This window comes from Epinephelus lanceolatus, chromosome 1, assembly GCF_041903045.1.
Source record: "Epinephelus lanceolatus isolate andai-2023 chromosome 1, ASM4190304v1, whole genome shotgun sequence".
Taxonomy (NCBI): domain Eukaryota; kingdom Metazoa; phylum Chordata; class Actinopteri; order Perciformes; family Serranidae; genus Epinephelus; species Epinephelus lanceolatus.
The window spans coordinates 12102626-12224287 of NC_135734.1; the positions used below are offsets into that span (position 1 = coordinate 12102626).

At 39.7% G+C, this 121662-nt stretch overlaps 8 protein-coding genes and 1 long non-coding RNA gene across 13 annotated transcripts; 4 read left to right on the forward strand and 5 right to left on the reverse strand.

Moving 5' to 3' along the window:
• Positions 1 to 671: 671 nt before the first annotated feature.
• LOC117257151 (bactericidal permeability-increasing protein) lies at positions 672 to 12807 on the forward strand. Of its 2 annotated transcripts, none has more exons than XM_033627091.2 (16): positions 672 to 803; positions 3300 to 3407; positions 3499 to 3613; positions 3726 to 3857; positions 3945 to 4100; positions 4232 to 4295; positions 7027 to 7087; positions 7168 to 7259; positions 7354 to 7530; positions 7608 to 7667; positions 7748 to 7915; positions 8005 to 8072; positions 8177 to 8219; positions 8301 to 8364; positions 10476 to 10552; positions 10721 to 12807. In XM_033627091.2, exons 2-16 carry the CDS (start codon positions 3305 to 3307, stop codon positions 10760 to 10762), a joined length of 1422 nt encoding a protein of 473 aa, XP_033482982.2. In that variant the 5' UTR covers positions 672 to 803; positions 3300 to 3304; the 3' UTR covers positions 10763 to 12807. The 2 variants fall into 2 exon arrangements, with proteins under 2 accessions (XP_033482982.2, XP_033482983.2); XM_033627092.2 differs by lacking the exon at positions 672 to 803 and adding an exon at positions 3163 to 3182.
• On the reverse strand, positions 12067 to 21055 carry cdk5rap1 (CDK5 regulatory subunit associated protein 1). The gene is made up of 13 exons (XM_033627090.2): positions 20450 to 21055; positions 20262 to 20365; positions 20152 to 20186; positions 19875 to 19975; positions 19593 to 19803; positions 19326 to 19446; positions 18819 to 19049; positions 18530 to 18627; positions 18348 to 18403; positions 16500 to 16630; positions 16213 to 16362; positions 14477 to 14617; positions 12067 to 12552 (listed from the first exon to the last, which is right to left on the reverse strand). The coding sequence occupies exons 1-13, from the start codon at positions 20724 to 20726 to the stop codon at positions 12406 to 12408; spliced, it is 1803 nt and encodes a 600-aa protein (XP_033482981.1). The 5' UTR covers positions 20727 to 21055; the 3' UTR covers positions 12067 to 12405.
• A 3666-nt stretch (positions 21056 to 24721) lies between these two features.
• ghrh (growth hormone releasing hormone) lies at positions 24722 to 28504 on the forward strand. 2 transcript variants are annotated; one of them, XM_033627745.2, is made up of 6 exons: positions 24722 to 24840; positions 25077 to 25167; positions 26206 to 26310; positions 27860 to 27964; positions 28077 to 28202; positions 28324 to 28504. In XM_033627745.2, exons 2-6 carry the CDS (start codon positions 25091 to 25093, stop codon positions 28334 to 28336), a joined length of 426 nt encoding a protein of 141 aa, XP_033483636.1. In that variant the 5' UTR covers positions 24722 to 24840; positions 25077 to 25090; the 3' UTR covers positions 28337 to 28504. The 2 variants fall into 2 exon arrangements, with proteins under 2 accessions (XP_033483636.1, XP_033483635.1); XM_033627744.2 differs by having other exon boundaries at positions 24813 to 24840; positions 25059 to 25167.
• Positions 28505 to 30212: 1708 nt separating this feature from the next.
• On the reverse strand, positions 30213 to 42102 carry rpn2 (ribophorin II). Of its 2 annotated transcripts, XM_033627683.2 has the most exons (18): positions 42016 to 42102; positions 41487 to 41677; positions 41240 to 41335; positions 40102 to 40277; positions 39901 to 39976; positions 39608 to 39742; positions 39345 to 39521; positions 39136 to 39254; positions 37615 to 37720; positions 37233 to 37324; positions 37037 to 37151; positions 36688 to 36882; positions 36511 to 36597; positions 36300 to 36395; positions 34273 to 34348; positions 32058 to 32187; positions 31371 to 31467; positions 30213 to 30896 (listed from the first exon to the last, which is right to left on the reverse strand). In XM_033627683.2, the coding sequence occupies exons 1-17, from the start codon at positions 42026 to 42028 to the stop codon at positions 31416 to 31418; spliced, it is 1932 nt and encodes a 643-aa protein (XP_033483574.1). In that variant the 5' UTR covers positions 42029 to 42102; the 3' UTR covers positions 30213 to 30896; positions 31371 to 31415. The 2 variants fall into 2 exon arrangements, with proteins under 2 accessions (XP_033483574.1, XP_033483575.1); XM_033627684.2 differs by lacking the exon at positions 31371 to 31467.
• Positions 42103 to 42619: 517 nt separating this feature from the next.
• Positions 42620 to 51626, reverse strand: mybl2b (v-myb avian myeloblastosis viral oncogene homolog-like 2b). The gene is made up of 15 exons (XM_033625955.2): positions 51362 to 51626; positions 50808 to 50904; positions 50627 to 50698; positions 50409 to 50501; positions 50076 to 50296; positions 49832 to 49964; positions 49678 to 49737; positions 49307 to 49519; positions 47681 to 47953; positions 47451 to 47593; positions 45769 to 45868; positions 45560 to 45670; positions 43915 to 44031; positions 43691 to 43822; positions 42620 to 43579 (listed from the first exon to the last, which is right to left on the reverse strand). The coding sequence occupies exons 1-15, from the start codon at positions 51379 to 51381 to the stop codon at positions 43451 to 43453; spliced, it is 1914 nt and encodes a 637-aa protein (XP_033481846.1). The 5' UTR covers positions 51382 to 51626; the 3' UTR covers positions 42620 to 43450.
• Positions 51627 to 52179: 553 nt separating this feature from the next.
• Positions 52180 to 59101, reverse strand: ift52 (intraflagellar transport 52 homolog (Chlamydomonas)). Of its 2 annotated transcripts, none has more exons than XM_033625697.2 (14): positions 59008 to 59101; positions 58459 to 58627; positions 58247 to 58334; positions 57247 to 57376; positions 57052 to 57127; positions 55938 to 56009; positions 55701 to 55827; positions 55518 to 55601; positions 55327 to 55395; positions 55085 to 55239; positions 54904 to 54991; positions 54671 to 54779; positions 54420 to 54565; positions 52180 to 53637 (listed from the first exon to the last, which is right to left on the reverse strand). In XM_033625697.2, exons 2-14 carry the CDS (start codon positions 58575 to 58577, stop codon positions 53596 to 53598), a joined length of 1305 nt encoding a protein of 434 aa, XP_033481588.1. In that variant the 5' UTR covers positions 58578 to 58627; positions 59008 to 59101; the 3' UTR covers positions 52180 to 53595. The 2 variants fall into 2 exon arrangements, with proteins under 2 accessions (XP_033481588.1, XP_033481586.1); XM_033625695.2 differs by having other exon boundaries at positions 58918 to 59047.
• An 894-nt stretch (positions 59102 to 59995) lies between these two features.
• Positions 59996 to 69708, reverse strand: acot8 (acyl-CoA thioesterase 8). The gene is made up of 6 exons (XM_078175150.1): positions 69483 to 69708; positions 66342 to 66478; positions 63410 to 63635; positions 63018 to 63175; positions 62430 to 62621; positions 59996 to 60270 (listed from the first exon to the last, which is right to left on the reverse strand). The coding sequence occupies exons 1-6, from the start codon at positions 69680 to 69682 to the stop codon at positions 60152 to 60154; spliced, it is 1032 nt and encodes a 343-aa protein (XP_078031276.1). The 5' UTR covers positions 69683 to 69708; the 3' UTR covers positions 59996 to 60151.
• Positions 69709 to 72148: 2440 nt separating this feature from the next.
• LOC144458335 (scavenger receptor cysteine-rich domain-containing protein DMBT1-like) lies at positions 72149 to 92797 on the forward strand. The gene is given in 22 exon segments (XM_078160660.1): positions 72149 to 73777; positions 77644 to 77769; positions 78272 to 78349; positions 81496 to 81822; positions 82101 to 82433; positions 82710 to 83042; positions 83318 to 83656; positions 83926 to 84258; positions 84534 to 84866; positions 85143 to 85475; positions 85751 to 86083; positions 86359 to 86691; positions 86971 to 87303; positions 87579 to 87911; positions 88184 to 88516; positions 88792 to 89124; positions 89403 to 89735; positions 90009 to 90341; positions 90617 to 90949; positions 91225 to 91557; positions 91834 to 92166; positions 92442 to 92797. Coding segments are annotated over 20 exon segments (6411 nt in total). The 5' UTR covers positions 72149 to 73777; positions 77644 to 77769; positions 78272 to 78288.
• A 254-nt stretch (positions 92798 to 93051) lies between these two features.
• Positions 93052 to 94704, forward strand: LOC144466999 (uncharacterized). The gene is made up of 2 exons (XR_013493394.1): positions 93052 to 93380; positions 94022 to 94704. It is a non-coding gene; the product is annotated as an uncharacterized LOC144466999 (long non-coding RNA).
• The last annotated feature ends 26958 nt before the right edge of the window (positions 94705 to 121662 follow it).

Here is a 121662-nt window from a genome sequence, read left to right on the forward strand (position 1 = left end):
TTTAGTAATTCCTTTTGAGTGGGAGATTTTTATATCAATGCTCTTTACAAAACAGAAGATTGTTTACAGGAACTTGCATCATTACATGACATATCTTACAATCAACTTATAGAAAAATCTAACGATGATAACAAGTGTCGTTTTTAAAATTACATCATACTCTATGATACATGAGCAAATCCTGCTCTGCCTGTGCTGAGGCAAGAAGGGAGATCATGATTGTGTTATCTACCACCACTTGAGTTATAACAGCGAGCAATGGAAGAGGTAAATTGTGAAATATAGAACACTACAGCCCTTTATTCTCTATAGCCGCAGAAACAAAAGTATGGTACAGTAGACTCACAGTTCAGTGCTTATAGTTCCCTTTTCATAATCATTTGCTGATGCTAAGTTCTGCTGAGGTGTTATGGTGTAGGTTTAGCTTAACTGACTAAAGAGCGGCCTGTACTGAGCAGCTTGAGTTCCTTATTAACACTGCATTGATACAAGGAACTAGAAAGATCAAAACCAGCATGTCATTCATTTGAAACTGTAACTTTCACAGTTTGTTGTTTCTGCAAACAACTCTAAGATAAGAGCACTGACAGTATTTTGTAATTTTGAAGAGATCACAAGAGAGCAGGAAGCAGTGTTTGTTGTTGCATTGTTTGGGGCAGTCCCCGAGCCACAGTCCCTGAGCCAAGTTCAGTTCCTGATTGGGTAAGTAAATTAGAGGCCATGTGCCTCCCTTCCTCTTTCACTCTGCCTTTTTGAAAGCCGCACTGACACATCAGGAGAAACCTGACAAACTGCTGCTTAAGGTAAGAGTGGGTGTATATTCACTGTATTATATCCTGGATAGTTTCTTACATTGGCTCTTAGAGCTTATTATTTCTAATGACTATTTATCACACTAACCTTGATGTGAAAAGGAACTTTGAATGGTACAGTAGTATCTGGAAATGTTTTTTGCAAAGATAGATTCCAGTGAGGATAAACTGCCCTGAAGTGTGCAATTGATTATGATTTGTTTGGTGTGAAGGATGTGCTTTTCGACCTCTGCCTCAATTACAGTGTTATTTGTTGAAGAATACATTGATGTACCTAATGTTTTTTGCAGTGTTTTTTCTCTTTGACAATTCACTGTTTGTATCAGGTTTGACACATAGTAATTTTTGTTGGGAGCAAACCTTCCCCCTGTACTGCAGTTTTGACCCACATAGAATCTTCCTTAAGAGAGCTCTCCACTTATAGTGACACGTCTTTTGTCAGTTCAGTCAGTCTATACTATTCAGCCTGTTCACAAACATGTTCAGAGCCTAAATCTGTCAACTGGAACATGCTACATTTTGTGGTTCAAGCAACATCACCAGAAAACAAAGTACAAGATCGAATCAGTTCGATTTTTTTCATTCTTAGACAGCTGATGGAGCCCTTGATTGTACGCCGTGACAGTTACGGTGTTTGCCGACACTGAAATATTGCAAATGTGTTTAGAAATGCAATGATTCAAAAAAGTGCTTTTTTTCATCTGTAAAATCTTTCTACAGTGATTGAGATCATATTCAAAATGGACAAACATGGTGGACTAGGCCTTTAATCTCAGCCTTATTTAATAAAAGTCATGCTTGCCTGCTGACTTCTCAGGGGTCATGTGATTCTCCTGCAGCACTGACAGTCAGCTCTTTCACAGGCCTCCACTGAGGCACGACTCCCCAACCCAAGGCTGCAGTGGAAAGCACATTTACTCAATTAATGTCTGTCAGTTTTGTTTGTGCTTTACTTCTACTCCACTACATTTCAGAGGGAAATACTGTACTTTTGACTCCATGAAATTTGTCTGTAGTGGTCATCATTTTCAGATTAAAATTTAATATTTAAAAACACATAAATATCTTACAAAATACAATATATTGTTAAAGTTAAACCCCTGGTTTCCAAACTCTATGGCCTGTGAATTCTTGTCACATTCCAGATGTTATTGAGATAGTCATATATGAGTCATATGAGTCACACACAAGACCAGTACTTTTACTTTCGATACTTTACAGGAACAGGTCACCCCAAAAGCAAAGTTACACATTTTCCTCTTACCTGTAGTGTGATTCATCAGTCTAGATTGTTTAGGGGGGAGTTGCAGAGTGTTGGAGATATCGGCCACAAAGATGTCTGCCTTCTCTTGAATATAATAGAAGTAGATGGCACTCAGCTTGTGGTGCTTTAGGTGCAAAAGATACAATTGAGGAACTCAAAAGCAATGTCTCTTTACAGTAATCATGACCTGGTAACTCAAAGTAATCCACAAACCTTGTTGGCAGTAGTTGCATGTAGGAACAATTTTTTTTTCTACCAGGGCTTGGTGCTCCGGTTGGATCCAAATGGAGAACCGGGGCTAGCTGGGACGCTAGCGGAGCGTTAGCCGCAGCATGACTGGAGGGAAGCACAGCCAGTTAGCCTCCGCTAGCCTCCCAGCTAGCCCCGGCTCCCCGTTTGGATCCAACCAGAGCACCAAGCCCCGTTTTGTTATTCAAAACCGTCGGATGTAGTCTTTGTAGTGTGTTCAAATGCAACTGACACAGGGCGACGTGAGGCGACATGAGGCGACATAACAGTTGGCTTTCGTCGCCGCTAGTTCTTTGATGTCGGTTTGGTGTGTCAGCACCTTTACAAGCACAAGTCAATTATCCATGAGTAGATGTACACTTCCTTCTGCACTCTGATACGGTTGGTAGGTATAGGTCAGTAGAAAGAAAATAGTTCTTACACAAAAGTGCTCACAGCAAGGTCTGTGGATTATCTTGAGTAACCAGATCATGATTTCTGAAAGAAGACATTGATGTTGAGTTTTTCCAAATGTATTTAACCCTTTTTCTGCTTTGAGCACCACAAGCTGACTGTCATCTAGTTCCATTATATCTGTCAATTTAAAGTTTATTTTGTTGATAATACTATTGTACTTTTATCAGCATAGGGTTTCGATTGCAAAACTTCATGCACCACGTGTCCTACACCGCTTCCACAAATGTGACTTCAGTTTGGCTCTTCAAGTTTCTCACATTTTTGCATTATTTAGAAAATGATTAACTATGCATGCAACTCTATCTTAGACTGTCTTGATCATGGAAAGGAGTAAATCTTGACATTAATTTAAAAAAAAAAAGGGGGGTGTGCTGTAAGGAGAAGCCACTGACACAAGTTATGTAAGATTAAGATCATCTTTTATGAATGGGACATTTTGAAAAAGGAATCAGTAACCTGGTTTGTGGTGTCTTGTTATGTGTTTTGATGATGATCCTGTCCTTTTTATCACCCAACAGTCAAGATGTTCCTGTGCTGTTGGCTCACTCTGGGGGCTTTAATCCCTGTGACTTTAAGCATCAATCCTGGAGTAAAGGTCAAGCTAACGGAAAAAGGTCTTGAATATGGTAAGGTTTGCAGCATATTTCCTCATTCAGTTGGAAAGCCCTGATCTCTCCAGAGTTTCATCATCAAATTCCCTTAACTACCTTTTGCTAGGCAGACAACTGGGGATGGCTTCGATCCAGCAGAGACTCAAAACCATCAAAGTTCCAGATTTTTCAGGGACACAGAAGGTGTCTCCCATTGGCAAGGTCCAGTACAGCCTGTCAAAGTAATGCACCAGTTTATTTAACGATCTTGTAAATTCTATATGAAACTGGGGTACTTAAGGTGGTATTTTTTCCTCCAAGTGCCTTTTCAAACATGCATGCTGTCTCTTCCAGTATGCAAATAGTAGATGTGGGATTACCAAAGTCTGCGGTGGATCTGGTGCCAGGGACTGGAGTCAGACTCTCCATTGGTAACGCCTTCATCAGTCTGCACGGAAACTGGAGGGTCAAGTACCTCAGAATAATGTGAGTGAGAAAAGGTTTCTTCTTAAAACACTACATTAAATCCATTTTGAGATATATCTGCTACAGCAGTGACTCCTCTCTTCACAGAAAGGACAGCGGATCTTTTGATTTGAAAGTCAGCGCACTCACTGTCACTACAAGTATTGCCATAAAGAGTGATGAGACAGGTCGACCTACAGTCAGTAGCGTCAACTGTGCAGCCAATGTGGGCAGTGCGAGCATCAAATTCCACGGTGGAGCCAGGTAACAGAAACCCCGCTGTGTACTATGATTAAACTCATATGACGGAATGCAATGTGAGTGTCCACTTCTTTCCTTCCCATGCTTGACACACTGCACACTGCCCTAATTCCTGTGATTGCTTTTTGTTTCAGCTGGCTGTACAATCTCTTTAAAAACTTCATTGATAAGGCTTTACGTAATGCACTGCAGAAACAGGTGAGACTACTGTTTTTGATCATCCCCCTTCCTCTCTGTGGTTGTATTCACTAAGTATCTTATTTACAACAAGGAATCCTCCTAAATGCAGTTACAGCTACAGTAGGCAACTTTTGTAATGAATAACTTCTTTGTGTCATGTTAGCTCAAACAGTCACTGTATCTTCTCAGTAACAGCCTATATGAGACAGATCATCTGAGAAAAAACAGGTTCCTCTGGCTCCTCCTCTCTAACTGAGTGTCAGTCACTGCTCATGCACACGCTGGGCTGCCAGCAGCAGTCGACATGGCAAAGACAAGTAAACAGAAGACCTGTAAAAGTGAAAGTGAACGCAAGCTATGTGGAGGAGGGACGGGTAGTTTTTACATTGCTGGTGGTTGTTTCTCAGCCATTGTGTTTGCAAAGCTCACACTCAATCAAGATAGAGCTTGACTGAGTGTGAGCATGTTTGGGGGAGGGGGGCTGTGCGGTGTGTGCACAAGCAGTGATTAGTCCTTCTCACACATATAGGGCCGCTATAAAGTCACATCATTTTTACATAGAACCAAACAATGGCGGCATCCTGTCGCTACAGTGAATGATTTTAAACAGCATCCCAGAATCAAAAGTGGCGTGACGTGTAACACAACATACGTGCTGGCTGTGCTTCATAACAACATTACTGGCATAACATTGTGATAACAATCATTTACTGTCTCTGCCATATAGTGGCTTATCTTTTCCTCTGCTCGGAGGTTAAGGAGCTCCTGGACCTCATTATTTTCCCAATTTGAAGACATTTTCAATTACGGTTCTTCCTCTTTGAATTATCAGCTAGCTACTGTTAGCTTCTTGTCCTGTCCTGCCTGCCCCCAGACATCCATTTGGTGCTGTTACCACATCCGCTGCTGGCTTAAACGCAAGACAACTTTGTCAGCCCATTTCGCACTCGTACCTTTTATACAGAACAGCAGGGTTATATAATGGCATGATATTCCCACCTTGAACAGGCAATGTAAAAGGGGCTATCGACTGTCAGTTAGAGACTCATGCTGGCTCTGATTGGTTGTTTTCATTCAGACACAGTGGATTCTTGAAAATGCCATTAAGAGCACTAGGAGGAGGACAAACATGGTTCTTCCCAGGATTTCTGTCTCGTGTACGACTGTCAGAATGCAGTGACAGTTTCAGCAAATATGACAAAAAGTTATTTCTAAAAATAGTAACCTGCTGCACCTTTAGAAGTTTCTCTCAGTATTACATATTTTCTATACCCATAGGTAGTTTAGTGTTTCCCAACCTGGAGGACGCACCCCATCTAAAGTGTCCAAGATAAATCTGAGGGATCGTAACACGAGTAACAGGAGAGGAGAGACGAAACAAACTTCTGATACGCCAACTTTTCATTATTTGGACTTGTAATAATCCTTGCTTTGTATTGTTTTTTGTTTTTTTGTGGAATATTGGATAATTTGATCTCTTTGGGCCCTGAACAGTTACTCAAATAAAACCATCTGAGAAGTTTAGAGGGGAAATCAGCTTTTGGTAGATCTGCTAACAACTCTTAGACATCTGTTAATATGGGTTGGTGGTTTAATCTTTCACCTTCTAACACAGTCTCACAGAAATACATGAAATGGGCACAAATTCCTAACAACACATTGCATGGTGGTGTGCATGAAATGTGTTAAAATTACATGCTGGCAACACAAAAACAATGCCAATGGAAAGTCTATCATGAATGGTCACAGTTTTGTTAGGAAACTGAGGGACTTAGGTTTGATTTAGAGAAAAAAAAAACTTGGTTAAGTTTGGGAAAATGTCATGGTTTGGGTGAAAATAACTATGTACAGGACGTAAGTGATGTAAACATATGTATTTTGCATAGTTATGCAAAGTACAGTACTTTGTGTAGTTTCATAAAGTCCGTACAGTCATGTAGCTACAAATACATTGTGGTTTCATTAAAATAATTATGTATGGGACATAAGTGACATAAACTTACATGAAGTTAGTGAAGTCACATAACTAAGTTTACTTCTGGTTTCACATGAGACACGAATAGCAGTCTCCTGGTTAAAAGTCCATGTCTGTTTGACCCATGTAACACCCCTCCCACCCACCCTACATGGCCTCTTTCACTCTTCATACTTAATATGTGTGTCCACCACAACAAAAGGTTCTCATTGACTTTCCTTTTTGCATTTTTACATTTCAAGCCCACTGCCCACTTGTCCATTTGAAATACTTCTATGAGACTAAGCTGCGTATTTTCTAAGCTTATTGAGTGATTTTTTTTTTGTAAATAAAATAGTACCTATTGCTATCTGATAAATGCAGTGGAGTAAAAAGTGCAATATTTCCAGCTCAAGTACAGTGGAACATAAGTATAAAGAAAATTAGAGTGCTCATGTAAACTATGACTACATAAAATTGTACGTGAGTAAATGATGTTCCACCACTGGGTCTGGAAAGTGCATTTTCTGTTTCATGACTGAATGTCAAGATATGCATGTTCCCTGTTTCTGCACTTTCTTTTCCCTTTTTTCTTAACTCAGCCGGTTAGGAGCAACTTTTAGTTTTAGGATGTTTTGAGAATGCAACCTCTTCGGAATATATAACTGATATGATAAGAAGTTCTCAGACTGAGTGCAAAGAAACAACAGAAACAGTTTTCTCCAGTCAGAAATCATTGTGTAAGATTCTTTTGGAGTCTGGGCATACATTTTTTTCTGGTCTTTCTTGTTGCAGATCTGCCCTCTGGTGGCTGATGCTGTATCTGATTTGAACCCTCAGCTAAAAACTCTCAATGGTAAATCATTATTTTTTATGTAAAATGTTTGGATGTTTCATTGATTCTGAATATATAAGAGACGTTCTACCTTCTTGTAGTTGTAGCCAAGGTGGACCAGTATGCAGAGATTGAATATTCCATGGTGACATCGCCCACAGTCTCCTCGTCTTCAATAGACTTGAGCTTGAAGGTAAAGAAGTGTTCTACACTGTGCAGTTTGTATCTACCAGACAGTCATGGTCATGTCGTTACTTTATTGACTGTGTTGTTTCTTTTTCATTAAGGGTGAATTTTACAACATTGGGAAGCATCAGGAGCCTCCGTTCTCCCCCGCAGCCTTTTCCCTGCCGCCCCAGATCAACAACATGTTGTACCTTGGCCTGTCTGCCTTCACCGCTGACTCTGCAGCCTTCGTCTACAACAGAGCTGGACTCCTCAGCCTGTACATCACTGATGATATGGTGAGCTGCAGCCTCCTGATTCCCTCATCATTCTACTCTCGTGATGTCACACTGATCTGTAATCTTTCTGCCTACAGATCCCAAAAGGCTCTCCCATCCGACTCAACACCAAGACATTTGGAGTCTTCATCCCACAGGTGAAAACACATTCCACTCAATTTATAAGGAGCGTTATCTTTATTGGCAATCTCTCAACTATGTATCTGTGTATTTTCAGGTTGCCAAGCGTTTCCCAGGTCTGATGATGAAACTGCTGGTGAAGACAGTGAAAAACCCTGTCATCACTTTTGAACCTAACAACGTGACCACTCAGGCCACTGGCACAGTGACGGCCTACGCTATCCAACCCAACGCCACACTTTCCCCTCTCTTTGTCCTGAACTTGGTAGGTGACACAGTCTGCATGATAAAAAGCCATTTGTGTGGTTCAACGAAACACCAAAAAGTAACTTTCTCACCATGTTGTCTTTACAGGAGACCAGTGTCAGCGCCCAAGTGTTTGTCAGTGGAATGAGGCTGGCTGGAGCTGTCAGCCTTAACAAGTGAGTTACTTAAAAATCGCTACTTGTTCTCAGAGGACAAAAATGGGGCCAAAAGGTCCTTGTAAAGATGAACATCACAGCCTAATTTTGCCTAATTTGCACAGAATGGATCTGACCCTGGGGACAAGTTATGTGGGAGAGTTTCAGGTGAGAACAGCATTCTAATATGAATCACAGTGTGCACCATCAGCACCAACATAACAAATGAACCCTAACTATAACCTGCAGGTCAGATCCCTCGACAACATCTTCCAAATGGTCCTCAAAGTGGTTGTGATACCTAAACTGAACGGTGAGTTCTTTCTTTTTCAGTTTGTACTCTTCATGAACATGGTGCCATGTCATGTACTCAGGCTGTTGCATGCAGTTAAAAGTTTGCATGTGGTCATTCTTTAGACTCCGATTTATGTTTCAAATCCAACATCAGCAGTGCTGCTACAAAACATTCTTCCTCGAGAGTAAACTCCTCTGGATCCATAATGATGCAGAGGGCCTAACTCATGCCTTCATTTTAAGCAGACTATACCAGAGGTTCTCAGCCTTTTTTATCCCCCACAGTCCTATCACACTATTATATTTTCATACAAAACATTATTGTCCTGGAAGTGACCGTGTTCAGGTTTCTGTAGATTAAGTCAAGTTTCTACAGAAGCATATTATATTCACCAAAGAAAAACATTGGAGACCTTGGTCTCTTTCATAAAGATCTGTTATATTTTCTATCAAGAGAAAAAAAAAAAAAAAGAGAAGAAGCCAACTCTAGATGCAACAAATCTCCTCTTACTCAGGTGGGCTCAATGATGAATCCCATTTGATCATAAGTTACCTATTAACATAAGTAACACAACCTAAACGCTATATAAGAGCAGGTGTTGTGCTGTGTGCAAACACCCTGGCACATGACCAAGAATTGGAGAGATGCCATCAAACAAAGGCTGTAAGAAGAGGAAGAAGATCGGCAGTAGTGAAATCAATGCACTGTTAAGTAAACTTTAAGCAAATGTGATTTTCCAGAGTGTCAGTACTGGTGTTGACGATTTAAAAACCAGCAACCAGTTGCACAAAGAAACTTAAGTTAAGATTTTCCTTCAAGTCTGACTTAAGGTTTCCTTGAAAAAAAAAAAAAATCAGTTGCACAAAACATCAAACATCAACCTCAAGTCTTCTTCTTAAGGTTTTCTAAAAATGTTTAAGGATGTACGTTTGTCTCCTTATCTTGGTCTTACACTTAAGGTATTGCTTAAAGTTTGTTTAACTATTGCACAAAGAACCTTAGTAACCAAAGAAAGGACAAAACATAAAGTACCTCTGACTCCATCTTAACTGCAACGTGGTTGAGTTTATGGAGATAAATGAGAAAAATGAAGGCATCCTGAAAGGAGTGTTCTGTGACCAGGAGAGCCTGATGGACACGCTTAATGATGAGCAACTGATTCTGCACTTAAAATTTTACCAGAAGTCAGACTATGATTGTGACCGTCTGGAATTGGATCACTCAACTTTCCAAGGCTGCGCTCTTCCAGCCCCTTTACAACTAATGATAGCTCTGCGGTTTTATGCAGCAAGATCTTTCCAGTCAGTTATTAGTGAGGTCTTTCATATAAGCCTTAAGTGTCATACTTAAGGAGCAAACTTAAGGTGCTTTGTGCAACTGGCCCTGGGAATGGCAGAACATTTGTGATGCTGTAAATGTGTGTCAGTAGCAGTGGTGAAGGATTCAAATGCTTGGCTTAGGTAAAAATACTAATACAACATTATAAAAGTACCATACTACTAATATAATACACTATGATGATCGTTGCAAAAACAAGGTTAGTGAGTGACCGACAAATATGAAGTATTATGGTACTTGGCCTTCTAAGTCAATATAAAATGCTTTACATTGTGTTCCAATTATTTCTATAAAGCTTTACGATATGTATGAGTGCTTATACTAATACAGTGTTATAAGCAGATTATAACACATTCTGAGTATGTTTACAATGCATTATGGGTGTGGGCGTCATAGAAAGTGTTACCAAAATCAGTTAGTGCAGGTTTAACTGAAAGACAAGTCAACTTAATTGCCTTTTTTTAAGATCTTTGTATTTATTAACATCATATTTTACCCTCTTGCACATTGCTAGTGTCTATATTTCTACTTTTTTCATTCTCACTGTAATTATATTGAACCAGTTTTAAACTCACTAATAGTCCACTTATCCTAAGGTCATTATATGTTGTACTTTTTGTATTTCTTTTTTATTTTATCTATTTCATCCGTATTCTATCTTTTCATGTGAAGAACCTTGAGCTGCATGAGTAGTATAAAGCCCCTGCTACTTGTAATAACATCACTGTCTGTGCTTGCCTTATTTGATTTGTGCAGTAAGTTTATCTACATGTGTGAATTCTGCTTCATAGTTCAACTTGCAAAGGGATACCCACTTCCTACACTTGGAAAGATGAAGCTTGTGAACACTCAGCTTCAGGTCCTGAAGGTCAGACACTGGATATTTTCTATAAAGCTGTATTTTTTTTTTAAAATTTATAACAGGGATTTTAATAAGGTCCAATAACTCGAAGTAAACATCTTCAATTATGAGTTGATCAACATCATTTCGAATTTGGAATCTGTTCTTAACTGTTGTGCTTTATATTTTCTCCAGGACTATATGCTGATTGGGACAGATGTTCAGTTCAGCAGTTGAACGGCATTTCTGGAGACTCACAGGATTTATTTGTGCACGAGGACATGCCACCATGAAGACACAATCACAACCAGAGTTTTAACTACCTGACAGAAATTTCAAAGAAAAAACTGAATAATGTACAAATATTACTTCTCTACGATCAAGAGAAATGCAGATCTCCTGTTTGCATGTGGATGTCACCTCAGGTTTTTATCATGTTTCGGTTTTTTTATACTCTTTTTCTTTTAAATGAAAACTCAGACCAGGTTCTCCACATGAATAAATACACATTTAAATGTAGATGGGGCAGTGAACTTTTCCAACAGGGTCACTGCAGTCATGTCACAGTAGGACACAATCTGCAGGACAGGATCTGCTGCTGTCACCACAATTATCTTTTTGAAACAACGTGCTCCTTCCAAAGCAGATCACAGCACTTTCTGCTGCTGACTTTGGACAAATTGCCTCTCAAAGCTTCTGACTCACAGAGCGATTCTACAAATGTGCTGATCTATGATATTATTACTGCAGTTTGGAGAGTCCTATAAAATATGCCGTGACATCAATCAAGTACCAGACAAAACAAATCAGTCATGGCTGTATGTGTAAAACAAACATAATTTACATCATCCAAACTGGTTTCAGCATCTTAGGCCTGTTTACACCTGCTATTAACATGCGTCCTGGGTAATTGGATCACAAGCGAACAGCTCAAAGTACAGGTGTGAATGCGCTCAAACAATCTAGAGTTTCAGTCACTCAGACCACATTCCAACTGTCTCTGACGCTGAGCTCACACTCCTGTAGCAGTAATCTCCTAGCTCTATGGAGGTGGCGGGACCAGGGGACGCGCTTGTCTTCTGGTCTTTGCAGATGGAAATGATTTACATGTTTGTCTGCATGCAGAGCAGGGAAGTTAGATACAGTCTCAAGTATGCACGTGAGACGCATGTGGAGACACACTCTAATGGCAGGTATAAACAGACAGATATAGAGCAGCTGTCCACTTGTGATCCGAGCGCCCAAGATGCATGATAACACCAGGTGTAAACGGGGCCTTAGGCTGCATTCACAACAAATCAGGTGTTGAGGCGATTAGCTGCAGGCTTGTGCAGTGTTTTGGGAGTGTCACTTAAATGGTATATTTGTGGGGAAGTGGAGGGTGAAAGCTGTCCACCCCATCTAAGCGGGTATTTGTCTTTGTCAAGTTTGTTAATGTTTGCCTGGGGATCTGTAGAATTTCTTTTGATTATCATTACTGTTGTGAATTTATTGCTGCAAAAGACACACATGCGCAAACACAAACAAAGCGAGTGTTCTCCTTTGTAGCACTGTAGCTGTTACACATTCTTTATTTCTTTTACTCACTTAAATATATTTAACAATAGAAAGACACTTTATTTCTTGCTCCTGTGGACTGCAGGCAACATTTGGTCTGATGGCCACGTATGTGAGTGGCCACTGCAGCGTGATGTCGGATAGAGTTTCTCCAAAATAATGTTGTCATTCTTATAACTCATCACAGCAGCCCTATGTGACTGTAAGGTGACCAACATTCCCATAAACAGCCTCCATGTTGCTTCAATGTCATTCAAGAGAGGGCAGAGTGCTAGTTTTCCCAAACACTAACAGTTTGTTTCTTGTGGTGTCACCTGTGTCAATCAACATGTTTCAATCATGGCTGAGTCTGAGTCCACATGTTCATCTAGCTGGTGCCTTGGCAGAGTCTCACAGTGCTTCACGAAGCCGTTCAGGGAGCTGTGACTGAGGGCCCGGCCTCTCAGGCTCTGCGAGTTGGCCGCCAGTATCTATATAACAGACACAAAACATCAAAGAGAGAAGGATTAAATGATGAACTCTTTGTGAAGTGACAGATAATGCCTTATTAAAGCTCCTGACTGTGATGAAAAATTGTTGAAATGATGTCCTCCTCTGTCACTGACTGGCAGGAAACTGTCTCTTCATAGTAGAATATGTACCTAGTCCTTTTTACATGACTGTTGGTGTGTCACAGGAAGACACGAGTTTTACATTGTTGTATTAAAGGTGTGCCTGCATCTGAACACCTGTGATGGATGTTTCATTTTAGGTACTTGAGAAACCTGTTTTTCATCTCCATTTTCAAGTTAATGTTCCTGATATTCAAAACAGAACCTGACTATTACAGAAGTTTTGAGAGCAAAAGCACCTTTAATATTTGAGATAACACTGCATCAACTTATATTAGTTTTTCAACATAAAAACACAATTTAAATTAAACAGGCACTCGGACAACACAGACCCCCACCGAGGCCAAATGCCCTATCTCGCAGGGTTTACCAGAGTGAAAAATAATCAGTGTATCCGCCTCATTATTTAGATACGAAATTAAATGGATTCTTCCTCAGCTCACGCTACATCCTTCCACCAAGTTTCCTGAAATCGGGCCAGTGGCTTTTCTGTAATCCTGCTGAAAAATAAACCAAATACATAACTTCCTTGGTGGAGTGTGTCTGTATATTATCAAATATTTTATTTATGACTAAACGAGTTTAATAACACTTGAAAATTAAGCCATTCTGCTTTACTGGGACTGTGTGTGTGCTGTTTGAGCACAGACTCTCTTTCTAAATCCTGATTGGTGCAAGTATGTGACACGTTTTTTTCCCCCACTGAGCCACATCCACTTTAAACCGGTGAGAGGAGCACAGAGAAAACTCGAATGATCACCTTGTGGTTGTATGTCTCTGCAAAATGGTCAAGTTACAGTTACATCCATGTCTGTACAGACTCATATGGAGCCATGACAGGCCACAATGCTTCACATATGGATGTTGCTGCAAAAAAGCTACAAATTTTAAAACATGGATGCTTCACACACATCTTCATCCCAGCAAAATATCAATACAGTCACAGTTTCAAGATGGACACCCAAAATTAGAGTCACCAATTCAGTATCTGACCAAATGTATCCCCTTCTGTGTCTGAGTTATGGTGTTGAATAATGGCCAGAAAAGTGTTTCTGCAGAACATTATGATGTCACAGTGAAGTTGACCTTTTGGAGGTAAAATGTCATCACTTCATTATTTTATCCTGTTAGACATTTGTGTGAAAGTTTGCATAATCAGCATATGAATTCTTGAGTTACGGCCGGTTTTGTGAGGTCAAAGTGACCTTTGAACACCAAATTTAAACAGTTGAGATAAGAGATAAGATATTTCCTCAAGGTGTTCTTGAGATATCGCGTTCAACAGAATGGGACAGATGGGCATACAGACGCTGGCACAACCCAAAAACATAATGCCTCTGGCCACAGCTGATGTCAGCTGGAGGCATAGACATGAAATACAAAAAGTCTTGTGTGAGACAGCCAAACCTGTTCTATGGCAGAGAAGTGTGTCCATATAGGATCCCAACACAAATACTAAGAGAAAATATGTTTTCAAGGCCTTTACATGTCTGGACTAAAGAATAGTGACAAAGATATGTGCTGTGAGTGAGTGCAACATTTCACAGTTGCAAAATAACCTTGTCAGTGCTCTCTGATGGAAAATGACAATGTTTCCAAAAGACCTTAAACATATCCTTGGCATTCTGTTCTGCAACCTATTATGTTATTTATCAGTCAACATACAGTTTACCAATATATGTGCAGAAAACAAATATCTACTAACAATATGGGCTGTATCAGTCTGGCTGTATTTTGAAGAGCATGTAAAAATGATGTACTAGCTGTATGTTTTAAGCCGCACCTTCACCAGCACATAGTCTCCAGCGCTGACCGCTGCAGTGTTGGATTCAGCAGGCTGAACAGCAACGTCCTCTTTGGGGAAAATCACTTTCATATTGCCATCAGTTCTCCCACACAGGTCCTTGGCAGATCTTTTACTTTCCTGCATAAAAGTGGAAACCAGAGATGAGCGGTGTTGCCTGGTAACAGGTTACAGTAACCCCCCAGTGGTACAGAACGACTACTACCATCCATTGTGAGCAGCGTCACACATTATTAATTCAATTTATGTATTTCTATACTTTATATAGTATATCTATACTTCCTATAGGAGCCAATAAATCCTTTCACTAACATACTGGAAAGGGAACTGATTTATTATTGTCATTATACAATATAGGATTGTAAGACGAAATGTAGGTGTAGTGGTAAAAGTGGTACTAAAAGAGAAAATAAAAAGGAAAACTGTCTTATATTTATAAGGAATATATACATTTATGTATATACAGGGTGACTAGACGTCCTGAATTACAAGCAGCTGTCCCAACTCACAAATCCTGCCCTTTTTTGTCCCAAAAATTAACCATTACAGTAATGGATACTATAAACAAGCTAAAACAAGAGCTGTCTGTTTGCTGTGAGTCTTAAAACTTGAAGGCAAAAATGCTGAGGAGACTTGGTGACACAGTGATACCGAAAAACGCTGCAGTGAATGTATTGTGTATTTTGGAGCGCTGCCAAAGTGTCATGAATAATTAATAACAGAACAGAGATGTGCACAATCTGCTGCTGTCACCAGAATAAAGAAGACTAAGAAATTTTATTGGAGAAGTCTTTCATTAAATTATCAATCACTCTACATTAATTAGTAGATCAATAGTTTTTTTTATTCTCTGTACCGCGCCGCACTCTCAATGCACTGATCAGGTTATCATAAATAACGGGTTGATGTCATTCAACCTGGTTTAAACCAGATGACGGAGAGTGCTGCCGCCGCTCTGGGAGGAATTTGTGATAACTAAAAAATGGTATGTATCCCAAAATTGTGGCTGTAAGCTTAATGACAATCTTAGCTGCTGACAAGATGTTTAAAATGACTGTAACATGCCTGTCACCTGTGCACAATGCATCATGCAAACACGACCAAGACACTGAGCTTCATATGATCCTGAATTTTATGTATCTAATAATAATTTACACACTCGTACATACAACACAGTGACTGTTTCTTCTTCCTAATGATAGACATTTGACTAATGAACAAAAATTATGTTGAGTTGTGACTTTCATGTGTTTGATTGTTGTTGACGCAGATGTACTGGAGGCAGTGCCCACCATTGCCACATGACCATGCACACCCAAAACTGCAATCCATCTATAGCTGTTGAGATATTCAATCAAAACCAAAGTGGAGGGCCGATCAACAGCCCCACACCAATCAAGCCAAGCTAAGAACAACACTACTAGCATAGTTAAAACTATGAACCTATGATTATACCACCCCATCTTCTGTTACACTTTTCTCAAAAATTAGCCAATGCCATCTCAACCTAAGCTTTAACACAGGCAGATGACATACAGAGAGGCAGCTGTGTCTTTGCTGTCTAGATTTATTTTAGAGGCAAATTAATAATGTAAATAAAACTTCCTGTACTCAGGTTTAAGGGAATGTCATTGACACTGAGTAACATATCTGTTCATGCATTTTTATCAATCAGATATTTTTAGAGTTGTGTCGGTCATGTGTGCTGTACTCACTCCCTCCACTAGGACAAGCTGTGTGCTGCCGATGAGAGCAGCGTTGACCCTTGCAGCTTCCTCTCTGAATACAGTAATACACTCCTCCAGCCTCCTCTGCTTCACCTCAGCTGGCACGTCGTCTCGTAGCCGATGGGAGGCATGAGTTTTCTGAGTGAGAAAACCATGAGAGTGGTTGCTAAATCTAGATCTTTTATGAAGCCACTTCAGAGAACATTTTATAAAATAACAGCCTGGATTTAATTTTAAAATACAGAGTGGTAAATTATAAACCCACAACAGCTCACCTTTCTCATGCTGTAGGCAAACAGGAAGCCCACGTTGTAGCCCACCTCTCTGATCAGAGACAGAGTCTGCTGGTGGTCATCCTCTGTCTCACCACAGAAGCCTGAGATGAAGTCACTGCTGAGACTCACCTCTGACACACACACATCATTAATGTTAAACACAGACCAAACACTTCAATATCAAGATGATTATAACACAGCAAATGCGCTTTGGGTTATATTGTCAGCTGGGTTTTTACACACACATACTTTTACTGCAATATGTGTGACTGTAGTTTGCTGCATTTCAAGTCGCATCTGTTTCAAAGGCCCCACTCATGCTCTGGTGCTAATAAATGTTTGGATCACTGGTTATGTGAATGGAAACCCACAGACTGGCAAATAAGGAAATGAAACACTGGAAATGGAGGTATAACACAAAGCTTTACACTGAGGAAATAAATACATATTAACTGACCTACTTTTAACATTCATCTAACACCAGGGTTCCAAAAGCAGTTAGGACAAAGTAAATAAAACATAATGCAATCATTTGCAAATCCTTTCTGACCTACATTCAATTGAATACAGCACAAAGACAAGATATCTGATATTCAAACTGATAACCTTTACTGGTTTTTGAATTTAACGCCTGCAACATGTTTCAAAAAAGTTGGGACAGGGTCATGTTTACCACCGTGTTACATCACCTTTTCTTTTATCAACACTCAGTCAGTGTTTGTGAAGTGAGGACACTAACTGTTCAAGTTTTGAAAGTGACATTCTTTCCCAGTCTTGCTTGATATATGACTTCAGTTGCTCAGCAGTCCGGGGTCTCCATTGTCGTATTTTGTGCTTCATAATATGCCACACATGTTCAATTGGAGACAGGTCTGTACTGCAGACAGGCCAGTCTAGTACCTGCACTCTGTTACTATGAAGCAACACTGTTGTTACACATGCAGAATATGTCTAATTGTCTTGCTGGAATAAGCAGGGATGTCCCTGAAAAAGCTGCCGTCTGGATGGCAGCACATGTTGCTCCAAAACCTGTATGTACCTTTTAGCATTCATGGTGTCTTTACAGATGTGAAGTTACCCATGATGCCATGGGCACTAACACACCCCCATACCATCACAGATGCTGGCTTTGAATTTTGAGCTGGTAACAATATGGATGGTCCTTTTCCTCTTTCACCTGAAGGACAGACATCCATGATTTCCAAAAACAGTTTGAAATGTGGACTCATCAGACCACAGCACACGTTTCTGCTTTGTGTCAGTCCATCTCAGACGAGCTCGAGCCCAGAGAAGTCAGCACTGTATCTGGATGCAAAAAAAAATGGTTTTCCAAAGTGTTCCTGAGTCCATGTAGTGATATGCTTTTTATAATCATGTTGGTTTTTAATGCAGAGCAGCCTGAGCGGTCAAAGGTCACAGCCATTCAATTATGCTTTTCAGCCTTGACCCTGACGTGCACAGATTTCTCCAGATTCTCCAAATCTTTTGATGATATTATGGGTTGTAAATGGTGAAAACACCAAAAATAACTTCTTTGCAATTCTTGGTTGAGAAATGTTGTTCTTGAACTGCTGAACTGTTTCTCCACACAGTTTTCCACAGAGTGGTGAACCTCGACTGTTCTTGCTTGTGAACAGCGGAGCCTTTCAAGGATAGCCCTTTCAAAACAATAATGAAACCATCATCTTTTTAACATTCTACAATTCTGCTTTACTTACATTTTACACAGTGTCACATGTTTTTTGGGGTAATTTTACTTTTGCTTGAGTGAAATGTCTTGAAAGTAACAATACTCCTGCCATCCTTGAAAGTCGAAGGAATAATGACGCCGGACATTTTGTAACCTACCTGGAATAATTCTCTTGATGTTCTCGACAAGATCCAGGTAGGCCTCTCTTGTGTAGCTGTATATTATATAAGAAAAGACACTCTGTTAGAGCACTTTGTGACACTTTAAAAGACTTCATCAACAACTTTACAAACAGTTTTGAAAATTCAGTTTGGGGGAAAAAAGCACAGTGCTGACTTACCCACGGCGCATTGCTGTTAGGACCTGGCTGCTGCCACTCTGAGCTGGAAGGTGGATCTGCTTACAAATGTTCACTCGCTCCGCAATCAGATGCAAAACCTGTAAACACCAGCAACACAGAGCATGACAGGAGGCTTCAATCAGCCAAGTCCCTACACAGAAGGTGGCAGAGTGTTGTTGCAAAATGTGATCAAATAGCAAAAAGGCGCTTTGAGGAACATCTATGTTGGGCTGTAATGAGATTTAATGCTTTGAGAATGGGTGTTCAGCAGGTAAAGTGTGTCATGCACCTCATCAGGAAAATCCTTGGGATGAGGGGAGGTGAATCTGATCCTCATGTCGGGGTCGATGAGTGACACTTGGTCCAGCAAGTCAGAGAAGCGCAGACCTCCCTGTTTGGTTCTGTACACAGTCTTAAAGCCGCGGCTGAGCGTGGTTGGCTCTGAGCCACAGAAATGTTCCTCTGACGTGTCTCTATAGCTGTTCACATTCTGACCCAGCAAAGTCACCTCCTTCACACCCTGAACAAAAAAATATCCACCACATACATACTCCTCAGAGAGAGCTGGAATTATTAATCCACTACATATACATTACTGTACTGCACAGACTTACATAGGCTTAGCTTTTTAAAGCACCATTTGGACTAATTGATTTTCTCAGTTTTAATATTTTGCCTCATAAATTTCATGCAGCATTTTTCCTAAATTAGAGAATTTTCTTGTAATTGCCTTAGTACTGCTACCAGTGTAGGGGTGTATAAGTATATAAGTAGAAGCGTTGAGGGTTTAACTTGCCTGGTCAGAGAGCATGCGAACTTCCTCAAGTATGGAGCTGACCGGTCGACTCCTCTCTCTCCCTCGGGTGAAGGGAACGATGCAGTAACTACACATGTTGTCACAGCCTCGCATGATGGACCTGCCAGTGCAAGAGACGCACACAAAATCATCAGAAGTTACGCTATAAAGCCACAGTGTCGCTGGAAACAATGACACAAGGTGAGAATGAATTTGACTACTTCCTCCAAAAACCTTAGTTGCTCAGGGAACGGCTTGCACACTCACACAAAAGCACTGTTCCCCTGAGGAGCGTGGTGAACGGGCATGACGTCAGCGTAGGTCTCTTCTAACGACAGCAGCACGTTGCTTGCCTGTTGACCTCCATCAGCTACAGTCAAGAGGCGAGGAAGGTCCCTGTAGGCGTCCGGACCAGCGAGAACGTCTACAAGCTTCTCCCGCTCCAAAAGCTCTGTCTTTAGTCTTTCTGCCATGCACCCTGGACAAACACAGCCATTAAGATCTTCTACATCTGTACTCAAACATCTGTATATGAGTGACCTCACTTACCTAAAATCCCAATTTTCATTGGTGTGTGAGTCTTTAACCGTCTCCTCTTCATAGCTGTTAGTTGTTGTAGTCTATTCCATATTGTTTGTTCAGCTTTTTCTCTGTAAAAAGAAATGTCTGTCCATTAGCTGGTGTATCAGATTTAGTTTGTCTGGTCTCATGGAGGCATTTTAATGACAATTTTAGCGAGTTGGGTTAAACATTGTAAAATCTTTACTTAAAGCAAAAGTTTTTCAGCTTATTACTGAAAACGTAACATTTTGCAACATTATCTTACCTTATGGAGCATGTTACCAGAAGGACAACATCTGCCTGTAAGCACAGTGATTTGTTTAGTCACCTGTTTGCATATAAATGATGTTAAAATCTTAAAAAGCTATTCTTTACCTCACTTATGTCTACTGTGCGCAGATATCCCTTCCTCTGCAGTATGGACCAGGCTATCTCTGTGTCGCTGACATTCATTTGACATCCATAGGTTTCAAAATACACTGTAATATTAACACAAAACACTTGTTGTTGTTTGTTCCACACTATCAAAATTAACTTGATGGCTTTCAGTGATGCAGACTAACCTTTCCTTGAATTCCCCATGTTCAAGTCCTCAGAGAGATAACTATGTTTGTATTCTTCATCATCAGCAACATGAGTCTTATTCACTGAAATTCCTTTGATGAAATCCTGGAAACTTGGACCTGATGATATCTGACTCTTGAACTTGTTTACAGTTGTCTTCCTCTCTCTTGTAGTCACACTAGTGTTCGCTAAGTTAGAACAATGTCTGGGGTGAATACACCTGAGGGGTCTCCAGTGTTTGCGAATGGTAAACAAGAGTTTACTGAGGTACTCCATGGTTAGTTAGCTAACTAACCAGCAAAGGCTTTTAGCCGACTGTCAGAGTTAGCTCTGTCTGAGCCACCATACACTGCAGTTAGCTTTTTTTTTAACGCTACTCAGTAGCTAACATTTTGTCCCTTGTTTATCTTTCTGGACACATTACTATTCCACTGCTAGCTACGGTGGGTAAATGTCATTCAGGCACTCGTATCATGTGGAGCCAAAGATGTCTACATATCAAGAGCAGCATCTCCCCATTACAAAGTAACGTTAAGAAAATTCGGAAAAAACATTTACCTGTCAAAAAATGGAAGGTCTCCCGCCAATAAAAATGAGTTTTAGGTACGGTGACAGAGATGTTTCCCTTACATATCATTGCTACCTAAATTATCTCGGAAATATTTGACATAAGATAAGATTCGTGTGCACAAGTGTAAAATAGGTTGTTAACTATTTTTCTCTTACTAATTTCTAGATATGGCGTAGTGTCAGGAGCCAACTGTATTTTACTCTGTCGTTTTTATTTCTACATTGTTCCTCTATGTTCTGAAGGCCTTGACAGATAAAAAGAGGATGGTAACGCACCTTACGGTGTGCTGCTCAGCAAAGATGTAAGAAGACGACAGGGAATCATCTTGACTGCCAACAAGCCAAAGACGTCCCTGGGTACGTTCAGCATCATGGTCCGTCTAGAAATCTTTGTGTACAACAACGTTCCGGACGTCGGCGAAATCTTCAAAATTGGCTTTTAATAAATCACCACAGTCTTGAGTCAGTCTTAAAAGCTGACCACGCTGTGGTGATTGATACAGTTCACAACTGTTTTTCACGTTATGGTGGCAAACTCGGGCCCAAGGACGAGAGGTGTGGGGAGGGGAAGAGTGGGGTGGCATCAAAATAAAATATATCATTATTTATTAATATTCCAGTGACAGAATGCACTGATGTACAGTTTATGAGAAGAGACGTTGTCTATAGACATGCTGTCAATCCACCTGTAGCACCAGTTGTTAAATACAAGGCGACGACATTTTGAGTCTGTAAAAGGTCTCGTTAATAAAACATAATGTCTTCTTGTAATGTTTCAGAGAGCTGTTCAGATGTATTCTACTTTATGCTTTTTTTTCCCTAATGTCCAGTAAGCTGATATAGACTTGTTCCCGATTATTTTATTTTATTCTATTACTTTCCTTGACAGGCGATGGTTGTAGACACTTTATTTTAGGGAACATTTTGCATAATGGATGCACTATAAGATTATATAATGGCTGTCGAACTGTCCATTAGCCTACATTTAATTTTCTATACATAAACAAGCAAATCTCATCCTGTCATATGTATTATTTTGGGGTTTTTTTATATGTTTTAAAAGTTGTTTGCAATAATTATATTTCTTTCATAACAGTAGGCTAGTAATGCACCAACCATTCATTGTAATTTTTTCTTATATTCTAAATAATATATACTTATACTGTATACAGCGCTGTGCACACACATGTTGGGGGTCAGGTGCTCTGGCGAAAAGAAGGGCACCCCTCTCAGAATTATTTATAAAAAATAAAGTGACATACAGTAGCATATATTTTATTTAGGTTACTTACATATTTATTTATTTCAATACCCACACAATCATGCAGATGTTTAATACTAAACAGAGTTCTACAAAATTATAAATTCACACACGGACAATGGTCTTTATCATTCACCATGTCTACATGTATCACAAGAACAGGCAATGACAAAGAAAACAGTTCCACATTCCATATAAATGACGATTCAAAAATCATCAAAAGTTTACACAAAATTGAGTGAAAAAGGCTGTTCTCTGGATAAACAGATAGTAGACTGTTTGGTTTATTGTTTTATTTATTTAGAGAACAGCCTTTATTGTGAACATTTCTTAATTTTTTAGACTCAGGCTAAGTGTGTTCTCCTCTCCTCTCCTCTCCTCTCCTCTCCTCTCCTCTAATATTGTACTTTTAACCCACATTTATTTGATAACTTTAGTAACTTTACAGATTCAGATTAATAAAACAAAGTACATTCAACAAATAAATTAGGATATTTTATTATAGATCAAGATAAAATTGCATAGATATCTAGGGGAAATTCATAAGCTACCTAGCAGTAGGCCTATAGTAGCCTAATTAGATCAGCACAAACTTCACCAGCTGCAACATAAAAGAGATTAATGGGTCCATAAATCAATAATATATCCATTTTTCTGGTATGGACCATTCTGCATAATAAGTAAACAGTGTTAACTTTTGGTACTTTAATCAGGCTATATGTAGTTTCACTAAAGTAGTATTAGTAAAACTAAGATCGAGGGCAGGTCAGGCAGACACGGATGCTGTTCTGCAGGGCACCTTAACTGTGGTGGCTGTCTAACAGAATTAGAACTCAGATCCCTCAACATGTGATATCAGTGCCAAATGCACCCTTTAGCGTCCTTATGAGACGCACCAGGCTCTTCACTGACCGCAATATACACTCATCTGCAGTAATAGTTTTCTTGATGCTGGGAGCAACTGATGTTGTACAAAGTAGAGCTCTCAATGGGCCAAAAAAATTATAACCCAAACAGAACCAACCCATGTGAGTTGAGGGCCAAACCAGGCCCATCCAAGATCATCACATAAAATACTGAGCCCGAGTCCAACCAAGCCCGACAACCAGTCAGCTTCTAACACCCCGGACACACCAGCTGTCTGGCAGCGCTAGCTATGTGGTTCTCCAGCAGAAAATGGACCAGCTCAGAGGATCACCGCCTCTCTGCACTGTATGTCCCCACCAGAGAAGCTCCCTGTTTGGGCTGGGAAGAAGAACAGAGAGCCTGGCTGCTCCCTCTCCTTCTCTTCCTGCCTGCAGGGACAGAAGGAGAAGGTGCTGCTTCTGCTGCTGAAACAGATGAAGCGGTTAAGGAGCTACCAGGCTTAGGCAAAAGAAATGGAAGATGATATCGATTAATCAGTCAAAATATAATATCTGTAATATATGTTGAATTTATATTTCAAATAAGTAATAATGAAATTAATTACGTACAGAGTGCTTACCTTTTCACATTTTTTTTTTATTAAAAAACACCTGGCTAATTAGCACACATTTTTGGCCCAAACCTGCTCCAACCCATGAAGCTTTTTAAGACCCATCAGGCTTGGATTGAGATTGAGGACTCAAGAATAAAGAGCGAGAAGGGGGTCAAACAAAACCGGACTTTCACCCAGTAGACTGTAGTTTGCGTCCAATGTGAAACAAAATCAGTGCACTTTTAATGTAACATTACAGAGCTTACATACGTACATTCCATGTGAAACCAAAAGTCACAGTTATTTAAAGGTAACATTACACAAACTACAGTCATCACGCACTGATGTGACTCGCGTGCGTATTTACATCATGTTAGGTTATGTGACAACTGAACTTATTTAAGCCCAAAACATATTTTTCCCACTAAAGGGGTCCCTTGAGCGTTGCTATCAGACACCTAGGGCTGTGATGAAGTTTTGGTATTTGATGACTTGGGAATGAAAACAGGTTAAATTTGAAATTTGAAACAGAAACAGAAAAAAAGTCTTGCAAAAAGGGCACTTATTTAATCAGAGGCCAAAAAGGCAGGTGTTAGAGTACCACCTGGGGGGTCTATCTGTGCTTGAGCCTTGCCATGGGCCAAAATAAATAAATAAATAAAATTTAAAATAGAAGTAACCCCCCAAAAAAGTCTTGCAAAGAGGGCACTTATCTAGTCAGAGGCTAAAAGAGCAGGTGCTTGAGCACCACCTGTGATCTAAAAGTGCATGTGCCAGATCATACAACATGTTTGGCATCTCTGTTATTTGCTTATGGTCATAGTGATAAAGCAAACTTGAGTTTGAGAAAGGAGAGAAGGACAAAAAGAGGGCGAGAGCATGCAGACCATTCAGCCTTGGGAAGAGAGAGAGAGTGTGATCATGTGTGATGTGGGAGTGACTGGGAGCTACAGGTTCAGTATAAACTGACCATGGATGCAGGGATAACAAACAGTACTCTTCCAGAGGTTGTTTTTCTGCCCAGACGTTCCTGGCAGTGAGAGATGATGAGAGTTGAAGGCACCAAATAAAGAGGAACTACAGGGACACAAAATATCAAGGTAAGTCTTTCACCATGTGTAATGTGTTTATCATACATTTAATGTCCATGCTTTTAAAATTTCAGCATTTCAGATTATATGTTGACGTTTTCCATCATAGTACACATCTCTGCCTGCTGCAACTTCAGTGCCTTCAGCAGAGCGATGAGGCTGGTTGAAGGAAACTGTGGTTTCAGCGTTTTTTCTAATGTAATTTCTACTCCTGTCATTTATTCTAGCTGTTCATTCTTCTCCAGGACTAGCTGTGAGGATGGAGAAAGCTGCACTGCTGCTGTTTTGTTGCCTGGTCATGTCTTTATCAGGCTCCCCGCTCTACCCATCCATTAGGTAAGTCCTGACAGATTTACTTTAATTTACTTTACTGTTTTTTTAGTGTTAGTATTTTAATGTTTTTAAAGTTATTCAACTCTTAATGAGTAGTCAACTCAAATGTTCAGATCTGTAGATACCTACCAATGGCAGCAGAAGTGCTGAAAACTCATTGAAGAATATTAATATACTGAATAAAGAATTTTAAATGGATCTTTGATAAATTAAAACCACAGGTTTTCTTCGTCAAGTATTGCTCAGCTTCAGAAAACACCTGATAGTTGGAGAGCTCTAAGTGATATGGAAAAAATTAAAACCAGAAATAAAACATGAAGATCAGAATTATGATGTGCTTTATTGACCAGGTATTACCTGTGTACACATACATGGAATTTTTGAAATTTGTCTCTGTATTTTATTTGCTATAGAGCAGAATGCAAAGGGTGCTGGAATAAACACAGGAAGATTAAATGTGGCTTTATATATATGAGATATTTGGATATGACAGTATATGCAGTATATACAGCATGCTTAGGGTTTATTTTTTAAATATATATACATGTTTACAGTTTAGTGTGGGTATCTGAACAACAGAAAATATATAATCTACCGGTGAAGTAGATAACATACAGATGAAGATAGACTCAGAATAACACTGATTTGAGCTCAATGCTGACATATAATCACTTGATGACAGTGTCAGGGCTCAAAGAATGGCCACATTCTTGTACGAAGCACATGACGTTTACTCTGCATGTCACAGCTGTGCCCTCTGCACTTGTTATGCTAAAAAGGGTCAAGATGTCTGTATTAGTCACCACACTGCAGTTTAATCACAGTGTCCTGTGCCACAGCAGCAGAATATCTATTTTTATGAGATTGAAAATATTGTAAAAAGAAGATTGAGGCTTTTTTTTCTCAGTTTAAAATCCATGTTGACCATTAAGACTCTGTGTAATAATTAAATTTACATTTACATATCAGTATGGTATAGTGTGTGTGAAGATATTTGAATACAGTGTTCTTCATTCATTAAAATAATGAGGATTTTCTCAGGTTCGGCCAGAGGGATACATCCATCCTGATGACATCTTCTATAAAGAATCCATCAGAGCAGCTGGAGGAAGAAACAAGTCCCCCCAGGGAGCGAGCAGAGTTACGGTCAGTTTGTTAATATGGTTTCAGAGGCTGATCCAAAATCTGGTTTAAAAGGTTATTGTACCCAAATTAAAAAAAAACAAAAAACCCTCAGTTCTCTGGTGGTATTTACGAGTGCAGATAGATTTGGTTTTTGAGATATCTGCCACTAAGAATTCTGCCACCCTTAAAGGGCCAGTGTGTAAGATTTAGCAGGATGAACTGTTGAAAATGGAATATAATATTCATAACTATGTTTTCATTACTGTATAATCACCTGAAACTAAGAATCACTGTGTTTTTGTTACCTTAGGTTAAGAAATTTATATCTATATACAGAGCAGGTCCTCCTCCACAGAGTCTACCATGTTGTTTCTACAGTAGCCCAGAATGGACAAACCAAACACTGGCTCAAGAGGAGGCCATGTGTGTATTTGTGCGAGCCACTGTTTCGTTTTCAGTCGGCTGCAATCTGCAACCTCACCACTAGGTGCCACTAAATCCTACACACTGGACTTAAAATCAGTCCCTACAGACTTCTGCAGGCCCGCAGCAGCGGTTAACATCCATTCTCACCGAATCAGTTCTACTCTGTTCTTAAACCTGTTGATAACCACCAGGTAACATTAACCATGTGATGTTAACAGTTAGCCGTGTCACTGTGTGTGTGACTCTATACATTTAAAAACTTTAACATTAACATCTCTTCAGAAAAAGTGCACAAGTCACTAGTCACAGAGCTCTCCGTTGACAGTTTTTATAGGAACTATTTACTTTTAAGAAGATAGAAAAGTGTTCACAGCAAGGTGAGATAGAAAGATATCTAAAAATCTGGGCAACAAAAACCTCAATTATCTGCATGGCTGGTGAAGAAAGTGCTTTTTGGTAATTTAAGTGAAACGACCCTTTAAAATGGACAATAGTAAATGAACAGATACCAAAGGTGGAACCAAGTCATTGTTTTGCAAGTCACATGTAAGTCTCAAGATTTTGCACTCAAGTCCCAAGTCAAGACAGGCAAGTCCCAAGTCTTTGAATTTCAAGTCCTAAACAAGTCACAATGTGCTCTTAGCCAAATGTGATGCCATCTTACCATAGGAGTAATAATATACTGAATAAGCAAATCATGAATGCTTTTTAAACTTTGTATTTGTTTTTTAAACTTTTCTTTTTTTTTTAATAAAATTATCTTCTGTGTATTTTTTTTTTTCTAACTGGCCCTCATCTTAGTTCTTCATGGTTCTCTCCTGCAACTTGATTGGATGTTGTCAGATTGTTTTAAACACAGTGGATTCAGGAAATTAAGGGAAATGAAATGATTCGTCACATACTATTAAATTTTTATACTTGCCCAAAAGCCCAAGTGAATTCACAAGTGTTTGAAGTCATCAGATTTGTGACTTGAGTCTGACTCGAGTCCTGTATACCTGTTTTTTGTTTTTTTGTTTTTTTGGTGGGGGGGGGGGGGGGGTGTTGCTGCTTAATTGCACTTAATCTTTTTTTCTAACAGCTATTCAAGAACACTGTTGTGTTATAATTGAATTGCTGTAAATTGTCCTGTTTCTGATTTTAGCTCAGGACGCCACGCTGATGCCATCTTTACAAACAGTTACAGGAAAGTCCTGGGTCAAATCTCTGCCAGGAAGTTCCTTCAGACAATCATGGGCAAACGGCTGGGGTACGTAACACAAGAGGAATGACGTCACTCCAATGACCTGGAACAGCACAGTATGTTTTCAGGTTACCAACAGAAATACACAATGAAACATGAATTACTGATGTTTCTACAGACATGAAAGTGAGACCTACATGAAGCGTCAGTCAGATATCTATGAAGGGACGTATAAAGAAGATCTAACATCCATCCAAAGCAATCAGAGATACACAGGAGTGCATGGGAATGTCATGAGGCCCAGGTAAATGAAGACCATTAAAGCACTCAGTACACACTCTGGAGCTCAGAGCTCTAATGAAAGCATACAGTACTGACATACTGACTGTTAGTGTGTCACTAACCGGAGTCTTTCCTCTTTATAGACTGCTGAGTTGAGATTGGAGGATCAGAAGGACGCCAGTGCTCCTCGCTGACGGCACTTTTCATCACAATCACTGCAACATGTTTCCTGCAGATGAAAATGATTCATGATATGTTTTTTATTTCCATTAAAGCTGTGAAGAAAACCGGCAGCCCGACTCATGACTGTGGAAAAATGGCACTGGGTACTCCTGCTTTAACAGAAATACTCACGTTTACATGGCTACTGAAACAATAATGATGTTACTGAAATCTTGAACAACAATGTCTTTTAAGAATCAAGACATGCCATAAAATTTGTGTGGTAATGCTGAACTAGGTATGGGGTGAAAAGTACAAAGTACAAAACATTTTATGCTACTTTATACTTGTACTTTACCACCTTTAAGAAAAATATATTGCCTTTTTTTCACACCACTACATGTATCTGACAGCCATAGTTACTTGACAGATCTTATATATACAAAACATAAATAAGCTGTGGGTGCCCTATTCACTTGCCCACTTTACCCAATTATCCAGACACAATGCACTGACATATGTTAAACTACCTGATACTATGAAATGACATTTTGGAACATTTTGCTGATAATACTTTTAATAAAAGGATAGGTTAGGGTCATTTAAATCCCCTAAAAACCTAGGAAAGTATTTCTCTATAACATCAGACTGTATATATTTTTTTGATTAAATAAAAAGAAATCGAAGTTTAAAAAAACATCTTCAGGTTGGTACTATTTATTAGTAGTTTTATACTCAAAAACTCTAATCAGTTTCATCGGGACTGTGTGGGCATGGACCAGATTTAATTTTAAGCAACCTAAGCTAACAGTCGTTCTGATTCACATGGTGCTGAATCCTGATTGGTGCACAGAAGTATGTGACATCAGTTTGTCCAGGTGAGTCTCACCCACTTCAAACCAATAAAAATAGCACAGACAAAAAAAAAAAAACAGGAAAAGGATTATCTCTCACTAGTTGGGTTTCCATTCAAATAGAACACAAATTTGAATAGGATCTTCGAAATTCTGAAAAAAGAAAATGCAAATGTATGTGCTTTTTTCTGTTATTTGAAAACCAGGAGTTGATTCATCAATATAGAGTAGGAGGTGCTAATATTTACCTTTTATCAAATGTTTCCACTTGTTTTTTAATGCACAAATTTATAATGTGCATAAAAAAAACAGGAGAAAACCAAAACTTTTCTATATTAAGAAGTTGACTGAGAAAATGTTTTCATTGGCTTTAAAGCTCAAAGTCCCTCACAGGTTCTTTCACTTGAATGAACAACATTAAATAAGATTGCATTTAGTGTGGTTCTGGAGTCCTGGTATTGTGTGTGTGTCTCTACGTTAAGCTGAAGTCATGAGGCTTCAGCAGTCTAAGTTAACCAAATCAAGTGGCTGGTTTAAAAGTTGTGGTCTGTTTGGTATAATATTCTCTCTTGTTACAAACCCTCTACAGACACTCAGCAAGGACACACTCTGAGGGAAACACAGAGGGAATTATCAACAGCAATGTCTCTTTCCAGAAATCATGACCCAGTTACTCAAGGTAATACCTTGTTGTGAGCAGTTTCATGTAGGAACTATTTTCTTTCTACTGAACTACACCTGCCAGCCGAATCACAAGAAAGAAGCATGCATCTGCCACTAGCTCACCTAGCACCTCTGAGCAAGCTAAAGTTACAGCTCAGCTGAGGAGGACATCAATGTCTACATCATCACCAGCATGCGCCTCTTGTCCATGACAAGATGTACGCTTCCTATGTGTAGGTGTAGGTCAGTAGAAAGATAAAGGGGAAAGTATATATTCTTAATTTGGGAGTGAATTGTCCCTTTAAGATGTATTTGATCTTTTCCCTATAGTAAAGAAAGAAAAACAACAAAGATTCACCTCAAATTCTTTATTTCCTCTTCTTCATTAGAAAAAAAAATAATTTCCTCAAATTGCCCATATTTCATTATCAACAATTTTTTCTGGGGGATGCCAACTCTGTATCAAATAGGGGACAACTGTTTCTCCTACACATCTGATGCACCAAACGGGCAAACACACTGGCATAGTTAGTAATGTTCAAAGTATCAGTGCTGCTGCCAATGGTTTTTATCAGCTGACACAAGTTGACTAACAGCTTCTGTTACGAGGTGAAATGGGCATTGAGCGAAAATAGAGAAATGTACAAAAAAAAAACAAAAAAAAAAACACAGAACAACCCAAAATCCATCAAGAAACCACAAATAAAAATCCCAGCTCTCTTAGAAAACACTGGCATGTTGGACAACAAGAAAACAAATCTCACAGGAAGATGAAGTGCAACGATCAGTAGCTTTACAGCCCTCAGTAAGAGTATCGGTCAGTGAGTGAACGTTTGTCCTCGGAGACGCTGTGATATCTCGATTTATTCCATTTGGCAACACAGACAAACTGCATGTTTAACTGTCGATTGGTTTCTTGAACTGCCACGCCATGTTTGAAGTCTGATTTGATGCATCGTTGAATGACTCCTTGGAAACAAAAAATGAGCTTCGTCAGTGTCTTCTTTTAATTTTCTTGCTCTTATTTTTTCTCAAGTCTGTAGAGGAGAGAAAGAAAGGCAAACATTAGTTATAACAAACATGACATGAATGAAATCTTGGAGGTTTGATTTCATGTCCGATCTTTGACAAGTCATGTAAAGGCTCAAACATGCATTTTAATGTACACTCTTCCACAACAATATATTTTGGCAAGAACACGGAGTAATTCTCATGACAAATGTCTAAGATCTGGACGATGCATACCTTGGCTCATGAACACAAAACATGTCACTCAAAAGTATTAACACAGCAAGGACCATGGGTGTTAGACCACAATGGAGGGACTACCAAAGTGCCGGTATGGCCATGGTCGTAATGATCATGGTGAGATGAGTGAGAGGCAAACAAGGGGGAGGGCGGCAAGTACATGTGAACACTCTGCGTTAGAATGATTGAGCACCACACAGCCATGCACGCTGCCAGCCACTATGGAAAAGCACTGAGGATGCCGACTATGAGGATGCCCTTACTTCAGCCTGGAAGTGCGACCGACTCATTTGTTACAAATGGGGGCTTTATCGTAGGCTCCTATACTTTGCCAACCTACTACTTTGCTCTGCTGCAATCCTGAAAAAGGAGTACAGAGACAGCGAGGTGTGGAGAGAGGGGTTAAAAAGACACAGGCACCAGCTTCAAGGAGACAGAGGCTAGCAGGAAAGAAGAAGAAGAAAAAAAGGCCTCACTGGAAAAATTACATTTGTGAAATCATTAATTGGAATTTTTCACTTGCTTAAAAGGGTTAAATGGGCTGTCGTAAAAGCAAGAAGTAAAAGTGAACAATTACAGAGTGATGTTTTGAGTCAGAGACATGAGCTACAAATTGCTCACTCTGGCCCCTTGAGGGCTCTACATATTGATGGTGAGGAAATTGCCCACTTAGATCATCACTCCTGCAGATCTTGCTGCCACACTTCTCTCCTGGTCCAAGTAGGCACGAGCTGTTCTTCTGACAGAGAGCCTGGTATTCATGTCGGCCTCTGGGGACCAACTGAGGAGCTAGGATATGGGATAGGCACTTTACCGCAGGTTTAAGGCTAAGAACTACCAAGAGGCCTCAAAGCACCCGAGTCCTCGCCATCTGAAAGGGGCTAGGCATTCTCTCTGGCATTGAGGACTCTCTAGGAACCATTTGTGACGTGCGCCATCAGGAGACATACCTCTTCACTGCTTTCTGGGCCAGCATGCGGTTCCCGGCGAGGAAAGTTACACCGCCGATAATCGCCAGGTACTTCAGAGTCTGGAACATGTTCAGGTGCGTCCAGTAGACGTACATCAGGCCGAGCATGGCTGAAATAAAACAAAGTAGGCTGGAACATTAAAATCCAAACAAAATGGCTATCAAAATCACCATGTTAAAGATACAATATAATTTTCTGTTGCTAGGGATGTCTCGATCAACAAAAGGTAGCTATATCATAACTGTCAGTTTCTCCCGGTTACGATTTCTTCAGTGTTCATTGTTCAGGAGGTTTTTACCAGGAGCTGAAATATCCAAAGAGGTTTCTTCCTCTCCAGAACAAACAGACTAGGAGGTTAAAACCTGTAAAAGCACTTAATACGGCAGTTTCACATTTAAAAAAAATCAACGTTTCTCTGACACTGTTCAGCTTGTTGCGGAGAGGCTGCAAGCCGGGCTCCTGCTAATATGTGCTCAACTTTGTTCTCTGATAACTTAAATTCCAGCTGTTCAGGAGGTTTTTACCAGAAGCTGAATTACCCGCTAAGGTTTTTGTTCAGCTTGTTGCTCTGATAACATAAAATCCAAACGTCCACTGACTAAAATCATTCATGCAGTTAAAATATATAGGCAAAAATGTCAAAGATCTAAAATATTTGTAATACTTTTCTCCGGGCTGCTGACGGAAGTATCAAAGGACTGAGCCATCTTGTTTTCGTCTCATCTCTGCTGAGAGATGCACATGTGCAGTACTTATCAGGCACTGGTGATAAACGGTGTCTGCACAAGACAAAGTTTGTAAGATGACGCAAATCCACATTAATGTTGAACCCTGAAGCGGGGGAATGGCACCACTGACAGGCGACAGTGACCAAATGACACGGACCCTGTCCTTGACTGAAATTACAGACTTCTCTAGGTTTTAACTTTGCTGGAAATGTTTGGGATCATTTAAGCACACAACCCCAAAAAAATATATATGCAAAAAAAGTTCCATATCATATCTTCAAACCTTCAAAATATCTTTCATGCCACAGCTACAACTGGTGACAACAACACATGGTTACCATAGTAACATAACAGGCTTTTCGGCCAGGTACATTCACTTTGGTGAAAATATTGAGATGTGCCTTTGCATGTATCAACAATTCCCCGATGGTGAGTTTCTGGAGATATTTTAATATTCTATTTATTCTTAAAAATCTTTAACAAGAGCAGACAGGAATTTTTTTTGAGGCTTGATCCCGAGCATTCACAGACAAGTAATTTACCTTTTAACTTAAGAAAAGCTTGTTTGTCTCTGTCATGTGACCATTATTTAAATATGGTGCCGGCAATTAATCTTTATAGTTATTGTTGTACAGAAATATAGGAAGAGAAATAAGAAATATTTGTGGAATAAAATTTATATTATTTGTCTTAAATGATTTTTACTTATACGGACATGAACTCAAATCCCATTAAAATAATTAATTTTGTTTTTTATTTACATTTTTTTTTTTTTTAAGATTTTTTTTAGGCATTTTTTTGCCTTTAATGGACAGGACAGTTAAGTGTGAAAGGGGGAGAGAAAGAGGGGATGACATGCAGCAAAGGGCCACAGGCTGGACTCGAACCCGGGCCGCTGCGGCAACAGCCTTGTACATGGGGCGCCTGCTCTACCACTAAGACACCGATGCCCCTTACATACATATTAACATTTGAATATGCCGGCTTCATTGGCATTTCGTTTTTTTGAAATGTGTGTGCACTTTCAAGGAGTCCGGTATGACCTAATCAAGTTTAAAAACTGTAAGTATGTTTACTGGAGGATTGCCAACTTATTGCACATTACCTCCTAATCATAATGTAGTGAACAGAAATCATTAATTTGCATTTTCTTTTGACAATTTTTTCAAAATTCTGTAAAACTGCTGTAAAATCTGGATGGAACTTTAACTGTGACACACACAAAGCTAACTTAATAATGAACTAGAGGTGATGTGGGTGGGGTTGGGGCAATGTTTCATACAAAGTTTGTGTGTGTGGAATTTTATGAATAATGCATCACGCAAATTATGATAATGCAGGATGTTTCCCACAGTCATTACTGCAATTCACTCATCACTGTGAACAACAGCAGATGGACAGTTGATGACAAGGCTTTAAAACAAACACATCTGTGATAAACATTCATTTCAGAGACTGGGACTAACCTGCGTGGCCAACATGGAACAGAATGGTGCTGGGAGAGAAGCTGAAGTTGGAGATGTTGGCTCCGAGCTTAAACCACTACAGACAAGTGGGGGAATAAAAGACAATGTGAGTTTCGTCCCCTGCAAGAGCTGCAAACAAAGGGGCTGAAAAACTGTTTATCACCTATCACACAATGTGCTGTTCCACTGTAACAATAACTATTAGTCAGCGCTGCAAATGCCAGGGAAAAACAAATACAATGTCGCTTTTGTGATTTCAAATTAAAATAAACATTATATTCATGCAGTACTGGAGCCTCATTCAGTGTTTATGAAAGCTTCTTACTGAAGAGCTTTTCTGGGTAAAGAAACTAGACCATGGTGCATACAACAATAATATCAAAGCTGAAAGCTCTACTAAAAAAGGTTTTGATTAATAATAGAAATAAATTAGTTTTAATTTTATTTTTAAAAATGATCTCCATACGTAAGCTGCTCTACAGGCGAAGGGAACCTTTTATATGGACGTCCAATCAGTGTTGAAGGTACATGTAGTCAATTGAAGCAACACATTTCAATGTGTGTGTGTGTGTGTGTGTGTTATATTGACAGAGTAAGCCAAGTTTGCAGCTTTAAAGTCTGCTGTTTTTGCCTGCATCGAGCGCCACCACTTGTCGATACAGTGACGAAGTTGGATGCAGGATGAACTACAGGTTGGATTTAGCCTCCAGGTAGTCAGGTGACGTGCTCTAGGTGCTGCTCAAAAACAGAATTTCCTTGTTCTCTTTACATGTATTGCTAACTAGGTACGTTTCCAACAGCAAAAATTGCTTACCAAAATATGCACAAAGATTGGGGCTGCTCATTTATTCAGTCATTCATTCATTTTCCGTAACTGTTATCCTGTTAGGATGATTTCATTTTAAATTATGATTTTGTTTTCCAGTGATAATGAAAACAAGATCATTTAAATACAAACAATTATTGTATTGCATTCCGTTTCACAATGATGCTCTTGTTTTGTCTCGTGTTATAAATCCTGCGGACCCCTTTCCTTCACAGTGGTGTTGCCAACTTGCTGACTTTCTCTCTAGATTTAGTGACTCTGTTTCTAAAGATAAACTGCTGCCACCACGACCCCCGCAGGTGCAGCCTGTCATTATGTTATGCTAATACTAACATTACATTATGCTAACATTTCATTTACTACCGCATCACCTGAATGAGTCAATCAGTGGATTTTTTTTTTTTAGTTCAGGAGCATGCACTGTAATAAAGAAAACTTATGATGTTTCCAAAGTCAGTGATTAATGGTGTTATCTAATCATGATCTCAATACTGACTAAAATAATTACAACTATGATTTTTTCCCAAGTCGAGCAGTCGTAACGCACACGCATTTGACAGTGTTTGGCTGACTCAGATATTTAGGATATTTATGCTGCTGAAGAAATGCAGTGGAGAGAAACCGAGGCTACGGCTGAATAGAGGATATAGCTGGTGGGTACCCTCCAGAACCTGAGCTACTGAAAGCGAAGACCATCTGATGGTGCCTTTGCTCAAATTGCCCTCTGAGGCCAACAGAAACTGAATCATTCTGCTGCAACAAATTTCACAGTGGGGAGTTTTTGTAAGATGCCAGACCCTGGAGAGTCTGTGTGTGCATTACTATGCTTTAAAGTTTTATTCCTCATTTGGACAGAGTTGTGCTAGAAACCCTCTTTAGGATCCTGAACAAACTGGAAAAAACATGAGTATTTTTGTCACGTAATGCTATGTTTTAGCCACCAAATTAATAGCTATAGGCTAGCAGTAGCTATGGGACGTCAGAAACTTGCACGCAATGCATCCTGGTACATGAAGGCACTGCTGTCATGGCTCCATGAGCAGGAGAACTCAGCACTGACTGAGGAATGTATTGCTTTGAACTACATTTACAAACATCACTGGTTGGGCATCCACATAAAAAAGGTGGCAGATTTTCCCTTCAAGCTGTTGGCAAAAATAAAAACAGTAAAACAAGAAAACATTTTATTTTGAAATATTACCAGGATGAGCAGAAGCAGGAAGGGAGACAGGATGAGTGCAGTGAATGTATTGGAAACCACTGTTGGAGGCTTTTTCTCTGGTTCCCTGAAAGAGTGCTGCAGAGATAAGAGGAGATTTTAAACTGCTGGACTGAGAGCTCCTGCATGCTGCTGGATTTTCCATCATCAGGCAGTTAATCTGATATAAACGAAAGGAGTGCAGTAGCATTACCTGGATCTCTGGTTTGGGTACATAAAGAGTCTTGGGCTGAACGGCTGCTGGGGCCTCCTCATCCACAAACTTCAGTACGACATCAGCCTTTGAAATGACCACAACTTGACTTTAGAAAATCAACTCACATCAGTAATTAATCCTCATTAGCACCACCAAGTGTGAACACACACTCACCACATTCCACAAGATGGGATTCTCCAGGGTGGCATCCCCAACGATGAGGTGGAGGGAGTAGGTACCAGACATGGAGTCAAACTCTGATTTGCGCTCTGCTGTGTCCAACTCAAACTTGTACAGATTCTTGCTGTCGGGTTCAGCCACAAACACAACCTCTTGGCCAGTTTTCTGATTGTGCAGCCGGACAAAGGTCTGTGACAGAGAAAATAAATCGGTCCTTAACTTGAACAAAGGCAGAGAGCTCAATTTTTCCTGAGTGGTCGCAGTGGTTGGCTGTTTTCCTGATTGTTTTGGCCAACCACATGATAACTGTATGGTGCGCTCATGTCCCACCCTGATTACATACCTGGTGAGGGGTAAGCTCCACTCCAGTGTTGACATCGACCAGCTGGAAGGCCATAGCAAAGTTCTGGTGGCTGTCTGCTGTGAAGGAGGCCTTGGCTTTGGATGGATAGTCCACCCTGAGTCATTGAAAAGAGAAAAGCATTTAGTATTCGATAGCCGTGCGAAAAGAGCCTCACTTATCAAACTTGTTTCCTTACCTGGTGGTTTTTGTGCCAATGCTCTGGTCCTTATCCACCACAGAGAGGTCCATGTTAGTGACAGCCACCTCAGTGGACACCTTCACTTTAAGCTGCAGGTCGACAGAGTTAGAATACAAAGTCATATTAAGTAAGAGCATGAGAGCAGCATACCAATCCCTAAACAAACAATAACAACAATTATATTCAGATGGACTGCCAACCTAGACAGGCTGCAGCCACAACCTCCCACCTCTGACTCAACAACACAACATCTTCATTTGCATCACTTTCTCCACCAAGGCAATTCAAGCCAAAAACACTTTGACTACATGCATTAAACTTGGCTAATCCATTCCACTACAGTTAAATATTATGTCTCTAATTCTGACCGCCACCTTACCTCAACATGATTAGCAACAAGACGGCTGTCACCGGTTACCGCAACAGTAAATTGGTAATATCCACTGGCTGGCTGGTTGGACATGAAGTTCAGTTCAAAGACGCCACTGAAAATCAGGGAAAAAAGGATCAAGAAACAGAAAGAAAAAATAAATAAATGAATAGACAAATAAATTAAGTGGGTAAATATTGTAAAGAAACTGAATGTGCTTAGTTAAACATAATCTTCACAGTAAATTAAACAGATAATTCATACTTATGTGATGCTTTTATTTGCATTATGATTCAAACACTTCTGTGAACACTATGTAAGCTTTGTGGGCTGAGCAATGAGGTAATGAAAGGTTGTGTGTGTATGTTTCTTTAGGTTTGTGAGCTAATTTTCAAGTAGAGGGGAACTACAGTTGGGTTGATTTCCGGCCTTGCTGGTCCGCTTTGGTGTACGAGCTTAAACTGGTTTGATTTTATGCAAACTGGATGAACCAGCATTTGCATTATGACGCATTCTGGCAAACTGGACTCGGATGCTTATTCCAACTTGTATTGTAATAGCAATATGCAATTTTATTGTGATTAACATAATACTATGTTTAATAAACAGAGCCACTAGTATGACAGGCCATGCTGCAATTTGCTGCTGAGTCGAGGCCGGCAACAAAGAAGAGTTTAAACTCTAGTACAGTACCTTGGAGGATAGACTGGCACACGTTGTGTTTATGAGAAAGTTAATGTGTTTTATTGGGTGACGGGACAAGACAATGTAGAGTTAGTCTCTCAAAAAAAACTATAACTATGCAAGTATGGCAACATTTTAGATTTGAAGCCCACGGTGGAGGTGTCCTAACTGGCTCCGAGCCGCACAATGCGCCATTTTGAGTTGAACTTTTGTCAGACGCCCAGTTTCTAGTCATTCCTGTCACTCGCTTTGAAAGCACCACAATGCATGAGGAATGGCTGATTCCTAAAGTTGAAATGAGGATAACAATACCTCTGTTTTTTCACTACAAAAAACAAAATAAGGTTTCTTGTGAGGTAAGTAACCATCGCTAATAACAACCTACTTCCTGTTGGCTATATTTTATGTAATTTCTATTTAATATCACAGCATTCAATGGGGGTTTTCTGTTTAAAAAGTACAAACATAGGAAGATAGCTCATAGGCCACTCACCCACTTTTTAAGTGGTTAACTCTCCAGTCTGATCCGAGCGCACAGCTGATATTTATTTGGTTTGTTTATACAAAATAACATATGGGCATATTTAGTGGATTCAGTGTGGACAGAGAGCTCCGATGTTACACGATGGTATGCGATAGTGGGATGCTTGTTTGCTGTTGTGACACGGTATTGGTATATTGCATTTGGGAGCAGCTGCTAAGTCAAGTGCAACGGTTGGTAGTAAACTTTAGTACAATGATCTGGTCCAGTGTTTGGCTTAACATCAATTTGGTTTGAAAATTTTTACACTGGCTCAACAGTAAAGGGAACCTTCATAAATATCTTAAAGTTAAAATGATACATACTCATTAAGTGTGAAAGGTGCTTGGTTCAGAATAATGCTCTTGGAGGCCACAGCGTACGCAGATTCCACCAGCACGTTGGCAGAGGCCAGTGGTTGAGCCATGACATCAGTAACAAGGAGCTGTGAATCAGACAGAGAAACAGCGTCACTTTGAGGAGATTATAAACCATGCAAGAGGACTGAAGCTAGTGTGAGATCCAACATCTGAACCTGCAGGGTTGGCTGGCTGTGGGACACTGTGGCTGGGCCCTGAGGAGTAACAATAACTGGCACATGGAAGCGGTTGTTGGAGAGAGCGGCAGCGGCACTTGCCACACTGAAGGCCTCAGACAAAGAGTCCCAGGATTTCTTACTGAAGATAGAGTTTACCAGCTGGATGACCTGGTCCTGTGTGGAGAACACATCTTCAGTCACTTTCACACTGAAAAAACCCATGCAGAGAAAGGCCGACACCTGACAGACAGAAATCATACCTCCTTCAGAGGGGGCTCCATGTCCACATGATCTGACAGGGAATAAGCGGCTGTCACAAACATGGCAGTCGCCTCAAGTCCCTCCTCAAACTGGAGGTAGATGCCACCAAGATCATCCAAACGAGCTGTCAGGTCCTGAGAGGAAAAAAGGTGTTTAAACTCAATTTTAATAATAATAATAATAATAAGAAGAAGAAGAAGAAGAATTTCTGGACATTTAATGGTGCAGTGTGTCTTGTGCTGAGTCAAAACACAGTGACACAGCACCACCTGGTGGACGTATAAAAGCTCACCTCAATTTCTTCCAGTATTCCTCCAAGTTCTGCTTGCTGGGACAGGCGGGCTGCTGTTAGCAGAGCTGAGGTGATACTGTACACACAGAACACACAATTTAAATTTAAATGGCTTTAAATCCAATAATTTGCTCATGAACACTGCAAGACTCTCCACGCAGAATGATACTGCACTCCCTTGCCAACAGAACTAACACTTACGCCATAACATTGTCCTCCTTGTTGATGCGACCTGTCAAGGCACCTACAACTTCCTGGGAAGTCAGAGGAAGCCCCAGAGAGCTGAGTGCACTCACGGCTCTGTGGATCTGAGTCATGGTTGAATCTTCGCTGACTGCTGCCAGAAGGATGTCACGAGTTTCATTGGACACAGGGATCTATGAAGTGGACAAAAATCTCATATAAACAGACGGTTCTCAGAAGGGTTGCATTAGAGGAGAGCATCTTCCACTTTGCCATGACACTGACTATATTTATATGCACAAAAATTCCAGTTTTTACCCTTATTCTGAAAGAGACAATAATTCTACTCAGCTGTTTACATTGCTTATGGAAATAAATATTCCACTAATATTCCTGTTTACATGCAGCCGTAAATACTGCAATTATTGTGTCATAACATGTTGTTTATCATGTCAAAAAATGGAAGCGAGGAACAGCTGGAGCTGCTTGTGCAATTATGCTTCTTTACAGCAAATCAGACTTTTTTCAAATTTTTCCACCTAATGCAGACTTGCTTGACTATGCAAACACAGCCTCCCTCTTTCATTCCTTCAGCCACCTTCTTAAAACAGGACAGCGTTGTGATATTTGCATACATTCAAAAACCTGTTGATATCAAAGCTTTTATTAATGTTTAAGAGTAGGTGTGTTTCTCCTTCCCATTAAAATGTGGGCTATTCTTTAGGATTTGCATCCCTACCCCGGCCATGCAAATTATTGATTTATTTACAGCACATCCACGACAATGCAGAAAGCTGACGGTAAACAGGCAAGAGGCTGTCTGTTGCAAACCAAATGTCTGAATGTGCTGTACACATGTCTAAAGAATGCTCCTAAAACCCAAATAACGCTGGCATATTCCACATGTCCTGTGCTACCTTTGGAAAAAGGCTTAATTCAGAATGCAGTTTACAAGACCCAAATCAAATTCAGAATATTGTTGTATGCGGAATGATGGTGGAATATTTGCAAATGATCTTTTATAATTATTTTAACACCCTGACCTCAATATGGTGAATTTTTTGTTCAATATTATCAGGCACAGCTACACATCTAAAGATGCTTTTGAACATAAAGACTGGCAGTAAGGCAGATTAGACAGTAGACACAAGCATACCTCACATCCTGAAATGGCTTGACTGGTCTCAGCAGCAAAGAAGAGAGAGTCAACACTTGTGGGATCCAGCTGGGATTTGAGAAACTGGCATACTTCCTGCATACAATTTACAAAAACACAGTTTAAATCCAACGAATACTGAGGACAACATTTCATGTAATAAAGCACCCAGACATTATGGCTAATGATTGTTTAAAGATTCTTCTGCATTAGATGTGCTAACCGCATAATAGAGTGATTTCCTCACCTCGTGATCAGGAACAGTTGCTCCAAGCTTGGTCAGACCCACAACTGAGTAGTAAGCAGAGTCCAGGTCGGTGAACTGTTGGCTCAGGAGGTTCTGCAGTCGGCCCACATCAGACAGGGAGAGGTAGTGCGCCGGTGTGAGCGCCTGAGCTCCAGCAAGAGCCAGGCTGAGGAGAAACAACCCGAGCAGCCCTGCGGACACACCGCGGAAACATGTTAACCTGCCGGCTGCTCCAAAGGGTATTTACCGGTAAACACCGAGGAGAGGAAACAATACATTATTTCTCACAATTCACAATCTCTTCTTATGATATGTATTCATTCATTGAGATAACGCTCGCTCGTTCATTGCAGGTTAAGCTAACATTACCAAGCGGGCTAGCTATCGTTAGTAGGAAGCAACACACTGCACGGCCCGCGTGCTATTTCTTCACCAATTCTGAAACTCGCGACCCACAAAAACACACAAAACACACGGAAAACATACATACCTAACATTTCAGATCAAATGTATGATATAATTCACTTACTAGACCGGTCCATGTCTTGCAGCCTAATGCAGCGTCACCAAAACGGACGATTGCTTCCGGTGTGTCAGAGTGAGCTGTCACCTAAGGTATAATATCCGGCTCCATTTCAAAATAAAAGCCGATGTAAGTACACGTTGCAGAAATCCTTCGTGTACCAGACAGTATCAGTATTTGAGATAAATGAGTCAAGCTGGTTTGCAGTATTGCTTAAAGCACTTTAAGTGGTATCATTTTTTCCTTAATTTGTTTTTTTTTACATTATACAAATTTATTTCTAATTTCTTATTTGGTGTATTTTAATATTCTCAAAATGCTGCCTGTTCTGTAATTGTTTGAACTGTAATATTGCCGTTAATGTTTTTTTGTAAAGAAAGGAAAAAAAAGAGTAATACCTACTATCTCTGTCAGCACTTTATACACTTCATCAGCGAAATTAGAAAGGCAAACAAATTTAATAACAATATCATGTGTAAAATATAGATCAATCCATTAATTTTCTCCACTGATTCTCAACCTCTCTAACCCTGAGTCTGCCCTGTGCCCAAAGAATTATTCCAGGTATGCTGTCACGTGCTGTTGCAATATAATCAAGAGAAAACTGTGTACTGGACATACTGGTATTTTATTAAATTTTTAACAAAATGCTGTATGATGAAGTAAAAACATACAACACTACATATTTACAAAGTGACAATCACATAATACTCTTGCCATCAAGGGTGGTAAAGCACCCATGCCTCTGACATCACAACTACATGGATACAGTAACAAACCTTCCCAAAGCACTTCTCAGTACTTGGTTGGATCTCAATAAATCACCTTGATGGATTACTGATGTGCGCTGCAGTCACTATCACTTTTTCAGCAGACATCTAATTCCCCCGAGGTCCTCACTTTTAAATCTAGACACATGCTAAACTGATCTTTCAACAACACAATGTTACATTTTCAACATGGACCCCTTGTCTCTAAATGCATGACTGATCAACCTGTGAATTTACTCCGTATTCAAGTTATACATCAGAATTTAATATATGGAGGTGCAACCTGAGTCTTTGTACTCCTCACAACTTTAAAAAATGTTAAATTACAGACACATATGCAATGTAAAACCATGCCTTTTCAGTGATAGCAAAAGTATATAGCCGTGATATTTTAATTTTACATTCGTTGTTCTTTTCATGTTTAAGTCACAATATACTGACGTGATTCAGAACTTCTTTCTCAAGCCTTGCACAAGGCAACTGGAATGAGACTAAGTCTAAAAACACCATATTGTCAGTGTTTTAATTGGCAACGACTTGTTCAAAAACTGTACTAAACCTACACGACATGTTCCTTTTCTCCATCACATATTACAACAGCAAAAACTACAGGGGGGAAAGAGCAACATTAAGTTCTGCACAAGTAACATGGTGTAAAGATGAGACATGTCTCAGGACAGAATCAGGGCACGGTTGGGAGCGTGGGATTTTAGTGAGCGCAGGTAGCGTCTTGCTTTCTCCGTCATTATGAGCTGGTCTTTAGTCTGTCCACAAACAACTGTCTCCCACTCTTTTGACATCTGAAGAGTAAACAAAAAACATCACAGTAGGTTAGAGTAGAAAAGCTATGTTAAAATACTTTTCCATTCATGAGAATATTCAATCCTTCAAAGGTTAAAGATGGAACTTACTGGAACTGGAGGCGCTGTGCTGGGAAATATGGCACTATCACTAGGTCCCAAAAGGAAGCCCTGATCCAAAATATTTTCATGCCGCTTACTGCAGAATGAGGAGGAGCTGAGAGAAACTAGTACCGGCTCTTCCTGTGGCCAAAATATAAGGACAAAACAATTAGGATGCATCAGATATATGAACAGTCTAATTACACATTTGTCTTTATTTCTTTTATTTTTACCTTGATGGTGTGTTTGGCTTCAATTTTGATGGATTTGCGTTTGGATGTAGGCGTCACCGGGCAGGCTGCGACATCTAAGGCCAATGACTTCCGTACTTTCTTCATGGGAGGCCGATGCTAGGAACAAGAAAACAACATTATAGCTGCAATAAGACAGGGCTCGGCATTTTGAGGAGGAAGAAGATGGAGGAATAGGATGAGGATGAAAAAAGGAAGCGCAGGAAGGACAGGAGGGTCTGTCAGCAAAACTGCTCAGACCATAATTAACTTGTAATTTAAAACTTAAGTTAAAAGTACCTTAGAAACTATGTGTCTCTAATCCACACAGCACATTGCTTCAGTTGGCATTAGCATTTTTATTCTTCATCATATTCGTCATCATGCTTGAACTCACAACCTCAGACACCAAGGACAAGTCATCTACAGACTGGCTTCACACTATGACTCAGTCAATCACCACGGTTGCACGTAAAGCCATTAATTCCTTCAATAATTCATAATTCCTGCAGACAAAAGCTTCTGAACAGCTCAGTTGCTCCTGTGCAGCTGTCCGCTGACCAACAGTAGCCCTTATTACACACAGATAGTGCTATAGGGCTGCTACAAACCTTCTTTACACCTCCTTTGCATTTTCAAACAGAACCAAACGACAGCAACTTCATGCCACTACAGTAAGTGATTGAAGACAGTATGTCGACATCACAGAATCAAAAGAGGCATGAAGGGTGTGATACTTAACAACAACGTGAGCCTCTAGTGTGACGTATAACATATGCATCAGCAGCGCTTTATAAACACTAACTATGGCACAACATGGCAATAGCAATCATTTACAGTCTCTGTTATGTGGCGGCTGATCTGGTCCTATGCTCAGAGGGTATGAAGCTCCTTGACATCATCGTTTTCCCAATTTGCAGACATTTTCGACTGTTGAGCTACTTTTTTAAATCACCCACAGTAAGCTGCATGCATAACACCTTGTCAAAACATCACACCCGTCCTGCCCATGATCCTGTCTTGCTGACTGTCCTGTTTATTCAGACATCGTTTTGGTGCTGCCACTACCTCCAGTGCCGATGATGCGGGACACCTTTGTCCCCCCATTCAGCAACTGTACCTTTTGTACAAAACAGTGAGGCGGAATAACTCTGATAATCCTGCCTTGAAGAGGCAGTGTAAATGAGGCTAGTGGAAGACTGTCATTGTAATGCAAAGCTCCAAGGTGAGAAACAGCAAGTATTTAATGTTGCCAAGCAGTCAAGATTCACCTTCTACAGACAATCTATATTTCTAGTTTAACACCCTACCCTTTGCGTGTAAGATAATAAAGTTAGAGTATGCTAATTCATTAGGATGCACCATTATAGAAAGCTACACCCTGACTTCATGTCTGGGTTAGCTGTTGTTACACTAGCACTTGTTATTTAACGTCATATTCAGGGTTTTTTAGTGGTCTTTTTTGAAAAATGTTGATCTTTACATATTTACATATTTAACGATCCATCTTTAAATATGTAAGATAAATGAGTATGTGACATACTGGCTCTGTATCATCTTTTACTATTATGTATAAATGCTACAGTATATCTTTAACAGGGGTTAAAGGATCAAAATAGGAGTTAGGTATTAAAGTTGACTCGGTTACCATTGTTTTGCGTCTTTGCTCAGGCGGAGGTGAACGTACAACGATCAGATCAATCCCAGAGTCTCTTAAGATGACCTCATTTATGTCATCTTCAAGGTTCGGAGTCTGAGGCTGAGATGACACAGCGGAAGAAATGGTGTTAATGCAGTTCTGATAAAAACCATAAAGTAAGAAGTGATTGCTTTTCGCTGATAATCAAAGATACTCACCAGAGGCTGCAGAGGCCCGTACTTCTCCATGGCATTTTTGAACGGTGTTGGAGTTCGTGGGGTCGTACAGAGGTCAGACTTGTGGTTGGGTGTAACAAATCTACATGAGAAAAAAATGTGAGATTTAAAATCAAATTAAAATCCAATACTGAATCCAGATCCTTTTGAATCCCTTATCAGGCTCAAAGATGTCGATCACCTTTTGTTGGCTATGGCAGAACAGTTTTAGTGGCAGCAGAAGTCATGCTCACAACCTGTGCCCGCAACCTCCAAATGAGACGAGTATCCCATGGGGTTAGTTTGGTATTTTATCACCTGGACCTTATTTTCCCATGTTTTTGTGTCTAAGTGACTGATAGGAAAAACATTTTTGAAACTCGTCTAGTGTTGAGCAAGAGGACCGCAGACTGCAATGTAATCGTAATTGCAATTAAGCATCATCAATTAAGTCCACTGAAAGTGCCCATTTTGCCACTGACAGGCTCAGATTGTTATTTTAAGTGTCTGACAACAACTTGGATAAGATCCCTACAGCTGTAGACCTTTTAGTTTAAGAGTAAGACCCTTTTCGTTGAACCATCAGAAACCCACCAGACTCCATTTAAATAAACAGTCATTTTTATCATTGTAAAACACACTTCATTTAAAATCGAAATAAGTTAAATAAAACTCACAGAAGCCACCCTGGTTTGTCTCTCCATTGTTGTCACAATCACTGAGTCTGGTTTGGTTGAAACAAGCCCTTAATTCACTCAGTAATGAAACGAAGGAGTTGTGAACATGTATAAATAAGCTGGCTCTGTACATCATTGCTTGCTGTTTATTTGAATGGAGTCTGGTGGGTTTGGCAATGACTATTTCGCGTCTGTTTCCTGTTGAATAAATAGGATCTTACTCTTTAACAAAAGGGTCGACCTCTGTTAGGATCCTTTCCGTAAGTTGGCAGACACTTAAAATAACAATCTGAACCTGTCAGTAGCAAAAACACTGTTAGTGGATGTAAATTGACGTTGCTCAGTTGCTTGCAGGAATTACACTGCAGCCAGTTTCGGCCTCTCTCAATATTGGACCAATTTCAAAAATGAGTGCTCCCATTAGTCACCAAGACACAAAAATATGGGAAAATAGGGTCCAGGAAATACAGAAGTTACCCTTTAATATATAAAATGTTTAATAAATTCATGACACATTCAATGAACAACTGTAGAGTATTCAGAGCAATAAATCAGATTCAAATGTTGATATGAATCAAAGTTTAACTGGAGGATTCTTCAACTGACATGAGACTAACAGTTGATCATTCCTTTAGAGACGAGGCACCACTGTGTTGGTCCCAGCTAAGCTGCAAATACACTCAGTGCACTAGTACTACAGAGTGATGGGTCTTTCCTCTCACAAACAAACTTTGTCTGAACACAGATAGCAGCTGCAGAGAGCACATTAACCAGAGAACAAATGTTTCATTTTAACCATTACTGAGTTACTCTGAATAAGCTACAGCTGATCTAATCTGCTAAAAAGAGAGAATCCTTTTACCATTATGTTTTTTCATTACTCTTGAGTGAGAGCGAGGGGAGATAGGAGTTTTGACACAAGGTTTGTTAGCAGTGAAACTTAATGAATCCAGGTATTTTTCCAGAAACTGGATCCAAAATGGAATCAGCTGGTTAGAGACCACTCACACTGAGTTTTCCTTCTGGGTGAGGGGGGTCTTGTCACGCTGTAGTGGTGTAGTAACAATGGCTTTCTGGCTGCAAACTGGCGTGGATGTGAGAGACGGGTTCTCCAGGTCATGAGTATCCTGCTTGGTCCACATGTTGAGGAACTGGAACAACACGTGTTAGTTATTGGACAATCTCATGCGACATTTCGAGCAGCACCAAAGTCAGTGATACAGGATTAAATAACGTACTTGCGATGGAGAAAAGGGCAAGATCTTCACAGGAGTGCTCTTGGGAGTCATGGAATTATTGGCATCCGGAGACAAGGCGATGCGTCTCCGGCTCCGGCGGTTCAGTATGGAGGGCGGAGTGACCCCTCCAGGAGAGATAGGGATGAGCTCTCCCTTGTGGCCTTTGCTTAACTCCTGCAAGGCGCTGCCCTCCAAACGAAACTGATGGCGCTCTGGGCTCGGGCTGTCCTCAGGCAGGTCGAAGGCAGCTAGGTTGCACCAGCCATCAAGATCCTGATGACAGAAGAGACATTTTATTTGTAAGCTGGACATCTAGTCGCCACTCTGAAGTTTTACAACCAGCTACACTTTTTAAATCTTTTCTATGCTTGGTAAAGTATGGAGGTGTAAAGAAAGGTAACAGGTCATAAAACATAAAGATTAAACAATTTCTTATTGCATCATAAGAGGCTTTTTTCTTCTAAATACAATAATAAATATAAATAAAAATGCACAACTGAAGCAGTAATCTATTTTATCTGTATATAACTCAACTTTGTATGCTATTTGTCATTGACAGACAAAACAGGTCACAATGCAGCAGCCTAGATGGGAGTATAAGCTATTAATCACATGTTTAAATGACATGCTATGCGGTGTGGTTTGTTGGCTATTGGGGATAAGTGTGGTCACGACACTTTGAGGTCTAACGTTGATACAATTATCTTGAAAAATATTGATATTCAATACCATTTTTGATACCGCCAGGAAAAGAATGACACTGAGGGCATACATTTTTAATTTTCTTTAAATTAAAAAGGTAACTATAACAAGGCTACATGACATGTCATGACATAACATGATGACAATTTTTCTTCTCTAAGTTAGCAGAGGGTAAGAAACAAATTACTTTTACTCTCATTACTGTAACAAAGTTGTTTTTTTATGTACTTTTTTTAAATCTGTAATTTTACTTTTACTGAAGTACGCAAGCAACATTTACTGAATGAAAACAAAAGTCACATGAATCAATCCTGATAAACTGTGTGAGGATGGAACAAAAGAAAAGAGATAAATCAGCAGCTGCAGGAGAGAAGACGCTGCAGGTGTATCTGCGGCTGAAGGAGGGCAGAAAAACACACAGGTGACTGTCTGCACCCAGCCAACACTCTGGACAAGATGTCGTAAATATTCACGTTCACCTACCAAGTCTCATGGGGTGGGAAGGGTGAGGAGAGGCAGTTGCCCCCCTGGGCTGAGCCAAGCATTTACAACAGTACAAATGCACAACAATTCAGCTAAATCAAGCATCGTGTCCTTTGGGTTATGGTCAGCATTACTATAAGTCAGCATAGTCAAAAAAAAAAGGGTTGCACCCACCTAAAACAAAGGGAACATCTATCTTGATTACTGTTCCACCTAGTATATGTCGCTCAATGACCCAAATCCAACACCTATAATGTTGCTGGACCCAGATGCTTTCTACTGTGTTTGACAAAGTGCCGTTTGTAGAAATTGAATTTACTGTTGGTTTGGACATAAGGGATCATGTTGCCGATGTTGTTCCACTAGGGTGTACGTTGACATTTAATGCAATTTTGCATTAACAACAATAATGTTTTTTACAACACTATGGGGGATACTCACCCCATCCACCATGTCCAGTACTTCCTTCAGTGCTGGGCCAGTAGGGGAGAGAAAGCCGGAGCTGTCCACCACCCAGTTGGTAACACTCATTTCTCCTGAGGTGTCTGCTTCAGTCTTGGGGCTTAGACTGTCCTTTGGAGAGGACGAAGACTTTGATGGCCCTGCCTCGCTGGGGCCGGCTTGAACTGAGGCCGAGACAGGCATCTCCTGCAACTGGTGATCATAATGGTAAGAATACGGACATTAAAAATATGATCACCGTTGTGTAACATACAAGTGTGTTTTCCATCCACTGTCAGAGATTTGATTATTCAAGGCCACCCTGTATTTAAATTGTGATATTTTTCAAATGGATATGATTGGTTGCTTACTGAGGGATGCGTTTTCTGCTCTGGATCTTTTTCTGCACCATCCTGTGAGCAACTGGGCATCTGTGTCACCAAAAAAATATTTTTTTTAAACACTGTTTGCACGGTTCAATACTTTATCCATCCTAGAGAACAACATCATCTAAGGACAGCCCACCTGCACATCTTTATTAACACGGGCCAACAGCTCTTCAAGTTCATTTGGCCTGAAGACCTCCCCAGCATAGAAGCCCATCTCTAATTTCCGTTTGATGGTTGAATTCCAGTGATTCTTCACTGCATTATCCGTTCTGTGAATAAATATAATAACATAAGTCCTTTCGAGAGGATTTATTTCCACATGCAAAACCATGCCAACAGTTAAAACCACCCTCTGAGCTCATGTAGATGGAGAATATTACCTTCCAGGGAGCAGCTTGGCGATCTCAGCCCAGCGGTTTCCGAGCAGACAGTGAGCCTTGTAGATGATGAGGTCCTCCTCTGCTGTCCATGATGACTTTTTCACATTTGGATTGAGGTGGTTGTGCCAACGCTCTCTACACTGCTTCCCCAGTCTGCCCTTCAGATGCTTCGCTACCATTGCCCACTGTTTGTTGCCGTAGAGATTAACAAGCTCTATAACCTGAGAAATGAATGCATCTCAGTAAGTAGTCATTTCAAATTATCATACTGGACACAGTGTTATCACCTGTCAAATGTTAAACCCCTGCACTGCTACCTTTTGAGTCACCTACCTTCTCATCCTCCTCTTTGGTCCAAGGGCCTTTAACCAGCTCTGGATCCAAGATCTTAAACCAGCGGTGCTGGCACTGGTGCTCAGTGTGATTCTAAGCAAAACAAAACAAGCGGAAGAAGAATAAAACAGTGAACGAGATTTCTGTCGCCATAAATTAGCCCAGGAGGCCCTGAAGCTTATTATATATCAGCACCATAAAACGATAATCAAACTCACTGGTATGTAGGTGGCAATATATTTCCAATCATTTGGTCCCAGTTTTTGAACCAGGGCCTTGAGCTTGTCATCCTGTAAACATAAACAAATCAGCTTGTTTATGTTACCTGTCCCACAGAGCCACAGGGTCAGCAGTCACTGCGACAAAATGCAAATAACTGGGGCAAGTCAAGACAATCACCTCCTCTTGTGTCCATTTCACCTTCACTTTCCCACCGTCTCTCTGCTCTGCCACATCAGAATCGGTGTCTGGATGCATGGCCTCCTCCCCATCCTCACTGAGAAACAAACAGCTGTGATGTGCAACAGTAAAGCTGACAGAGAAAGCAGAAACTAGCTGCTGACCCGCCCTTATGGTATGGCGAGGAAGACTTGACTATCAGGTTTATTTATATGGTTGACAGAGACTTGGCGGCTAGCTCATATGCATACACTACTGTTGGCAAAGTATAACATCAGTACAGTATTAGATTTGTTTGGTTGCTGTGATTTAACAGAGTGTCTGGCGTTAAATACAAACTGAACCCTGTTTATCGTGAGTCTACGGAAAAGGGCGGCACAAACAGAGTCCGTGAAGTACTCACAAGTAATATAACGTCAAAAGACCCTTTACTTAGCCAACTGAATGCCACTAATACTGTCATATAAAAAGGTAATGTCGAACATGACTGTGATAAAATAAGTAACCTTGCTGCTAACGCTACCGTTGATACAATACAAAGATCAACTTCTTACCCGCGCGGCCACCAAGACATTTCCCTCTGTTTCTGTTGTTTACGGTCAGGCGGCGATATAACCTGCTGCCCCTGCTCGTCATGTGCGTGTATATTTGGTATTATGTCCTTGTATTCCGCCTGTTTATTGTCTTTCTGAGGAGGCCAGTGGTGGTGGCCGCTGTTGTTGAATGGTAACGTTGCAGCTTGAAACCAGCTGGAGCGGAGCCCCCTAGATGTCCGCGCTCCCGGATTTCTATCTCGCGCCCTTCTCCAGCTTCGAGGCCGGGCGGTGACGTAGATGCGCATTAGATGTGCGCGTTGGATCACGGGCCAGACAGGAAACAGTTTCAAAATAAAATCTTAAAGCGCTTGTGTCAAATAAATAAAATAAAAAACGAATAAAATATATTACCTCCACATATACATTTACAATATAGTGACGAGTATAATCTGTACACCGTCTCGTATAGACTCCTTAAAATTAATATAAAAATGTTTTGTGAGAAAAATGGAAAATAATTAAAAGTGAGAAACAAAAACAGGTCACTGTAAGACTTATTATATAATTATATAAAAACTATTTTCAGCTACTTTGTAATTACGACTATCATCTTGGGGCCTGGGAAATTGTGATGGGCACTTTTAATTATTTTAACACATATATAGACAAATTAAATAATTAACTGGAGAAAGTAATCAACACATTTATTGATAATGTACATTTTCTTATCTGGAGCCCTATTTATTCACATAAAAGTGCTCAGGAATGTAAAAAAAATAGTAATTTTTAAGACAATTTCTTCTTTATAATTAAAAAAACATTTAAAACACACAAAATACATCTTTAAAATAACATTTTATTCACATATTTAATTACAAAATATATATGAAAAACAAAAAGTGATCACAAATGTGTCTGCACTTCTACCAAGCTGTATGTTCCCCCTCCTCCTCCAGATTGATGACCTGCCCAACCTCCAGCTGGGTCAATTAACAGGCAGCTTCAACAGTTTAAAACCCACCTGGAGCTCAGCTGATACTCACTGGCCCAAGGACACAATGGCGAAAGCTTTTGTCATTCAAGGTAAGAAAACTGGTTTTAAAGATAAATATATTCATTAAGGTCAGATGAGATTATGTAATTTTAAGTGGGATCCAACATTTTACCTCCTAGATATGAAAAGCTTTGAGTGCTCATCTCCGTCAGAGCTTGACAAGAAGTTTTTCGGGGAACAGAGTTTGCTGTCTGCTTTGTCGCTGGAACAGCTGTCCACATCAAGAGTGTCAAATGACACAATGGCTGAAGGATCTGACTCCAGGCTGTCTATCCTGGCTTCTCTGTGCCTGTCATCAGACCCCAGTTCTCCCTCTCAGGCCTTTCCAATGAACAACTTGAACACTCAAGAGACTGACAATTGTCACCTGGCTGTGCCTTCACACAGACAGTCCTCCACTCCTCACATGCTTCTTCAAAAGCCAAAAAAGGCTGCTTGTTTTGACCAGTCATACAGTGATCTCACTGCCCCTCAGATGTCGTGGGATGTGTCATTGATTAAAGCAGAAAACGGCTCCATACCCTGCATGGAGTCCAGTGCTCTGGAGTCAACATGGAGTCCAAAACCCCAATCCACACAACATTCACCAGCAGAAGTTTCTCCCTGACATGGCCTAGAATGTCCCTTGAAACACAACCTTAACATGGAGAAAATTCAGAGTTTTGAAAGGAAGAAGTGTAAGGTTTTCAGCTGTGCGTGATTATGTCTGCACAGATGAATCAAAGTGGATTTTAAACACTGGATGTACATGTGAAGGTAAGCTGCCTAGTTTTCTTTCTTTCATTAACTGCACTATCTGGCAAAATCTGCAAATCCTTGTTTCTAACGCTACATTTGTTTTTGTTTTTTTTGTTTTTTTTTGTTTTTTTTTAACAGGATGCATGTGTGAAGATTCCTGCAGAGAGCTCTACACTTTTAACAAAGTTTGCTTAAATATTTAAATAAAAGTATCTGACTATTTGCTTAAGTGTATTGTACATTTTCTTCTTCCAAAATGAATTCTAGAAAGATATAAAAACACATCTCTTGTATATACAGTTTGTTAAACAAACAGTACCCATGCTGATACTGCATCTTCCATGACAGCTGTAATGGTCCCTTTTTACATTCTCCTTTTCTGACGGAATATACTTACATCTGCTTAGCTTCAGTATATTGAAAAGACAGATGAAAATGCTAACATGTTTCTTGAATCCAATCACATCAGAGTGAATGGTGCTTCTGCATCAGCATCATGCTCCTACAAGGGGTAAAACATGTTTTCAGACCAGGCCTTCAACAGAATCTCTCCTAAAGATGTCGGTAATGTTTTTATAAAAATAACCTTATTTCGTGAAACTGACTTATGTCCACACAGCAGTACATGAAACATTTGACCTGTGGAAAAATTTAATTCTGCTCCCTTAATTGCTTCTCTAGGTATTACCATACCTAGATGAAAACAACCAATCAGAGCCAAGAAGTCTCTCTAGCACAGCTGTCAATCACTGCTTGAGAATTCCAGTCAAACTGTTAACCTCGGCAGCGCTGATGAAATATGAATAAAGATTCTGTTACTGCATTGCTTATTTCTCATAGTAAATGTTTTCAGAAACCTATTTTAGTGTGTTCTTCAGCTGTTAAGAGTTTGCTGCGGCTAGTGGGCGGTGCTTGGCTGTTTCCAACATGGCAGCCAGGTCACAAACTAATTTTAAACAGTACACTAAAATGTTTCTGAAAACATCTGAGGTGAGAAATAGGCAATGTAGTAACAGAATCCTGATTCATATTTGATCAGTGCTGCCTAGGTTAACCTTTTTGACGACAGTTTGAGCAGGGATTAACATGATCAACAGCTGCAAGACTAGAGTCTAGAGACCTCTCGGCTCGTTTTCTGCGAGTCATAGCGGATTCTTAGAGATTAGGAGGAGGAAGGACATTATTTGTTTATGCTGCCTCATGTAATGCTGTGTGGGTGTGCTGACAGTTTCAGCAAAAATGAAAAGTTACAAACTACAGCTTTAAGAGTTTATTCGTTCTCACCTGATTGAGTTTCTTGAACTCTACAACCTGAAAGAAAATGTGCTCCAAGATGTGCTTGGCATCCCTCTGATCTTTATCCAACTTTGGAGTCACCCCCAGAATTTCACCACATTTACGCACGTAGAATTCAAGATCATCGTCTGTACCTGTAAACAGAGCGGAATCAAATTAAATGACAGATAAACTAGAACTTAATAACAGTCCTAAACCTAACCAGTTAATGACTTTGTTAAATGGAGTACTAAACTTACATTTATTAGTGAGCTGTGCCAGGCGCACTTTCTCAGAAGAGAATGTCTCATCTAGATCGAACAGGTCCAGCATGGGAGGAGGCAGATCACTTAAGGCTGGTGGAAAGACCTAAAAGATGAGACAACACACACCACTGGGTTTAAACTCGTGGGCAAAATTTCATTTGTATATGACTCCAGAAATGAATTGTGTGGGATAACTGGCTGGGACAGGAGTGCAGGACTGAACTTACAGCAGGTTGGAGCTGAGGCAGAGGCGTCTCAAACTGTGGTGTGATCAACTGAAGTGGTTCATCTTTGACATTGAGTTGCTTGTAAGCGCTGCAGAAAACATTTACAGAAAAATAATTAGCTGTGAAGAAAAAACAGCAGTGATACATGGATAGCCTCCTCATGCATATTTTGCATTCTCACCTGATGACTTGGGGTAAAGTGTCAGTTGATAAATTGAACAATGACATGTCGAATAAAGAGGTGAAGTCCCTGGGGTTTTCATCACCCTCTTGTAAGCACACTCTGAGCTGTTCCGACAGGCACCCTGTGTCTGGCAACATGGTGTAATCTGTGATCTAGGGGACGAAAGGACAAGATGGATGTCCGCTAACTTAAAAGACCATATTTGTGATGCTGATCTCCTGTCAAGTATATCTCCTCACCTCTGGGTCTTCTGCATCAATCTGATTCAGCTGAATATTATCAGCCATGAGCCACTGAAGCACGACATCCTGCAATGAAAAAGTATGACAGGCTGTGGTGCACAAAAATTGATGCATAACAAATTCCCCAGAAGAGCAGAATACTCTTCTACCCTTCTGATATGTTAACCAAAAAAAGTAGCTGCACTCACCATGATTTTACTGTTCTCCTCTTTATCTATGTATTGATCACTGAACATGTGGCAGGAACCTAACACTACCAGCTTGCCAGCCTCCTTTATAAGACACAAGACTTCTGTCAACATCAACTCACAACTATACACCAGTGTTATATGGTCTGGGAATGTGTATGAAAATTATATTGTGCCTCTGACCTTTCCTTGATGGAAGGCCAGGACTGGCCTGTTGAGGGGGAAGCAGACGGAGCCAGTTGAAAGAACAGCCACAGCAGGCTTCATTACACTCAGTGTGGCTCCATATGGGTACACAAATGTGAGTGCCCTACACAAATAAAGACAGAAAAGCTTGTGTTCAGAAACCCTCTAAAACATTAAATATAGTAAATATAAATAGATAAATAGATAAATAGAATATCAGTGCAAATCCCTTACTGTGCATTGTTTCCAACATTTTCATCATCAATAATTCCTGTGACCACTTTGCCAGCAGCCCGACTTATCTCTCTAAACAAGAAAAAGGCAAAATTGTTACTATGATGAATATCAGCGTACAAACGATGCTATTTAAGAGTATTACATTAATTACATCTACATTTAAAGGTGCAGTGTGTAAGATTTAGAGGAATATACTGGCAGAAATGGAATATGATAAGTATGTTCAGCATATAATTGGTTTCCAGTTACTCACAGGAACATCAGCCATTGTACCATGGCAATTTCAGTATGGGTTGGGACGTAACTGATTCAGTTCTACGGAAACTTTTGGACTTTATATATATCAACTAAAAAATTTAAATTGTCATATTTTCTTTACCTTAGAATGAGCCATTTATATCTACACAGAGAGCAGTTTCTTGTCCACGGAGTCAACAACATGTTGCACTGCCATGTGTCTACAGTAGCCCAGAACAGACAAACCAAACACTGGCTCTAGATAGAACCATATTGTGTTCATGTCAGCTTCTGTAGTTAGCAGCTCTTCCACGACAAGCTGAACGGTGTCAGAAATACACAAATTTTTACTGTTAAACTGCTTTATTCAGAGTTTTTAGCAGTTTAAATCACAGGGTGTGTTCGTTTTGTAAAGGAAAGGACCACTGCAGATAATTTGGCCCCTGGTAAAAACCTCCTGAGCGTCTGGATCTTAAGTTATCAGAGAAAAGAGGAGAGAACACATTAGCAGGTGCTGGGGAGTGGCTGACGAGCCAAACAGAGGAGGAGAACCATAATGTAAAACTACTTTAATCAGTGTTTTTACAGGTTTAAATCACCTGGTGTGTTAGTTTTGGAGCCTTCAGTGGATAATTTGGCTCCCTGTAAAACCTCCTGAACACTGAAGGAATCATAACAAGGAGTTCACCCTTGGCACATGGGAGAAGTTTCAGCTGGTTACAATCTGCAGTCCTCACCGCTCGACACCACTAACTCCTACATACTGCTCCTTTAAATACACATATACAGGCTACAAACACTGTGGGACAACTGTACTGCAATATACAGTATACAAGTGGTGTGCGTGATAAAAATATATGCCTTGAGGGCAAACCTGTTCAATACACCATTGGACACAAGTGCCTCCTTAGGATGGAAGTATTTGTAATACACATTCCTCACAACAGCATCTGCGGCAGTGATAGGGAGAAAAAAAACGGCACCACAGAAATTAATACAAACATAACAAAAATACCTGTTACTGCACAGGTAATGTCAACTGTCTTTTTCAACAGATATAAATATTCACCATTGTTGACCATTATTCCAAACTCCTCCAGAAGAAAGTTGATATTGGTGTCATATCTCATTTCTCCTCCTTCACCGAGCATGACCAGGACATTTCCTCCTCCGTCCAGGTAGTGCTTCAGTACCTCAAGCTATAATAAAATGGGACAATGTGAAAATAGACGTGTGAAATCCTGACTGCACATTTTAAAAGCAGCACTTTAAAAGTTACTAGTTACTGCAGTAGCTTGCTGGTAATTAAACTACAGTCATTTGTGCATAGTGATTCAAGTAGTTGAATGACTTTTTTACTTTATTTATTTTTTTGACATTTTTCTGTTGTTAACTAATTTAAAATGAAAGGAATTATCTTTAAAATGTTTCTTTTACCAATGATTCTCTACTGTAATTGAACCCTCTATGACCAACCCTGTCTTTCATCCTGGCAGCTGTTAGAGCACGCCCCTGTGACACATTTGTCAAGCAGAATTTGTAAAACTAAACTTGAATATATTAGTCTTAAGCATGGATTATTGCTCTTTATTAACAATTGTTCAGAGAGGTTGCTGCATGCTATTTTAAAAGTTACTTAACTAACTGAGTAATCCTGCTGAACTCTAGTTTTTGGAGGCTGGTGTCTGACTGATGGACACTGTACACAAAAACAAACCTGGAATTCCTTGCATTTTCCCATGAATAGTGGGGTATATTATTATTTTGGTTCACGTATGACCTGTGAACAAGTAGACATGTTTTGTAATAAACTCAGCTGAGTTACACTGAATGCTGGCATGTGACCTTTTTGTATCATATTTTGTTGTAATTTTTAGTTCAACTTCTTCCAGTATAAATTAACTGGCAGCTTGCAAAGCTAAACTTTCAAAGTGGCTTCCCCAACCCTGCCCACTTCTACTATCTCCAACGCCAACAGCTACTACATGGAAATGTATAAATCATGTTTATGCTATTTTTTTTTTTACTTTAAAAAAATGCAAGCTTTTTTTCTTCTATTCATACATCACCTCTGATGCCGTGAACTTCTCCCTTGGGCCTGCAGTTATCCACAATTTGACACCCTTCAGCTTCTCCAAAGACAGCTCTTCCTTCATGCTGGGGGAGACAGCATTTATTTTGCAGGAATTACTTTGATACCAAGTCAAGTGCTGTGCCAGCCAACACAAAGCAAGTAGCCACTGTTCGCAGAAATAATTAGTGTTATACCACAAACACTTACCTTTGGATTTTCCATTGAGCTCGTAGTCTTTTGTGCATGGACTTGTATCCATTGTTCGTGGTAAACAGCTCTCTTTTCGACGAATTGAAGACGACAATGTTGTGCTGTTCCCTCTCCATTCTTTATCGGATTCACTCATCAAACTTGCCTCTTATGTGCATCCATACACCTGGAAACGCGTTGTACCACCAAGTTAGATCCCATTTCATTCGCTATGAACTGTCATGAATAACGCCAGGTTACATTATAAACGCTACTATCTTAGCTTAATATGAACTGAGTTGTTCTGTGAGCTTTAAGTGACATTCACGTGAATACTTAAGTAACGTAACAGGTAAACATAAGGCTAGCATACCGTTAGCAAACATAGCTAACATAGCTACTTAGTTATTCGTTACGTTACGTTTGCCCTGTGACGTTAGTTAATAGCTAAGTTAAGCGTTACCTGGCGTCCATTACCTTAAATTGGCGTTCACCGTTTGCCACGAACGAGTTTTTTCCTATCCATACAGTAAAATAGAGTTAATGAAAAAGCGTTGCCCGAGTTACCTTACAGCTCTTCTAGCAGTGATGCATGATGGGAAAAAAAGTGGTAACCAAGGGCGCTAACCACATAACAACCAAGTAGTGCGGCAGGCAGCAAGAGGGTGGGTGGAAAAATACATACTGACACAAAGCTTACAGTGTGTATCTAATGATCATCTTTGTGTAACGTTTTCTTAGCCGTGTCAAATGTAGCTGTATTATACAATAATTTCCGTATGCTTATTTATTCAGACTCTGATTATGCTCTTATCAAGCCTGCTACCTTGTGGAAATTGTCAGCTATTGCAGGTGGACGAAGTTATGTCTTGTTCCACAATCATTTCCCTTTTTAAAGTCATTCCTGGAGGATCAGGCTGTACATTCACAGATGTCTGGCTCTACAGTGATTGTATCTATTTCATTCTCCATTACAGGGTCAGGTTGTACATTTTCTTGACCGTCCTTCTCCACAATAATTTACATTTTCCACTGTCCACTGGTGAATCAGGCTGTTGCTTTCCTTCACTGTCCTGCTCTACATTCCAGTCACCTGCTGTATTCTCGTTAACAGGCAGATCTTTACTTAAACCCATGGGACAGCTGCTGGTAGTTGCATTTGCTGGACAGGTATACAAATGTTGTGCCATCTTAAGTTTCTACTTTGTGGAACTTTTGGACTGTTCAATTTTTTGGTTACCTCTTTTCACAACCAAGCCCAGTGGCAAGCAGTTTTTCCATTATTAGCCTATTAATAACGTAAATATTGCCTTTCCAAAAGTGTCATCAAACAAATGGCCATACTTTATACTTCTCATTTTGTCATAGTAATATGTGACCTGTCAGAACTGTCACACTTTAAAACTTACAGCTAACTCCCTGCAGCAGAATTGGGTCTTGACATTGTTGAATTTTGACCATTAATAAATATTCAAAGTAATGGAATACATTTTGCACAAGTGTGATAAAGTTATAAACACGTCTCATCTAATAAATGACAAACATTCATTCATTATAACCTTTTAGTCTTTATTGGCTGAAAAAAACACGTTTAATAAAACAATAATTAATTTATTATCATTATATTAATCATTTTATGTATAAAACTTAACAATATTTCTGTAATTACAGTTACAAATAATTAAAACTGAAAGAAATCTCATGGATGTGCTTATAGTTTGCTGGGCTCTGTGACTGGTTTCACCCTCAGGACACCCTCCTGGGAACACGAGGCAGCCAGCACCCCATCTCTCCTCCACAGTCGGCCCTGAACAAGTCCCCTGCTGCCCCCTGTCGGACACAAAACAAACCACATGTTAGGCCTAAAGCAGAATGCAGATAAGTGTCATCGGTGTCCAGGCTTTTAATAAGCACAGCTGAAATGAACAGTAAGCATTAAGCTACAACAGTAGCATACAAAATATACATAATATTCAGAAATGTACAGAGATCAATTTAGTCTTAACTGTAAGGGGAACATTTTACAAAACATCATAATTATAAGAATTTATTTTAAAATGTTGTCACTGGGAACTCTTTGTACTAGGAAGCTTTGTGAATATGCCCCAGAGGAGGAAGTAATGAATTACATTTACTCCTGTTATTGTAACATAGTTGTTTTTTTGTGAGTACTTGTACTTTTTGGAATATTTTAAGAAACCTCTAATTTTACTTTTACTTAAATACTTTTTATCACAAGTATCATACTTGGCTATATTTCAAGTCACATCCATTACTGAGCAAAAACAAAAGTCACATGAATCAGTAATGAGGATGTTTGGAGAACTGAACAAAAGAAAGGCAGAGGAGGGCAGAGCTCAATAGAGATGACAGTCTGCACTCAGCTGACACTATGGAAGAGAAACATGTTGTAAACGTTTTTAGTTGGTGTCTGCTCCAAGAATCGGCATGCCATGTTTGACTGATCTGGATAGGGCCCGTGCGATAGGGCAAATTGAAACTGGTGTTCCGCAAAACCAAGTTGCGGCATTATTTGGAGTGAGCCCTAGTGCCATCTGCAAAGTGAAGGCCAAGTTCCATATAACTGGGGATGTCAGAGACAGGCCGTGGAGTGGGCGTCCCAAGAAGACGGCACCCCAAGGAGACCGTTTCCTCATCCTGTTAGCACTTAGGAACAGTAGGCAGTCTTCTACAGATTTGCAGTCAAGGTTTGCAGGACGATATGGCCAACGGCTCTCTGCCCAGACAATCCAGAACAGACTGCACACAGCTAATTTCCGGTCTCATAGGGCTGCCAGGAGGCCTGCCATGACTGCCCTTCACCGTCAGGCCCGTATGAGGTTTAAGCTGGTGTCGGCAACACGTGCACCAGAACCTGAACATGTGGAAGAACGTTATGTTCAACGATGTGTCCAGATTCTGCCTATGGCAGTTCTATTGTAGGGTCAAAGTGTGGAGAAAACGCAGAGAACACTTTGCTGATTGCTGCACCAATAGAGAAACATCTTTTAGTGGAGGCAGTGTGACGGTGTGGGGCGGCATCTCCCTCACTGGAAAAATGAGGCTTGTCATCATTGGAGGCAATCTCAATACAGAGAGATATTGAGATGAAATTCTGCAAGGAGTGGCAATCCTATATCTCCACAGTCTGGGACCCAACTCCTCCAAGATGACAACGCTTGCCCCCACAGAGCGGGGTTTATCAGAGACTACCTCCAGAATTTGGGAGTGGAGAGGATGGAATGGCCTGCCAGCAGTCCTGACCTCAACTTCATTGAACACTTGTGGGATCAGCTTGGGCGTGCTGTTCGTGTCAGTGACCAACACAACCACGTTGGGATGCCATCCCACAGCAGTGTGTGACCAGGCTGGTGACCAGCATGAGGTGGTGCCAGGCTGTTGTGGCTGTGAATGGTTCTTCCACAAGCTACTGAGGCTCCTGTTTGTTAAATGAATACATTGTTAAAAAGCCAATATGTCTTGTTTCTTCACACCTCAATCGTCCAATCCACCAAACAACACCAAACAAGAGTCAACAAATTTTTCATGGGCGCAACTCACATACTCAGCTCTGAATGACCCATAACTAAGGGTGTCACAGGTTCTGCTTATATTCCAACTGTAGTCCCCCCACTGCGGGGGAGAGAAGTCATTACCTGTAAATGGTAAAGAAAATATTTATGTTCAACACTTTCTCCAGTTGCTAAACTGCACTCCTTGCCAAGGCACACTCACTAACCAAGCAGGAAATAAAATGACAACACTGGTTCCAGTGTCACATTTCAATGACATTAATTAGAAACAGTCAGGTTTGTTTGTAACACACTGGAAAAACAAAGCAGAAACTAAATCTGAAGGGATTTTACAGGTTCAGGTTATGCAAAGCATCGGGTTATGGGTCTTAAAGTTCCTGCAGTGGAAAAAGGTCAAATTGAGGTGCTGAGACAGAACAAAATAGTACAGCAGACAGAAATGAACAACAACCTGACCTGCCCATGGGCTCTCACACTCATACAGCATCCACTCATCACTGCGGAAGGTGTTGTGGAACCACATGGCATGGTCCAGGGAGGCTGAGAAGTGCGCCCTGTAGTTGGGATAAGGCAGCAGCGCCGTGCCCAGGAATGCAAAGTCTGATACATAAGCAGCAACGCAGCAATGCAGCTTCATGTTGCCTTCACCTGTATAAACACACAAATAAAATGCATTAACAACCACTGTTTGGATTGTATTTTCCATGGTATATTTATTTTCATATTGCATATATTTGGGATAATTTTATTATTTTGCATAGCACTGAAATTATTTACTACTACTCTCACAATCTGCCCTATTTCTATATCCTGACTATATGTAATTGTGTTGTATCCCTACTTTGGCTGCTGCAGTCATTCAGTATCACAGATGACTCTCAGCTTACTGTTTCATTTAAATTCAAGAATTGGGCAAATATAACGCAATGTTCAGGAACCATGCTATTCAGTTCTGAGAATACCCTCCCATTACACAGTGTAGTATGGAGATGATTTAATATTTGTCATGTAATGCAATGCAAATGTGCATTAAATGCATTTTACCAATATATCCTCGTGCTCGCACCCAGAACAGCTTCTTCGGCTCACTTGCAGCATGTCTGTAAAAATGTGGTGGGTTGACTGGCTTTATCTCAATGGGGACCTCATTAGCCAGTAGTTTGTTAAGGCCTTGTCTTGATTTATCTGCCAGGTCTGGTTTACTGTCAAACATGAGAAAAAAAATACAGACCAACAGGGCTAAACTTCAAATATTCAGTTTATAAAACCATGATAAAGAAAAGCAGCAACTCATCACATTTGAGAAGCTTTAACCAGAAAACATTTGGAATTTTCACTTGAAAAATGACTACAAAGATTATTCGATAATAGAAAATAGTTCAATTAATGTCATGTCGACAGACTAATTCATTATCAACTAGTCTTGGCAGCTTTACCTGAGATAAAGATGAATAAGCTCCTCTACAGTGAGGAGGTCTTCAGGCTGAGGGACCTGTGGCATGGTGAACTGGTGCTGCAGGGGACTTGGCTGCAGCAGTTGGAAGGACGCTTGGCAGATAAATATCGGGTGCCCGTGCTGGATGGCTTTCACAGAGCGTACTGTAAAACTGCGACCATCTCGTGTGCGGTCCACCTGGTACAGCACTGGAACCTTTGGATCCCCTAAAAAACACCCAACAGACAGCTGTGAGGACACAATACCTGTCAGGGACTGACTGTGGCTAATTTACCAGGTCATTCCATTGATTCTGATAGGACTGCAGTCAGTCAGAATCTGTGATAGAGGCCTTGATGTTCACAAACACTGATAAACTAATTGTAAGGTGAAGCACATGGGTCACTGTAACTGTAACAGTGATCATTCAATCATTTATTGTGTATGGAAAATTAAACTCCCCAAATCACCACCAAAGTTGATCAAGATTAGGCAGCATAAGAAAATGTACATGATGCCTGGGACTTTTTTTTAACACAGAGTATAATGAAGTGCTTGACAGACATGCTCCATGGCAAATGGTTAAGGTCAGGGGTGAACATCTACCCTGGATCACCCCTTAACTTATTAGTCTCTTTAGGCAGAGGGATAAAGCATGGTCAACTTAGAAACCAGAGTAAAGTCAAAACCCGTAATGCCAAGTCTAATTATTATAATGATTGTTTGAACTCTGATTTCAAAAATCCAAAACAATTTTGGCAGAAAATTAAATCTATTACAAACACCAAAGAAAAGCATACTATTAATCAAATAAGAGTTGATGATACAATTTTACACGACTCTTTCTGTTGCTCAAGCACTAAATCAGCATTTTTCTTCTGTCTGTTCTACTCTCCTTTGTGTTTCATATACCAGTGACTTGTGTGGTAACACTCCACCTTCTTGCAGCTCTTCTTTCTCATTCAGAAAAATCATGCCAACTGAAGTACTGAGTGCCATTATGGAATCCAATAGAAACAGTAGTGCTGGACTTCACGGTCTAGAAAATAGATATATTAAACTAGCTGCCAATGTTCTTATGTATCCTCCTGCAGATTTATTTAATCTCTCACTTTTAACAAGTGAATTACCTACCATTTGGAAATCTGCACGAATCACTCCACTCCATAAAGCAGGAGATGTTCTTGACTGTAATAATTATAGACCTATATCTATTACTTGTTCAATTGCTAAATTTTTTGAAAAACTGGTCTATTATCAACTGTCACAATACCTCAAGACTAATAATATTCTATCACCTTCTCAGTCTGGCTTTAGATCCAATCGCTCAACAACTACTGCCTTGTTGAAAATAACAAATGATATTTTTACTGCAGCAGGTATAGGTGAAGTTACTGGTGCAATATTCATTGATTTAACCAAAGCATTTAATTTTGTTTACCGTTTGTTATTAGATAAGCTTCATAACATAGGTCTCTCTAGTAATGCAATTTTGTGGTTTAACTCCTATCTCCATAACAGGAAACAATGTGTTGTCTTAGATGGTAAATGCTCCGACTTGTTGGTTCAGGAAAGGGGTGTGCCCCAAGGATCAACCTTGGGACCCCTTCTTTTTTCTTTATACGTTAATGATTTACCATCCATCCTCATTAACTCCTTTGCGCAACTGTATACAGATGACATTTACACATCGAAATCTGACTTATCTGAAGTTCAAGCCACCCTTCAATCTGACTTCAATATTCTTGAAGATTGGCTCTTGCACAACAAACTACTTCTTAACAAGAAAAAATCTTTCACCATGATCTTTGGCACAAATTGCAAATTGAAATCCACTGCAGGCCCTTGTCTTATATCTTGTAAAGACGGTACTCCTCTGCAGAAGGTTGATAAAATCAAATATCTTGGTGTATGGCTAGATCCCACCTTATCATTTAAAACGCACATTGATCATACTGTACTGTACCTAAGGTTAATTGTCGAATTAATATACTACATAGGTCCAGAAACTGCTTTACTCGTAGTGTCCGAAAGAAACTTGTTAATCGACTTATTCTTCCAATATTATATTACGGTGATGTCGTGTATATTTCTGCATCTAAATGTGTGCTAGCTCCCCTTTTAAATGTGTATAATAGAATCTGTAGATTTATACTTGAATGTCCCTATCATACTCATCATTGTTCAATGTACTAGACTCTTCAATTTCCATCTTTACATATAAGACAACAGATTCACTGGCTGCAATTTATATTTAAACATATTTACTTTAACTACCCCCCTTATCTTAAACAATATTTTGTCCAACTTACCTCCAATTATCAAACCAGACACTACACTCAACCTTATTCTTCTGTTCCACGTACTAGTAAATCAATCGGTAGAAAAGCATTTATGTTTAAAGTTCCAAATGATTCAAATCACTTCCCTGTGGGTATTAGATCTTCTTCATCCCTAAGCTGTTTTAAACAAGCCCTGTCTTTCTATTTGGAAACAACTTGTTCATGCTTTCATTGAATCTGTCATACCTTATTGAACATCTGTCCAAACTGTGGTTGCAACTTGTTTGAATGACTTCTGTTTGTTTGTCCTGTCTTGTTATATTATTTTCTATTGCATTGTTTGTATTTTATTGTATTGTATTGTATTGTCTCTTATTCTGTTGTATTGTTTAAATGATGTGTGTGTGGGACCCCCTCGAAAACGAGTTGTGACAACTCAAGGGGTTTATCCCATGAATAAACAAACTTCAAGCCTGTAACTGCTGTTATAGTCTTCTGTAGATTCATTCATTCTATCAAAGATCATTTGCATCAACTATGAGCCTGCTTTTCAACATTTGGTTTGCACCATTGTTGGCCAGCACTTTTAATTTTTTTTATTATTATTATTTATTTATTATTTTTTTCTTTTAAAATGATGCTAAATCTTACCTGTTCGTACAAAGTAGCAGTGGAGAGAATGAGCATAGAAATGATCTCCGACTGATTTGGCAGCAGCAACGAGGGCCTGGCCAACTATTTGACCCCCAAACAAACGCTGGGTGCGGGGCACCCAGTGGTGCGTCCCTCTGGGGAAAAATAGCAAAGCAATTTCATTGTATGTAAAGCAGTCCAACAAGATGATGCATTGACAGTAAGGGTGATCAATGCAGTGCTGTGAGTATGACTTCACCCAAATTTATTGGATTCAAATACAGCAACCACAGATCCTGCCACTGTGAAGTGAATAATGGCACTGTGCCAGAGAGGTCTTGTCTTTGCTTCATTAAAACTACATAACTATTTCACAAATAAAAAAGATGAAGAGGTATTTATTCAGACCTGCCCTTTTCATTGTAACACTGATGTGTTAAAATGTCAGCTGTACTAAAATGTATGTAGTTGAGTTGCAGCTAATTTAAATTATTCTGGGACGTTTTAAGACCCTGCACACATACGGTACACGCCCACAGGTGCTCTGACTCCAAGGCCACCTGTGGAGTTTTCTTGTACTGTTTCATTGTTGAATTGCAGGAATCCAGTAGAATTCTGCTCAAAATGCCCTTGACTTGTCAAATTTGGAAGTATTCTAATGTACAGTTTTGGAGGTCATAAATAATGCATGAGCACATCCTCCATTTTCCACATTCATCTCAGAAAGAAGCTGGCAAGAGATTTAAAAAGTCACGAGTATGAGGAAACAAAGATGTTTCAAGGAAGACTAACTTTCAGACTGACAGCTTTAAGCTGATGTTATGTTATGGTTTCATATTTTGATTGGCTTCTTCTTAGAACTGTTTTTTAAAGTTATTTCCTGCTTTTTACACACCCTACATTTCATGATGCTGCCTTAGGCCATAATGCTCCTGAGTTTTTCACCCTGTTCAGCTGTTCATGTTTTGCTTTCTATGATATGTTGTGTGTTTCATTTGTTGTCTGAAAGCATTCTGATGTTCAGTTTTGGAGGTCATAAATAAATTGGACACTAAATAAATTATTCAGTGACCCTGACTATAACTATATAAAATCTGAAATTATTCTACTGTACAATTTTGGAGAATATTAAAGAGAAATATCCAACATCAAAATGCACTGCAGCACTGTCTTATATATGAATCTTTCCTTGATAGGTTTGCTGAAAATTTAAGTGTAGTCCTGTTCTGAATGACACTCACTATGGCCTTACAAAATTAAAGTCATTTTACTCTTCTGTTTTGGAGAAACTTTACGGGAAAGTCACCCATTGAAATCTTTAATCAGCCTGCAGACACCATTTTAAAACATTAGGACATTTTTGGTGACATCAAATTTTCAACATGTTCATCAAATGATGTGTGGGATAATACAGTATCACTGCATTAGGTCTAAATAGTTCAGTGCCATGTTCATTTCTATTTACTCAGTAAATGCACTGAACCTACAGAGTTGTAGCTCACTTGTTTCATTGTATCAACAATATGTAAAAAGCCTCTGTTCAACAGAAATGTGCAACACCTGAAGGACTCATGCTGTGTTCAGGTCATATGGGATGGATGGGAACACTTCTTATCTTTGGCTTATTTCAAAGTGCTTGTTGACTCAAAATTCCCAATGCATGAGCACATCCTCCATTTACCACATTCATCTCAGAAAGAAGCTGTTGACAAGAGATTTAAAAAGTCACGAGTATGAGGAAACAAAGATGCTTCAAGGAAGACTAACTTTCAGATTGACAGCTTTAAGCTGATTGTCTTCTTTGTGTTGTGTCTCTCGTGACCTGATGTTATGGTTTCATATTTTGATTGGCTTCTTCTTAGAACTGTTTTTTAAAGTTACTTCCTGCTTTTTACACGCCCTACATTTCATGATGCTGCCTTAGGCCAAAATGCTCCTTTGAGTTTTTCACCCTGTTCAGCTGTTCATGTTTTGCTTTCTATGATATGTTGTGTGTTTCATTTGTTGTCTGAAAGCATTCTGATGTTCAGTTTTGGAGGTCATAAATAAATTGGACACTAAATAAATTATTCAGTGACCCTGACTATAACTATATAAAATCTGAAATTATTCTACTGTAGAATTTTGGAAAATATTAAAGCGAAATCTCCAACATCAAAATGCACTGCAGCACTGTCTTATATATGAATATTTCCTTGATAGGTTTGCTGAAAATTTAAGTGTAGTCCTGTTCTGAATGACACTCACTATGGCCTTACAAAATTAAAGTCATTTTACTCTTCTGTTTTGAAGAAATTTTACGGGAAAGTCACCCACTGAAATCTTTAATCAGCTTGCAGACACCATTTTAAAACATCAGGACAATTTTCGTGACATCAAATTTTTCAACATGTTTATCAAATGATGTGTGGGATAATACAGTATCACTGCACTGGGTCTAAATAGTTCAGTGCCACGTTCATTTCTATTTACTCAGTAAATGCACTGAACCTACAGAGTTGTAGCTCACTTGTTTCATTGTATCAACAATATGTAAAAAGCCTCTGTTCAACAGAAATGTGCAACACCTGAAGGACTCATGCTGTGTTCACGTCATATGGGATGGATAGGAACACTTCTTATCTTAGGCTTATTTCAAAGTGCTTGTTCACTCAAAATTCCCAATGCAGGAGCACATCCTCCATTTACTACATTCACCTCAGAAAACTGTTGGCAAGAGATTTAAAAAGTCACGAGAATGAGGAAACAAAGATGTTTCAAGGAAGAAAGTATATTCCAGACTGACAGCTTTAAGCTGATTGTCTTCTTTGTGTTGTGTCTCTCGTGACCTGATGTTATGGTTTCATATTTTGATTGGCTGTGTTGATTGTCATCTTAGAACTGTTTTCTGAAGTTATTTCCTGCTTTTTACACGCCCTACATTTCATGATGCTGCCTTAGGCCACAATGCTCCTCTGAGTTTTTCACCCTGTTCAGCTGTTCATGTTTTGCTTTCTACGGTAATAACTTTATATGTTGTGTATGTTATTTGTTGTTTTAATAGCCAGTGGGGCCGAGGGACAACAGCTGAGAAGTAGCCTTTTGGCTAACTGTCTGACTTCACCTATTCTGAACGCACCATTAATCAACGACAGTTATAAACTTTAGCTATGCAGCTACCTGTACAGGTCTACGTCGAGCTTTTCCAGGTTTAAAACGCTGGTGACCAGGACGCTCTTCAGGTCCTGGGTATGCTGACTTGATGGACTTTCCAAGCTCTCATCTTCAAGTGGTTTCGGTGACACAGTACCCCCTGAATCATCACAATTATTAGTGGAGTCGCAAGCGCCACAGATAACACCCACCACTCTTTCTGCCATGTTGTTCTTCTTCGTCTTTAGTTTTAGTGTCGGGCTACAAACCAACGTTGAAGGAGCATGCCGCCACCCACTGTACCGGAGTGCGTAACATCATGACTTCACATAAACGTTATAATTCAAATAAAAACTAATCTTTCTGAAGAAATTATATTCTGGTTATCAAGCCAGTTTCATTGAAATATTTAAACCCCTATTTCTAATAGACCCTTAATGATCCACTCCCTTCCCATATCTACCAACCAGTCCTTTCATCCAGACTTTATCTTTCTGTAATGAAGGAGAAAGACTGAAATGTAGCAGGGTCACATCTCATGGGGAGGATGGCAGGGTGAAAGAGGATAAACGCTGACCAGAGGTATAGCACCATATTCTGGGCCCTATGCAGGGGCATAAGTATAGACAGTGCAGTTACATCTGGGCCCATATGGTGGAGGGGCCCATAGAGAGTAGTTGGAGGGCCTGTTCTCTGCTTTAGAGAGACAGAGTGCCTGCATGACATGAGCAGAAAAAAAAAAAAAAAAATCTCATAACCTTTTTTAGGGTCCGGGCAGCTAAGCTGCCAGGACATTATTGTAATCCTAGGTATTCCTCTTCTTCTTCTTCTTCTTCTTCTTCTTCTTCTTCTTCTTCTTCCGAGGAAATCATACTTCCCATGGGTGAAAACTCACCAAACTTTGCACAAAGGTCCAGTCTCATGCCAGATATCCTCAGCTGTAAACTCAAGCCAATAGCCCTGATGGTGGCGCTACAGCAAGCGTCTAAAGTTCAAAACGTTGAAAATTCATAACAAATCAACCTGCAACTTCACAACTTTCATCAAACTGTAGCCCCAATACTGAAGAAACTTTTGTACACTTAAACCTATTAAAAATTATGAAGTTCATCACTCTGTTTTTTTTTTCAAAAACTATAAAACTTCTTAAACCTATCTCCTTCCACAATTTTTGCTCAATTGACACCAAACTTGCTACAGAGCATCTTCAGACTGCCCTACACAAACTACGTTTCTCAGATTTTTGATTTATCAAAAATTGATCCTACAGTGCATCAAAATGTTTGACTGTAAACATATACATGCAAATTCTTGCTAACTAAATCTTCAATGTTCATGAAAAAATGACAACATTCTAGAGTCATGGTAGATGATGTGTGGCAAATTTCAGAATTTTATCTCAAAAACTGAATTTTTGACAGCATTTTGAATTTTGCTCTAATGTGAACAATTGGAGTCAATGTAAAAATGACAATTTTAAACATCAGTTTTTCACTTATGGAACAAATCAATCAATTATTGTTAAAATAAATGACCAACATCTCCATGCTGTCTAGATGCAGTATGTGTATTTTCAGATTTTTGTTTCCATAACTGAATTTTTTACAGTGGTTTGAAATCTACTTTTCCATGCATGGATGGCTGCTAAACCTGCATGTCTGGCTTAGTCAATTTGTGAAGCTACACATGAATTGTCACTGACTAATTAGCTCAGTGAGATAGAAATTGATTCTTAGTCTCAGAGGTTGTGACTTCAATCCTCAGCTGATGCAAAAGGCAGATTGTGTTGCTAAATTCCTAAATGTCTTCCAATTCTTCTGCTTGTTGCTCAGAATTGCCTAAAAATGCCGGGACCCGACATATCGCTGCGCAGCAACTATAATTTTTTTATTCTTTTTTGTTAATGACCCTGACTGACCCTATGATTCATTTTATGATTTCGAGCAGTTTTGTGCAGCATCTTGACTATAACAGTCTAATGGTGCCTAGTGTAGCTGTGCTTCATCTTATATTAAAATTGTTCATCATTATGTTGTGACTGATTACCAGAAGCTGTTGTAACCCACCCATCCACCTTGTAGTACACCCACCTCATAAAGTACCACTGCACCACTGCAAAAGAGAACATAATTCAGTAAGGGTTACTCACTATACAGATGTTTTCAAACTAAAGGCTGTGCACTCCCTCACGCGTGTTCTCAGTGGCTGCATTCCATCATTAGGGTGACCATATTTTGATTTCCAAAAAAGAGGACACTCGACCGGCCACGACACAGCCTACTTAAATGATACTCGCAGTTTACTCAAAGATGCCTTATAATTTTAATATATTTAAAAATTTATATGTATGGATAGAAAATTCAGTTATATTACAAAATAATATCTCTCAAAGACAGAAATTCAGATAGGCCCCAATAGGGGACACATACACACACTAGAGTGTGGCGATCCGAGCCCGATGGTACCTGACAGGTTGGGCCGGGTTTGGTCAAAAATGTAGCTATAAATTGTATTCGGGCTCGGGTCGGATTCGGTCAGCTTTCAGTGAAAATGCAGTGTAAAAATAAATAAAATCCTATTGTCTGTCCTGTTTATTGCTTGGAGACTGTTATTTACGTGACAACACCTGAACATAACACACACAGACACACATTGGCTGTTTGTTTCTACGTCTCTCCTCGCTGGAAGTCTCGGACCTCCAGCAGCCCGCCTCCGCCTTGATTAAACGCTGAAAATAAAATAAAAGAGGGAAACAGGTTTTTCCTATTTTATCTTATTTTGTTTTATTTCTCCTCTCGCTGGAACCGTCGGACCTCGCGCCTCCCGCTCCCGTCTCAAACACGGAGGTCTCCCTCTCCGCAGCTGAGCACCCACGGCGCACGCCCGGCCTGTTAAATAGCCTGTAACCACTGTGTGACACAAATTCGACTCGGACAGAAATATAATGCCCGTGCCGCACTCTAACACACACACACAAACACACGGAAAACCGGACATTATCATCAGTTTATAAAAGACCCCCGGACGCCCCGGACGGGACGTGAAAAATGGACATGTTCGGGCAAAAGAGGACGTTTGGTCAGCCTAACTCGCCGTACTGGTGAGTCACATGTTGCATACCAGAACAGAAAGGAGAGCAGGTGGCACCTGAGGTGGTGGCATGGATAATCTTGAATCTCTGATGTTCAAGCAGTAGCCAGAAGTACATTAGGCCTATTTCATTAAGTGACACACAGCCGTGGATGAGATGCAACAGGATCTGGATCTTTATCTTTACTCACTTTGTGCTAAACTGGTTTTCCAACTGCTGTTTGTGCAGAGTGGACGAATCCTGATGATATTTCTATAATCATAGGTTCAAGTCTCAAGTTTTTGCACTCAAGTCCCAAGTCAAGGCAGGCAAGTCCTGTGTCAAGTCTCAAGTCAAGACAGGCAAGTCCTGAGTCAAGTGAGTCAAGTCAGGAGTCCCACACAAGTCCAACTGTAATGTTAGCTAAGCACTGGTCTGCTATCTATGTTAATATTTAGCCCCAACTTAGGTTGTGTAACTTCAAATGTTGAACAAAGTTGAAAATTGTTGTGTCTCAATCTTTATTTTCACACGTTTTGGATACTGCAAATCATTTTTTTGTTGACCACTGCATAGTTTTTGTTCACAAAAGAAGATTATTTTAGTTGGGTTTTTTTTTCAACTGGTGCTCAGTAATGTAACATTTGCTCTTCAAGGTTTTCTCCAGCACATTGATTGGATGCTGTTGGATTGATAGAACAAAGTGGATCTGAAGAATTAAGTCTCAACCATAGACTGTATAAATAATGGACATAGCTACTGTGATGTCACCCACTGGTTTGTGGACTGCTGTTTTGAAGGCTCGAGTCCAGCATTTCGGCCATCGCCATATTGTTATCTTGGAGGCAAAAGTGACCATATTTGAACAAGAGTTGTAGCTGTGGAGGAGTGAGAATTGGATTCGACTCATAGGCTGTGGCGACACCTCGCAGACAGTCTGTCACTCAAGTGACCCTGCCCATAAATATGCAGAATTTTGGTCCTTTTTTTTTTTTTTTTTTTTTCCTTAAAGATATTTTTTAGGGCATTTTGGCCTTTAATTGATAGGACAGACAAGCATGAAAGGGGGAGAGAGAGAGAGAGAGAGAGAGAGAGAGAGAGAGGGAGTGACATGCAGCAAAGGGCCACAGACTGGAGTCGAGGCTGGAGTCGAGCCCGGACCGCTGCGGCAACAGCCTTGTACATGGGGCGCCTGCTCTACCACTAAGCCACCGACGCCACACAACTTTGGTCCTTGATAAAATGCAAATGGGTGAGTTATATAAAAAGTTACCCCCGTAAATATTTTGTGAATGTTGAAATTAGCCATGGAGAACAAAGCAGTTTTTTGTACCAGGCTGTAAACATGTTTACATCTGCTGTAAAATTGGGCATTTTAACATGGGGGTCTATGGGGATTGACTCTGTTTTGGAGCCAGCCTCTAGTGGCCATTCAGTGAACTGCAATTTTTGGCATTTCTGCATTGGCTTCATTTTTCAGCCTCAGATTGCTGCTTGGTGTCAACTTGCTGGTAATAAATAGTTTTAATGTTAGTGGATTTAGGAAATGAAGTAAAATTAATTGATTTTTTTAAAAAAAAAATGCTTTTCAGTCCTCTGGCTAGGGGAAAGGTGTTTTCAAGTCCAAAAGGTGCGGTTCAAGTGAAGTCACACTTCACATGACGCAACACATATCATTGAAGTTAATGGTACTAAAGTCCAAGTCAGATTGCAAGTCTTTTTTGATTTTGTCAAGCCAAAGGCATCAAATCTATGACTCAGGCCCACACCTCCAGGATTGTGCAGGATTGTGCCATAATGAAAAAGTGCAACAACTTATATATCGAGTGGATTTTGGTTTATAACGTTCTTAAATGAATAGGAATGGGAGTTTGTTGTGTTACCTGACCACTGGCCCATTTAAAATATTTGGCCCCATGAGCCATTTTAAACACACAGACAATATAATCTAGGGTCGAATAGGCCTTACCTTTCCTTTTTTTTAGGGAGCATACAGTTTATTTAATTCAGTTCTGTGTCTTTTTCCAAAGAAACCTTATTTCTAAAGCCGACCAAGAAAAACTCTGCAGCTTATGAGGAAAACTGCAAATCTGAAAAAGACAATAAAAGTAGAAAACATTACACAAACTCAATGACCCCAACTGCATTCATTAATGGCATATCTCCAAGGTACATCTCCAACTTTCCTATCAGATGTTGGTGATGAAAACTTCCAGTGATGGCTTGTGATGCAGACTGGACTAAAGCCAATGCATTTGGGGCATGCGGAAAGTTCTCTCATTTTACCTTACTGCACCTCAAAAAAAAAACAAAAACAAACAAACAATAAACCTGTTGGTGCTGCTGTAGCTTCTCATCCATCATAGTTGATAGGTGAGCCACATCAGCCTACGTGTGTATAGTACAATAAATGCTTCCTTGTCCTGCCATGTCTCTGCCAGGAACCACAGACATAGCTGAATAAATATTTTACCACAAGTAAATTACCCTCCCACTACAGGAGGGCAGGTGTAGTGGAAGCCTCCCAGGATGCACTGGGGCAACAGGTGTATTAACATCACTCTCTGTTTGTCCATGTTTCTGTAACATTACTGCTATTGTTGTTTTCTACAGTGTTCCTACAGGTCATCTGTGGTTGTTTCAGCCAGTCTCAATAGTAAATGTGTTTACAGTGTCAGTGTTGTGTGTAGGTCAGGTGATGGGGAAAGGAGAGAAAGTCTGAGTAAATCTGGTGAATGGTTGGAACATTGTACTGAAAGGGCCTGAGAAACAGGGAACGTGGCTGGAGAGGAGGAGACCACATAGAATATTTGTTCAAAAGTTTCTACCAGAGAAGAAGAGCCCCTAGGCCAGGCACGTCCAAAGTCTGGTCCAGGCCCTGGGGGACTGATTTTTATACAGCTCACAGCTTGTTGTTCACAGTGTACTATATGTGGCCCCCACACAATATTCATTATTTAAGCAAGATCACTTTGCATTTTTTCCATTCACCTGTCGATGGCAGGACCATCAAACAGTCAGTAGACATGCACCAAGTAGGAACTACACAGGTGGAACTGATGTGTTTTCATAAACAGACGGTAAACAAGCATACGAACAGTAACCAAGGAGACATTTCCTGCTAGGTAGCAAACATGGCCACATCGAAGAAGCGTAAAGTGAACAGCAAAGGCTGCCACTTTCAGGAGCAGAATTCGTTTTCACTGAAACAGTTGCGTTTGTCTCATTTATATGGGATTATTTTTAACTGATATGATTAGAGAAGTAGCTGGCCCCCAGGTATTTTCAAATTATTCAATCTGGCCCCTGTTCAAAAAAGTTTGCATACCCCTGCCCTCGGCTTCGTCTGCCCTTTCCAGTGTCACATTTTCCCCAGTTTTGACAGCTTCTCTTTGCAGGATTTGAGAAACACAGTTTTTGAAAACAAAACCTTACTGCAAATATTCAGTGGGCTGCATACTTAACCCAGAAGCTAGAAAACCTTTTGGCGTATGTTCTAGGCGAGCAGCTGCATTGGAATAAAAAGGCACCCTTGTGGCGTCCGGTATCTAGCTATAATTAAAATTTATAGTTCTGTAGTGTAAGTTGTACGATCTCTGGGTGGAAGTTATGTTTGTTGTTTATGCATGCCACTGTAAATATTTGTCTTCACTGCAGAAGATTTTAGATTTGTTCCCAGATGCTTGACAAGTTGTGAATATTTGCTGTGGTCTTAAATATGCAAAAATAACTTCACTCACTGCAAAATCCCAAATTTACAACTCATTCAATTTAAGGTTAACCACAGAACACACTACACAGGTAAGAGATTACATAAAATGGGTTTCACTACATCAGATCAATGCACTTATTGCACACAGCACACCACAGACAATTACATGCATGCTCTCTGGCACTGTACACCAATTAGACAATTTTGGATACAAGTCACAGATCACCTATCACATATACTAGGCTGCCACATCCCCCTATCCCCTCAACTCTGCATCTTAGGAGACATATCATCTGTACAGTTACATAATCACACTACAAAACTACACTGTTCACAGCCCTAGTTGTCGCCAAGAAAACAATCCTCCTAAACTGGAAAACAAGAAATCAACTGAACATCACACACTGGAAGAATCTGTTAATAGATCAAATCACAATAGAAAAAATGTCTGCATGAATTAATCACAGAATACCCACGTTTCAACAAAACTTGGTCCACATTTATTCAAAAATCCACCTCTACAAATGCCTGATCTCGATTCCACAGAATCTTGCAACACACCTCGTTTTTGCAAACTGCGGCACCTCTCATTAACCAGCTGGTGATAGCACTAGCCAGTATCAGCCACGGGCATCCATAGATAGAGAAGTGTGACATGCAAGCACATTTACCTTTAATACAATAGATAAATAAAGAAACAAATACAAAGAAGTCATGTGAGAGAACAAGCAGATACAGCACTCATTTGGTGAGTGAAAGCCATTGGTCTGATGTTGGTGATAATGCTGTGCCAGTTGCAATTCACCAAGCAGAGGAAGAAAAGCTGCCAGATCTTGGAAACATCATAAAAGTGCGCAGTGGCCTTGTTTGATTTGAGACCACACTGCCCTGTCAAAATTTGTGCAATATGTTAGTAAAGACTAAACAGTGTAAGCAGTGTACTCCATGTGAGCATAAGACAGAGCATGTGATTTTGTGACAGAATTATGATTCTGTGCTACACAGTTGCTCAAACATCACTACAGTCTGATTAAACTTCAGGCAGAAACCAAATGGTTTTTGTTCTCAAAAAGTTTTCCCATAATGCAAGCTGTCCTGAGGAGGATTTGTCATTTACCACAACTCAGTGGAAAATACTGTAAAATACAAAAGCTCTCCAACTCTTATTTTCAATAACATAAAGGCAGTACCAAATAGGCTAGGTATTACCCTACAGAAATAATTATATGTTTGCTCATTTACAGACATAATCACAAACAATTACTACAAAGCGCAAACAACTTAAGCTTGCCTAACTTGTCAGAGTTACCCATCTAGATATGCAACATTCTTTCTTAAACAAAGCATGATCTTGGCATCCAGTTCAGAACATACCAAGCATCACTGTGCCATCTGATCTGACTCAGACTCCTATAAAATGAACAGTACATCAAGGGAGGCAGCACAGGCCTGCTGGGACTCTTCTCTCCAGCACTGACTGAGCACTACCACTCAACCTCTGAGGACGACTGCCAGTGTCACACCTGGAAAAGGTAAGTGAATGATGATGACAACATGACTGGGGGAAATGGTGATGGTGAACAGTAAATATATATATTGCACAGTACATTTTTATAGTTTTCATGAGATATAATTGGTTAATGCCAGTGAACACAAACAATGTTTAATTTCTCTTCCCTAGCCAATTTGAGCCCTTGTGTTGTTTATCTTTAAAATCCAATTTATATTTTAAGTGTTACAAGGTCCTAATAATATAATAGCCATGTCTCTGGACACCAGCACTGATTTTAACATGGTCCCATTCCCAGCTCCTTTACTCACTGCTCACAAAAAGCCACTGTAAGGCAAGTAAGGGCACTGGCAATACACCGTCTTTTAATCTAATCTACTTTCTGTCCTTCATATTCATGAATGGTAGCATGATTTGGTCATTTTGAAAATTAGAATTTACATTTACATCCATCATTGAGCAAGCCAGTATTTTGGTGTCTGTTCTGATGCAGGCTGTCATAATATCTCTTTTGTCCTTTTCAGCAGGTGTGTGTCCCGTAATGACGATGGCTCGGGGTACGCTGTTGCTCCTGCTGATGCAGACGTTAACTGGATGGTCAGGTAAAATGTTTGACTTATTATCAGGTTACTCATTAAGCTCAATTTTTCTGTGCTTAAAGCTGCATCAATCAATAGTTTTACATTAACAACAGATCAAATGATTTCTTGTAATGTAAAGGGATACGCAGGTTGGGTCAATACCACAGAAAATTACCATCCCACTCTACAACTCAACCCCATTTTACTAACATCACATTGCATATCATACATTACTATGTGGCTCCAAATCAAGCTAAAACAGTTAAGGATCCGTTCTTTTTACTGTAGCTGAAAACTCTGTACATGAACACACTTGCTTTTCTTTCCTTTTTTTTAATTTAATAAAAATCTCTGTACAGTAAAAAAGCCATATATTTTCAAAGTAGTGGCATGAGTTCTCACCATTTTGGAACATTGTTTTGTAACATATACAATACTACAGAACCCCTAAAGTCCTGACAGGTGACAATTTTTTTATCTTGTGTGCACAAGATAATTACGGAGGAAATACATGGGGCATAGACGTGATGTGTCACCTGGATGGAGCGGGGCAGAGTTTTTTACCCGCCACACTGACTCTGTCTTTGTAGTGTTTGGCTGATACCAGCTGTGTAAGTAAGGTAAAGGAGGTTGTTGGGTCGGTGCAGGGAGGGGAGCAGTGAGACCTGGCATTAGGGGAGTGTCTCTGGGATGCTAGAGATCACTGTCTAGCCTCCTGGAGGTGTCGTGGGACCATCTAGACAAAACATTGGTGAAAGGCAGTCCCCACCCGATGACCCCAAAGACACGTTAGTTATCACTGCTCACTGGTCTGTATAGTTAAGCCTTGCCATAATAGCTTATCATAGGGCTTAGGAGGTTATTCACTGAGTGCTGATCCTTTCTCTAGAGCACACATTTCTTGTGTTTATTTGTAATTAATAGAAGTTCTTCAGATGTATAAAACCGGTTGTTGGCTACCTCAAAATTATGTGTCCATTCCTCGATTACCCTGTAAGTTTGTTACAATTGCTGTTGCCTGTTTTTGGAAGGGGGTTCTGGGTGTTTTGGTGTGCGACCCCAAGATTTAAAGCCTGTCTGGGGGGGGGGCACTGTAGTTAAGTTTAAGTAGGAAGTCACATAAAATGGAAGGAGAATGGAATGAAAAGTACAGGTACTCAAAATTTGTACTTAAGTATAGTACTTGAGTAAATGCTTGTAGTGTTTTTTAGCTCTAGTCAATAAATGTTTAATGATAGCACTTGTGACGTATTCTGTTTCTTCTCAATACTATTTTTTTGAGTTACACAAACCAGCTTTTCAATGATCAAGATGTGTACTTAGAACGTAAAAGAAGGTGCCAGTGTGCATTAAAAAAACAAGAAATGAGATTTGTTTTCTCAAACTGTATACCCCCCCCCCCCCCCCAAAAAAAAAAAACCCCACAAAAGATGTATTAATAGAAATTAATTTTCTAACATACTGATGAAATTAATATCAACCAGTCTTTTTATTTTCTGTCATTCTGTCATTTTCTGTCAAGGAAGCTGAGACTTTCATTTAAGTAATCTCCTCCTTTCCTTTCTGCTTGGGGGGGGTCATCACTCAGAATAACCACAAATTTTCAAGCTGAAACTTTTTCAAGTCAAAATTTGTAACGTTAGCATGAAATGCAACCACAAGGGAAACAGACAAACAGAAACATAACCCTGACATATAGACATATAATCATATAATAGCTAATATCCAATATGAAGCTAAAATCATTTTATCAAGTAGCCACAGCTAACATTTAGCAAACAGTGGCCTGATTACATCCATCAGGTACACAACAAGCTAACCGTCCTGTTAGTTGTGTTTATTTCTTTCTCTTTTGGCTAATGTTAGTCAAATGTTCATTTGCCTTTTAGCTGTGGATTTGGTCCACTAAGTGACATTAGTGTACTTCAGCTCTCTGTCATTTTGTGCAAGTCGCAGACACTGGTTTACCAACCATTATCTGTATCTGTTTTAAATCAACTATATTATCATCTGTACTCATATCCGTACTAACCCACTTCCAGATCCATAAAGCAGAACTGGGTGGAGTTTAAATTGGAAATGAGTGGGACCTAACCAGAAGATGTTAATTGTAACCTGAAACTGGTATGGGTTGATTAGAAATTGCTTTATTTCTAATTTATTAGAAAACTATTTGCAGAATAATCAAGATTGAGCTTCAGATCATTTTTGATCTCAACAGTAAGAGATGGAATACAGTGTCATACCATTGTTCTGATGATCAATAATTTATAAGGCTCAATAGTCCATAAAATGTTCCTTTGGATAGAAAGCCCATTTGGATGACAGCTCATTATCCTGAACACAAACGTGCATTGCAAAGAAGGGCCATCTTTCTGAAGATAGGCTACACGGTCTCACAAACAGGAGCACACAGCTAAATAGTGACTGGACCTTTCCACAATGGCAAAGGCATTACTCACCCTACTCTCTGCCTCTGACTTGATTAGCCTGATATTCTTAATACCTTAACCTTAACCAATCTCAGCAAACCAACCAACAAAGTACTAGCCAATAAGAGGGACAATCACCCCAGTTGAAAGGTCCAGTGACATCATTCTACATAATAATTAGCCATGTGCTCCTGTGCTGGAGAGTACCACTGGAGAAATAGCCATTTGGGGCCATGGGCATTTCATTTCAGGATAGTGTCCTGTTATACAAATGGTCTTTTAGTCAAATGGGATATTCATGGACTACTGGGGCCATCGCAAAAAGGGGCAGTCCCCTTGAACACAACTACTGAAATGAGGACTTTGCTTCATCATGAGTACGGTTACTGACTACTCGGATTATACTCGAATGTTATTTCTGTAAAGTACATTATTGGTACTGTATACTTGATCCAAGAATGCTGCTAAACGCTTCTTACCAGAGCTTGTTTGCTGGAAAGAGCAGCATGTGATTTTATACTGGGGGAGGGGCAAGAGTAGTGGGACTAACCTGACTAAATGAAAAAACAAGTAAGAAGCTGCAGAGAGTCTGTGTGGGATTGCCACAATTTTGTGTTGAACTTTACCTTATATTTATATAATGAAATGTGTTTCACTACCAAAACAGACACTGATCATTTGTTAAGGACATCATCTGATTTATCCCATTGATATATAATGTCTTTATTTTCACAGTTTCTCAAACACTTGGACCCTCAGTGAGACTGGTCAACTCTAACAGCCACTGCTCTGGCAGAGTGGAGATCTTCCACAATGGCCAGTGGGGAACGGTGTGTGACGACTTGTGGAATCTGAATGACGCTCAGGTGGTTTGTCGACAGCTGGGCTGTGGCAGGGCTGTGGAGGCACCACAAAGGGCACGTTTTGGACAAGGCACTGGACAAATCTGGTTAGATAACCTTCAGTGTTCAGGCAATGAGTCCTCTTTACAAGACTGTCCACATGGCGGATTAGGGAACCACAACTGTCTCCACTCTGAGGATGCTAGTGTCATCTGTGAAGGTAAGTGTGTTCCCACACAGTAAGCAGACTTCAGTTGATACTGTTCGCTTATAACTAGAAATAGCACCTAATATCCTGGCACCAACTGGATACCGTACAGTTGAGTTTTTTTTTTGTTTTTTGTTTTTACAACAAAAAGTCACAGTAACAAACAAGCCCAAAAATTAAGTAATCAAGTACAGTTACCTTGAAGAAATTGGACTTTTGCTCAATACTGGTGTGAATACAACCTGCAGTTGTCATGTGGTTGACAGAGATTTTGCTTCTCCTTCAACCAGAAATTGCTACTCCAACACCAAGTGTTGGAGTGAGACTGGTCAACTCTAACAGCCACTGCTCAGGCAGAGTGGAGATCTTCCACAATGGCCAGTGGGGGACGGTGTGTGACGACTTCTGGAATTTGAATGACGCTCAGGTGGTTTGTCGACAGCTGGGCTGTGGCAGGGCTGTGGAGGCACCACAAAGGGCACGTTTTGGACAAGGCACTGGACAAATCTGGTTAGATGACCTTCAGTGTTCAGGCAGTGAGTCCTCTTTACAAGACTGTCCACATGGCGGATTAGGGAACCACAACTGTGCTCACTCTGAGGATGCTAGTGTCATCTGTGAAGGTAAGTGTGTTTCCACACAGTAAGCAGATTTCAGTTGATACTGCTCACTTATAACTAGAAATAGCACCTAATATCCTGGCACCAACTGGATACTGTACACCTGACTTTTTTTTTGTTTGTTTGTTTACAACAAAAAGTCACAATAACAAATAAGCCCAAAAATTAAGTAATCAAGTACAGTTACCTTAAAGAAATTGGACTTTTGCTCAATACTGGTGTGAATACAACCTGCAGTTGTCATGTGGTTGACAGAGATTTTGCTTCTCCTTCAACCAGAAATTGCTACTCCAACACCAAGTGTTGGAGTGAGACTGGTCAACTCTAACAGCCACTGCTCTGGCAGAGTGGAGATCTTCCACAATGGCCAGTGGGGAACGGTGTGTGACGACTTGTGGAATCTGAATGACGCTCAGGTGGTTTGTCGACAGCTGGGCTGTGGCAGGGCTGTGGAGGCACCACAAAGGGCACGTTTTGGACAAGGCACTGGACAAATCTGGTTAGATAACCTTCAGTGTTCAGGCAGTGAGTCCTCTTTACAAGACTGTCCACATGGCGGATTAGGGAACCACAACTGTGCTCACTCTGAGGATGCTAGTGTCATCTGTGAAGGTAAGTGTGTTCCCACACAGTAAGCAGACTTCAGTTGATACTGTTCGCTTATAACTAGAAATAGCACCTAATATCCTGGCACCAACTGGATACCGTACAGTTGACTTTTTTTTCTTTGTTTTTTTACAACAAAAAGTCACAATAACTTACAAGCCCAATGATTAAGTAATCAAGTACAGTTACCTTGAAGAAATTGGACTTTTGCTCAATACTGGTGTGAATACAACCTGCAGTTGTCATGTGGTTGACAGAGATTTTGCTTCTCCTTCAACCAGAAATTGCTACTCCAACACCAAGTGTTGGAGTGAGACTGGTCAACTCTAACAGCCACTGCTCAGGCAGAGTGGAGATCTTCCACAATGGCCAGTGGGGAACGGTGTGTGACGACTTCTGGAATTTGAATGACGCTCAGGTGGTTTGTCGACAGCTGGGCTGTGGCAGGGCTGTGGGGGCACCACAAAGGGCACGTTTTGGACAAGGCACTGGACAAATCTGGTTAGATAACCTTCAGTGTTCAGGCAGTGAGTCCTCTTTACAAGACTGTCCACATGGCGGATTAGGGAACCACAACTGTGCTCACTCTGAGGATGCTAGTGTCATCTGTGAAGGTAAGTGTGTTCCCACACAGTAAGCAGACTTCAGTTGATACTGCTCACTTATAACTAGAAATAGCACCTAATATCCTGGCACCAACTGGATACTGTACACCTGACTTTTTTTTGTTTGTTTGTTTACAACAAAAAGTCACAGTAACAAATAAGCCCAAAAATTAAGTAATCAAGTACAGTTACCTTGAAGAAATTGGACTTTTGCTCAATACTGGTGTGAATACAACCTGCAGTTGTCATGTGGTTGACAGAGATTTTGCTTCTCCTTCAACCAGAAATTGCTACTCCAACACCAAGTGTTGGAGTGAGACTGGTCAACTCTGCCAGCAGCTGCTCTGGCAGAGTGGAGATCTTCCACAATGGCCAGTGGGGAACGGTGTGTGACGACTTGTGGAATCTGAATGACGCTCAGGTGGTTTGTCGACAGCTGGGCTGTGGCAGGGCTGTGGAGGCACCACAAAGGGCACGTTTTGGACAAGGCACTGGACAAATCTGGTTAGATAACCTTCAGTGTTCAGGCAGTGAGTCCTCTTTACAAGACTGTCCACATGGCGGATTAGGGAACCACAACTGTGCTCACTCTGAGGATGCTAGTGTCATCTGTGAAGGTAAGTGTGTTCCCACACAGTAAGCAGACTTCAGTTGATACTGTTCGCTTATAACTAGAAATAGCACCTAATATCCTGGCACCAACTGGATACCGTACAGTTGACTTTTTTTTCTTTGTTTTTTTACAACAAAAAGTCACAATAACATACAAGCCCAATGATTAAGTAATCAAGTACAGTTACCTTGAAGAAGTTGGACTTTTGCTCAATACTGGTGTGAATACAACCTGCAGTTGTCATGTGGTTGACAGAGATTTTGCTTCTCCTTCAACCAGAAATTGCTACTCCAACACCAAGTGTTGGAGTGAGACTGGTCAACTCTAACAGCCACTGCTCAGGCAGAGTGGAGATCTTCCACAATGGCCAGTGGGGGACGGTGTGTGACGACTTCTGGAATTTGAATGACGCTCAGGTGGTTTGTCGACAGCTGGGCTGTGGCAGGGCTGTGGAGGCACCACAAAGGGCACGTTTTGGACAAGGCACTGGACAAATCTGGTTAGATGACCTTCAGTGTTCAGGCAGTGAGTCCTCTTTACAAGACTGTCCACATGGCGGATTAGGGAACCACAACTGTGCTCACTCTGAGGATGCTAGTGTCATCTGTGAAGGTAAGTGTGTTTCCACACAGTAAGCAGATTTCAGTTGATACTGCTCACTTATAACTAGAAATAGCACCTAATATCCTGGCACCAACTGGATACTGTACACCTGACTTTTTTTTTGTTTGTTTGTTTACAACAAAAAGTCACAATAACAAATAAGCCCAAAAATTAAGTAATCAAGTACAGTTACCTTAAAGAAATTGGACTTTTGCTCAATACTGGTGTGAATACAACCTGCAGTTGTCATGTGGTTGACAGAGATTTTGCTTCTCCTTCAACCAGAAATTGCTACTCCAACACCAAGTGTTGGAGTGAGACTGGTCAACTCTAACAGCCACTGCTCTGGCAGAGTGGAGATCTTCCACAATGGCCAGTGGGGAACGGTGTGTGACGACTTGTGGAATCTGAATGACGCTCAGGTGGTTTGTCGACAGCTGGGCTGTGGCAGGGCTGTGGAGGCACCACAAAGGGCACGTTTTGGACAAGGCACTGGACAAATCTGGTTAGATAACCTTCAGTGTTCAGGCAGTGAGTCCTCTTTACAAGACTGTCCACATGGCGGATTAGGGAACCACAACTGTGCTCACTCTGAGGATGCTAGTGTCATCTGTGAAGGTAAGTGTGTTCCCACACAGTAAGCAGACTTCAGTTGATACTGTTCGCTTATAACTAGAAATAGCACCTAATATCCTGGCACCAACTGGATACCGTACAGTTGACTTTTTTTTCTTTGTTTTTTTACAACAAAAAGTCACAATAACTTACAAGCCCAATGATTAAGTAATCAAGTACAGTTACCTTGAAGAAATTGGACTTTTGCTCAATACTGGTGTGAATACAACCTGCAGTTGTCATGTGGTTGACAGAGATTTTGCTTCTCCTTCAACCAGAAATTGCTACTCCAACACCAAGTGTTGGAGTGAGACTGGTCAACTCTAACAGCCACTGCTCAGGCAGAGTGGAGATCTTCCACAATGGCCAGTGGGGAACGGTGTGTGACGACTTCTGGAATTTGAATGACGCTCAGGTGGTTTGTCGACAGCTGGGCTGTGGCAGGGCTGTGGGGGCACCACAAAGGGCACGTTTTGGACAAGGCACTGGACAAATCTGGTTAGATAACCTTCAGTGTTCAGGCAGTGAGTCCTCTTTACAAGACTGTCCACATGGCGGATTAGGGAACCACAACTGTGCTCACTCTGAGGATGCTAGTGTCATCTGTGAAGGTAAGTGTGTTCCCACACAGTAAGCAGACTTCAGTTGATACTGCTCACTTATAACTAGAAATAGCACCTAATATCCTGGCACCAACTGGATACTGTACACCTGACTTTTTTTTGTTTGTTTGTTTACAACAAAAAGTCACAGTAACAAATAAGCCCAAAAATTAAGTAATCAAGTACAGTTACCTTGAAGAAATTGGACTTTTGCTCAATACTGGTGTGAATACAACCTGCAGTTGTCATGTGGTTGACAGAGATTTTGCTTCTCCTTCAACCAGAAATTGCTACTCCAACACCAAGTGTTGGAGTGAGACTGGTCAACTCTGCCAGCAGCTGCTCTGGCAGAGTGGAGATCTTCCACAATGGCCAGTGGGGAACGGTGTGTGACGACTTGTGGAATCTGAATGACGCTCAGGTGGTTTGTCGACAGCTGGGCTGTGGCAGGGCTGTGGAGGCACCACAAAGGGCACGTTTTGGACAAGGCACTGGACAAATCTGGTTAGATAACCTTCAGTGTTCAGGCAGTGAGTCCTCTTTACAAGACTGTCCACATGGCGGATTAGGGAACCACAACTGTGCTCACTCTGAGGATGCTAGTGTCATCTGTGAAGGTAAGTGTGTTCCCACACAGTAAGCAGACTTCAGTTGATACTGTTCGCTTATAACTAGAAATAGCACCTAATATCCTGGCACCAACTGGATACCGTACAGTTGACTTTTTTTTTTTGTTTTTTGTTTTTACAACAAAAAGTCACAGTAACAAACAAGCCCAAAAATTAAGTAATCAAGTACAGTTACCTTAAAGAAATTGGACTTTTGCTCAATACTGGTGTGAATACAACCTGCAGTTGTCATGTGGTTGACAGAGATTTTGCTTCTCCTTCAACCAGAAATTGCTACTCCAACACCAAGTGTTGGAGTGAGACTGGTCAACTCTGCCAGCAGCTGCTCTGGCAGAGTGGAGATCTTCCACAATGGCCAGTGGGGAACGGTGTGTGACGACTTGTGGAATCTGAATGACGCTCAGGTGGTTTGTCGACAGCTGGGCTGTGGCAGGGCTGTGGAGGCACCACAAAGGGCACGTTTTGGACAAGGCACTGGACAAATCTGGTTAGATAACCTTCAGTGTTCAGGCAGTGAGTCCTCTTTACAAGACTGTCCACATGGCGGATTAGGGAACCACAACTGTGCTCACTCTGAGGATGCTAGTGTCATCTGTGAAGGTAAGTGTGTTCCCACACAGTAAGCAGATTTCAGTTGATACTGCTCACTTATAACTAGAAATAGCACCTAATATCCTGGCACCAACTGGATACTGTACACCTGACTTTTTTTTGTTTGTTTGTTTACAACAAAAAGTCACAGTAACAAATAAGCCCAAAAATTAAGTAATCAAGTACAGTTACCTTGAAGAAATTGGACTTTTGCTCAATACTGGTGTGAATACAACCTGCAGTTGTCATGTGGTTGACAGAGATTTTGCTTCTCCTTCAACCAGAAATTGCTACTCCAACACCAAGTGTTGGAGTGAGACTGGTCAACTCTAACAGCCACTGCTCTGGCAGAGTGGAGATCTTCCACAATGGCCAGTGGGGGACGGTGTGTGACGACTTGTGGAATCTGAATGACGCTCAGGTGGTTTGTCGACAGCTAGGCTGTGGCAGGGCTGTGGAGGCACCACAAAGGGCACGTTTTGGACAAGGCACTGGACAAATCTGGTTAGATAACCTTCAGTGTTCAGGCAGTGAGTCTTCTTTACAAGACTGTCCACATGGCGGATTAGGGAACCACAACTGTGCTCACTCTGAGGATGCTAGTGTCATCTGTGAAGGTAAGTGTGTTCCCACACAGTAAGCAGACTTCAGTTTGTATTGTTCACTCATAACTAGAAATGGCACCTTATATTCTCACACCAACTGGATACCATACATTTTACTTTTTTTTGTTTGTTTTACAACAAAAAGTCACAGAAACAAACAAGCCCAATGATTAAGTAATCAAGTACAGTTACCTTGAAGAAATTGGACTTTTGCTCAATACTGGTGTGAATACAACCTGCAGTTGTCATGTGGTTGACAGAGATTTTGCTTCTCCTTCAACCAGAAATTGCTACTCCAACACCAAGTGTTGGAGTGAGACTGGTCAACTCTAACAGCCACTGCTCAGGCAGAGTGGAGATCTTCCACAATGGCCAGTGGGGAACGGTGTGTGACGACTTCTGGAATTTGAATGACGCTCAGGTGGTTTGTCGACAGCTGGGCTGTGGCAGGGCTGTGGGGGCACCACAAAGGGCACGTTTTGGACAAGGCACTGGACAAATCTGGTTAGATAACCTTCAGTGTTCAGGCAGTGAGTCCTCTTTACAAGACTGTCCACATGGCGGATTAGGGAACCACAACTGTGCTCACTCTGAGGATGCTAGTGTCATCTGTGAAGGTAAGTGTGTTCCCACACAGTAAGCAGACTTCAGTTGATACTGCTCACTTATAACTAGAAATAGCACCTAATATCCTGGCACCAACTGGATACTGTACACCTGACTTTTTTTTGTTTGTTTGTTTACAACAAAAAGTCACAGTAACAAATAAGCCCAAAAATTAAGTAATCAAGTACAGTTACCTTGAAGAAATTGGACTTTTGCTCAATACTGGTGTGAATACAACCTGCAGTTGTCATGTGGTTGACAGAGATTTTGCTTCTCCTTCAACCAGAAATTGCTACTCCAACACCAAGTGTTGGAGTGAGACTGGTCAACTCTGCCAGCAGCTGCTCTGGCAGAGTGGAGATCTTCCACAATGGCCAGTGGGGAACGGTGTGTGACGACTTGTGGAATCTGAATGACGCTCAGGTGGTTTGTCGACAGCTGGGCTGTGGCAGGGCTGTGGAGGCACCACAAAGGGCACGTTTTGGACAAGGCACTGGACAAATCTGGTTAGATAACCTTCAGTGTTCAGGCAGTGAGTCCTCTTTACAAGACTGTCCACATGGCGGATTAGGGAACCACAACTGTGCTCACTCTGAGGATGCTAGTGTCATCTGTGAAGGTAAGTGTGTTCCCACACAGTAAGCAGACTTCAGTTGATACTGTTCGCTTATAACTAGAAATAGCACCTAATATCCTGGCACCAACTGGATACCGTACAGTTGACTTTTTTTTTTGTTTTTTGTTTTTACAACAAAAAGTCACAGTAACAAACAAGCCCAAAAATTAAGTAATCAAGTACAGTTACCTTAAAGAAATTGGACTTTTGCTCAATACTGGTGTGAATACAACCTGCAGTTGTCATGTGGTTGACAGAGATTTTGCTTCTCCTTCAACCAGAAATTGCTACTCCAACACCAAGTGTTGGAGTGAGACTGGTCAACTCTAACAGCCACTGCTCTGGCAGAGTGGAGATCTTCCACAATGGCCAGTGGGGGACGGTGTGTGACGACTTGTGGAATCTGAATGACGCTCAGGTGGTTTGTCGACAGCTGGGCTGTGGCAGGGCTGTGGAGGCACCACAAAGGGCACGTTTTGGACAAGGCACTGGACAAATCTGGTTAGATAACCTTCAGTGTTCAGGCAGTGAGTCCTCTTTACAAGACTGTCCACATGGCGGATTAGGGAACCACAACTGTGCTCACTCTGAGGATGCTAGTGTCATCTGTGAAGGTAAGTGTGTTCCCACACAGTAAGCAGACTTCAGTTTGTATTGTTCACTCATAACTAGAAATGGCACCTTATATTCTCACACCAACTGGATACCATACATTTTACTTTTTTTTTGTTTGTTTTACAACAAAAAGTCACAGAAACAAACAAGCCCAAAAATTAAGTAATGAAGTACGGTTACCTTAAAGAAATTGGACTTTTGCTCAATACTGGTGTGAATACAACCTGCAGTTGTCATGTGGTTGACAGAGATTTTGCTTCTCCTTCCACCAGAAATTGCTACTCCAACACCAAGTGTTGGAGTGAGACTGGTCAACTCTAACAGCCACTGCTCTGGCAGAGTGGAGATCTTCCACAATGGCCAGTGGGGAACGGTGTGTGACGACTTGTGGAATCTGAATGACGCTCAGGTGGTTTGTCGACAGCTGGGCTGTGGCAGGGCTGTGGAGGCACCACAAAGGGCACGTTTTGGACAAGGCACTGGACAAATCTGGTTAGATAACCTTCAGTGTTCAGGCAGTGAGTCCTCTTTACAAGACTGTCCACATGGCGGATTAGGGAACCACAACTGTGCTCACTCTGAGGATGCTAGTGTCATCTGTGAAGGTAAGTGTGTTCCCACACAGTAAGCAGACTTCAGTTGATACTGTTCGCTTATAACTAGAAATAGCACCTAATATCCTGGCACCAACTGGATACCGTACAGTTGACTTTTTTTTCTTTGTTTTTTTACAACAAAAAGTCACAATAACATACAAGCCCAATGATTAAGTAATCAAGTACAGTTACCTTGAAGAAATTGGACTTTTACTCAATACTGGTGTGAATACAACCTGCAGTTGTCATGTGGTTGACAGAGATTTTGCTTCTCCTTCAACCAGAAATTGCTACTCCAACACCAAGTGTTGGAGTGAGACTGGTCAACTCTAACAGCCACTGCTCAGGCAGAGTGGAGATCTTCCACAATGGCCAGTGGGGGACGGTGTGTGACGACTTCTGGAATTTGAATGATGCTCAGGTGGTTTGTCGACAGCTGGGCTGTGGCAGGGCTGTGGAGGCACCACAAAGGGCACGTTTTGGACAAGGCACTGGACAAATCTGGTTAGATAACCTTCAGTGTTCAGGCAGTGAGTCCTCTTTACAAGACTGTCCACATGGCGGATTAGGGAACCACAACTGTGCTCACTCTGAGGATGCTAGTGTCATCTGTGAAGGTAAGTGTGTTCCCACACAGTAAGCAGATTTCAGTTGATACTGCTCACTTATAACTAGAAATAGCACCTAATATCCTGGCACCAACTGGATACTGTACACCTGACTTTTTTTTGTTTGTTTGTTTACAACAAAAAGTCACAGTAACAAATAAGCCCAAAAATTAAGTAATCAAGTACAGTTACCTTGAAGAAATTGGACTTTTGCTCAATACTGGTGTGAATACAACCTGCAGTTGTCATGTGGTTGACAGAGATTTTGCTTCTCCTTCAACCAGAAATTGCTACTCCAACACCAAGTGTTGGAGTGAGACTGGTCAACTCTGCCAGCAGCTGCTCTGGCAGAGTGGAGATCTTCCACAATGGCCAGTGGGGGACGGTGTGTGACGACTTGTGGAATCTGAATGACGCTCAGGTGGTTTGTCGACAGCTGGGCTGTGGCAGGGCTGTGGAGGCACCACAAAGGGCACGTTTTGGACAAGGCACTGGACAAATCTGGTTAGATAACCTTCAGTGTTCAGGCAGTGAGTCCTCTTTACAAGACTGTCCACATGGCGGATTAGGGAACCACAACTGTGCTCACTCTGAGGATGCTAGTGTCATCTGTGAAGGTAAGTGTGTTCCCACACAGTAAGCAGATTTCAGTTGATACTGCTCACTTATAACTAGAAATAGCACCTAATATCCTGGCACCAACTGGATACTGTACACCTGACTTTTTTTTTGTTTGTTTGTTTACAACAAAAAGTCACAGTAACAAATAAGCCCAAAAATTAAGTAATCAAGTACAGTTACCTTAAAGAAATTGGACTCTTGCTCAATACTGGTGTGAATACAACCTGCAGTTGTCATGTGGTTGACAGAGATTTTGCTTCTCCTTCAACCAGAAATTGCTACTCCAACACCAAGTGTTGGAGTGAGACTGGTCAACTCTGCCAGCAGCTGCTCTGGCAGAGTGGAGATCTTCCACAATGGCCAGTGGGGGACGGTGTGTGACGACTTTTGGAATCTGAATGACGCTCAGGTGGTTTGTCGACAGCTGGGCTGTGGCAGGGCTGTGGGGGCACCACAAAGGGCACGTTTTGGACAAGGCACTGGACAAATCTGGTTAGATAACCTTCAGTGTTCAGGCAGTGAGTCCTCTTTACAAGACTGTCCACATGGCGGATTAGGGAACCACAACTGTGCTCATTCTGAGGATGCTAGTGTCATCTGTGAAGGTAAGTGTGTTCCCACACAGTAAGCAGATTTCAGTTGATACTGTTCACTTATAACTAGAAATAGCACCTAATATCCTGGCACCAACTGGATACCGTACAGTTGACTTTTTTTTCTTTGTTTTTTTACAACAAAAAGTCACAATATCATACAAGCCCAATGATTAAGTAATCAAGTATAATTACCTTGAAGAAATTGGACTTTTGCTCAATACTGGTGTGAATACAACCTGCAGTTGTCATGTGGTTGACAGAGATTTTGCTTCTCCTTCAACCAGAAATTGCTACTCCAACACCAAGTGTTGGAGTGAGACTGGTCAACTCTGCCAGCAGCTGCTCTGGCAGAGTGGAGATCTTCCACAATGGCCAGTGGGGGACGGTGTGTGACGACTTTTGGAATCTGAATGACGCTCAGGTGGTTTGTCGACAGCTGGGCTGTGGCAGGGCTGTGGGGGCACCACAAAGGGCACGTTTTGGACAAGGCACTGGACAAATCTGGTTAGATAACCTTCAGTGTTCAGGCAGTGAGTCCTCTTTACAAGACTGTCCACATGGCGGATTAGGGAACCACAACTGTGCTCATTCTGAGGATGCTAGTGTCATCTGTGAAGGTAAGTGTGTTCCCACACAGTAAGCAGATTTCAGTTGATACTGTTCACTTATAACTAGAAATAGCACCTAATATCCTGGCACCAACTGGATACCGTACAGTTGACTTTTTTTTTTGTTTTTTTACAACAAAAAGTCACAATATCATACAAGCCCAATGATTAAGTAATCAAGTATAATTACCTTGAAGAAATTGGACTTTTGCTCAATACTGGTGTGAATACAACCTGCAGTTGTCATGTGGTTGACAGAGATTTTGCTTCTCCTTCAACCAGAAATTGCTACTCCAACACCAAGTGTTCCAGTGAGACTGGTCAACTCTGACAACTGCTGCTCTGGCAGAGTGGAGATCTTCCACAATGGCCAGTGGGGAACGGTGTGTGACGACTTCTGGAATTTGAATGACGCTCAGGTGGTTTGTCGACAGCTGGGCTGTGGCAGGGCTGTGGAGGCACCACAAAGGGCACGTTTTGGACAAGGCACTGGACAAATTTGGCTAGATGACCTTGGGTGTTCAGGCAGTGAGTCTTCATTAAGAGACTGTCCCCATCGCGGATTAGGGAACCATAACTGTGGTCACTCTGAGGATGCTAGTGTCATCTGTGAAGGTAAGTGTGTTCCCACACAGTAAGCAGACTTCAGTTGGTACTGTTCACTTATAACTAGAAATGGCACCTTGTATCTTGGCACCAACTGGATACCATATAGTTGCCTTTTTTGTATAACAAAAGTCACAAAAAGTCATAGCAAAACAAACCCAATGAAGAAAGTGAACTTTACCTCGACACTGGTGTGAATACAACCTGCAGCTGTCATGTGGTTTAACAAAGATTTTGCTTCTCCCTCAACCAGGAATTGCTATGACAACCATACCTACTCTACCTCCACAAGGTCCTCCAGTGTGACCAATTTCACTGGAGGACTTGGTGATGTTGGGGTAGGTGGAGTTGTTCTGGTAATTTCTGGTTGAAGTGAAAGCAAAATCTCTATCAATCATGTCAGCTGCAGATTGCAAATTATATAATACAGAACCTACGGAGCAGAAGTCAAATTTCTTCAAGGTAACTGTACTTGGTCAAAAAAAAAAACAGTATGGTATCCAGTTAGTGTCAGTATATAACACTGAAGGTCACCTAACCAGTCACCTGTGAGTACAAAATACAATTTGATATCTGAGCTGATGTCTCAACACTGTGAACAGTATGGAAGTTATAAACATGTTTTCTTCTCCTTTCATTCTGATCTTTAGGGATGGACTGACATCATAATGGAGTGAGTTGATAAACACTGACAAGTGATTATTTTGATTTTTGTTTTTCCTTGAATGATTTACTAATTCACTTTAATCATTCTTTAGTATAATCTTTCATATTTTACCTTTGCACTTTTGTGTAATATAATCATAGCAATGAATATTTGAGTATTAATACAAATGATCAAATGCAAATAAGTGGGTACATACAATTGTGATTGTTCTAAATAAATCTTTTTTGTTTTATATTCAGTCAGTGACATGGAAAAAATAAAGTCTCACTAAATAATAAAAATGTAAAATATATATATATCAGGACATTTGTGTCAAACAATTTATGAGACCGTGAAAGCATTCCTGATTACTTTTTTGTTGCCCTTTTTAGCCCTCATGCCATCCAAAATTCCTTTTTTCTAACATAACATTGTCTTTGGGTGTATATTAATAGATGTACTGCATGCTTTGATAAGACATGGATCAGGTTAACTGGAGAAGAATACAGATATGTAACCTTGTTGATTTAAACATTCATGTAGCCTCACAATAGAGATGTGTTTGGTGATTTTTATCCAACATGTTGACATTTTGTGCTTGTTTTATGAGCCATGTCAAAGTCTAAAATTCTAATTGTCATTGCCTTGTGAAGGACAATAAAGGTTTTTTTCTGATTTACACAAAAAGGTGTTTTGTCTTAGTGTTTTGTCTGAGTGTTAACTTGTATTTAAAGCTTTATTATTTGTTTGTTTGGCCACTTATAAGCAGGAGAACTTTAAAAGAGCATATTTGCATACTTACTGACACATATCAGACACGAAGAAACATTTTTAAATGACTCCCTCACATCAAAAATGTGTTTTTCTTCTTGTATATAGAAATATATTCTGAAAACAAGTTCATTACGTTGGGATAGGAAAAAGAAGACAGAAATGTTGAGGTCATCATTCCAGGTAACTTTTTACTTCATTGCAGACAAATGTAATATGATAACAGTAAGACATTACTTTGTTACTCAGTTGATTTGTAACATGTTAGCCCCAACACACATCAGTGCTTGCTGAAGTCAGTGCATAAAATGCACTGACTTCAGCAATACTGAATCTCACTCCAAACTAAACTGTAAAGTTGGAAGCCCAGGTAATGTTAGTGTAAGTGACATGGGTGTGTGGGAAGTATAACAGTCCAACATGCTCTGAGTTTACCTCATAACTTTAGTGAAGTCTGAACACAGGTCAGTCAGCCATTTCATCTGCTTGATCCCCTGCAAGCTCTACTCTCTCTCCCTCTATTTTTTCCCCCAACCACAAGAACTCCCAGCTGCCTGAACAGCGCAGACTAGTGGAGATACCTGATACCAGAACATCTTAACATCACTGTAAACACTAAATATGTGTAAACATAAATTCAGTGGTGTACTAAACCTAAGTTTGTACTATTGTGTTTACATCACACAATTTCACTCTTACAATAGCATGAAATAACTAATGACTAAGGACTAATTAGCTTCACTGCAATATATGAACAATGCTTCTTGTCATGACTTGACAAGTGAGGACAGTGATTTTTTGCCTCAGTGTTTCAAACCAATATTATGCATGTAGCCAACAAATGCATAGTATGGACACATCAGACAAATGATCCTCATTTTAAAAAGAGTCAGCAGGAAACATTCAAAAGTCAGCCAGGGCCAGGATTAAACCAATGCACAGATCTAGCTTTATGTTAGCTTCATTAGCTAGCTAGGGTTGATAAAATCTGCCAGCAACAGTTGCAGTGGCGGCTCCTGCCAGATTTCTCAGGGGGGGCAATTGTTGTGATGATGGCTGAGGTGATCCGTTCAATGGGTAAATTTGAATTAATTTGGCTCTGCAATGACTGAACAATCCACTGTGGTCATCAACAGACTAATTTTCATCAGTTTGCCCACACAAATACCTCTGAATGTAAACAGAGACCTGTTTTACCATTAATCAAATAAAATTGAGTAAGGTATTCACTGAGTCATTGTCAGTCTTAATCAGAAAACATTTTATTATAGCTAAGTGGAAATTCATTTTGTGTTCTGATTAAAGAAATAAATGCAGGCATTCCCTACAACTTAATACAATGCACATCACATAGTATCACTGCTCTTTGACCTGACCTGAACGTTTTTTGTTGTTGTTCAGTTTCAGTTATATATTGGGGGGCATTTTGGGCATTGGGGGGGGAATGTGTCCCCCTCAATGTATATGATGACTATGGCCCTGTCAGCATGCATAATTTGGCTGCAGTTGTCTGGGTGCGCAAAGGTGAAGTGGCTGGTCTTGTCACACAAAGTTTGATGAGTGTCAACTGGACAATATGGAGATATTTGCATCTTGAAAGCCGGACTACAAATGTGGATAGACAGGGAGAAACGCACGGGTTGTAAAGAAATTCGTTTTTATTTTGTAGACAATTGATCTGTATGTATAGCGTGATGGGATGACAGCACAATGATGTGTGTGATATCACATGAAAGCTCTGCTCCTGCGCTTTCATGTGATATGCGTGGCATTTCTGTGCAACCCTGCGTTCACGAGTAATCCGTCCAAGAGTAATGTGTGTGCAAAGCTGTATGAAAGCTCTGTTGTAACTGTTACATCATTTAAGTGTAACTTTATCATTTTTTTTCGCTGTGAAAACATTGGACTACCGACAAACTCTTAAGCAGCTGCCCCGAAATTGACATGAAACTTGGAGTTTCGTTAGTCAGAAAAGAACAGGCGTTGAAGTAAGTGTTTGAAAGTATAACAAAGTATAACATTGGAGATTAATACGGTACTATGAACCAACATGCCGATCGGAAAGTCTGAAGCTAAGCTAACTGCAGCCTTGGAAAATGCCAAGATGGCGGATCACGACTATTCACAGATGGATATAACAACCACTGGAGGTGTAAAGAGAAAATCCTCGCCTGTCACTCCAACGAAAAGCACGCCACCGCCACCTTCAAAGGTAAAAAGCCCTCAAGAGCCACCTGTTGTCCCAAATGAGGCACTCGTACAGGCTATTGAAAAGCTAACTGCTAAAATAGACAACTTTGGCGCTCAGCTAAGAGAAAACTCCGTCATGATGGCTAACATTTCCAAGCTCGTGGAGATGAATGCAGCTGAGATTAAAGATTGCAAAGCTAAAATGCAATCAATGGAAAAGGAAATGCCCCGGCTCGTTAAAGAAAATGAGGAACTGACAGAAAAAGTGACTGAGTTGGAGCGATACAAGAGGCGCTGGAACCTCAAAATTCATGGCCTGAAAGAAAAAGATGACGAACACATTCGAGACATCGTCACTGGTATTCTTTCAAAGATTGCGCCGCAGTGGGCTACGTCGATGGAAACCGTAGTTGACACCGTTCACCGCCTTGGGAGACGAGAGGAAGGGAAAAGCCGTCAAGTCATCGTGCAGTTCACCATGAGATATCACCGGGATGCCTTCTCGAAGCTGTCCAAGAACTCTAAGATCTGTAAAGACTTGGGGATTCACTTCAAGCAAGATTTCTGCAAAGCTGACCGTGAGGCTTGTGCTGCTGCATGGCCGAAGATGGAGCAAGCCAGAGCTGCTGGGAAGACTGTGTACTATAGAGGACATGTGGGGTACATCAACGGATTTAGGGTGGCACTAGATTAGTTTATCTACACATTACAATGTGTGCCTTACACTCTCAGTTATATAAGAGTCCCTTGAAAGGCTCTATGTTTAAAATGTTTCCAGATTACTCAAGTTTTCTACTTTGATATGTTATAAGCTAAGTATTTTTATTACATGCTGCTGTTGAAAGTAGTTCTGAAATGTTCAGATGCACTTTATGTGGACCACAGTTTAAAGGTCGTGCGCGAGGTTAATAATATAACTTGAAAGATGCACTACTTTTCCAAAATTATATTCTACCACTTACCTCACTTATTAGTGCTGGTTACATTCATAAGCTCATTAAACCACTTACTACAGAAGGACAAGAAGATCTGTTCTCCTACTGTTACTAAGTTCAATAGTGTTGGATTGGGGCAGTACAATAGTGCTTATTTCCAAAACAAACATCCATACTTTCTTACTGAATTTACATCTCCTTCTTTTATGTCTTTTTCCAGTTCTACATTCTCTTTTGTTTCACTTAATGCTAGGGGTCTTAGAAATTCTATAAAAAGAAAATCAACCTTCCTTTTTTTGCAAAAATGAAAAAACGCAATGTTATCTCCTACAAGAGACACACTCAAATGACATGGATGAAAAATTTTGGTCAAATCAATGGGGTGACAAAATTCTTTTTAGTCATGGCACAAATAGATCAGCAGGTGTCGCCATACTATTAAACAACTTCCCTGGGAAAGTTTTGACCACAAATGGAGATTCGTTAGGTCAGTGGATACTATGTGTTCTTGAGGCAAATGATGACTTTCTGATTCTAGGTAACATATATGGGTACAATAACCCTAACCAAAACAAAAATATGTTCTCTGAAATTACAAAAATAATTAAGGATCTTTGTCAAAGGTATCCTACTGACAACTTTATTTTTGGTGGTGATTACAACATGGTAATGGATGAATGGCTAGACAGATCTCCCTCCAAATACCAAAGACACTTTTACAATCCTGTGTTGCTTGATTTTTGTAGTGTGTTTAACCTAAAAGATGTATGGCGATTTGATAATCCTTACACCCAAATCTACACGTGGTTCAAATCAGATGGCTCAATCAAATCCAGAATTTATTTTTGGTTGGTGTCAGATAATAGGCCTGTGCTGGATCCAACTTCCATAATTTCTGCTGCACCTTTAACAGATCACTGTTTGATTAAACTTAATTTTATGTCCACAAACAAATGCTTTAAAAAATGTTATTGGAAATTTAATTCAAACCTCCTGAAAAGTAAGCGTTTCTGCCAAGAAATTATTACAATAATCAATAATATAACCACAGATTCAAATCTCTTAACCTATAGAAGCAAATGGGAATATTTAAAATACAAAGTACGCCAGATTTCTATTTCAAATAGCAAAATATTAAGCAGGGAAAGTAAGGAAAAAGAGATGGAAATCATTACAGAAATAAACAGTATATGTAATCTCTAAATGAGAACAGCAAACAAAAACTTATACTCTTGCAATCGTCACTGGATAACATCTATCTTTCTAAAGCCAAAGGAGCATATATTAGACCAAGAGCGAAATGGATAGAAGAGGGAGAGAGGAGTTCTGCATACTTTTGTAGACTGGAAAAAAGGAGACAAGAACGAAATGCAATAAGAACACTACTGATAGATAATCAAGAATGTACTGACCCAGACTTAATTTCTAAGGAAATCTTTAAATTTTACAGTGAGCTGTACTCCTCTTCTTATTCACCCTCAGATGCTGATGCTTTCTTTGAGCATATTAAAAAGTGGATCCCCAGAACTGATGAGTATTTCAAAAGCATGTGCAAGGCTGAGATAAGTATGGATGAAGTGGAAAAAGCCATAAGATGCTTAACATTAGACAAGTCCCCGGGCTCAGATGGTCTAACAAGCAACTTCTATAGACATTTCTGGGTACATCTTAAAGATCTCTTTTTTGTATGTTAAAAGAAATACCTGAATCTCATATTCTTCCAACTACTATGAAACAGGGGTTGATCACTCTCATCCCTAAGCCTGGTAAAGATTCCAAATTAATTGACAACCTTAGACCTATAACCTTGCTCAATACTGATTACAAACTATTAACACATATTTATGCAAACAGACTGAAATCTGGTATTACACAAATTATCTCAGATACACAATCTGGTTTTATTAAAGGACGATCAATTCATAATAATATACGGCTTGTGCTTGACTTGCTGGAGTACAACCATCTAATTGAAGATGAAGGTTTTATTTTGTTCTTAGATTTTTTTAAAGCGTTCAACACAGTCGAACATAAGTTTATTTTTAGCACCTTAGAACTATTTGGTTTTGGAGAAAACTTCATTAACATGATTAAACTAATTTATAAGGATACTAACAGTACAGTCATACTACCACAAGGAACATGTCCAAGATTCTCAGTTAATAGAGGAATTAAGCAAGGCTGTCCCATTTCTCCCTTACTATTTATCACAGCAGCGGAAATGCTTTCTATTCTTATAAAAAAAAAAAACAGATTTTGAAAATTTTATGGTGTTAGGCAAACAACTGGCAATTAGCCAACTGGCTGATGACACAACCATATTCATGAAAAATACTGAACAAATCCCCAAAGTCCTCAATACAATTAATTTCTTTTCCAAGGCATCTGGACTAAAATTAAACCTTAAAAAATGTGAATTATTACCAATACATAGTTCCCCTCTAACAACAATTCATAATGTCCCTGTTAAATCAACCGTTAAATACTTAGGCATACACATTACTAAGGACATTAACACTCTAGATAACCTCAACGTTTGGAATACTTTAGATAAATGTAAATCATATTTAAATATGTGGTCTCAAAGAGACATCTCTATTATTGGTCGAATTTTCCTTACAAAAATGGAATGTCTCTCAAGATTCATTTACCTAGCCTATTCGCTATCACTCTCTAAAAGTGCAATAAAGACTATAAACCAAGCAAACTTCAATTATATATGGAACAGGAAAACACACTACATCAGAAAAGGGATTATGGTTAAAGGATACAAGAAGGGAGGTCTTAAAGCCATCGATATAGATTGTATTAATGGCACCATTAAAACTAATTGGCTAAAATCCTTGTTAAGAGATGAAAATAGCCAATGGTTCCACATCCCAAACCATATTTTTATGAGTTTATTTTTATGAGTTTAGGAGGAATTAACTTTCTCCTTAGATGTGACTTTGATCTGAAAAAGATCCCCATCAAATTATCTGCCTTCCATCAACAGGTTTTACTTTACTGGAAAATGATTTTCAAGCATAATTTTAGTCCCCATAACACCCCATTATGGAATTGCAGGTATGTCTTACTTAGAAATAAATCCATTTTTTACCAAAATTGGTTAGAGAAAGGAATATGGTCTGTAATGCATCTGTTAGATAACACTGGAAATATTTTACCCTTTGCAGAATTTTGCTCCAATTTTAATCTTAATGACAGAAGGCATTACAATAATATAATCAAAGCAATTCCTCAATCTATAATTATAATGTCTAATAACTTACTTCAAAGTAATATTAACCCAAATCTTCCTTCACTTTTGGTGAATGGTCATAATCTCAATAAAAAAAAAAATCTTGAATGTGACCGCTGCGTAGTGGCGCTGCCTCATGTGATGTCGGAATAATCGGAAAAATGAGTTTCCGACCGTAAAGTAATATTTCAGTGGAAACGGTTAACGACGTGTTTTTTGAACATTTTGAGTGATAAATACAACACATCTTCTTTGTAATGTCCATGATGTCTCCACATTAGGACTTAAATGCTCATGAACACACAATGAAGTAAGAACGACTTCCCGTCATGGGAAATCAGACCATCTGAGGAGCACAGGAGTGATAGGCCTACTTGGTGGTTTACATATGACGAAAACACGTTTGGGCAAGCCCTCCCGGAACACATAGGCTGCATCCCAAGTCTCTTAGGCTGCGGTCGGAAAGTCCCTCCTATCGTCTATTCCTAATCACTATTCCTTGACCTCGATGGGAAACATCACGAGGTCAAGGAAAGACGAGTAGGAGAATTCATAAGGACTAATGCCGCATTCGTTTGGCAATCCAGGCCGGTCATTCCTTGTCGGATTTATATGACCGTATGACACGTCTGATCTGAAAGCGTTTCATTGCAATAGTCCGGAAAACATGGCGGCGCGCTTTAAGTTTGTTTTTGTTTGCATGGTTGCTGAGCAACGGAGACTTTGCTGGTTCAAACGACTTTAGGCTTGCACAGACTTTTTTCCAACACAAATCAACAGTGGAAATAGAAATGCCATTGCAAAGTACTTGTATGATTTTTACAACACAAACGCTTAATTAAACAGCATATACGAGGACAAATTGAGGACAAATAACTTTGTTTACCATTCACAAAGTGCGCAGCCATCTTCGTCATGACGTCAATTCTACCGACTCGGTCTACCTGGACCTTATTCTTCTTTCTTTTTATTTTTTCAGTTCACTTGAATGAAACTGTCTTTATCAGTGTGTTCAATTAATGTTCGGGGTATCAGAGATATTTTGAAAAGAAAAGCAATTTTTTTGTTTTGTAAGAAATTTAAGGCTGATTTTTATTTTTTACAAGAAACGCATGCATTAAAATCGGATTACAGCTTTTGGAAGAGTCAATGGGGTGATAATGTCTGGATGTCATACGGATCTAATACATCCGCAGGTGTTGCAATATTGAGAGGACAATTTAGTGGTAATATTTTGAAAAGTAAAGCACATGAATATGGAAGATGGTTAATTTTAGTGCTAGAGAAAAGGGACATTATATTCATCATGGGTAATATTTATGCTACAAATAACAGATTACAGAATAGAATACTGTTTCGGGAGCTTGAAGACGAGATATCCAGTTTAATAAATACATTTCCTAATGCAAAGCTAATTTTAGGAGGAGATTGGAACTATAAGAGATCCCTCAGTAGATTGTATTGCACCAAGACCTACAAGAGCCAACTATATTGCTGAAGTGGACAACCTCTGCCTAAATCTGAACTGTTTTGACATATGGAGACACAGGAATCCAGATAAAATGCAATTTACATGGTGCACTAAAGATAGGACCAAACAGTCTAGGATTGATTTCTGGTTGGTATCTAGAGATTTAGAAAACCAAGTTCTGGATGTAAAAATAGAACCATCAGTCCTTACAGACCACAATCTAATTTATATATCAATAAACTTGAGTGACACAGTGGCAGGAAGCAAACCCAAATTTTATTACTGGAAATTAAATAATATGCTCCTCAAAGATGAACAATTTTTGAATAATGTCAGATTGAGTATTAAGGACTGCTGGAATAAAGCTAAAAATCTGAATTCCTATGGTGGGCAATGGGAATATATGAAATATGACATTAGGAAAATGGCTATTCAGAGAAGTAAAGAAATTGCAAAAAATAAAAGAATAAAAGAAGATAATATTATTAGAGAAATTATTGCAATACATGGTAAGGAAAACTTGTGTAATCAAGACAAGGATAATTTGAATATGCTGCGCCTACAACTGGATCTCATTTATGAAGAAAAGGCAAGAGGTGCCTTTGTTAGATCGAGGAGAAAATGGTTAGAGGAGGGGGAGAAAAACACAAAATACTTCTTTAATTTGGAAAAAAGAGATGCTGAAATGTCCTCTTTGGTTAAATTGAATATTAATGGCCAGATTACAGAACAGCCCAATGAAATCAAGCATTTTGTTACAAAATTCTATGAGTTATTGTATAAAAAAAAATAAGTACGTTGATGATACAGACTTTTTCTTATTTATTAAGTCAAACGCAAAATTCATAAGTGAGGAATCTAAAAATATGTGTGATGGAAATATCACACTACATGAAATTAAATCATGTATCTCTAAATTAAAAGACAATAAATCACCAGGTAACGATGGTTTAACCAGTGAATTCTTTAAAGAATTTCAGGAGGACATTGCGGAATTTCTTTTAGGGGTCTTCAAAGAGGCAATTGATCTGGGAAGGATGCCTGCAACTATGTCTCAAGGTCTTATTTCTCTAATACCAAAGCCAGGAAAAGATGCTCTAAAAATTGAAAATTGGAGACCAATAACCCTGATAAACAACGATGCTAAATTACTGGCTTTAATATTCTCTCAGAGATTAAAGCCCTGCCTCGATATAATCATTGATGACTGTCAGTCAGGCTTTATGAAAGGAAGGCATATCTCTAATAACATCCGCCTAATTCTAGATCTAATTGATTAGAATGTATTACTTTCTGATAACAGCTTCATTTTATTTGTGGACTTCTATAAAGCCTTCGATACGGTTGGGCATACTTTTCTGTTCAATACATTGGATTTCTTTGGATTTGGTGATTATTTTAAACGAGCGGTTCAGACTTTATATGAAGGTTGTAATAGTTCAATAAAATTACCATGTGGGACCACACACAGATTCAATATTGAAAGAGGGATTAAACAAGGAGATCCAATTGCTCCTTTTTTATTTTTATTAATTATGCAAACCATGGCCTTATATATTAAGAAATATCAATTTAGAGGTATAGAATTGGATGGAGAGGAATTGAAATGCTGTCAACTGGCAGATGACACTACAATCTTTTTACAAAATGAAGGTGAAGTGGAAAAAGCCTTACAATGTCTGAATGTCTTCTCTCAGGTATCAGGTTTGAGAATTAATGTCAAGAAATGTGACCTCTTCCTTTTAAAGGACAAACCCGCTGACTTAAGTGAAATATGTGAGATTCCAGTGAAAGATGTTGTATCATACCTAGGCATCAAAATTTTCAAAAATCAAGAAGAAAGAGCCAATTTAAATTTTATTCCATTAATGGAGAAGATGGGTAAAAAATTTGATAGCTGGCTTGGACGAGATCTATCACTATATGGGCGAGTCATGTTGTCAAAAAGCGAAGGCTTATCACGGCTTATATATGGTGCCTTGGCACTGGATGTTCCTCAAGCCTTAGTTAAACAAATTGACTTTAAGTTGCTAAATTTTATTTGGAGGAATAAACCTCACTACCTTAAAAAGGGTGTCCTGTGTAACCCGTGCTCTCAAGGGGGGCTTAATGTTCTTGACTTTAACACCTCAAACACTACTTTAAAGATTAAATGGTTAAAAAACTATATGCTTGGTAAGGAAAAAATGTGGTATATTATTCCAAATTTGATTTGTAAAAATGTTGGAAGTATTGATTTTCTGTTGAAGTGTGACTTTGACCTAAACAAAATTCCCACTCGGTTATCTAGTTTCCATAGGCAAGTATTTTTAGCATGGATGTTAACTTACAAACACAACTTTTCTCCCCACAAATATTTAATTTGGAATAACAGATATATCAAGCACAAGAATAAATCCATTTACTTTGATGGTTGGGTGAGGCATGGTATCTTAATGGTGACACAATTGTTAGACAAAGATGGAAATTTATTGACTTACACAGAATTTACACAGAAGTATGGACTTCCAGTCACTCCAAAGGAATATGCAGTTGTGTTTGATGCGATACCATCTTGTATTTTGAGACTGGTCCGGGGATGTGACTCCTTAGATAGAAGTGTTCAGGTGATATCAGCCCCTATGCTGGGAGATTTAACCCTCACTGACAAGAGATGCAACAACTATTATATCAGGAGTCACTGTCAGGAAACATCAATTCCCTCTATTAAATCTTTCTGTGAGGCAAAAATTCAAAACATTAAGTGGAAGTTTGTATGGAATATAAATAAAAAATACTGTGTCACCAATAAGATAAGAGAAGTCTCCTTTAAAATTGTTCATATGATTTACCCAGTCAAAAAAATACTTGCTAGATTCAGAGAAATAGACGAAATGTGTGTTTTTTGTAATATTGAACCAGAAACTGTGCTTCATTTGTTTTATAATTGTCCTTACGTTAAACTGTTTTGGATAGACATGGAAAGGTTTGTTAAAGACCGAATGGGACTCAGCATTTGCCTAAATATAAAAGACATTATTCTGTATGTTGAAAGAAGCTTTGAAGGCAAAGACATCTTTTTGTTAAACCTTTTTATATTATTTGGAAAATTCCACATACATAAATCCAAATGGACTGGAAAGAAACCACGAATTCAGCAATTTAAAATGGAATTTGGACATTATATTGGGACATTGACAGGACTCAAGAACCAAAAAGCAATTAAAACGGTGCAAATATGTGAAGCCTTAGGAATTGTGTGATTTATGAAATGAACTAAATTGAGATACCCCTGGATATTATTTTTCTGTATATTAGTGTATATATGTAAATATGGCGTGGTGTGTTGTGATGTGTTGTGATGTGTGTAATAGCAATAATAATAATAAAAAAAATAAATAAATAAAAATAAAAAAAAAAGACCTTGCCCGAGTTTGATGACGAGACCTCCGGGTAGAATGGGTGTTCTTTTGTACTTTTCCGGACCGGAAACCGTATCAATCCCGGTTCCGGCTACCAATAGAATGCAGCATTAGGAAAAGAGAACCGCGGAGCTGAGAAAATCCGACCGCACTTACGCTGGGTCATGCGACGGCGGATGTCAGTGACGTAGGTCGACCGTGGTGAAACTACAGTTTAGTTTAGATGGACTACAAAAAGCGCATCTCAGATACTCCGCCCCGTGCCTACTTACCATGTTGCTTCATGCAGGCTATATAAACGTGGACAGCACAGTGAAAAATATGACTTAATTACCAACGTCTGAATTGAATTAAAAAAGATAGATAGGCAGTCACAAAACTGAAACGCTGAAAATGGCTGCTCACACTCACCCTCCTGAATCATTGTGATTATTTATGACAAATGTTCAAGTGTATGCAAGAGAGGCAAATATGTTAGGCTTACAAATCTACTAGGCCTACTATACATATCATTCTTAAGTTGCAAACATGTTGAATTAAAAACATCATCTAAATAAAAATGTTTCATATCCCTTTTTCTAGAAACACAAACTTAACTTGTGTTAATATGCCAATCAATCATCATCTGCCATTTGCTTACAATAGTTTAAAAACAACCACAAAACTCAGTAAACACCTTGAAATGCTGACATGATTGTGCCTTGTTATTTTTTATTTTATTTTTTAAATTGTGTTTATTGGATTTTCCATTATATTAGTGACAATAACAACTCAGAAAAAAAGAAAAGAACAAATAACAAGAGCATACATAGGGATGAAGGTGCACCTGTGCAATTAACAGTATATCTTCTGCCTAAATGGACAGGTTTTCTGTGTTTGCTGATGTTCGTATGCAAGAAATGAGTAAACTGTTCAATTCACAGGGAGAGCAGAAAGGAAGAGATGTGGGAGGCTTTATTCTAAAGTGTTTGGGTGAAATTCATTTGCGTAATAGTCTAAAAAGGGCTGCCTCCCGCTGAAGAGGTGCTCCAGCCGCACATGTGTCCGTATGAGTGCAGAGATGTCAGCATCTGTGACTGAAGAAAAATTAATTAATGATATTGCTAAAAGCTGGCGATTCAACAACGCTCAAATAGTGACATGATTGATGCACACTGAGCATATCTTACAGCACAATATTAAGTTGAATTGGGTAATGTTACAACAGTAGTGTGACGTTTATAGTTTGCATGGGTTTAACATATTGTTGAGAGTTTGGAACATATCACGTTACGCATATTATCAAGTTATGGCATGAGATGGACAAAGCTTCATGTAACGGTGACTTACATGGTGATCTCCGTGACTTTTCAGTCATGTTGAGAACCAGTTGTTCTTTTTCTTTTCCTTTCGTTGCTTCTTTCGTTCTTCCTCTTCTCCTACTTCTTCGGGTTTATTCTTTTGTCTCCGTGAATGGTCGGTCGCTTTAAATATTGCTCCCGCAAAGCATTGTGGGATTAAATTATCTCCTTTCCTATCGCTTAGGAAGGTCTGATGTATCCTATGCTAAAGGAGATCTGAAAGGAAGCATTGAACCTCCTTTCCTTAGTGTTCAGAGAATTCGAACAGCTCTTATCATGGCGGCCACTAAAATACTTCCGGGTCATTTCACTCAGCTAGGAACCTTCCTAAGCAAAAAAGAGTTTCTGACCGCAGGGTATGTCCCAAGTCTCTTATTTTATACTGCTAACTCCTAACTCCTAACTCCTTACTTGAACCGGAAGTCGTTCGAGCTCCGCCATCTTTAAGGCTGTCTCATGTCTCTTATTCCTGCCAGTTAGGAGTTAGCGTTAGGTGTTAGGAGGGATCTGTTAGGTGCGATTAGTAAGGCCCAATTCCAATCCGGCCCCTAAGGACTCAAGCCCTGAACCCTCACTGACTTAACTGACGTCAGCTGTAAGTGATTGAGCGTGAGAGTCTGAAAGGGCTCCGGATGCTACAAATAGGAATGGGACAGAACTTATCCCCCTCTCTACAAAATGTTGTTGACACTGGCGGCTCTGGGCGTGATCATTTATCGGTTATTGTCAGCATATATTCCATACACAAAGAATATAGGCTATATATATATCTATATATAGATATAGATATAGATATAGATAGATAGATAGATAGATAGATATAGCCATAGGCTATTGTGTGGAATATAACCACTGGTATTCCTCTGACTCTTATGTGTTTATGTACCATCTTAAATCCTTGTTAATGTAATGTTTCATTGTTTATCTATCAGTTTTTTTCGCTCTCCTTCCATAACATTACCGTTTGCATATCTGCCAACCGTATTTTCGGTTGTTTTTTTTTTATAACACTTCCGGTGTTCCGAGGGCAACCCATAGACATATAGGCCCAATCCCAAACCACTCCCCACCCACTACCACTTCACTACCGAGTGTCACTCCAAATCAAGTTACACTCGCAGCTGCGGAGGGCACTCCTGATTAAGGGGAAGTGTATGAAAGAGAAGCCAAACCATGGGACGCCCTTGCCACTCTACCGGAAGAAGGAAGCAGATGTAACCATGGATACAGACAGATGCTTTGTGAAAGCAAAATAGAGCAACGGGCTATTAAAAAAAAACATTTAAATATTAATTAAAATGAGTTAAATTAAAAAAAAAAAAAACTTTAATAAGTCAGATAAGAAATACAGCGCAGTGTAATCAAAGTAATTAACTTGTTCATATTTTATAGACACAGTTTACACATTCACAGATGAACTTTATTAATTAATCTGGGCAATCTTACCTCCATCCCTGCTTTGCAGCATTCCTTTTTTTAGTAAAGACACTCATTTTTTAATCCGTAGATCGATTAACTGCTTTGTTTTTTCTTCTGTCCCTGTGAACACATAATTATATATTTTTTAAAAATCATGAGGAATTTTTTAGACAGTTTTAAATAGTTCATTTAAGCATATGGACGTGGAGGTTTTCATCTTTTGACACCAAACATTCTGTGAGTTTGTTTGAGACTGTAAAGTCAGTGTGAGGAAAACAAATGTGTGTGTTTGATCTAAAATATTTTACAAAGTAGAAAGACGGAACTCTTACATTTGTACGTTGTTTCCTCCATTGTGATGTTGCGCTTCCTGCTGGGCTCATCAGAAGCCTGTACTGATGCACACTAGCTATCTAAGGGCTGAGCAGTCCACTCGCACTCAACGATAATTGGTTTGGGACGGCCTTAATATGGCGGAGCTCCGCGTGACCGCGCAAACGGAGGGGGAGTGAATAGGGCGAGGGGATAGGGGCCGGTTTGGGATTGGGCCATATACATAGACGCCACATTGACTGCCGCTGCCTATCAGAGCCGACGTCCTCGCCGGCCGCCATCTTGGATGGGTCTCGCTTCGCCTCCACAGTGCATTCACTTCTATTGAGGAAGGAGCTGTATGCACAAGTAAAATAGAATAACTCACTGAATTTTCAACTGATTTTCACGAGGTTTGGTTTGTTACAAACGGCACACGTAGTTATGATACAGGATGTGTTCGTACATTAAAAATGCGGGATTTCATGCTTTAATACTTTCTGCAGATAGCAACAGCATGTTATTTAGGTCACAACACACTTATTGTATTCACCTCAACCCCAGAGTGGGATATATATGTGTATATATGTGTATATATATATATATATATATATATATATATACACACACACACACACATATATATATATATGTCTATGGCATTACAGCTCTTCTAGCAGTGATGCATGATGGGAAAAAAGTGGTAACCAAGGGCGCTAACCACATAACAACCAAGTAGTGCAGCAGGCAGCAAGAGGGTGGGTGGAAAAATACATACTGACACAAAGCTTACAGTGTGAATCTAATGATCATCTTTGTGTAACGTTTTGTTAGCCGTGTCAAATGTAGCTGTATTATACAATAAGTTCCTCGCTAACATTTTGTGTATATCTTTTATTGCATTATGCTTATTTATTCAGCCTATGATTATGCTCTTATCAAGCCTGCCACCTTGTGGATATTGTCAGCTATTGCAGGTGGACGAAGTTATGTCCTGTTCCACAATCATTTCCCTTTTTAAAGTCATTCCTGGAGGATTAGGCTGTACATTCACAGATGTCTGGCTCTACAGTGATTGTATCTATTTCATTTTCCATTACAGGGTCAGGTTGTACATTTTCTTGACTGTCCTTCTCCACAATAATTTACATACAATTTACACAGGCAGATCTTTACTTAAACCCATGGGACAGCTGCTGGTAGTTGCATTTGCTGGACAGGTATACAAATGTTGTGCCATCTAAGTTTCTACTTTGTGGAGCTTTTGGACTGTTCAATTTTTTGGTTAACTCTTTTCACAACCAAGCCCAGTGGCAAGCAGTTTTTTCCATTATTAGTCAAAGTCAAAGTTCATTTATTTGTCTCCCTTGGGAGAAATCTGGTTTAGAGACAGGGTACTGCTGCATAAACATCAAGAAACATACAAACAAAAATATGTAAAAGACAATGAAACATTCAGCATTAAAAACATACTGGTAACCAGATAGGGACCAATGTGCAAAAAGATATTTGCTCATCTGAGCTGTGCAATTTGCCATGCCTACTAGTTGAAATTAAAGTGCTGGTACCCATTAGAGTGCTGTTACATATTTAAAGTGCTGGTTCACATCAGGGTGCTAATACACCATACACAGAAAATAGTACACATTAAGGTGCTAATACACCGTATACAATACACAATACCTCCTTACATTTGCTCATTAATGAGCTTGACTGACAACAGGACAAAGGAATGTTGTGTTTACATAAGGGAACCCTGTACCTTCTCCCTGAGTGCATTAGTGAGTATTCGTTGAACAAAACATGAGAACTGTCATTTCGAATGTTTTTTGCCTGAGTGATGACGGCCTGATTGAACAGTTCTTGAGGGTTGGGGGGGGGGGGGGGGGGGGGGACCATAATCTTACCCGCTACTCTGACCAGGTTGAGAATCTGAGTTTTTTGATTTGACATTTAGGTTCCCAAACCAGCTGGTGATACCGTACCGTAAAATGGACTCTATTGTTGCTCTGTAGAAAATTAGCATTATGTTTTTGCAGACACCAAACAACTGAAGTCTACGCAGAAAGTGGAGGCACTGATGAATTCTGGTACAGACAGTGGCTACCTGTGTCTGCCAGCTCAGGTCACTATCAATATGAATGCCTAGGTACTTGAAAGAAGTCACCTGATTAATGTTATTACCATGTATGGTCACAGGGCTTTGATCACCAGTTGATTTGGGGTCAAACAGCATTTCCACAGTCTTACAGGTGTAAATGTGTAATTTATGGTCATCGCACCAGTCCACAAACCTATCCACAGCATCTCTGTGGATGGATAAGTTGGAGTTCTTAGTGAGCAGACTAAGAATGGCAGTATCATCAGAAAACGTCACAACATATTGATTTGGCTCAGAACTAACAGTCATTTGTATACAGGATAAACAAGAATGGTGAACTGACACACCCCTGGGGGGCACCAGTGCTGCTTATTGCTGTATCTGATAGAGTGGAATTAAATTTAACCTGCTGTGGCCTCTTAGTGAGGAAAGAGTAATACCACCTGATTAAAAAGGGGTTTACATTCAACTGAGCAAGTTTCCTGAGGAGAATGTGTGGCTGAATCGAATTAAAAGCGGAGCTAAAATCAATAAGGAGCAGTCTGGCATATGCACCTGGCTTTTCAAGGTGCTTCAGTGTAAGGTGCATTATAGTTGATATGGCATCACTAGTACTACGTTTTTTTGTATATGCAAAATGATATTTATCTAGCACTGGCTCAACCTCTGCATCAAGTGCATTTAACATGAGCCTTTCCAAGGATTTAAAAACATTAGAGGTAAGTGTGACAGGCCTGTATTTATTGTCCTCCCGAGGACATGCCTTTTTCGGAACTGGAATTATAATGGATTTTTTCCAGATCTCAGGTACAGCCTGTGTATCGATGGAGAGCTGAAACAGCTGGTGCCATGCAGAAGTCAGTTCCTCTGCAAATGTCTTTAAAAGGAAGGTGGACATATTATCTGGCCCTGTCGCTTCTTTCAAGTGCATGGATTTAAAAACCTTGGTTACAGCCAAGCCTATTAATAACGTAAATATTGACCATATATGTGTAATGCCTTTCCAAAAGTGTCATCAAACAAATGGCCATACTTTATACTTCTCATTTTGTCATAGTAATATGTGACCTGTCAGAACTGTCACACTTTAAAACTTACAGCTAACTCCTTGCAGCAGAATTGGGTCTTGACATTGTTGAATTTTGACCATTAATAAATATTCAAAGTAATGGAATACATTTTGCACAAGTGTGATAAAGTTATAAACACGTCTCATCTAATAAATGACAGACATTCATTCATTATAACCTTTTAGTCTTTATTGGCTGAAAAAACATGTTTAATAAAACAAATTTATTATCATTATATTAATCATTTTATGTATAAAACTGAGCAATATTTCTGTGATTACAGTTACAAATAATTAAAACTGAAAGAAATCGCATGGATGTGCTTATAGTTTGCTGGGCTCTGTGACTGGTTTCACCCTCAGGACACCCTCCTGGGAACACGAGGCAGCCAGCACCCCATCTCTCCTCCACAGTCGGCCCTGAACAAGTCCCCTGCTGCCCCCTGTTGGACACAAAACAAACCACATGTTAGGCCTAAAGCAGAATGCAGATAAGTGTCATCGGTGTCCAGGCTTTTAATAAGCACAGCTGAAATGAACAGTAAGCATTAAGCTACAACAGTAGCATAGAAAATATACATAATATACAGAAATGTGCAGAGATCATGGGCCGTATTGACTAACATTCTACCAGAGGTTGGACCAAGTTTTGCAAGTCATAAGTAAGTCTCAAGATTTTGTACTTAATTCCCAAGTCAAGACAGGCATTCTAAAGTCAAGGCTCGCAAGTCCAAATTCAAGACTCACAAGTCTTAAGTCAAGTCCCAACAAGTCATAATATGCTTTCCATTAGTCGATTCAGGCAATGAATTGATTCATGGCACATTTTTTAAATGACATACTTTTTAAATTGTTGAACATGGGGGAAGGTACCAAGTGTTTTCAAGTCAAAAGGCTGAAGTCCAAGGGAAGTCACAAGTCATTGGTATCAAACTGCGAGTCGAGTTGCTAGTCTTTCTAATTTTGTCATGTCAAGTCTAAATTCATCAAATCTGTGACTCAAGTCAGTTAGCCTAAATATTTTAGCCAAGTTAGCTAAAAGTTAGCCTAAATATTTTTAGAAAGGAGTCCTAGCATGGGAGTGATGGGGGGAAATTCTCAGAGCAACTCTGAGCAAGAGCGGGAAAGAAACTTTTATATGAGTGACGAGGTGTGGTTGACCACATTGCTAGGTATGATGCATTGGTTTAAAAGGTATAATTAGTTGTCCTTTTGTGAGCCTGCAAGGTGCGGACATCCAGTGGAAATGCGTCACACAATAAGACCTTGAAAGCACTCTAACTGTTAGTGTGATCAATCTGCTGATAGATGTTTCAGACAGACCTGTCTTCACTGCTGCACTGTTGCATTTTACCAGTTGTTAAATATTGTGAATGAACATGAACATTATCCCTGCACCATCTCATCTGTAGCATTTTATTAACTCAGTCACAGCCTCCTCTGCCTAAGAAACATTTAAGTCTTTCAAAAGTCCTCCTCCCTACTCCTAACAGTTTTTCACCTAAAGATCTCTCTTAAGGGCCAAGATACCTTGTGAATAACTTTTATCTTTCATCAATTTAGTCTAAACTTTAATGGGAAATTTTAGAAAATGTCACAATTCTAAAAATGTATTTCAAAATTTTGTCACTGGGAACTCTTTGTACTAGGAAGCGTACAACTGAATATGCCCCAGAGGAGGAAGTAATGAATTACATTTACTTTTGTTATCTTGTTATTGTAACATAGTTGTTTTTTTTTGGGAGTACTTGTACTTTTTGGAATATTTTAAGAAACCTGTAATTTTACTTTTGTTAAATACTTTTTTATCACAAGTAGCATCCTTAGCTATATTTCAAGTCACATCCATTACTGAGCAAAAACAAAAGTCACATGAATCAGTAACGAGAAAGTTTGTGAGAACTGAACAAAAGAAAGGCACAGGAGGGCAGAGCTCAATAGAGATGACAGTCTGCACTCAGCTGACATTCTGGAAAAGAAACGTGTTGTTAACGTTCAGTGACCAAGTGTCAGGGATGGGAATGGTGCAGAAAGGTGGTCGCACTCCAGGGTCAGACCTGGTATTCAGGTCAGTGAACAAAACAACTGCACAACAATGCAACAAATTAAGGGACACATCCATGGTTAGTATTATTGTATGTCAGCATTGTCAAAAAGGTCACAGCTACCTTAATTAATGGTTGCATCCACCTAAATTACTGTAATCACTCAATTAATGCTCCACCCTGCGAGCATACTCAGCGACCAAAAGCAAGCACATCTTGCTGGTTCAGGTTAACATGCTAAAATGTTCACAGTTGATCTAAAGGAACTTTAATCCTCAGTGAGGTGTCTGAGGACTTTTGTCTGTCTTTGACAGTATTCTGAGGCTGAGTGAACTGGTTATAGTGGGACAGAGAGGCTGAGTGGACAGGTTATAGTGGGACAGAGAGGTTGAGTGGACTGGTTATAGTGGGACAGAGAGGCTGAGTGGACAGGTTATAGTGGGACAGAGAGGCTGGGGAGGACTTTGCGGTGAACAAAGCTCACTGAGGGATGTTCAGACAGGTGAGTACAACAACAACTCTCCAGATGTGAATGTCAACAGCCTCTGTGTTGCCAAGCAACATTGCGTGTGTGCACTGTGTGGCATTTAAGAACCGTCTCTCCTTTGCTATGTGTTTGTGGCTGCAGTCGCTGTAGTTTAATGTTTCGACAGCTCCATACTGCCTGCCTTGGTGATGACTTTATTCTGCTTTTGATTTTATAAGAATTGTCAGGTTACACATTTTATTTACTGTTTGTAAGTTTTGGCTGAGTTTTATCTCTTTTCTGGCTACTTCTCTCAATTCTAAAATGATTGGTGATTTGTTGTATGTACAGGGTACAAAGTGCTGTCTGTAGAAATGGACTTTACTGTTGGTTTGAACATAAGGAGTCATGTTGCTCATGTTGTTCCACTTGTGTGTACATTGACACTTAATGCCATTTATTTTGTAGCCTAAAGATGCCCTCCCCTTCTTTTAAAAATGTAGCCCAGTAACATTTATTGGAGTGTATTTTAACTGACATTTTTTTACTTTGACTTAAATAAATTTGTACACGCATGCTTTTCAAGTGTGACATAAATTACCTGTACAGGTTCTGCTTACATTTCCTCTGTAGTTCCCCCACTGTGGGGGAGAGAAGTCATTACCTGTAAATGGCAAAGAAAATCTATACAAGCAACACTTTCTCCAGTTGCTTAAGTGCACTTCTTTTCATGGCACACTCACCAACCAAACAGGAAACATTCAGGTTTGACTGTAACACACTGGAAAAACAAAGCAGAAGCTAGATCTGAAGGGATCTTACAGGTTCAGGTTTAACCAGCAAATATTTGGAATTTTCACTTGAAAAATGACGACAAAGATTATTCGATAATAGAAAATAGTTCAATTAATTTCATGTTGACAGACTAATTCATTATCAACTAGTCTTGGCAGCTTTACCTGAGATAAAGATGAATAAGCTCCTCTACAGTGAGGAGGTCTTCAGGCTGAGGGACCATCACTGAAACCTTTAGATCCCCTAAAAAACACCCAACAGACAGCTGTGAGGACACAATACCTGTCAGGGACTGACTGTGGCTAATTTACCAGGTCATTCCATTGATTCTGATAGGACTGCAGTCAGAAGATGAGTTTGAATCTGTGATAGAGGCCTTGATGTTCACAAACACTGATAAACTAACTGTAAGGTGAAGCACATGGGTCACTGTAACTGTAACTGCTGTTATAGTCTTCTGTAGGTTCATTCATTCTATCAAAGATCATTTGCATCAACTATGAGCCTGCTTTTCAACATTTGGTTTGCACCATTGTTGGCCAGCACTTTTATTTTTTTTATTATTATTATTTATTTATTATTTTTTTCTTTTAAAATGATGCTAAATCTTACCTGTTCGTACAAAGTAGCAGTGGAGAGAATGAGCATAGAAATGATCTCCGACTGATTTGGCAGCAGCAACGAGGGCCTGGCCAACTATTTGACCCCCAAACAAACGCTGGGAATGAATGAATGAATGAATGAATGAATGAATGAATGAATATTTATTCTATTTGGTAACTTCAAAAACATGTTAACAAACAATACAAGGATCTACAATAGATCATATCAAGTATGGACCAAAAGCTGTAGACTGAAGCCGAAGCTTATTATGTCTGCCCTTTTAATGAGGTATGATTATGCCTCTAGCTAAGTGCAAGAAATAAAGAAAAAAATAAAAGTAAAGAAAAGATTAAGAAAGAAACAAAAAATACAAAAATATATGTGTGTATATACGTACACATAACACATACATACATACCGTCACTTAAATAAGGATGAAAGTATAGTATAAGTTTATATTGTGATATTATATTATATTATTTTATACTATATATATATATATATATATATATACACATATACAAATACATATATATATATACAATACAATCTAATACATTAATATAACAACAATATACTACAATATATATACAACAGTATATATACCACAATATTAATCATACCGTTATAAATATATATGGTACATTAGTATCACTTACATAGCCTATTAACAATATATATATAACTATATATATACAGTACAGGCCAAAAGTTTGGACACACCTTCTCATTCAATGCGTTTTCTTTATTTTCATGACTATTTACATTGTAGATTCTCACTGAAGGCATCAAAACTATGAATGAACACATGTGGAGTTATGTACTTAACAAAAAAAGGTGAAATAACTGAAAACATGTTTTATATTCTAGTTTCTTCAAAATAGCCACCCTTTGCTCTGATTACTGCTTTGCACACTCTTGGCATTCTCTCCATGAGCTTCAAGAGGTAGTCACCTGAAATGGTTTCCACTTCACAGGTGTGCCTTATCAGGGTTAATTAGTGGAATTTCTTGCTTTATCAATGGGGTTGGGACCATCAGTTGTGTTGTGCAGAAGTCAGGTTAATACACAGCCGACAGCCCTATTGGACAACTGTTAAAATTCATATTATGGCAAGAACCAATCAGCTAACTAAAGAAAAACGAGTGGCCATCATTACTTTAAGAAATGAAGGTCAGTCAGTCCGGAAAATTGCAAAAACTTTAAATGTGTCCCTAAGTGGAGTCGCAAAAACCATCAAGCGCTACAACGAAACTGGCACACATGAGGACCGACCCAGGAAAGGAAGACCAAGAGTCACCTCTGCTTCTGAGGATAAGTTCATCCGAGTCACCAGCCTCAGAAATGGCAAGTTAACAGCAGCTCAGATCAGAGACCAGATGAATGCCACACAGAGTTCTAGCAGCAGACCCATCTCTAGAACAACTGTTAAGAGGAGACTGCGCCAATCAGGCCTTCATGGTCAAATAGCTGCTAGGAAACCACTGCTAAGGAGAGGCAACAAGCAGAAGAGATTTGTTTGGGCCAAGAAACACAAGGAATGGACATTAGACCAGTGGAAATCTGTGCTTTGGTCTGATGAGTCCAAATTTGAGATCTTTGGTTCCAACCGCCGTGTCTTTGTGAGACGCAGAAAAGGTGAACAGATGGATTCCACATGCCTGGTTCCCACTGTGAAGCATGGAGGAGGAGGTGTGATGGTGTGGGGGTGTTTTGCTGGTGACACTGTTGGGGATTTATTCAAAATTGAAGGCACACTGAACCAGCATGGCTACCACAGCATCCTGCAGCGACATGCCATCCCATCCGGTTTGCGTTTAGTTGGACGATCATTTATTTTTCAACAGGACAATGACCCCAAACACACCTCCAGGCTGTGTAAGGGCTATTTGACCAAGAAGGAGAGTGATGGAGTGCTGCGGCAGATGATCTGGCCTCCACAGTCACCGGACCTGAACCCAATCGAGATGGTTCGGGGTGAGCTGGACCGCAGAGTGAAGGCAAAGGGGCCAACAAGTGCTAAACACCTCTGGGAACTCCTTCAAGACTGTTGGAAAACCATTTCAGGTGACTACCTCTTGAAGCTCATGGAGAGAATGCCAAGAGTGTGCAAAGCAGTAATCAGAGCAAAGGGTGGCTATTTTGAAGAAACTAGAATATAAAACATGTTTTCAGTTATTTCACCTTTTTTGTTAAGTACATAACTCCACATGTGTTCATTCATAGTTTTGATGCCTTCAGTGAGAATCTACAATGTAAATAGTCATGAAAATAAAGAAAACGCATTGAATGAGAAGGTGTGTCCAAACTTTTGGCCTGTACTGTATATATATATATATATATATATATATATATATATATGTATGTATTTTAATATTAAGTACATATAAATATACAATATTACAATATATATCACTATGTACACAAGCTCTAGCTCTATCCTTTTGAAGATTTGATAGTTTGGTGTTTTTTTAATGAAGGACATTGCTAAGGACTTGAGAGCATGTGGTGACTGCCAGCAGAGCAACATTACATTGGGCTTACCCAAAATTATTATTATTATTTTCTTTTTTTGAACTACTGTGGAAAGATGTCTGTTATGACCAAAAAGTTGGCAGAGGAATTGGAAGAGATTAAAAAAATCTCTTAACTTTATGTCAGAGGAGATCAGTAAAGTGGTCAAGCAGCAAGTCAACCTCATGGGTCTAATGGAGGAAGTTCGTGAGCTGAAGGCCACAGTCAAACAAAGGGATCAGAAAATTCAGCTGCTGGAACAAAGGATTGATGATTTGGAGCAATACTCTCGTGCTGATGATGTTACCATTACTGGACTGGAAACTAAGCATCGCGGCTACAGCCGGAGACCAACAAGGTGAGGATTCACCACCTGTAGAGCTGCACAATTTGGAGCAACAAGTAATTCAGTTCATGAACAGTAAGAACATTCACATGGAAGCACAGCAAACAGCAGCATGTCATGTCCTCCCACGCAAGGATAATAAGACTAAACCTACTATTGTTGTTCGGTTTACAAATCGAAAGCATAAGATTGACGTGCTGAAACAATCAAAAAACCTTAAAGGCACTGGAGTATATGTGAATGAGCACTTAACAAGGAAAAATGCAGAAATTGCTAGAAATGGCCGAATGCTCAGAAAACAAAACAAGATTCAAGCTACATGGACAAGAAATGGAAAAATGTTTATTAAACTCAATGGGCCACCAGAGCAAGCCAAGGTGTTTGTGGTGCGGGACTTGCAAGATCTGGATCAATACAAGTGACCATGTCTGCAGAGAAGACATCCACCATGGTAATAAACTGCAAAGATGGAGAGAGATGGCATCAAATGTAGGTCAAAGAAACTGCATTTTGACTCTATTTTGGTCATGTCATGCTGCAGAACAGGCACTGACAGTGAGACTGATTGTGTTTGAAACAAAACCTATGATAAGAGAATTAATTTCATTTTCTGTGACAGATAATTATTTTCTTTTGTAATGGCATTTAACTATCTTTTTTATGACATAGTGATTTATTTTTTCCATTTGAAGAAACAGAGAGCAATACTTCTGATAATGAAAATTTTTTAGGGGATGGACATTTTGATAAGGTAAAATATGTGGAGTCAAAATTAAGTTTTTTAAATCCATCTGAATACAAGCAATTTAGTTTTGAAAATGATATTGACTCTGAGGCAAATCTTTATGATCATGAACTAAATTCTACTAAGTATTATTCTGAGAGCCAGTTTAGAAATCTTAATTTGCAGGGATTTTCAATCATACACTTTAATAGCAGAAGCCTTTATAAAAATTTTGATCAAATTAAAGACTATTTGAAATCATTAAAACATTCAATTCAAGTTATTGCTATAAATGAAACATGGTTAACAAATGAAAAAGGTGCTGATCTTCTGCTAGAAGGGTATGATATTCATTTTGGAAATCGGATATATAAAAGGGGTGGTGGTGTGGCATTTTACGTCCAAAAAAATGTTCAATGTAAGGTAATTGATTGCACAATTGTCGATGATATCATGGAGAGTTTAACAATTGAAATACATTCTATTAAGTTTAAGAGTATATTCTTGAGTTGTATATACAGAACACCTGGTTCATGCATAGATAATTTTACAAATACCTTAGCTGATATTTTGGGGAAAATAAGTGGTAAGAAAAACGTTTTTGTTTGTGGAGACTTTAATATTGATTTGTTGAAATGGAATGAACATAACTTATCAACTGACTTTTGTAATACAATGTTTAGTTTTGGGCTTTGGCCCCTTATTGACAAACCAACTAGAATAACTCAGGAAAGTGCTACACTTATTGATAACATGTTTACAAATGTTCATGAAAAGTTAACAGGTGGTTTGCTTTTAAGTGATATTAGTGATCACCTTCCTATTTTTGTAAATTTAGATAATCATAATGTTAATAGCTCAGTTAGCCTTAATGAGCCTACTTGTAAATTTGTGAGAATAAGGACACCAGAAAGAACTGAGGCATTAAAGTTGGACCTTGCAAACTACAACTGGGATGAGGTATATGTTGATGATCCGAACCAGGCATGTGATGCATTTTTGTTTGGATTTTTAGAAGTATACAATAAACACTGTCCTGTCAGGAAGTACTTGTTAACTGAGAATAAATATAATGGAAAGCCATGGTTGACTAAAAGTTTGCAAAAAGCATGCAAAAATAAAAATTTACTTTATAAGAAATATTTACAACTGAGAACTAGTGAAAGTGAAGAAAAATATAAACAGTATAAAAATAAACTGACTTCTATAATTAGAAGTGAAAGAAAGAAATACTACAATAAAATATTAGAGGACAATAAAATAATATTCAAAGAACTTGGAAAGTAATTAATCATATAATTTACAATAGAAATTACAAATCAGACTTTCCTAGTTATTTTTTGAACAAATCTGATGTTGCAGTTGACAATTTAAACAACATTGTTGACAATTTTAATGACTATTTTGTGAATGCTGGCACTACACTTGCCAGCAAAATACTTGTGCCAGATGACAAAAAAAGACATGTTTGATCACCTAATTGATGTTAATATTAATTCTATGTTCCTTTGTGGGGTTAATGAAACTCACATAATTGAAACGATAAGAAAACTAAAAAATAAAACATCATCTGATATATATTCTATTGATATGAAAATTATTAAAGAAGTTACTTATTCTATTGTTAGACCTTTGACTTACATATGTAATCAATCATTTCAACGCGGCGTTTTCCCAAATGGTATGAAAACAGCAAAGGTAATACCAATATTTAAAAGTGGAGATAAACATTATATGGACAATTATAGACCTGTATCCCTACTTCCCCAATTTTCAAAAATATTAGAGACACTGTTTGTCAAACAATTAGATGTATTCATTGAAAAAAATAAATTACTGAGCGATCATCAGTACGGATTTAGAAAAAATAGAACTACTACTTATGCAGTAATGGAAATGGTT

Coding starts and splice junctions, on each gene's coding strand:
- acot8 (XM_078175150.1), bottom strand. CDS start 69,682: ATGGCAGAAAGAGTGGTGGGTGTTATCTGTGGCGCTTGCGACTCCACT. Junction 63,636..66,341: donor CTGCTACTTTGTACGAACAG/GTAAGATTTAGC, acceptor GGTGTTTTTTAG/GGGATCCAAAGGTTCCAGTG. Junction 63,176..63,409: donor CTTATTCATCTTTATCTCAG/GTAAAGCTGCCA, acceptor CATGTTTGACAG/TAAACCAGACCTGGCAGATA.
- rpn2 (XM_033627683.2), bottom strand. Junction 39,977..40,101: donor AAGGAGGACAATGTTATGGC/GTAAGTGTTAGT, acceptor CTGTGTGTACAG/TATCACCTCAGCTCTGCTAA. Junction 39,522..39,607: donor TGGAGCCCCCTCTGAAGGAG/GTATGATTTCTG, acceptor TTCTCCACACAG/GACCAGGTCATCCAGCTGGT.
- mybl2b (XM_033625955.2), bottom strand. CDS start 51,381: ATGTCTTGGTGGCCGCGCGG. Junction 50,905..51,361: donor ATGTCTTGGTGGCCGCGCGG/GTAAGAAGTTGA, acceptor TTTGTTTCTCAG/TGAGGATGGGGAGGAGGCCA. Junction 49,520..49,677: donor AGCAGAAAACGCATCCCTCA/GTAAGCAACCAA, acceptor TATGATCACCAG/TTGCAGGAGATGCCTGTCTC.
- ghrh (XM_033627745.2), top strand. CDS start 25,091: ATGGAGAAAGCTGCACTGCTGCTGTTTTGTTGCCTGGTCATGTCTTTA. Junction 26,311..27,859: donor AGGGAGCGAGCAGAGTTACG/GTCAGTTTGTTA, acceptor TTCTGATTTTAG/CTCAGGACGCCACGCTGATG. Junction 27,965..28,076: donor ATCATGGGCAAACGGCTGGG/GTACGTAACACA, acceptor ATGTTTCTACAG/ACATGAAAGTGAGACCTACA.
- cdk5rap1 (XM_033627090.2), bottom strand. CDS start 20,726: ATGGAGTACCTCAGTAAACTCTTGTTTACCATTCGCAAACACTGGAGA. Junction 20,366..20,449: donor CATGGGGAATTCAAGGAAAG/GTTAGTCTGCAT, acceptor TTAATATTACAG/TGTATTTTGAAACCTATGGA. Junction 14,618..16,212: donor AGCTTGTCCTAGTGGAGGGA/GTGAGTACAGCA, acceptor ACTTTTATGCAG/GAAAGTAAAAGATCTGCCAA.
- LOC117257151 (XM_033627091.2), top strand. CDS start 3,305: ATGTTCCTGTGCTGTTGGCTCACTCTGGGGGCTTTAATCCCTGTGACT. Junction 7,916..8,004: donor CTCTCTTTGTCCTGAACTTG/GTAGGTGACACA, acceptor TTGTCTTTACAG/GAGACCAGTGTCAGCGCCCA. Junction 10,553..10,720: donor CTCAGCTTCAGGTCCTGAAG/GTCAGACACTGG, acceptor TATTTTCTCCAG/GACTATATGCTGATTGGGAC.
- ift52 (XM_033625697.2), bottom strand. CDS start 58,577: ATGGAGAGGGAACAGCACAACATTGTCGTCTTCAATTCGTCGAAAAGA. Junction 57,377..58,246: donor AGAAGTTCACGGCATCAGAG/GTGATGTATGAA, acceptor ATTTTATTATAG/CTTGAGGTACTGAAGCACTA. Junction 55,828..55,937: donor AATGTTGGAAACAATGCACA/GTAAGGGATTTG, acceptor TTATTTGTGTAG/GGCACTCACATTTGTGTACC.